Raw genomic sequence first — 144,179 nt, forward strand, 5'->3', positions numbered from 1 at the left:
TGTATTGTTCCGAAGCCTGGGTACTGGCGCATGCAGACAAGGTAGTGAGTGCTTGGTGTGTTTGAGAGAAAATTCTTCGAAAGATCTATGGACCTATCTGCATTGACGGCGAATATCGACGGCGTATGAACCACCATAGGCCATATCATAAGAAGGAGCGTTGCTGAACCCGCTAAAAAGGCGTATATATACGTGCCACATGGTGCACGCAGAATTGCCAGGACTAAGCTTAGATGGAGCAAACAAATGGATGAAGAGATGAAAAGGCTCGGTATTCCAGAAAGCGAAGCAACAAACAGAGAGAATTGGCGATCTTTTCTTAGTTCGGCTTATGGAACAAATGTTCTGTAATGGGTCAGCTAAGTAAGTAAGTACTTCCTTCAAACTTCTCCCAAAATATTGTAGTTGTTCTACTGAGAGGTATGTAGCTTTTCCTAAGAGAACTTATATATTTAAGAAACTGTGAATTGTTATCTTAGTCTGTAAGGAAACTGAATTCCATTGACTATAATAAATAAATAAACAAATAAATTAATTAATTAATAAACTGGAAACCGAGTCCATATTATGCTTATCAGAACAGACAAGTCATAAATTCCATGATCAAAATTTCGTTTGATATAAACAATACCAAGAAATACTATGTGTGGAATTACTACAAACCACTTAAATCCTAACCTCAGACACTATAAAAATATCACTCTCCATTTTATAAGCTTAAATGTGCATATTTTGACAAACATTTTTCATTTCATTAAAATTGCAAAATAATCGCTTGCCAAAATGTCATCAACATTATTTGTCTTCGCTTTCTTTCCCCTCATTTATGTCGCCGTATTCTATATATTGTGGTTTTCAAACCATTCTGGAAGTAAGTCGGCTGCCTGTCAATAACACCAAAAAAACCAAACGGCACAGGAAAGGGTGCGTTTATGTGTTTGTGCTGTGAATGCCTAACCTACGATAACCAAAATTGTATTGTGTCCAATGACGGCTGGGTACGGATGTGTGTGCTTATTGTTGTTGTCTGCTAAAGTATATTTTTTGAGTAAAATAATATTGAAGTTCATTGAACTACCATTCGCAATAAAGTAATATTAGGAGTGAGTGAGCGAGAATGGATAGTTCATACATACATACTTACTTACTTTAGGGAATGACAAAAACCCAACAACACCAAAAGAGAAATTATTTATGAAGTTACAGGGTAAGTACTTAACAGCTTTACATTAAGGGAATTATGCTTAAATATTGGTAAGAATTCCATTGGTAAGAATTAGGGACTAACACCACAGGTCATCCATTGGATCTTCACGACCATAGTACACCCATTTCTTACTTGTGTTATCTGGTATCGTGACACGCCCAATCACTGGTGCCATGAAAAGTCCGGTACAGAGGTATATACAAATGGCTCCAAGATGGAAACGCGAACAAGAGCAGGAGTCTACAGCGATACGGTCAATTTACGGCTCGTATACAAATTGAACGAATATTGTAGTGTCTTCCAAACTGACATCTTTGCAATCAAAAAAGCAGCAGAGTTTATAAGTAACATGAAAATTGGACATAGCTGGACCGGTGACTATCTAAGTGGATAGTTAGGTTAGTTATCAAATCTGCAGCACTAAAATCAATCGTTATCTTGTGTTGAGTCTCGAGCTAGTCAAGTTTGACACAATGAACCTATCTGTAAGGTATACAAAGCCATCTGGCCCATCCTTTCGAAGCGAAGAAATACAAGTCTGATTCGCATGAAAAAGTCCTGAAATTAACGGTGGAAATAATCACGGGTCCTGTAAATGGGAAAGAGATGGTACTGTTAAATACTGCTGGTTATGCGAATGTCGCTGGCCAATGCTCACGACCTGGAGACTGAGGATCATGGTTGAACACACGATCCAATCTCTAACAACCTTCTGCCAAACCAAGCCAACAAGTTTGCCTCTGAAGTGGCTTCAGTGAGAACAAAACACTACACTGTACACTTTGATGTTCTCAATGATAGTTCCACGTTTTGGTAGAGCCCCATATAACGCTACCTCCCGATCTAAAGTATTTTGAGGCTTTAAGCTGAATTTTCTGACCGAATTAGCGGAAATTTGTCATTTGCGGTTCCCAATGACCAAAAAACTACTCCACTACAAATTGCCAAGATAGGTCCACGTTTAGATATAGCGCCCATATATCGGTACCTCCCTACATTTAATGACCGAATTAGCTGACATTTTACATTTGAGGTTCCCAATGACCAAAAAACTTCTCCCCTAAAATTGACAAAATATTTCCACGTTTGGGTGTAGCCCCCATATAACAGTACCTCCAAATTTAAGATATTTTAGGGGATTTTTTTATTGACCGAACTTCTCCACCAAAAATCGTTATCATAGGTCCATTTTTTGGTATATCCCCCATATAAAGGCATTAATTTAAGCATTTGAAGTAATCCTTTGTCGAACAATTTTTGCACCTAACAGGAAACTAATTATTCCATTTTGGTTCAGAATATTTTATGGTGGAGGGTATAAAAAGTTCGACTCGGCCGAACTTTATGGTTTTTACTTGTCATTTTTATTTTTATATCTTTCACCATAATATGGAGGATATATTTAAATTTGTTATTATGTTAGTAACACATAGAAATATTCATCGGAGACCCTATAAAGTATAATGAAAATCTAAGTCGATATGACCATGTCCGTCCGTCCGTCTGTTGAAATCAAGATTTGGCTCGCAATTTTTAAGATACAGACTTGTAATTTGGTATAGAAGTTGCTATTACTCCTAGGATGTTTGGTATGGCAAATGGGCTATATCGGCCCCACCCGATTTTCGGTATTTTGAAGGTTTTAGCTTCATTATCACACCGACATGACTGAAATTTGGTACTTAGTCTTCGTTGGGGATATAAAACTTTTCCCTTAGAATTTTGTCGGTATAGGCCCACGCCTTCGTATAGCCCCCATAGAAAGGTACCTCCCGATTTGCGGTATATTGATGGTTGTACCCTCCATATTCCACCGAAATTGCTGGAATTTGGTATTTAGTCTTCATTTGGGGTATACAACTTTCCATATAAAATTTGTCGGTATAGTTCCACGCATTCATATAGCCCCCGGAACGGCAACTCCCGATTTTCGATATTTTGAAGGTTATGGCTTCAATATTCCTCCGAAATGGCTGAAATGTGGAATTTCCCCCCGAAAATTGTCAGTGCAGTTCCACGGACAAGGAAACTAATTTTTGAGTTTTACATCAATACAATTCGTGGTGGAAGGTATAAAAAGTTCGGCCGGGCCGAACTAAACGCCGTTCTTACTTGTTCCTATTATTTTTCTAACTTTTTTATCAGGATAAACTCAATAGACCACCGTGTGAATAGCTGTCTACGCGTCCTTTAACCTAACCTAACCTTAACCCAACCTAACTCTAACCTAATCACGATGCAACCAGCTAAATTCGAAATTCGTTTGTAAGAACATTTATCTCATTCCACTGTGGTAATAGGGATAGCTTTCCCTTCCTGTCGTTAGCCACATCAACCATCTGGTTGTCCCTAACGACTTCGTTGAAGGGACGTTTTGTTGCTGAAGAGGCAACTAAGTTGGATCGGGTTTTATATCCTCTGTCCGGAACAGTGATGCCAGATAAGTTTGGTCGAAAATCGTCAATTTTCGGGAGCCAAAACCGTCAAATCGGCAAAATAGTATTTCAAATCGTCAAAAAATCGGCAAATACAATAACTTGTGTTTCAGTTCAAATTATTACTATATAAGTTAAAAAAATAAAATGTTAATTAAAGAAAACAATTACCAATTCATAAAACAAAACAGTTTTGTGACAAATGACCACCTACTAAACACTGTTTTTTTTTTTTAAAGCGGAGTTCACTACAGGTCGAGTAGGACTGTACCGACCATCATATATTTTTGTGGGCTTATTGAGTACAATACCACCCCAACCCTCATTTGCCGCTTCTGCGATGTTTGTGGAACAAGTATACTATATTATTGAGTGCATAAAAATATATTCTCTAAAGTAGCGATTTTTTGATATTTTGACCTTTTTTTGGCCAAAAAAAAAACTACCCAATTTTTTTAACAAAGCCTGACTTTTTTCCATTCCATTTTTTAAAAATTAATATTTTTTAAATTCCGTCGTCTAAAGACAAAATTATTAGGTACTTAATAAGCCAATAGATATGTGATTCGTGCAGTCGTTTTCGAGATAGAGCGGACACCGCAAGATAATAAGGTGATAAATGTATGTATGTACTAGCAAATGCCCGCTACTTCGTATGCGGAAAGGAAACGAAATATATATAAACAATATTTAATACGGGAATGGTGAATACTGGAGATTCTGTTGTACTAAGACCTATTTTTATTACCAATATTTTTTCGATTGTAGTCAGAATTTAAAAAAAAATTGCCGTATCGCATCCCTACACAACTACCATATTTTTTATTTCGAATTTCCAAAACTACGTATCATATTGCAAATTTCAGATTTGACTCCTGGTTTTACCCCTTCACTAACACAGCATTCTCTTCCAGTACGAATTTCCAAACACTAAACTTTATCTCACCCCTTCTTAACAACAATCACGCACATTCACAATTCAAGGTTCTAGCTTTAGCGGTTTCGCCCAGAACCCGAATAGGTCCGTTAAATTTTCGGCCACGTTTTCGTATATCCCCATAAACGGTACCTCTCGACTTAGTGCATTTTTAAAGAAGAACAAATGTATATTGTCCAATTTTCTTTAAATTTGGACCTTGAATACTCAGAGGATATAGAAGTTTAATTTAAAAAAATCTCCACTTCAATCCACGTTTATTAGAAGAGATATTTTGAAGATTTAGAGTATTTTGAAGATTTAGAGTATTTTGAAGATCTTCTGCACATTTTCCAACCGAAATTCGGAATTTGTGGCATGAAAGGTTAGAAAATTTCTTTACAAAATATTGTACTTAATGTGCACCGGTATGTCAACCGTATATAACGGAAAATTTTTTGAAGGCATTTCAATTTAGGATTTTTTAATATCAGGGGTAAATACCTTCTAGTTAACAAAATTGTCGCATTGGACCACGTTTTCAAATTTACATACCAAAGCGGTCAGAACAAAAAACATTTTTTGAAAAGATACTTCACGTTTGACTACTTAATTTCAGTACATTATTTAGAAACTCCTTGGCGTTAACATCAAATCAATGGGACAATATTCAGTACAATTTTTCAAACTCAGAACTTTGTCTCAAACTTTAGAGCGATCTTCATAACAAATATTTTTCCATTTCGTATTTTTTGTACAAATAGCGTATTTTTAAATTATATATTCCCAGCTTTGTTCCTACACCCAACACCAAATTTGGCACTTTAACTATTTAAAATTGTTTTGGTATCAACATGTTACCCAACTTTTCCTACACATAGGTAAACGTTTCAAAAATTACTTCGTTATATTCAACATATATCCTATCCTATCACAAATTGTTCAAAATTCTATACCATATAGCAAATACCAAAAGGTACCAAATTTTGTACCATTTAGCACTTTTCGTACACGATTTTCCAAAATGTACTTTCATATCTCAGCTCTATCCGTTCACCTAAACCCAAATTATAGCCAATGTAGTTCCATTTAGCACTTTTCCATAAGTACGAATTTCCAAAACTACCTCAATCCTACACTCTAAAAATAATCTGTTCACGCAAATACAAATTATAGCGAATTTCGTACCATTTAGTACTACTTCGTTCACATTAGTACGATTTTCCAAAGCTACCTCCATATCCCAATTCTATATTCCAACAGTAATCTTAATTCCAAATTTCAGGATTCCAGCTCTTCAAATCCAAATCATACTAAACTCACTACCATTTAGGACTTTTCGACCTTTGGTACATCTTTATTACTCTTCATCAGTGACCCCCATTCCAAATTTCAGGATTCCGGCCCTATTCGTTAACCCATACCCAAATTGTACTATATTTAGTACCATTTAGTATTTTTCGTATAATTTTAATTCGAATTTCCAAAAACCTTTCATTTTTACTCTTCATCAGTGATCCTCATTCCAAATTTCAGGATTCCAGCTCTATCCGTTCACCCAAATCCAAATTGTACTCAATTTAGTACCATTTAGTACTTTTCGTGCACTTTTAGTTCTAATTTCTAAAAACCTTTCTTTGTTACTCGCCATCAGTGACCCTCATTACAAATTTCAGGATTCCAGCTCAATCCGTTCACCCAAACCCAAATTGTACTAAATTTAGTACCTTTTAGAACTTTTCGGCAACTTATAATTCGAATTTCCAAAAGCCTTTCTTTCTTACTCTCCACCAGTGTCCCTAATTTAAAATTTCAGGATTCTAGCTCCAAATCTAAATTGTACTAAATTTTGTAACATTTAGTACTTTTCGTACCCTTATAGTTCGAATTTCCAAAAACCTTTCATTGTTACTCTTCATCAGTGACCTTCATTCCAAATGTCTGTATTCCAGCTCAATCCGTTCACCCAAATCAAAATTGTACTAAATTTAGTACCATTTAGTACTTTTCGTACCCTTGTAATTCGAATTTCTAAAAACCTTTCTTTTTTACTCTTCATCAGTGACCTTCATTCCAAATTTCAGGATTCCAGCTCTATTCGTTCACCCAAACCCAAATTGTACTAAATTTAGTACCATTTATTAGTTTTCGTATACTTATAGTTGGGTGCCACCGTGGTGCAATGGTATGCACACCCGCCTTGCACACATAAGGTCGTGGGTTCGATTCCCCGACCAGGCAACATCAAAACACTTTTCAACGGTGGCAAAATCCCCCTCAGTAATGTTGGCGACATTTCCTGAGTATTTCAGCCATGTAAAACTTCTCTACAAAAGTGGTGTCTTGGACACGCCGTTCGGACTCGGCGATAAACTGTAGGTCCCATATCATTGAGCTAATATGAATCGGGGTGCACTCATTGATATGAGAGAAGTCTCCCTTGTCCCTTATGGGGTGTTTGTGGAACAATTATTATTATATACTTATAGTTCGAATTCCAAAAACCTTTCATTTTTACTCTTCATCAGTGATCCTCATTCCAAATTTCAGGATTCCAGCTCTATCCGTTCACCTAAATCCGAATTGTACTAAATTTAGTACCATTTAATACTTTGCGTGCACTTATGGTTCGAAATTCCAAGAACCTTTCTTTTTTACTCTCCATCAGTGACCTTCATTCCAAATTTCAGGATTCCAGCTCTATTCGTTCACCCAAACCCAAATTGTACTAAATTTAGTACCATTTAGTACTTTTCGTACCTTTATAGTTCGAATTTACAAAAACCTTTCATTGTTACTCTTCATCAGTGACTCTCATTCCAAATGTCTGTATTCCAACTCAATCCGTTTACCCAAATCAAAATTGTACTAAATTTAGTACCATTTAGTACTTTTCGTACCCTTACAGTTCGAATTTCCAAAAACCTTTCATTATTACTCTTCATCAGTGACCCTCATTCCAAATGCCTGTATTCCAGCTCTATCCGTTCACCCAAATCCAAATTGTACTAAATTTAGTACCATTTAGTACTATTCGTGCACTTATAGTTCGAATTTCCAAAAACCTTTCATTGTTACTCTCCACAAGTTACCCTAATTTCAAATTTCAGGATGCCAGCTCTATTCGTTCACCCAACCCCAAATTGTACTAAATCTAGTACCATTTAGTACTTTTCGTACCCTTACAGTTCGAATTTCCAAAAACCTTTCATTATTACTCTTCATCAGTGACCCTCATTCCACATGCCTGTATTCCAGCTCTATCCGTTCACCCAAATCCAAATTGTACTAAATTTAGTACCATTTAGTACTATTCGAGTACTTATAGTTCGAATTTCCAAAAACCTTTCTTTGTTACTTTCCACAAGTTACCCTAATTTCAAATTTCAGGATTCCAGCTCTATCCGTTCACACAAATCCAAATTGTTCTAAATTTAGTACCATTTAGTACATTTCGTACCCTTGTAGTTCGAATTTCCAAAAACCCGTTGGTACATCTTTCTAGCTCTCCATCAGTTACCCTCATTCCAAATTTTAGAATTCTAGCTCTTACCGTTTGCCTAATACAAAGGGTACCATATTTATTACCTTTTAGTACTTTTCGTACACTTCTAGGTCGAATTTCCAAAAACCCAGCCTTATCTCACCCCTACACACCAACAGCAACCTACACCCAAAATTTCAACTTTCTAGCTTCAGCGGTTTCGTCTGAGCGCTGATGAATCAGTCAGTCAATCAGTCAGTCACTCACCTCACTACTCTTTTATATATATAGATACTTGTCAAACACAAATTGTATGTGAAAAAGTTGTCATAACTAAAAGTCGGCGTTTTAGGGGTAAAAATCAAATCGTCAAATCGGCATTTCTGTTTTTTGGTTTCAATATTCCACCGAAATAACAGAAATTTGGTAGTTTGTCTTCTCTGGTGGTATAAATGTTTTCCCCCAGAAATTTGTTCGCACAGATCCACACCTCCATATATTCCCTATAGAACGCTACTCCCGATTTTCGGTATTTTGAAGGTGTGGCCACAACAACCCACCGAAATGGCTGAAATTTGGTATTTAGTCTACGTTGGAGGTAAAAACTTTCCGACTGAAATTCGTCGGTATAGGTCCACGTTGCGTCATAGCCACCATAGAACACTACCTCCCGATTTTCCTAATTCTGAAGGTTGTGACGTCAATATCCCACCGAAATGACTGTGTTTAGTCTTCCATGGGGTTATAAAATATTCCAGAATATTCCACTATAGGACCACGTCTTCCTATATCCCCCACAGAAGCGTACCTCTTGAAAATTTTAGCCACATTATCTTAACAAAATATCGGAAATTTGGTATTTAGTCTTCTTTGAGTCTAAAAACTTTCCGCCAGAAATTTGTCGATATAGATCGACGTTTTGATATAGCCCCCTTAGAACGGTACCTGCCGAATTTCGGTATTTTGAAGGTTAGGCACATTGTTTTACCGAAATTGCTGGAACTTGTATTTAGTCTCCTTCATAAACGAAAAGAAACTAATAGTTCCATTTTACTTCAATACAACTCGTATGACTAGTTCGGCCCGGTCGGACATAACGCCGTTCTTACTTGGTATTTTTTTTCATATGTTGATCTCACGAGTGTGCCGTAAGGTTATGGGTCATCGTAGCACGGGTCAAGGGGAAACAACACAGCTACATTTGTTACAAACATCATCGTAACTCTAGGAGAGTTATCACGAGTTCATTTAGGCTCTTAAAAATATCATACAAAAGACATTACATTTACCACCACCCTGTAAAAACTAATATGAATGTGTGTGTGTATTCTACAAAAAAAAACATACTTATATGTGTGTAAGAAAAATTTCGCTTAAAATTTTATGGATACAGCAACAAAAAAAAAAACACAACTAAATATGTATGACTACCCTGCAAACCATTGGAAGATTGTTGGACGATTTTTCGACCAGATTTTTCTTCAACGCGTCTTTCCGGCGATCATTTAGCGAATTTTTATATAAAAGTCACCCATGCGAGTAATTTGCCATTCGTAGACGATTCTCAAAAATTATTGTTTATAATCAATCGCTACGACAAATTACCTGTTATGATTCTCGGCGATCTTTCCGCGAAATTGTGTTATGTTCCGCTATTGTTAGAGCAGGCGAATAATATATTATTTTTTCGAACCCCGATCTCGCGATTGTTACTAAAATTTTTGATTTGGTTGCTTATAATTCTCATATACACATTCTGCGTAACTTTGGTATAAATGGCACGTATTATATTATGAGTATTGGCAAACATAGTACATGTCTGGGTTCTGCCAAGTGGAATTAAGAAAGGCCCGAGAAGCAGTATAAACCACTATGTCATAAGGAATGATAATAAATTATAACAAATCAGAAAATAAAACAAAAAGTTTAAAAATCAAAGACAAAAATTAAAGAAACAAAAAACAAAGAAAAATGAAAAATAATTTTTCTTTAATTTTTTGTTTATATTTTCTTCTTCTTAAGATCTTCCAAATGATTCGTCAGCGAATCTTGGTCGCGATTCGCATTCCATAAACACTTACTTTAGGTTGGCGTTACACAGAAGACTTTTAGGCGATATCGCCTGCGAAAAATTATTCGCCCAGGAAAATCGCGTATTATTCTTAGGCGATAGAAATGGTTTGCAGGGTACGACAGTATATTTTGTTGGTGGTGTTGGACTCCCAAAGTTATTGTCGATGTCATTGTTCTTTTGGGCTTTGTTGTTATTGTAATTGTTGTTGGTTTTGTTTTTATTTTTGTTAGTGTTCAAAAGTGTTTTTGTCAAAAACTCATTTTGAATTTTAATTTTGACTCAGGCCACTCGAAGTTCTTTTTTTGTGGGTTTTGTGGCTATCAGAGCGTGGTTGCTGTCATCGTTGTTGTCGTCGTCGTCGTTGATGTCAACGATTTTAGTGCATACATTTAATGCACGCTGCATGTTGCCGATGTCTTGCCTTCGCCGCAACTTGTTGGCGTCCATTATACCTATTATGTGTGGCTGACATTAAAAAATAAACGCTAAAAAACAGAGCTTAATTATTTGAACTCTAATCTTTTGCATAATTTTGTAGAACATGAAAATGTAAATTGTGAATTTTTTTGTAGAATGAAATTGTCATTTTTCGGAAAGTGTTGTAAAAATAAGTTGTTTTTAAAAACTGGTGAAATCAAATGCTGTACAGTTTATATGTACATATGTAAGTGATATTACATGTTTCATCTGAAACGAAAAATTTTCAAAGGCCAAAACGATCATTTTGGCTCCGAACTACGGAAATCACTTGTGATACGAGCAAGTTTGAAGTAGAGTACTATGATCAACTGAATCTGGAAACCTTCGAGTTTCCCCGAAAAAAAAACTGACTATTGGGATGTCTCCCAAAAAAAGAAACAAGTAAGAACGGCGTTAACGGCCCGGCCGAATTTGTTATACCCTCCACCACGAGTTGCATTGAAGTAAAACTGAACAATTAGTTTCCTTTCGTTTTTGAAGAAGACTAACTACCAAATTCCAACAATTTCGGCAAAACAATGTGGCTTACATTCAAAATACAGAAAACTGTTCTATGGGGGTGGGAAAGTTGTATACCACCACATTTCTATGGGGGCAATATGAAGGCGTAAACCTATACCTACAAATTTCAGGCGGAAAATTTTGCCCTCTCAACGATGACAAAATACCAAATTTCAGCCATTTTGGTGGAATATTGAGGCCACAACTTAGAAAATACCGAAAACTTGAATGTACCGCTCTATGGGGGCTATATGAAGGCGTGGACTTATACCGACATATTTAGAGGGGAAAGTTGGATATTCAACTATGAATATTTCGGCCATTTGGATGGATTATTGTGGCCATAACCTTCAAAATACCGAAAATCGGGAGGAACCGTACTATGGAGGCTATATTAAGGCGTGAACCTGTACCGACACATTTCTGGGGGAACGTTTTGTACCACAAACGAAGACTAAATACCAAATTTCAGCCATTTCGATGGATTATTGTGGCCATAACCTTCAAAATACCTAAAATCGGAAGGTACAGTTCTATGGGGGCTATATTAAGGCGTGGACCTGTACCGACACATTTCTGAGGGAACGTTTTGTACCACCAACGAAGACTAAATACCTAATTTCAGCCATTTCGGAGGAATATTGAGGCCACAACCTTCAAGATACCGAAAATCGGAAGGTACACTTCTATGGGGGCAATATGAAGGTGTGTACCTATACCTACAAATTTCAGGTGGAAAGTTTTGCACTCCCAACGAAAACTAAATACCAAATTTCAGCCTTTTCGCTGGAATATTGAGGCCACAACCTTCAAAATGCCGAAAACTGAGATGTACCGTTCTATGGAGGCTATATGAAGATGTGGACCTATACATATTTAGAGGGGAAAGGTGAAGATTTCAGCCATTTCGATAGATTATTGTGGCCATAACCTTGAAAATACCGAAACTCTGGAGGTACCGTTCTATGGGGGCTATATTGAGGCGTGGATCTGTACCGACACATTTCTGGGGGAACGTTTTATACCACTAACATAGACTAAATACCAAATTTCAGCCATTTCGGTGGAATATTGAATCCACAAGCTTCAAAATACCGAAAATTGGGAGGTACCGTTCTATGAGGTCGATATGAAGGCGTGGGCGTATACCGACAAAATTCTAGGGAAAAGTTTTATATCCCCAACGAAGACTAAGTACCAAATTTCAGCCCTTTTGATGTGATAATGAAGCTAAAACCTTCAAAATACCGAAAATCGGCTGATACCGTTCTATGGGGCCTATATAAAAATGTGGATCTATATAGCCCATTTGCAATACCAAACAACCTAGGTATAATAGAAACTTCTATAACAAATAACAAAGCTCTATCTTAAACATTGCAAGCTGTATCTTGATTTCAACAGACGGACATGCTCATAGCACAAAGGAAGCAGCTGTCTGGGACTTAACGACGGAATATTAAGAAGTACCATGCGCGCCAGAACAAAAAATAGCGGGATTTTCGCATGAATATAAAATCCACTCCCTCTACTTCCTCGAAAGCGGCAGATAGGAAATCATCAAAGAAAAAAAGGCCTTTCCACCATCAAACGATTAGAGTGAACCTCCCCATAACCGTTGCAGTGGTGACTGTCCCGAGAATCCATTGGCAGGGATATGAAAAAGGTGATCGCGGATATGAAATACCACAGGCCGACCTATTGCGTTATATGTGGTCAACAAGGTTTCTTTATCTGCACCCCAAGTGCTGGCGGCTAGGGACTTGAAGACCTTATTCCTATATCACAGCTTATCGCAGATAGCTGTGGTATGCTGAACATGCTGTCGAATGTGAACCCTAGGATCTTGGGGTAGTTGGTCGTCGACTTTCTGCTAGCATCGACCATGACATTCAACTCAGTGCTCACCTCTGCAGTCCATGTAGCTAACAGATTGGTCGTAAATTTAGTGGCAGATATTTGCATATTCCTCGCGTGGAAAAAGTTGGTAAAATCAGACAAATAGGAGGTCAACCTTTCACAAATGACATCAGATCGTACAATCATCCCCATACCTTACGATCTCAAATCAGACTAGACAGGGTGGAATAGAGGGGAGGTAGAGGTTAAACAAATCCTGAGATATCACCCCACCTTGGGGAACTCTCTATTTTCACTCTACAGGGCTTGTTAATGAATTCTACGTCCACGCATATAATTGATTTTCCAACTTTTCAATCTTGGCCGGAGGGTAGTACGCTCGATGTCCTCAAACAATGTGGAGTGCTTGACAGTGTCAAATGCTTTTGACAAGCCAAGCGCCACCATCACTGTTCTATTACACGGTTTGCTCTGAGATGACGTACAGCGCTGTTGTCGTGCTATGTTGCTTACGAAATCCATGTTGATGATCGGCAACTGGATAGTAAAGCCTCAAGGGTATTTGCTACGGGCGACAAAAGCGAAATCGCTGGCATCCATGCCTGGCTTCAGTAGCCAGGCTCAATCGAAATAATTCTGTTTTGAACAGACTGGTGCAATTGAAAGTAAATCCCCCACCTTCACACCTGGCGCGATCCTTCCTCAGTACATTGTAACCATCACAACTCACAGCGTTGTGCTACCGTTGTTGAGCTTGGTTTCCTGCACAGTCGCGAGCATGTTCCGATTCATGAAATCCACTATTTCCTCGATCTTATCTGTATGCAGCAACATAGTCCCTGTCGTTGTCACTCGCATGGACGAGTCCAAAATAACTTCTGAGATGTACCCACTCCTGACATCTATTGCATGTCACTGAAGTTTCAGTGTGGTGGATGCGGATGTGACGAACTGAGCACATATAAATTGGTGCTGGTCACCCGTCCCGGCACGGACCATACGTCGTGGTGTTTTATGTGGGTTCCTACCATACGGTCTACCCCACAGTGCTCTTAACACCGGGTGAATACAATGCGTCTACCAACGCCCCCGCACAGAAAGTACGAGTACAAATTCGCTCACACGTATTTGGACGTCATCGCCACCTTGGTTAGGAGCGGAGCCTATCTAAACTCCTGCCTTTCTATGGGTCAGGCACCCGGTTGCCATGCAACTCCACATTCGAGCCGAAACTCTACCCGCGATTTGGGTCCAAACCACAGCCACCGCGATGCTCCCACAAGGGGGCCAACACCAACTGCCAGGCCAGATCCGAGGATCTGGGGGCACCTGGCACCCGCGGTACCAGAATATAGCCTCCGGTCAAGCTTCGTGGCCAATGACCACTACCAGTTGGACTCCAAACAGTCCCGGACTGGTGATCTCCTCCAAATAAGCCAGCGGAATTAACAAACAACACAGGACCACAAACAATTAACATGCTGCCCTCACGGACTGCACAATGGGCCCACAGGGACCGCGGCAACGGACAACACAACACAAACAGTAGACGAAGCCAAACTCACGGATTACCGGCACGACATCCACACCAGAGAAACACGTCGCCGCACCACTCAACTTCTCCAGACCTCCTCCTCCTCCAACACAACACGCCCAACTGTAGAGATGACTATGTAGAGGAGTTACCTCCACTAAGTCTAGTCCTTCTCCTATCAAACACTTCACGTGCATACCTACTTAAACAACTAAAGGTCCGACTGTCTCCAAGTGCCCTACTGAAATCCCACCCCGCCCCTCCATACGTTATACCCATATTGACTAAAACTCTAATGTCATCATAGTAAGGACATTCCGTCAGTATATGCCTCCAGTCCTCAGTCATCCCACACCCACATAAATCTGTCCAGGACAGGCCTCTTGCATATAAAAATGCATTTAGAGAGCCATGCTAAAGCTGAAGTCTGGGCGGTCCAGTACGAACGTTGCGTCACGAATAAATTCGTACGGCACGGACCAAAAGAATCCGGACCAGGCATTCCTGGATATGCAGCTCACAACACAAAAAACGATACATATACAAAGATGAAGTGGTAGTCGCTGGCCGAAACATGGATGTCGTGTGGTTTCAAGTCAATTCGATACGACACGAAAGATCCCTCTTCCGTGGAATAGGGCAATACAACATTTTCCATTGCCATATCCAGATTACAAATTATTTATAACATATCACTGAGAACATATCCTAAGCCAAAAATCAAAACAAGTCAACTTTTAAGACACTTAACCACTCTACTCATAGTGAGAACATTTTTATGGCTAACGTTCAACTTTTAAATGCCACAATACGCTTTGGTACTTAACAAATTGCCAAAAACCATTTAAGGCAACACTTTGGCACATAACCCAACACATTCATGGGCCTTACCACAACAACCGCAAGCACCCAAAATCATAGACTTCCTGTCAGAAATCCACTTACCAACCAGTCAACCACACAGAGGCATTTACAATGAAATACTAGTTGCCATACATTTAAGCACACCCAGTAGAGTACTACCTACCGTACAGATTCTAGGCGCCATAAATGCACTCAACGTCACCAACCAAACAAACCACCAACAATGTTACCAAAAACTAGAAAATGGGAAAAGTTTTTGTACAAATTTCATTCAAAGTAAAAGCCTTGTTTTCAAAAATTCCTTCTTCCTCCTTCTCGAAAATATCCAAACAATTTGGCCAACAACTGACTCCTGTTGCTCTCTAAATACATACATATGTATGTATGGGTGAGTGATTGAGTGTGTGTGTCTACCAAACATTTAGTCTCCTTTACACAACCAATTGCATCTGGCAAATATTTGTAGTAGCTGTTTCATAGTTCGAAGTTAGATGATGATAGTTACGTAGTAATGATGATGATGATGCGGCTGCTGCTGGTTGACTGTCTGTCTGGTTGTTGGTTTTGAAAGTGATATTGTTGATGTTGTTTTTGTTGTTGTCGTTAAATGTTTTAATACCATTTTAGTCTGTTGTATACATGTGCATTTCATCACTTTGCCACCATAAATTGCTTTAAGTACTAACCGAAAATAACTTTGCCTTTGTCTCGAAACATGTCCGTCTGTACACGCAGAGAAAAAAATATGTTTGATCCAACAATATTTCAAGAGCAAAATATGTATTGTTAACATATTGTTGGATTCCTCATGTAGTATTGTAAATCCAAAAATAGTTTGTGTCAACTGAACAATATTTCTCTCTTTTCTTCGAAAATTTGTTTCTCTTCTCTCGCTATTTGATGCCGTGTTGAAAAAACAATTTTGGTGAGTTGTGGTGTGTTTGTATGACATGCTGCCTTTACCTTTGTTTTTGTGTGTATGTACTTGTGAGACTCTTGTTTTTATTTGTTTCTGTTTTGTTTCATTCTTCTTTCCTTTTCATTTTTGTTATGGTGTTTAATTATTCCTTATGTTGTGGTGGGTACTTGTGGCTTTTTGTTTGTCTTTGTTGTCAGCCAATGCAGCAAACCATGTATTGTGTTCATCAATGATTGCAATATTATACGCGACATTTATATCCAAGTTATGCGAAAAGTGTATATGAGAAGTATATGCACTCAAATCAAAAATTTCTGGGCTGGTTTTCTGTATTGACAATACTTTTTGTAAACAAAATTAGATTATGATAGTTCCTACAATCGGTATTGTTAACGATTTTAACAATACTGGGGAAATTCGAAAGTTGTTTTTGTTTTCTATGTTTGGAACAAAAGATGGTATTTTTGGATTTGGATTACAATGTTTGAACAAAACAAATACATTTTTGGAACCAAAACATATATTTTTGTTCCAACAAAAGCGAAAAATATTTTTTCTCTGCGTGTACTTATTGTATATGTGTCAGAGTATATTCCTGCTCATCTGACTCTAAACTCATTCATTTGAATGCTTGTCCTTTTTCATTGTTGAACAAAGTTGAATTTGAGTCGAAATTTTTAAATATTTTGATTAGATTTTCATTTAATAGGGCCTTTACTTGCCCACCTCACAAGCACTATGTCACGAGTTCATATAAACGGTGGCCAAAAATGATGAATTTTGGTACAAGTAAATATTATTTGGCTGACAATGTCGAGGGTAAAAAATTGGGAAGTTCGGTGGTTCGATATTTTGAATATTTAGCAGGGTTCCCAGTTGACAAATAAAGATTTTACCTAAGTTTCTCATACAAATTGGCTGAATTTTTGCATTGAGGGTTCCCAGTGGGCAAACAATTTTTCTGATAAAAATGATGGGCATCCACATTTTGATACATACAGTCCCCATAGAACGGCACCGACCGATTTGCAGTATTTTTACGGTTTCAGCCACATTATCCAACCGAAGTAGCTGATATTTGGTATTTAGTCTTCGCCAGGGCTGCGAAATATCCCTACAGAGAATTGTTGGTATTGGTCCACTGTTCCGCCCGATTTTCGGTATTTAGAAGCTTTCATTCACATTATCCAACCGAAATCACCGAAATTTGGTGTTCAGCATTCATATATTTTTGTGGGCTTTTTGAATACATCAAAGTTCGAAAATGTTCGGAAAATTTGTGAGCACGATAACTCTTGAAGGGAGTAACCGATTTGGTCCATGCTTTGCAAAGCGTAAAATTTCTACCAGACTTAGATGAGGTTCCAATATGTACTCAATCGGTCCACTCCTTCGGGTACCTCCAACACAAAATTTCGGAAAAGTTCAGTTTAAGACCTGCTCTCGATAGAATCGCTTGGATTTTTGTTGGTACAACTTGTATTCACTGCCCCCATACGACGGTATAAGTTTCATCAGGGACAAGTCCATACTTCCTGAGAAAATAGCCTGAAAGCTGCAAAAACCCTATGGCACCGTGTGTAGTGCTTAGTACGCAAGATAAGATTTGGCCTTCGTCATATTTTGTATAAACATTGTTTAGGTTCAAAGATAAGCCATTTCGGTCCACTCCTTCAGGTACCTCCCCCAACTGTTCGGAAAAATTGTACACATGATAACTCTTAAAGAGAACGATCGATTTGGTCCATACTTTACACATCCTAGTATATCTACCAGATATAGATCAGGTTCGAATATGGATTATATTTGTGAACTTCTTCGGGTACCTCCCACACAAAATTTCGAATAATTCCACTTTATACCTGCTCTCGAATCACTTTGGTTTTTGTTGAAGCAACTTACATTCGCTGCCTCAAATAAGACGGTAAAAGCTTTCTCCGCGGCAAGTTCATTGTTCTTGAGAAAACAGCCCAAAAGTTGTAAAAAAACCTATGATATCATATGAAATTGTAGGAGACTACAATAACTCTCTAACTGATCAACCGATTTGGTCCAAAATTTGGTCTTCTTCATATTTTTTCCAAACTTAGTTTCAGTTTATAGATGATCAATACCGGTCCACAACTTCCGGTACTTCCCCCCAATATTTAAAAATGTAACTAAAATAGTATACACGATATCTCTTGAACGGGACTACCAATTTGGTCCAACTTTGGATCTCCTTTGTCCCAATTTAATTTAACTTCTAAAATGGTCCATTTCGGTCCTCTCCATAGGATACCTCACCTACAAAAGTTCAACATTTGTGTCTAAGTGCAGTTTAGGGTCTGTAAGAAGATCCTTTGGAAAAGTATACCGATGCCGTTCGTTGTGGTCCTGCTTACAGCGATATTATGTGTTCCGTGGAAAAGTCCATGCTTCCTAGCACACTGGTCCAAAAGTTATACTATTACTAGTGGGCGGGATACCTATCGAAAAGATATGACTTTTAAAATAATATCCACTTCCATAGTGACTATGTCCATCCATTCCTTTAAGTACCTCCTCCGCAACACTTTTAAACTTTAATCCTAATCCACATTTTTGTCGGCAAGTTCAAATGTGCAAAAAGGGCCACAAAATTCTGAAAAGACCCTAAATACATTCGATCTGTCCTTAGATGAAAGTTTCAATTCACATAAGCTGAGGGTATATCTCTGTCGGCAAAGCCGACTGATAGTTATACCCTATACCAAAAAGTTTGTAACGCATCGAAATAATGGTCGTAGACCCATACTTATATATATCAAAATGAATGTCTCGACGAGCTGAGTCGATCTGTGTGTCCGTCCGTTCGTCTGTCCATCTAAACCTTGTAATCACGCTACAGGTCGCAATTTTGATCGGATCGTCACGAAATTTTGGATGTTGATGGGGGTCCCTATTAATATTAAATATTAAATATCGATAGTAGTCAAATATAAAATTAAATATTAATTATTTTGGTTCAGTTCGCCTTATGTTATTTGGTTTAAAAGCCAGATAGGTGAAAACTTTCGTATTTCCCTAAAAGAAATGTTTTCGAGTGAAAAGATAATGTACAGAGGTGGTGTAGGGTATCACATAGTCGCTCCCGTACCGACTATAGCCTTTTCTCACTTGTTTTTTACTTGTTATGCTTTAATTTACCTGTAGTGCGATTCTCTACCTCATTTTTTGAGTTACCAACAAAAATCGGTAAAATTTAAATGCTTATAATTTCGGTTATTAACGATATTATTCGGTAAGTAAACGACGAATAAAAAGAAAAAAACTTCAATGATAAGTTTTTCATTGGCAACCTCACACAGCCCCAACGAAAGTGTTTGCAAAACAAGACAAACTTTCTCCACTGTTATGTGTCGTTGAATTAAAACGAAGGCAACATAACAAAATTTTGTTGGTCTGCTTATTACAGCAACAACCAAACATACAAACTGTGCCAGTGTTTCTTCGCTGCTGAGATCCTGTGCCGAGGATCGAAACTAGTCTTCCCTGCCTTAACCCTTGGTGAACAATGCCAAACTTTCTTCACTAATAAATTAGCTGTTTTAAAATATTAAAACAACAACTATGGGATTAAGCCAGACTATTTTGAAAAAACAAAATTGCAACAGCTATCCCAATAAAAAAAACGCCACCAATGCTCTGTGTATGTACATATATCATTAGAAACCTAATAAAATAATCAATCACATGAAAAACATTCCCTGATTACAACTTTTGTGATTCCGATGCTAAAACAAAAACCCCGTTGCCTTAAACCGTTTTTAAAGGAAAAGATTACTGCGCGTAAATATGAAGATAAAAGTTTGGGGGTGAAAACTTATTTTTGGCGATGAAAGACGATCGAGATAATGTGATGAACCGGGAAGGACATTTTTGGCCGCTTCACGACCCTGTGCAACGTGAGGATTTTTACAACCATTAATTTGATACGATCAAAAATGTGCCTAATCGAAATAATGGTCAGATCAGTAATTGATTTTGTCAAACTTTGCACATCGTAATATTTATTCCAGACATAGAGTACCTTCGAATAAGGTGTTTATCGGGGCACTACTGCGGATATCTCCCCACAATATTTAATGCAGTTTAAGGTCTATTGAATCGGATCATTTCAAATTATATTATTACGACTGGGAAAAATCCATACTTCCTGAGATAATGGCCAGAAAATCGAAAAACGCCTGCGGCCAACATTTGATAAGCACTATAAATTACGAACTTAGTTGTTGTTGTAGATTTGGCAGGGCAGTTGAAAAGGTGCAGTGTGTCTAGAATATACAAACTCTGAAGAAACGGGTTTTAATGTCCAAAATAGCTAACCACATGCGAATTTTATCCTCTTTTCTTGGTTTCCGCTCCATAGTTACTAAACCGTTCAAAATTCAAGAAAACAATTTACAACAATAATGTAGCAAAGATATCAGCAAACAATTTCCTGGAACATTCGAAATGTCTATGAACGGTTCTTAAATGCGAAAATAGCCAAAAACTTTCGAAAATATTAGATTTTTATACTTCATAGATACCGAACCGCCAAAAATTAAGGATACAGTCAACTACAAAAATGTACCTAAGATTTTAATAAACAACTTTCTAGAACATAAAAGGATTATAGGTTCTCGCGCTAACACCTGCAATACTACAATGAAAGCATCCAATTGTGTTGCTGTACCGGAAGAATCTTTGTCTCCTCATGTAGATGGTCCACTGAAGATATGAGGAGGTTTGAATATTTTTCCATCGCCTTGCACTTATATTCGCGGCCCATACTAGCGCCGCATAGCCTACCATAGACCAACCTATCGCGTTATATGCGGTCAACAAGGTTTCTTTATCTGCACCCCAAATACTGCCGGCTAGGGACTTGATGACCTTGTTCCTACATCTAAGCTTGTCGCAGATAGCTGTGGCATGCGCGGAAGACAAGAAAATGATGTCAAATGTGACCCCTAGAATTTTGGGATAGTTTGTGGTCAGAATTCTACTACCATCGACCTTATATTCAACTCTGTTCTCACCTCTGCCGCCCATGTGGTGAACAGAGTGACAGTAGATTTAGTGGCGGATATTTGCATAAAGGTAGAGGTTAAAGAGTTCCGGAGATATCATCCCACATTGGGGAACTCTCTGTTTTACTCTACGTGGCATGGACTTCATTCTCCTGAATTCCACGTATGGCTGGCGTCCAAACATATAATTGATTATCCAACGTTTCAAACATGGCCGGCGGTTAGTCAGCTCGCTGTCCTCAAACAGCGTGGGGTGCTTCACAGTATCAAAAGCTTTTGCTAAGTCAAGCGCCACCATCACTGTTCTATCATACGTTTTGCTCTGGCTGAATCCTAGACTAATATGTGTGGAGATGGAGTGCAGAGCTGTTATCGCGCTGTGCCGCTTATGAAACCCATGCTGATGATCGGCAACTGGATAGCTGTTTATGACTTTGGCAGGATTAAAGCCTCAAAGGTCTTTGCTACGGGCGACAAGAGCAAAATCAGCCTTGCTCCAGTAGCCAATTTTCCAGAGTTCGGGAACGATATGGGTGGGTAGCGATAGGCTGAAATTTTTAGTGAGATACTCGACTCCCGGCTCATCAATCTGTTCCAGCATTACCATAGAGATTCCATCAGGGCCCAAAGCTTTGGATGACACTTGCAACATCATCCATTGTAAATTGAGGAGGTTCGTCCTCGGCAGAAAAATATCTATTGCGATGTAGTACTCTTCTCTTCGTCCTGTCCTTCCAGGGGTGCTCGACAAACTGTCGATTAAAATAACTTGCGCACCTCCTGGGACCAGTCAGCGTGACGTCGCCAAACGTGACTAAAGTCATATCCTCCCTCCTTCTTTCCAGAGTTCGAGAGTGACTTAACCGTTGCCCACAATTCGATTATTCAGCCTCCAATGTTACAACTCTTGGGATGATTTAACCACATGTCCCGCTTATGCTTTCCGACCAGCCTGTTAACATCCAGTGTCAGGTCACTGGACGAAGCTCATCACGCTCAGTTGCTAATCCCGTCTCCTCTGCTGGGAAGTTTGGTCTCACTTTCGATGTTCGACCAGCAGGTATATGTCGAGCGGCTGCAGCAGCAATGATGTCTCGGAAAGTCCTTTTTACAACCCGAACATCAGATGGCTTGGACAGATATGAAACTAGACCAATTGCCTGTCCCATGATTGACGAAAGTGTGGCGTTCCGAGGTGAGGAAATCGGGCGGAAGGCTGATGAAGACAAATATGGGGAGATGGTCTGATCTATGAGAAACGTTGGGTTGCCAGGTAACGTCATTTGTCAGACAAGGTGACAAGATGGTTATGTCTGTCGAACTTTGACACTCTCCGCTAAGTCTTGTTTCATTGATTACAGTAGAAGAAGTCGATGGAAACACGAGTGGTGTTAACCCAATTAAAATTTGCACGATGAAGCCGCCTCAATTCGTACTTGGCCCGAATTGATAACACGACACTCAATAAATTGGGACGACACGATACGCTGCATTTGTTTAACTGGCCATTCATTATGGACGCAGCCAGTCCAGGTTGCAGAATTTTTCAATCTGGACGCAGATCATTATACCCTCAGCATTCATGCTAACGATGGTAAACACTTTCATATAGGCAAAATGTGTCTTATCGAAATAATGATTTTAGACCCCAAATATGTTTGGACGAAATCCGTTTCAGACAATTTGAAATCGAATTATGCATTTCCGTCCGTATGTCTGTCTGGCTGGTGCGCACGATAACTCTCGAACGGATTAAACGATTCGGTCCAAAATGTAGCTGTCGTAATATTTTGTGCAAACTTAGTTTAAGTTCGAGGATGGGTCATATCGGTCCAAGTTCAAAAATGTTCGGAAAAATTATGCGCACGATAACTCATAAAGAGAGTAACCGATTTGGTACACACTTTGAACATCCTGAAATTTCTACCAGATATAGATGGGGTTTCAATATGGACTCTATCGACCCACTCCTTCGGGTACCTCCCACACAAAATTTCGGATGAATTCAGTTTAAGACTTCCTCGCGAATCGCTTTGATTTTTGTTGTGGCAACTTGTATTCACTGTCCTCCTTACGATGGTGCAAGTTTTTAGGGGCAATCCCATACTTCCTGAAAAAATAGCACGAAAGTTGTAAAAATCCCTATGGCACCATGTGTAGTGCCTGAGGCGTACTATTGCACTCAAACTGATCAACCGGTTTGGTCTAAAACTTGCCGATCGTAATATTTGTTCCAAACTTAGTATAAGTTCGAAAATGCATCATATCAATCCACTTCTTAGGGTACCTCCCCCACAAAAGTTAAAAATGTTCGGAAAAATTGGACGCAGTGAGTAACCGATTTGGGCCATACTTTGAACATTTTGAAATTTCTACCAGACCTAGATGAGGTTTTAACATGGAATCTACCGGTTCACCCCTTTGGGTACCTCCCACACAAAATTTCGGATATGTTCAGTTTAAGACCTCCTCGCGAATCGCTTTGATTTTTGTTATGACAACTTGTATTCCATTACTTCCTGAGAAAATAGCCCTAAAGTTGCAGAAATCTCAATGGCACCATGTGTAGTGCCTGGAACGCACTATAGCACTCGAAGAGATCAACCGATTTGGTCTAAAATATGGCGTTCGTAATATTTTAAAATTCCGGAATTACCCCCCACCTTTCCAAAAAAAAAAAAAACAATTAAGAGACACGAAAGTGCGTGTACGTTGTACGGAGCAACCGATTTGTTCCAAATTTGGATCTTCTAAAATTTTGGTCAAATGTAGTTTAATTCCAAAAATGGTTCATATCGGTCTTCTTATGGTACCTCCCCCACAAAAGTTCAACATTTTTGTTTAAGTGCAGATCCTTTGGGAAATTATACCGGTGCTTCTCCTTACGGTCATGTTTACAGCGATGTTATGTTTTTCGTGGGTAAGTCCCTGCTTCCTGACATAGTGGTCCAAAAGACTTCTACTTCCTTATTTGTTTTTGAGTTGATATTTTTTGTAATCTGAAGTAGACACCGATTGTGTGTTTAGGTTATGGAATGACATTTTTCCAACCTGGGAGTATCCAATACTATCGAAGACTACGAAGATACCACAGATCCAAACCCAGAACATGGCATTAGGTGGGACATCAATCTGTTCTTAGTCTATGTCCGGTATATTGTGTGAACGACTAGCCTCTCATTTAATAATGGATCATTTGTCCATTACAAAGCAGCCCTCGACAGCCCTATTATACGTTCAATGCATATAGATGGCAAAGGAGTTAACCAATTCCCATCTGATGTCTGATAGATGTCTCTAATAGTATCCATTTTGACACGATAAATTTGAATTATTTGCCACTTCCAAGCTATTGTAAAATCACAAGGCCCTTACATGGTCCTACCCTGCACACATCTCCATATCAAATAACATCTCCTGGGCTTTTGCTGTTCTAACAAATGCAAATTATGCTATTATTCACACAAAATTTGAAAACAATTCCAATTGTGAAGTTCTATTGTTTCGAGATAATTGTCTGTTTTACACTCCGAGGATGGTTTTGTGGAATCAACAACACAAAGTGTGAACGATTACAGCATAAAATTCCTAATCAACTTCTATTTCATTATCAAATCAACGTTGTGACGTTTTTGTTTTTGGGAACTTGTTGAATACAAGTTGGGAGTAATTAAATTTTGGAAATATAATGACACAACTCTTAATTAGGAGAGACGAATAAATAAGATTAAATTATTAGTAATATCAAAAGTCCGCTACAAATATTTTCGGATTAAAAAATATAAATTTATAAGTTGAATTAATTTCATTTAATTTCACGGTCCAACTCCCGCTTGTGACCATTAAAAATATAATGAGGAAGTTTGGCTGCTTCCGAAACTATAGTCTTCTCTGCCACCGCTCGTAGTAATCAATTTCATTACCCACTGTTAAACATTTTGTTTCTTCAAATTTTGAAGCAACAAAATATGGACTTTAGCTGAAATAAATACACAACAAGTATTATTTTGCAGTCCAACAATACAAAGCCAACAACAATAACAGGCAATCAGCACGGCCTTACTTGTTGACTACGCATAAAGCAAAAACAACATTTTGTTGTGATCTCTGCTTACTGCAAACAACACTACTTATGCTTGTCTTCTTTGCGATGCAAAGACAGCATAAAAACAGTACTGGGTATATGATTTTGATTATTCTGACTCAATTGTGCGGTCAACAGATTTAGGAGGATACAGAAAATTTCTCGTTCTGTTTAATTTTCTGGTCACTCTTATTGACCTGTTTATCGACACAGAGTCAGCGGTTAAAAGAACTGATGAGGAAGTTTGGCTGCTTCCGAAACTATAGTCTTCTCTGCCACCGCTCGTAGTAATCAATTTCATTACCCACTGTTAAACATTTTGTTTCTTCAAATTTTGAAGCAACAAAATATGGACTTTAGCTGAAATAAATACACAACAAAAATATAAAACTTTTTGAAATATACCAAATAATTGAGACCAATTTCACATTCCAATTAAAGTTTCAATAAAAACATTCAATCATTCAATGTTTTTTTTTTTTTTAATTTTTCAAGTGAATTGCGTATAGAAAAAAACACTGCCTACACGCTTGACTGCAGTCTTAAATAAAACATTTTGATTATTTTGTTTTGCTTCGCATAGAATGTGCGTATTATTATTGATTTTTCTCCATATGCCATAAAATGCGAACGGAACCATAAAAAACGGGTGTACAAAAAATTCTATAACACCACCCTATAACCCCTTTCCATACGCACAAAATTCACTACTATCCATTCTCAAGGAAAGCAAGCAGACCGGCTGACAACAGCAACAAAAAAAGTATTGCAAAAATTGAAAGGGTTGCTAATTAAACTCATTTTCAAATGCCAACAAAAACCAACATATACGGACGTGCATACATACATATCTACGCATTAAAATTGCCCCAAAACGCACAAAATATGAAAAGAAACTTATCCACTCCACATCCCTACCACCATGATATAATGGAAAAGACCACCAAACACACCCATACTCACAGATACTGCAAGTAGCCAAGTATACTTTTGAATACGCACTGTTCGAAGGATACAATGCTGAACGTTGGTTAGCCCACAGGCCATAACACTTGAATAGTCAAACTGCCAGCGAGTCAGTCAGCCAGTCCCAGTAAGGAATAAAGAGTTTAATACACAAACACCTGTACGCATGAATTTCGAAGTGGGGTTGTGTCTTCCTGATTTATTTCCATGTGTATTTTGATGATATGCTGAGTAGAACTTTGCAACTCATAGTCGAATACGAATGTTTTATTTTGGGTACAGATGGAAATCGGTAAAAAATTCAATGATTTAATCGGTTTAGATATTTAGGTAAAATTAAAGTTTCAGACCCCAAGTATGTTTGGACGAAATCCGTTTCAGACAATTTGGAGTCGATTTAGCCATGTCCGTCATCATACGTCTGCCTGCAGCGCACTATAACTCTCGAACGGATAAACCGATTTGGTCCAAAATGTAATTGAACTTTTGCGCATTACTCTAAATCAAATAAATTAGCAAAACTTAAGCATTTATTCGGAACGTCGACAATCCTCAAGATTAATACCAAACAAGTAAGAACGGCGTTAAGTTCGCCAGGCCGAAATTGTTATACCCTCCACCACGAGTTGTATTGAAGTAAAATGGAAGAATTAGTTTCCTTTCGTTTATGAAGAAGGCTAAAACAATGTGCCTAATCTTCAAAATACCGAAATTCGGGAGGTATCGTTCAATGGTACGTCGATCTACACCTAAAAATTCCTGGCGGAAAGTTTTTAGACTCAAAGAATACTAAACACCAAATTTCCGATATTTCGGTATTGGGGAATAAAGGAACCCGCGGACCTGTACTAATTATTCTCTTCTGGAATATTTTATAACCCCATGAAAGACTAAATAACAAATTTCAGTCTTTCGGTTGGATATTGACGTCACAAAATCGAGAGGTACCGTTCTATGGGAGCGATATCGAAACGCTCCAACAAAGACTAAATACCAAGTTTGGACCTACACCGACAAATTTCTGGGGGAAAGTTTTATACCCCCAACGAAGACTAAGTACCAAATTGCAGCCATTTCTGAGGAATATTGAGGCCGCAACCTTTAAAACACCGAAAATCGGGAGGTACCGTTCTATGAAACAAATTTTAGTCAGAAAGGCCTCTATCTCCAACGAAGACTAACTACTAAATTTCAGCAATTTCGGTGGGTTGCTGTGGCCACACTCTTCAAAATATCGAAAATCGGGAGGTACCGTTCTATGGGGACTATATGAAGGCGTGAACCTACACCGACAACTTTCTGGGGGAAAGTTTTATACCCCCACCGAAGACTAAGTACCAAATTTTAGCCATTTCTGAGGAATATTGAGGCCACAACCTTTAAAACACCGCTAATCGGAAGGAAGCGTTCTAAGGGGGCTATATGTAGTCGTGGACCTATCCCGACAAATTTCATATGTAATGTTTTAAATGGGGTCTATACCAAAACGTGGACCCATACCAACGAATTTCAGTCAGAAAGGCTTTTACCTCCAACAAAGACTAAATACCAAATACAACCTTCAAAATACCGGAAATAGGGAGGTACCGTTCCATGGGGGTTATACTAAGGCGTAGACCTGTACTTACAAGTATCTGGAGGAAATTTTTATACCCCCAACGAAGACTATTCCTCAGCTATTTCTGAGAAATATTGAGACCACAACCTTTATAACACCGAAAATCGGGAGATGCGTTCTGGGGGCTATATGAAGGCATGGACATATACCGACACATTTCATATGGAACTTTTAATACCCCAAATGAAGACCAAATACCAAATTTCAGCCATTTCGGTGGATTACAACTACAAAATACCGAAAATCTGGAGGTACCGTTCTAGGGGGCTACATATATCAAAACGTGGACCTATACCGACGAATTGCAGTCAGAAAGGCTTTTACCTCCAACAATGACTAAATACGAAATTTCAGCCATATCGGTGGAATATTGAGGCCACAACCATCAAAATACCGGAAATAGGGAGGTACCGTTATATAGGGGCTATACTAAGGCGTGGACATGTACTTACAAGTATGTGGAGGAAAATTGAATACCCTCAACGAAGACTAAATATCAAATTTCAGCCATTTCTGAGGAATATTGAGGCCACAACCTTTATAACACCGAAAATCGGGTGGGACGTTCTATGGGGGCTATATGATGGCATGGACCTATACCGACACATTTCATATGCAACGTTTATACCCCAAATGAAGACCAAATACCAAATTTCAGCCATTTCGGTAGATTACAACCTTCAAAATACCGAAAATCGGGATGTACCGTTCTATAGGGGCTATATGAAGGCGTGGACTTATACTGAAAAATTTCTGGGGGAAAGTTGTATACCCCCAATGAAGACTTAGTACCGAATTTCATTTCGGTGGTATAATGAAGCTAAAACCTTCAAAATACCGAAAATCGGGTGGTACCGTTCTATGGGGGCTATATCAAAACTTAGACCGCTATAGCCCAATACCAAACGTCCTAGGAGCAATAGAAAGTTCTATAACAAATTACAAAGCTCTATCTTAAAAATTACGAGCTGTATCTCGATTGCAACAGACGGAAGGACGGACATGGTTATATCGACTTAGAATTTTACCCTGATCAAGAATATATACACTTTATAGGGTCTCCGATAAATTTTTCGATGTGTTACAAACGGAATGACAAATTTAATTATGGTGGAAGTGTAAAAAGCCCACAACATTTGTTAGGAAGAAGGAAAGGTTGGGTAGTCGATATACGATCTATCCACATATATATGTTTCAATTTACACAGGCTGAGGGTATATATCTCAACTCAATTCTTTTTACTTGTTTTCGTTTGAGACAATTTGGCTATATCCTTTGGTCTGCCTAACTGGCTGGAGCGCACAATAACTCTCGAACCGATCAACTGATTCAATCCTAAGGGATTACTTACTACACTTTGTACATCCTAATATTTCTACCAGACATAGATCAGGTGCCACCGTGGTGCAATGGTATGCACATCCGCCTTGCACGCAGAAGGTCGTGGGTTCGATTCCCCGGCTAGGCAACATAAAATTTTCAACGGAGGCAAAATACCCCTCAGTAATATTGGCGACATTTCTGAATATTTCCGCCATGTAAAACTTCTCCACAAGTGGTGTCTTAGGACACGCCGTTCGGACACGGCGATAAACTGTATTTCCCATATCATCGAGCTAATATGAATCGGGGTGCACTCATTGATATGAGAGAAGTCTCCCTTGTCCCGCCTGGGATGTTTGTGGAACAATTATATTATAGATCAGGTTCGAATATGGACCATATCGGTCCATGTTCTAGAAAAGTGCAGTTTACAATGGTACAATTTTTTTGAATGTCAAGTCCGTACTTTCTGAAAAAAATGACCTGAAAGTTGTAAAAAACGCCTACGGCCACCAAGTGTAGTGGTTAGTGCTCATGACATTTCGAAGATGGCGCTTATGGGTCCACTTCTTCCTCCAATAGTTCAACATTTTTATTTTAGTGCAGTTTAAGGTATGTTCGAGGATCCTTTGGCAAATTTTTACCGAAGGTTCTCCTAGTAAAAGTCCATGCTTCCTGATATAATGGTCCAAAAGCTCTAAATTATGCGGTGAGTATCTGTAATGGCAGGTACCACATCCGCAACACTTTTGAGCTTTAATCAAAATTCATTTTTGTCGGCAAGTTCACGAAATTCAGAAAAATCCCCTAAATACATATTTTTTGTGAACAGGTTCTTAGTTATATTTCCGCTATTCGTTCTGTCCATAAATAAAAGTTTCAATTCATACAGGCTGAGATTACATACCAGTCGGCAAAGTCGACTGAATCCTTTTTACTTGCTTTTGTAATGAATTTGATTAAAGGAATTCCAAGAAAGAGCATCTTGCTTTTCTACATTTACAGCACACAAATCTGTAGGTTGTATGCTTATAGCAGCTCTTACGTACCATTCCCCTAGGGGAAAACACTTATGATACGATCTGATTGGAAGAAAATGATTACCGGCCTTTGAAAACATAAACAGAAGTGAGTGCCTTGGCATCTTCAATGGTAGGAACTGCTATAAGCACACAACCTACGGCAGGCAGGCTGAGGAAGAAGGAGTTCAATCTTTATCAAACCATCAGGGGCAGGGTGTGGCTCTGACTTCTAATCCGACAGCATTAGCCACACAAAAACACAACCGTCGTGGAAATCCCCACTAAAGAAAATGTTTACAAAATGGTGGGCCGAACTTCTTGTACCCTCCACCATGAACTATATCGAAGTAAATTAGAACAATTAGTTTTCTTTATTTTGTGAAAGTACTAAGCTCTTCCTCCACGTTAAGGTTTATTCCTCGGAGGAGTAGAATATCTTAACTGATAATATCACTCACTATACGATATATTGATGATTTTCTGCCCTTGAGATTCCAAAATACCAAGTTACATCCACTTCACATGGAGCGCCATCGTTGTTCTTTCCAAAACATGGACCAATATTTACCATTTTCCGAATTCTGCTTTTGTATTCTCTAACAACACACAGTACCCCATATTACAACAATCTCGGTTCGAAAATTTGACAAAAAAACTCGAAATACATAAAATTGGCAATACCGGTTCAGGGGGGCCCACTGTGGGTGAAATCCAAATCTAGCGGGGAAAAATTAATAACTCTAAACTAGTTAAGATAGACTATTGAAATTTTGATCATATGTTTTTTATGACCGTAGGCCCCATGTTATGGAATATGGTCTATATTGGCCCACATTTTGGTGTAGATCCCATATAGCGGTACCGCCCGATTTTCGGCGTTTTGAATAACTTTGCTAAATTTTCTGGCCGAATCAACTGTATTTTGACATTTCGGATTCCCTGAGGTCAAAAAACTTCTCCACAAAAATTGGGGATATAGATCCACGTTTTGGTTTAGCCTCCATATATAGGTATTGTCCGATTTTACTTATTTTAAAGTTTTTAACAAATTTTTCTGACCGACTTAGCTGTATTTTGGCATTTAGGGCAACCAGTGGCCAAAACAACTTCTCCCAAAAAAAGTGGAGGCATAGCTTCACGTTTTGGTATAGGTTCTATGTAATGATATCCAAACTAAACGACTTTTTTACTTCAAAATAAAATGGCGATAAAATGAAGAGTTGCAAATAGTAGCAGTCGGAATTTTTGGAGTAATTACCTCGGAGTATGTATTTTAAGAAAAACAATATTCGGAAGTGATCCCCGGTTATCCCCGGTTAGTTGTACTTTATATAAGATACCTAAAGTCGAAAAGTTTGGTCTTAATAATTAAAGATTATTTTTTTGAATATTTACAACAGTAAATAATTAAGCAATCACTTTCTTTTTAAAGCAGCACATCCAAACTGTTGGAAAAAATTCAATTATGCACTCTTTACTTTAATTTTTCCCAAAATTTTTGACGATCAAAACAAATACCAAAAAAGTCGATTTAGCAATCACGAATAAAAACTCCCAATGTATGCACCGCTATAACAGCCAACTACAATAAAATACAAATTTGTTTATTGTTTTCGGGTGCCGCAAGATGTTTAGAACAGGACGCCATTAATTATTTCCATATAACATAAGGTCAGTTTTCGGACTTTTGCTCCGCTAGATTTGAATTTCGCCCACAGTGGGGCCGGACTAAAATCTGGATATATATGGAGTAAATTTTCTATCTTCTGGGAACATAAAATTCCAAATAACAAACAAACAACTGATAGAAAAATGTGAAGAAAATCTTCACATATGGGGGGCTATAAATACCAAATTTCAGCCATGTCGGTCGAATAATGTGGCTTAAACTTTTAAAATACCGAAAATCGGAAGTATCGGGGGTCTATACCGAAACGTCCTCTTGTAACCAGAAATGTAGACAGGGGCAAGAATTGGCGATGACGAAGATGCCGAACAAAACAGCCAGGAGGTTTAATCTCTGAGAGATACACAATAGTGAGTTGAAACCCTCAGCGTCTCGCAAGACGTTGGACTAGAGGACCTATGACTGAAGCCCTGATGGAGAAAATTCATAAAGGTAATTAAAATATTAGCTTAATGTAGGAACCTTGGACTGTGAAGATCCAGGTCTTTGGACTACACCATAAAAATTATCAAATATTCCACGCTGGTACGGGAACTCGACCCAGAACCTGTATTATATACCACAATTTTTTCGGTACGGCATACACAGTGACTGACATCGGCATAAAGGGAAGACGCGTCAGAAGAAGCATGAAAACCCGATGACTCGAAGTTTATAGACGCCATCATTAATTTTTACCGTAAGACGCAGCACCAACATCTTGCATTCCCTGTTTCATAGTCGACTGTTGCGCCAACACTCGAGTAGCCATTCTTCCAGTACTACAATTAACATTCTGTCTGGTTCTCGATCCGTTAGTACATCTCACAAAACAGGTGACCTAATTGACACCACAAATGTGGTCAATGACCAGAACGTTTATTAAAAAAATTAAAAAAATATTCCAGATTTTTATAGAACAGTTCTGAAATGGTCAGATTTTATAAAAACGTTGGTGATAGGCACAGTTTTCTTAGAAAAGTTGCTGGATTTCATAGTTTTCCCTAGAAAAGTTGCTAAATGGCTTAGTTTTCCATAAAACAGTTGCTGACTGGCACAGCTTTCTATAGAAAAGTTGTCGAAATTTTCTTGCACCGATCAACACGGGATCCAACGAGAAAAACCCCATTTTTGCCGACAAGTGTTCATGCAATATCGAATGTTAGTTTGTGGAATAAATGCCCAATGATGTCTCTATCTCACGGCATTTAACATGGCGATCATGAATTATTCGTTCACGCACGACTTAATTACCTCTGGTACAACGGCCGTTTTTGGACGACCCTCACGACCTTCGCTTTTAAGCGAGGGTCACCACGATTGAATTCATTGAACCAGTTTTTCATAGTCCTATAAGATGGTCCTTTGTCTATATAAAAAGATTTAGTTTGATCTATGCACTCTTGGCGAGATTGTCCACGTCGAAAATTATGAAAAGTTATCGGACGAAAATGTTCACAAGTAAATTCCATTTTTTTCTAGCATTCCGCCTGTCCACGCTAGTAGCACGACTAGTATTCCGTCTAGTATTACAGTTCCAGTTCTGAGTGCTGATAATATCCATTAACGGAAATTACTCCCGCAAGGGCACCCTCCGAATGGCGGCTTACGTATGTCATTTCATATCATTCAGTGGTCTTAGAAATAAGTTACTTGAGGTCATCAACTCCATGCCTGACCATAACATCCGAATTGCTTCATTCACAAAAATGAAGCTAATCAATAATTGTTCTCTCTCGTCCTACGGGAACTACAACATCATTCGACGGGATAGAGATATATCTTGATGGGACACTGTAGATAAATCCATCGATTTCATGGCATGGGAGAAAATATTCAGGGAAACTGTTCTCAAAGCGTCTAAGATTTCATTGCAGCGTGTAGGAATCCTCTTATGAGACCAAATTTTTCATCCAGGGTTTCCAGATTGGCACAACAACGCTCGGAAAACCCAGCTGAATACCGAGATTGACGTGCTTGTTCCAGAGCACAGGCACTTCAAATGGTTGGAACATCTTAAACAGTGCAACATCAATTCGAAGCAGCTGGGTTGCCTGACCAGAGTTCTAGAGTTGTCAATTGCAAAGTTGATGATTTCGGATATATGGAAAGTGGCCCAAGTTATTCAGATTTTGGAGAATTCAACTCTCGCCCAACTCCGATACTCAATTCGAAACTTTTCGTGTTCACCTGCCATTTAGGTTGGTTCCACCAGTGTTATTTAGAGAAACATGTATCTCATTGAAATAATCTGGTTTAGACCCGAAATATTTTTATACGAAATCCGTTTCACACAATTTGAGTAGATTTAGCCGTGTGCGTTTGTATGTCTGTCTGACTGACAGCAGCGCACGATACCTCTTGAACGGATCAAGCGATTGGCTTCAATATATGGCCCTCGTAATATTTCTTTCAAGTTTATATCAAGTCCGAAGATGACTCATATCAGCCTACAAACTCAGTTAGTATCCCCACAAAAGTTAAAATTTTTGCAAAATAATGCGCACGATAACTTTCGAAATGATCAACCGATTTGGTTCAAAATTTGTTTGTAGTACTTCATCCAGACCTGATGTACATATGTATGTCTGGATGAAATAATATGCAATATATCAGTCCACTCCTTCCGGTATCTCCCACACAAAGTTTCGCAAAAGTGCAGTTTGAGACCTCCTCCAATATCAGGCCCACATTATGACGTATAACATTTTTCACGGGCAAGTCCATACTTCATGAGAAAATGACATGACAGCTGTAAAAAACTCGTCCACAGAAGTTCAAACAAGTAAAAAGTATCAGTCGACTTGGCCGACAGAGATATACCCTCAGCCTTGGACCTAAGGAAAATAAGTAACGCACAATACTTCTGATGACTATATAATACGATCTACAAGGTTTGGACCAAATCGGTTTCTCTCTTCGAGGGTTATCTTACGCACTACCCAGTTTAGTTGGTGCCGACAGCCTTTTTTGGATATTTTGGTCCATTATCTCAAGAAATAAGGACTTGCCCCTAAAAAAACATGTACCGTCGTAATGGAGAAAGCGAATACAAGTTGTTACATTAAAAAAAGAGATTCGAAGTCCAAATTTTTGACTTTTGAGAGCAGGCCTTCAACTACACTCTTCACAAATTGTTGTGGAAAATACTCGAAGGAGTGGACCTATATACTACATATTCGAACCTGATCTATGTTCCGTCGAGATATTACGATACGAAAAGTGTAGACCAAATCGGTCACTCCCTTCACGAATTAACGTGCGCACAATTTTTAAGAACATTTTCAAACTTTTGTGGGGGAGTTACCTGAAGGAGTGGCCCGATATGGTCTATATTCGAACTTAAATTAAGTTTGGACAAAATATTATGAACGCCAAATTTTAGACCAAATCGACTGATGCGTTCGAGTGTTATCGTGCGCTCAAACCACTACACATGGTGCCATAGAGGTTTCTAAACCTTTTGTACTAGTTTCTCAGGAAGTATGGGAGGCAGCGAATACAAGTTGCTACAACAAAAATCAAAGCAATTAAAGAGCAGGTCCTAAACTGAACTTTTCTGAAATTTTGTTTTGGAGGTACCCGAGGGAGTGGGCAGACAGAGTCCACATTGGAATCTCATCTATGTCTGGTAGAAATTTCACGATGAGCAAAGTATGGACCAAATCGGTTACTCGCTTCAAGAGTTATCGGGCGCACAATTTTTCCGAACTTATGTGGGGGAGGTATCTGAAGGAGTGAACCGATATGGCTCATCTTCGAACTTAAACTTTGGATATAATATTACTAACGCCAAATTTTGGACCTAAATCGACTCCAAATTGTCTGAAACACATTTCATCCAAACATACTTGGGCTCTAAAACCATTATTTTTATGAAACACGTTTGGCCGTATGAACGTGTATATACCCTCGTTAGCATAAATGCTGATGGTATACACATTTCGCGAAATTGGTACGCGCGATTTCTTTAGAATGGAGCAAACCATTTAGTCCAAACCTTGGACTCAAATATAGTTTTAATTTGAAAATTGGGGACCTTCCTCACAATAGTACAACCAATTTTTTAAGTGCAGTTTAAGGTCTGTTCGACGATCCTTTGGAAATTTTTACCGTAGGTACTCCTTGATGTTGTGATGCTTCCAGACCTAATGGTTTAAAAACTATAATTTATCCATCTCAGTCCTTAATGATTCACATTAACTTTCCATATAAAAAAATTAAACAAAATGCCAAACATTTTTTTTAATCCTTTATAATCCTTTTACATGCAGATATCCGCATCCGGTTTAATTACCAGCCAATACAAATGGATGGATCTCTTTACCAAAGTGCAGTGCAATTTCTGTTGAATTCATTTTGTTTTTGATATTCGTTATTTTTGTGCATTTTCCAGTTCTGTTTTGTGGTCAATGAAATCATTAGTCAAAATGCAATGTGAAATGCATTGCATTAAGGCAAAGTAATCAATAGACTTCGGTCGTATAGAAGGGCTCCAAGTCAGACAAACATACACACATATGTTGTATGTATGTGCATAATTGTGATTATGGTCATTAGGAACCGCATTGAAATCTATGTTCCAGGATAGATATGCATGTTAAACGTGCGTATGTATTTTATTCCCAATATTCCCTACTACATGCTTTTTTCACTAACTTCCCTATTTTGAATGCATTTTGTAAAAAGTCAGTTTTTTTCATCTTTCGACTTTATGGTTTCGAACTAAATAATGAGCTGATCGAATGCATATGTTCCTGTGTATGTGTATATATAAGTATGTGCGTGTACGTATAATTCATTGAACTTTTGTTAATTAAACTTCAATATAGTGTTTTGTGGCCCATAGAAAATTGTACAGAAGAACATTATTTGTATACAAAATATTGAAATTTGTATTGAATAAATTTGATGTGGTCAAAGACTGAGAATAGTAGAAAATTCATTCATAGTTTAGTGGCACCAAACAAAGAATAAATTAATGCTCGAAGGAGTTGCATTTTTTCCATGATTTATCAAATAATACTTACTTACTTAGCTGGCCCATTACAGAACATTTGTTCTATAGGCCGAACTAAGAAAAGATCTCCAATTCTCTCTATTTGTTACTTCGCTTTCTGGAATACCGAGCCTTTTCATCTCATCATCCACTTGTTTGCGCCATCTATTCCTTGGCCTGCCAATTCTGCGTGCACCGCCAAGCGGTCCGTGTTTATACACCTTTTTAGCGGGGTCTTCATCGCTTATTCTCGCATCTCGATACGTTTAACAATATTGATGTCGTTGTACAGCAGATACAGCTCGTGGTTCATACGACGTCGATATTCACCGTCAACGCAGATTGGTCCGTAGATCTTTCGAAGAATTTTTCTCTCAAACACACCAAGCACTGCCATGTCTGCTTGCGCAAGTACCCTGGCTTCGGAGCCATACATCAGCACGGGTAGTATCAGTGTTTTGTAGAGCGTTATTTTTGTTTGACGAGATGTGACTTTGTTTTTAAACTGCTTACTTAAACCAAAGTAGCATCTGTTGGCCAATACAATCCTTCTTTTTATTTCACAACTGATGTCGTTTGTTGTGTTTACGGAGGTGCCGAAGTAGACGAAGTCCTTTACTACCTCAATATTATAGAAACCAACTTCCACAGTCGGTCCGAGCTCAATGGACGCATTGCGCGTCGACACCATCAACTTGGTCTTCTCACCGTTTACCGCCAGACCAGATTCTCCTTCGACCTTCATAAAGGTATCAGTTACTTCTTTTACTGATCGGCCTATGATGTCTATATCATCAGCATAGGCAAGTAACATGTGACTATTGGTGTAGATTGTGCCACTTCTTTTGACGTTTGCCTCTCGTATAACTTTTTCCAGCAGGATGTTAAAGAGATCACACGAAAGGCTGTCTCCTTGTCTGAAACCTCTTTTGGTACCAAACTCTTCGGAGAGGTTCTTTCCTATTTTAACTGAGGACCTCGTGTCAGTTAAAGTCATTTTGCAAAGACGGATGAGCTTTGCGGGGATACCAAATTCAGACATGGCTTGGAATACCTTTGAACGCAGCGGGCTGTCGAAGGCTGCTTTATAATCGACAAAAAGGTGGTAGGTGTCGATCTGCATCTCTTGGGTCTTCTCCAGGATTTGCCGCAGGGTAAATATCTGGTCAATGGTGGACTTGCCAGGTCTAAAGCCGCATTGGTATGGTCCAATTATCTCGTTGACCATTGGCTTTAGTCGTTCGCATAATATCCCTGACACGATCTTGTAGGCAATAGGGAGTAGACTTATGCCCCTATAGTTAGAGCATACAGTCTTATCTCCCTTCTTGTGGACGGGGCACAGGATACTCAGGTTCCAATCGTCGGGTACTCGTTCTTCCTGCCAGATGGTGCTAACTAGCTGATGAACACACCTTATCAGCGTGTCGCCTCCGGTTTTGAACAGCTCGGCTGGTAAGCCATCGGCTCCTGCTGCCTTATTATTCTTCAGTCGATTTATTGCTGTCTTTACCTCATCCTGGCTAGGCGGTATATATTCAATACCATCTTCTGGGATTGGGACTGTGGTATCTTCGTCGTCTTCGCTGCTATTGGATACCAACAGTTTTGAAAAATGTTCTTTCCATATCCTGAGTACACTATCTGTATCAGTTACCAAATTACCTTGCTGGTCTCTACAGGAGGATGTGCCTGTACCAAAGCCATCAGTTTGATGCTTGACTCTATGGTAGAATTTTCGGACTTCATTCTGGCTCCTGTACAACTCGATTTTTTCACACTCCCGCTTTTCCATCTCTCTCTTTTTCCTGCGGAAAAGACGTTTCTCCTCTCTCCTTTTCTCTCTGTATCTCTCTCGTGCGCCACGCGTTGCTACGGATTGTAAAGTAGCCCTATATGCCGCATTTTTCTCTTCGGTGGCAGCACGACACTCCTGATCATACCATGGATTCCTTGGTGGAGGCCTCTGGTATCCAAGTATGGATTTTGCGGCTGTTTGCATGGAGTGGGCAATGCTTTGCCATTGCGCTGATATGTTATCGGGATGAAGAGTGCTTTGATTAAGCAATTGGGCTAGTTGAGTGGAATATGCTGTGGCTATCTGTTGTGATTGCAGTTTACCGATGTCTAACTTTCGTGTTGTGTCTGTTCGTACTTTGTTTGCTACGTTTAAGCGGGTGCGTACCTTTGCTGCAACAAGGTAGTGGTCCGAATCAATGTTTGCGCCTCGGAACGATCGTACATCCAATACGCTCGATGAATGTCTTGCATCTATCACAACATGATCAATTTGATTTCTTGTTCTCTGATCTGGAGACAGCCAGGTGCCCTTATGAATATCGAGATGATTAAATCTGGTACTGCTAACTACCATGTTTTTTTGCAGCTGCAAAGTCTATCAGCCTCATACCATTGTCAGATGTTTCACTGTGGAGGCTGAATTTCCCGACTGTTGGGCCATTAAAATCGCCTAGAATGATTTTAATGTCATGGGCAGGGCAACTGTCATATGTTTCTTCTAAGCGCTCGTAAAATATATCTTTGGTCTGTTCGTCCTTTTCTTCAGATGTTTTAGTCTCCGACTAACTACAAATCCGCAACCAAACTCATGCTTTACGTCATGGCAGCTATAATACAGTGCGTCACCTTTAGGTGTTGTTGTGACGCCTTTCCCAATCCATCGTATTTCCTGTATGGCAGTAATATCGGCCTTGTACTTTTCAAGTACGTCTGCCAATGCAAAGACTGCACCTTCTCTATAAAGAATGCGAACTTTCCAGGTGCAGATTTGCAGATCATGGTCCTTAAAACGTTTGCGGGGTTCGTCAACTTTAGAGGGGGTTGTTTTTCTTTTCTTTCGTTTTTTCATAGTATGCTGTTTTTTCTAGGGGAGGGTTACTAGCCCGACGCCCAAACCCAAGTTTTTAACGTTCTTATGGGAGAACTCGCGGCACATGTTAGCTCACTACCTTTATCGGGTGTTAAAGACAGTTCCCCAGGTGACACCACGGGGAGGTCAGTGTCCACTTGAGATGAAAGAGGGACCAAGATAAATCCTGGGCTTTGCCATGTTAAAACCGGTCAGGACTGTTGCTTGGTATCTTCCATCCCCTACGTCACCCCATCAAATAATAGTCAATTTTAATTGGGACAAGTAAAAAATAAAATATCATAAACTTATATGGAATAATCAATTTTCACAATTTTATATTTCTTGAGCACTGGAAACTCCAAATACGTAATTCGGGCAGCTGAAAATGGGCGACATAGTTATATGCGGGCTATACTACAACTAGGGTCAATGTCAACAATTTTTGATACATAAATTTTAAACCACTGGGAACCATAAATGCCAAGAGACATACAATCTTGCCCGAAAATGTAGATGAAACTAAAAAATTTAAATCGGTGCTACCGTTTTATGGGCACGGTTATCTTGAATCAAATTTAAATGGAAGGTGCTTACACCTAAGAAGTTTTTGCGGATTCTGAAACTACCTACAATGTTCATAGATGAGAAAAATCAAAAAAACTAAAAAAATCGCCGGATTCAAGTTGACATTTTTAAGGGGTTTTTAGGTTTTCACGATATTGCTGGGAAACCGCAAGTCCCTATGAAATGGGACTAAAGAAAATGATGTAGCTATGAAAATGCTCTTCAAGATTGATTTTTATGATATCTTCGTAGTTTTTGCCGTTATTGAGATATAGAAGCTCAAATTAAGACAATGGATTGACTGTATCGCCTCCTTATAAAACAATGTCATGACTGCAATTTCCCAAGTTAAACTTATATATCTCAAAAACGGTACAATCTACCAAAACATGGACCTATATTGAACATTTTTGGTGGAGAAGTTCTTCGAACACTATGAACCGCTAATAATAATAATATAATAATTGTTCCACAAACATCCCATACGGGACAAGGGAGACTTCTCTCATATCAATGAGTGCACCCCGATTCATATTAGCTCAATGATATGGGACCTACAGTTTATAGCCGAGTCCGAACGGCGTGTCTTAAGACACCACTTTGTAGAGAAGTTTTACATGGCTGAAATACTCAGGAAATGTCGCCAACATTACTGAGGGGTATTTTGCCACCGTTGAAAATTTTGATGTTGACTGGCCGGGGAGTCGAACCCACGACCTTCAGCGTGCAATGCGGGTGTGCATACCATTGCACCACGGTGGCACCCAACTATGAACCGCTATTTCGGCAAAAAATACCAAAAATCGGAAGTTACCGCTATATGGGGGCTAAACCAAAACATGGTTCTATGTTGACAATTTTCGGTGGAGAAGTTTAGTGACCACTTGTAACCTCAAATGTCAAATTAACGATATTTCAGTAAACAATGTATGCGGGTTATACCGAAACATGGAATTATATTGACGATTTTTGGTGGAGAACCTCATACTAGAGTAATTTTATGAAATTGCTGTAGTGGGAACTCGATCTAAAAACACCTAGTTTCATGCACAACAACAAAGCAACTGACTTTTCGGAAGTCCGCCAATTTTTTAGTGCAAAAGTTTAGTGCCTGCATGGAACCTCAAGTGTCAAATTACAGTTAGTAAGGTTAAACATTGTAGCTAAAATCTTCAAAACACCTCAAACCCCGTTATATGGAGGCTATACCAAAACATAGACCTTTAGTGAAGAAGTTGTGTGACCACTGGGAACCTTCAATGTCAAAATTTTAAAAATCGACAGGTACGTTATATGGGGGCTATACCTAAACACGTATCGATTTTAGGTGTAAAGGTTTCGTGAATGTGGGGAACATCAAATGTCAAATTACGGTTAGTTCAGTCAAAAATGTAGGTTAAACCCTCAAAAACCAGAAAATCGGGAGGTACGGTTATATGGGAACTATACCGAAACATAAACCTATATCGACATTTTTTGTGGAGAAGTTTCGTGACTGCAGGGACCTCAAATGTCAAATTATGGGTAGATCAGTCAAAAAATGTTGCCAAAACCCTAACAAGTACAAAATATCAGACGACAGTGCCGACAGAGCAATACCCTCAGCCTGTGTGAATTGAAACTTTCATCTATGGACAGATCGAATTCTGGCTACACAACCAAAACCCTTTTCCTCAAAAATTATGTATTTAGAGGGAATTTTGTGGCCCTTTCGATTAAAGCCCAAAAGTGCTGCGGAAGAGGTACCTGAAGAAATGGTAGTCATTTATTGTCGATAGATAGCGCGCCCTCCAGTCATTTCAGTTGGTCAACGTTTAACTTAGAGGACCAATATGTTGGAGCACTATATCAGAAAGAATGGACTTGCCCACGAAAAACATAATATCGCTGTAAACATGACCATAAAGATTAGCATCAGTACTGCATTTAAAATAATTTATGCACAGTGTGGCCAAATCAAATACTTTGTGCCAAAAAGTGACCAAAATTTTGACATTATGTGATAGAAAACAAGTTAGTTAAGAGAGAAACATGAAAATTTCGTTGGTTGCATTTGAAGTAACGTACCTATAACATGACCATTTTTAGATAAAAAAAAATACTCAAAACGGCAAGGAAATTCGTCGATTTTGTGTGGACCATATTATCACGAGTTATTGGAATTTTTTAATAGTTCAAAACCCGAACTAATAAAATGTGCTTAGAAGCAGTTGTATTTGGATGCCAGTTCTGTAGAACAACCAGATTTGTTTTGGAACCGATTTTACGCCAATATTTATACATCCACCATAATTTGGAGGGTAAATTAAATTTGTCATTCACTTTGTAACCCATCGAAATATTCATTGAAGACCCTATAAAGTATACATATTCTTGATCAGGGTAAAATTCTAAGTCGATATAACCATGTCAGTCTTTCCGAAATCAAGATACAGCTCGGAATTTTTAAGATAGATCTTTGTAATTTGGTGTAGAAGTTTCTATAACTCCTAGGATGTTTGGTATTGCAAATGGGCTATATCGGTCCACGTTTTGATGTAGCCCCCAAAGAACGGTACCACCAGATTTTCGGTATTTTGAAGGTTATAGCTTCATTATCACACCGAAATGTCTGAAATTTGGTGCTTAGTCTTCGTTGGGGGTATAACATTTTTCCCCCGAAATTTGTCGGTATAGGTCCACGCCTTCATATAGCCCCCAAAGAACGATAACTCCCGATTTGCGGTATTTTGAAGATTGTGGCCACAATATTCAACCGAAATGGCTGAAAATTGGTGTTTGGTCTTCATTGGTCTTTCCATATGAAATTTTTCGGTATAGGTCCACGACTTCATATAGCCCCCATAGCACGGTACCTCCCGATTTTCGGTATTTTAAAGGTTGTGGCCTCAATATTCCTCCTAAATGGCTGAAATTTAGTATTTAATCCTCCTTGGTGGTATAAAACTTTCCCCAGAAATGTGTCGGTACAGGTCCACGCCTTAATGTAGCCTCCATAGAACGGTACCTCCCGATTTTCGGTATTTTGAAGGTTGTGGCCTCAATAATACTTTCCCCTCTAAATTTTTCAGTATAGTTCACGCTTTCATATAGCCCCCATAGAACGACACATCAACATGTTTGGTTCTTTGAAGGTTGTGGCCTCAATATTTCACCGAAATGGCTGAAAATTGGTGTTTAGTCTTCATTAGGTCTATAAAACTTTCCATATGGAATTTGTCGGTATTTTAAAGGTTGTGGCGTCAATATTCCTCCTAAATGGCTGAAATTTAGTATTTAGTCTTCGTTGGTGGTATAAAACTTTTCCCCAGAAATAAGTCGGTACAGGTCCACGCCGTAATATAGCCCCCATATAACGGTACATCCCATTTAAAGGTGTTTTAAGGTTTCTGGCCACATTTTTGAACCAAATTGGCTGAAAATTGACATTTTGGGATCTTAGTGAGTAAGGAGCGTCCCTGCAAAAAAACTCTTTATGTACATATGTCCACGTTTTGATATAGCCCCCATATTAACAATATATGAATTGTTTGTAACTGCAAAATAAAATATCTCCATTCGGTAAACATCTCCTCCAATTTTCATAGCTCCATCTTAATTCGTTTAGAAAATATGGATTTTTGACAAAAAAACCTATTTTGGACACACTGTGCGATGGTTTTAATAATTACATTGCAGATGAAGATTCTGGAGAAGAAGATGAACCGAATTTTAATAATTTATTAAATGATGATGCTGAGTTTTTTCGAAAACGATATTGCACCTGCGTTATTGTAACAGGCAAATGTATTAAGCCGTCTGAGAAATAGACGATCCCGAGACCTATTATTTCAGTATGAGATCAGGAAATTTTACCGAAACCTATCGAATTCTTTGAAAAAATGTATGATTGTGACTTGGTGCAAATTACTATTCAATACTCCAAGGACTATGCACCCAATAATAAAACTGCAATTGTCTTTTGCATACATAAGTCCGAGGGTATAACATGTAGTACGGTATTAAAATCGAAGTTAGAAATAATTTTTATTATTTGTTCTTCAGTTTTGTAATATCAGTCAGAATAACGATATTTTGGAAAATTACGAAAATTGCTGCACTAATTTGCCCCTCGGCATATGTATATGGATTAAACTAAGTTTGGACAAAATATTACGGGGGCCAAACTTTGGACCGAATCGGTTGATCCGTTCGAGAGTTATAGTGAGCCTCCAGTCACCACACATGGTCTTGAAGACAGTAAGCAACCAGTACCAGACATATAGTGGCGGTCACCTAATTAGGGACAATAAATTCAGTTTAATAGATTACTCGATTGTATTTAAAAATGTGAAGGTTTTGATTAAATAAATTTTGCATATAAGGTATGTATTAGTATAGGCACTATCGAGTGCTGTCAAAACGTACAAAGATTCTCCATATATGGGGGAAGTACAGCCCACATTTCTAAAAATGGTCCATATTAGCCTGGCCAGCTAATTAGGGACATTAGTAGTAAACTCAACTTTAAGGTTAACTGATGCACATTTTATTTTTATACAAGAATAGGTCGAATTAGTTAGTTTATATAGTCCGGTCAAAATAGACATTGAAATAGCAAAAATTCCCACAAAGCTGAATTTTGGTGGAGAGCTAGGGTTTGCCATTAGAAGCAACGTCCTAAAAGTCCCCATCGATCCCATGTGTGCAAAAAAAATTATTCGGGGTCAAAGGTCGAATTTTAAGAGTTTTTAGGTTTTCGGATTTATTTCTTGAAAACGATTGATCTAATCAAAAAGTGACTAAAGTAAATATTGTAGGCAGAAAAATTATCTACATGTTTGACCTTTATAATTTTTATGCACTTATAAGGGAAATATGCACATATTCAGACGAACCGGCTAAAATAAGCGAAGTAATCAGGTCTGTCCCCCAAAAAATATATATTTTCTTGAAGAGCGAAATTATAGCTATCTTCTAAAAAAATTCCAACAAAATCGGAGCGAGTTTAGTAGAGTTATTCAATGTTAGAGTCATTTTATGCAAAAATAGCCCATTTAACCCACATGTATAATCGAAAGCCCAACGGGAACGATCTTAACGAAAACTCTCCGATTTTTTTCAAGTTTTGTCCGAAGGTAGGGTTTATTGCGCTGATTACGGAAATGTATAATTTTCAACGGTTGCGGGTCCGGTTCGCCGGTTATTAGACCCGAAAGGCCAAATTTAAAAACCGGGTTAGATCCGGTTCTACTAAACCGATTACTGTAAAGTGGATATCGTTTGAAAGCTTACGGAAGTATCTAACACATAGTGTCGTTACTTTAACCGGTTCGCCTCATAATGTACTTACGCGGCTAATTTTTTATTTGACCTTTAGATCGAGATATCTCGAAAATGGTAAGTCTTTTTTAAGAATCATAAAGACCAATCTTGTAGAAAATTATTGAGTCTACAACTTTTACTTTAGCGGGCTTTTGCTAAATATTACCGTTTTTGAGAAAAATTATAAAACTGAATAATGCCTCCAAAATGACATTTGACCCCGAATAACTTGTTTTGCACACATGGGATCGATGGGGACTTTTAGGACGTTGCTTCTAATGGCCAACCCTAGCTCTCCACCAAAATTCAGCTTTGTGGGAATTTTTGCTATTTCCCCCTTATAGGCATGTCTATTTTGACCGGACTAATAGTGTATTCAACTGATTTCGGCGGGGGTAAAGCATGAAATCAGTTGAATACACTATAAACTAACTAAAGCCAGGTATTCTTGTTTAAAAATGTGCATCAATTAACCTTAAAGTTGATTTTACTACTAATGTCCCTAATTAGCTGGCCAGGCTAATATGGACCATTTTTAGAAAACTTGGGCTGTATTTCCCCCACATATGGAGAATCTCCGTACGTTTTGACAGCACTCGATAGTGCCTATACTAATACATACCTTATATGCAAAATTTGTTTAAGCAAAACCTTCACATTTTTAAATACAATCGAATAATCTATTAAACTGAATTCATTTTCCCTAATTAGCTGGCCGCCACTATATGTCTGGTACTGGTCGGTTACTGTCTTCAAGATTCATAGTGTCTGAACGCTGTACTTTTCTGAACCATGGATTCGTTAGTTATACAGATATCGATAGAAACGACTGTGGCTTCAATACACAAAACATGAAGATCTTCAAGGGGCAAGGAAAACAAAAGCATGAAATTTAATTAATTCTCTTTCGAGTTGTGCTTATGAGACCAATTATATACATTGACAAATTAGGAGTCTACCGAAGTCCCACGCATTCAACCATTACGCTACGTTTCACGGGTGGTTAAGCCGATCTTCAGGCGTATTGAATGTTGTTTTTGTGGCAGACGAAGGCAAAGCTTGGGAACTAGTATATATGTATATCGCACTTCATTAGATAAATGCATATGCGAAATTATGTCAGTTAATTGAAACTCCAAACTTTTCCTTTAGTCCTGTTTGGTAATCCCATTTTTCAATGTTCACAAATACTATGGTAAGTTTTATTCCTACGTCATTAGTAATTGCTCTCCTATATCAGAAGATTTTGATGGTGGCTCAGAACGCTAAGACGCCGGCAACCTTGACACTCAGTTGTCGGAGTCCCAGGTTCGAATCCCAGCCTGGCTCATGCTGAAACTATTTTTTTTTTGTATTTGTGAACATTGAAAAATGGGATTACCAAGCAGGACTAAAGGAAAAGTTTGGAGTTTCAATTAACTGACATAATTTCGCATATGCATTTATCTAATGAAGTGCGATATATATACTAGTTCCCAAGCTTTGCCTTCGTCTGCCACAAAAACAACATTCAATACGCCTGAAGATCGGCTTAACCCCCCGTGAAACGTAGCGTAATGGTTGAATGCGTGGGAATTCGGTAGACTCCTAATTTTTCAATGTATATAATAGGTCTCATAAGCTCAACTCGAAAGAGAATTAATTAAATATCACTATAAATGACCTTCGCCTTAATAAGGCAAAAATAAAAAATAATTTCAGCATGAGCCAGGCTGGGATTCGAACCTGGGTCCCCGACAACTGAGTGTCAAGGTTGACGGCGTCTTAGCGTTCTGAGCCACCATCAACTTGTCAAAACTTTAGTAGACAATAATTGATGATCAAAAATCTTCTGATATAGGAGAGCAATTACTAATGACGTAGGAATAAAACCTACCATAGTATTTGTGAACATTGAAAAATGGGATTACCAAGCAGGACTAAAGGAAAAGTTTGGAGTTTCAATTACTTACTTACTTAGCTGGCCCATTAAAAACATTTGTTCTATAGGCCGAACTAAGAAAAGATCTCCAATTCTCTCTATTTGTTGCTTCGCTTTCTGGAATACCGCGCCTTTTCATCTCATCATCCACTTGTTTGCGCCATCTATTCCTTGGCCTGCCAATTCTGCGTGCACCGCCAAGCGGTCCGTGTTTATACACCTTTTTAGCGGGGTCATCATCGCTCATTCTTATGATATGGCCTAGCCAACGCAACCGCTGCATCTCGATACGTTTAACAATATTGATGTCGTTGTACAGCAGATACAGCTCGTGGTTCATGCGACGTCGATATTCACCGTCAACGCAGATTGGTCCGTAGATCTTTCGAAGAATTTTTCTCTCAAACACACCAAGCACTGCCATGTCTGCTTGCGCAAGTACCCAGGCTTCGGAGCCATACATCAGCACGGGTAGTATCAGTGTTTTGTAGAGCGTTATTTTTGTTTGACGAGATGTGGCTTTGTTTTTGAACTGCTTACTTAAACCAAAGTAGCATCTGTTGGCCAATACAATTCTTCTTTTTATTTCACAACTGATGTCGTTTGTTGTGTTTACGGAGGTGCCGACGTAGACGAAGTCTTTTACTACCTCAATATTATAGGAACCAACTTCCACAGTCGGTCCGAGCTCAATGGACGCATTGCGCGTCGACACCATCAACTTGGTCTTCTCACCGTTTACCGCCAGACCTACTTTAGCAGATTCTCCTTCGACCTTCATAAAGGTATCACTTACTTCTTTTACTGATCGGCCTATGACGTCTATATCATCAGCATAAGCAAGTAACATGTGGCTATTGGTGTAGATTGTGCCACTTCTTTTGACGTATGCCTCTCGTATAACCTTTTCCAGCAGGATTTTAAAGAGATCACACGAAAGGCTGTCTCCTTGTCTGAAACCTCTTTTGGTACCAAACTCTTCGGAGAGGTCCTTTCCTATTTCAACTGAGGACCTCGTGTCAGTTAAAGTCATTTTGCAAAGACGGATGAGCTTTGCGGGGATACCAAATTCAGACATGGATTGGAATACCTTTGAACGCAGCGGGCTGTCGAAGGCAGCTTTATAATCGACAAAAAGGTGGTAGGTGTCGATCTGCATCTCTTGGGTCTTCTCCAGGATTTGCCGCAGGGTAAATATCTGGTCAATGGTGGACTTGCCAGGTCTAAAGCCGCATTGGTATGGTCCAATTATCTCGTTGACCATAGGCTTTAGTCGTTCGCACAATATCCCTGACACGATCTTGTAGGCAATAGGGAGTAGACTTATGCCCCTATAGTTAGAGCATACAGTCTTATCTCCCTTCTTGTGGACGGGGCACAGGATACTCAGGTTCCAATCGTCGGGTACTCGTTCTTCCTGCCAGATGATGCTAACTAGCTGATGAATACACCTTATCAGCGTGTCGCCTCGGGTTTTGAACAGCTCGGCTGGTAAGCCATCGGCCCCTGCTGCCTTATTATTCTTCAGCCGATTTATTGCTGTCTTTACCTCATCTTGGCTGGGCGGTATACATTCAATACCATCTTCTGGGATTGGGACTGTGGTATCTTCGTCGTCTTCGCTGCTATTGGATACCAACAGTTTTGAAAAATGTTCTTTCCATATCCTGAGTACACTATCTGTATCAGTTACCAAATTACCTTGCTGGTCTCTACAGGAGGATGTGCCTGTACCAAAGCCATCAGTTTGATGCTTGACTCGTTGGTAGAATTTTCGGACTTCATTCTGGCTCCTGTACATCTCGATTTTTTCACACTCCCGCTTTTCCACCTCTCTCTTTTTTCTGCGGAAAATACGTTTCTCCTCTCTCCTTTTCTCCCTGTATCTCTCTCGTGCGCTACGCGTTGCTACGGATTGTAAAGTAGCCCTATATGCCGCATTTTTCTCTTCGGTGGCAGCACGACACTCCTGATCATACCATGGATTCCTTGGTGGAGGCCTCTGGTACCCAAGTATGGATTTTGCGGCTGTTTGCATGGAGTGGGCAATGCTTTGCCATTGCGCTGATATGTTATCGGGATGAGGAGTGCTTTGATTAAGCAATTGGGCTAGTTGAGTGGAATATGCTGTGGCTATCTGTTGTGATTGCAGCTTACCGATGCCTAACTTTCGTGTTGTGTCTGTTCGTACTTTGTTTGCTACGTTTAAGCGGGTGCGTACCTTTGCTGCAACAAGGTAGTGGTCCGAATCAATGTTTGCGCCTCGGAACGATCGTACATCCAACACGCTCGATGAATGTCTTCCATCTAGCACAACATGATCAATTTGATTTCTTGTTTTCTGATCTGGAGACAGCCAGGTGCCCTTATGAATATCGAGATGATTAAATCTGGTACTGCTAACTACCATGTTTTTTTGCAGCTGCAAAGTCTATCAGCCTCATACCATTGTCAGATGTTTCACTGTGGAGGCTGAATTTCCCGACTGTTGGGCTAAAGATATTCTCCTTTCCAATTTTGGCATTAAAATCGCCTAGAATGATTTTAATGTCATGGGCAGGGCAACTGTCATATGTTTCTTCTAAGCGCTCGTAAAATATATCTTTGGTCTGTTCGTCCTTTTCTTCAATGGGAGCATGAGCGCAAATAAAGCTGATGTTGAAGAATTTAGCTTTTATGCGAATTGCAGCAAGTCTTTCATTCACTGGAGTGAAGCTGGATACCAGATGTTTTAGTCTCCGACTAACTACAAATCCGCAACCAAACTCATGCTTTACGTCATGGCAGCTATAATACAGTGCGTCACCTTTAGGTGTTGTTGTGACGCCTTTCCCAATCCATCGTATTTCCTGTATGGCAGTAATATCGGCCTTGTACTTTTCAAGTACGTCTGCCAATGCGAAGACTGCACCTTCTCTATAAAGAGTGCGAACATTCCAGGTGCAGATTCGCAGATCATGGTCCTTAAAACGTTTGCGGGGTTCGTCAACTTTAGAGGGGGTTGTTTTTCTTTTCTTTCGTTGTTTCATAGTATGCTGTTTTTTCTAGGGGAGGGTTACTAACCCGACGCCCAAACCCAAGTTTTTAACGTTCTTATGGGAGAACGCGCGGCACATGTTAGCTCACTACCTTTAACGGGTGTTAAAGGCAGTTCCCCAGGTGACACCACGGGGAGGTCAGAGTCCACTTGAGATGAAAGAGGGACCAAGATAAATCCTGGGCTTTGCCATGTTAAGACCGGTCAGGACCGTTGCTTGGTATCTTCCATCCCCTACGTCACCCAATTTCAATTAACTGACATAATTTCGCATATGCATTTATCTCATAAAGTGCGATATATATACTAGCTCCCAAGCTTTGCCTTCGTCTGCCACAAAAACAACATTCAATAGCCTGAAGATCGGCTTAACCACCCGTGAAACGTGGCGTAATGGTTGAATGCGTGGACTTCGGTAGACTCCTAATTTTTCAATGTATATAATTGGTCTCATAAGCACAACTCGAAAGAGAATTAATTAAATATCACTATAAAATGACCTTCGCCTTAGTAAGGCAAAAATAAAAAAAAAGCATGAAATGTTCGATGATTAACTGGACCCGATTTTATAAAAATTTAACAGCTTACTAATTTTATATTTATATCTGAAATGGGGAAGGACATTCATTTTTTATTTGTTACTAAAAATTATAAAGCCTTTACCTAATTAACTGCGTGTTGCGTGTCCGTTCAAAAATACAAAAACAAAATACATGTATTTCAAATTGAAAACAACAACAAATACATGTATTTTGTTTTTGTATTTTTGAAGGCACACGCAACACGCAGTTAATTAGGTAAAGGCTTTAAATAAAAACTAGAAAGACGAAACTAGAATTTCTAGACTTTTAAGTTTTTAGTTGTAAGCGCCATCTGCTGCCAAATAGCAGTAAATGATTTAAAATGTTGAATTGAGTTTTCTATTGACAAATGAAATTATATGAATTAGGATAACGCCTAAAAAGACATAGAAAAACTTTGGAAGTTATTACTTTATTTGAAAATGCATAACATGAAAAAAATATTTAAGTTATTGGAACTGCTGAATATAGAAATGGAAGGAAGTGGATGGAAGTTTTTGTTTTCATTATTTCTCTCAACTTATTCATTGGTATCATTTTCAGTGAATGACAATTTTAGAACGTCATTACAGCTGATTCTCTATTTTCCCATGTCTTATTCGTAACAGTCGGTAGTTTTGTTTTGGTACTAATTTTTATTGTTAATTCTTTTGTCTCCCTTATCAGTATTGCTATTCGATTCGAATAACCAATAACCGACGAAACTTGAAAGTGTATGTCATTGAATTTTGTTTATTCTGATTCCAAGTTTGCACCAAGTGAAAACAATCAAATCCAGCTTCAGTTTGTTCAATACTATTCCCGTTAACGTTTTGATAGATTAAAACCCAAGGCAGGATCATTGCCAAGAGTTTAGCGTGTGTAGTGTTTACGTTGGAAATACTACGTTCTTTTGTTTTGTTTTTCGTTTTTCCCCACAATTTTCATGGACGAGTCAGAATTACTGTTCAATCTCTTCTATCTACTGCTATGTATGTGTATCATCTATCCACCGGAGGAATTTGGGCGACTGGGTCTCACCATTGAACAGCTCTTTTCACGTTGGTTAGGCGAAGAACATCTAAATTTTGTTCGTTATCACCAGAGACGCACCTCCTTGAATCTCTTCATACACAGTTGTCTGCCGGCAATCTATTTTCTGATACATCGTTTTAAATTCTCCGTATTCACGGAGTACGACGATGCCGAAGAAGAATCTGAATTGGATCCTGATTTCCCGATGCCACAAGAAGCAGTGGCATTTAAAACACTCACCTGGAAAGTGGCACAACGTTTTAGTCTAATGGCTGTGCTTGCCGTTCCTGCCTTGATATTTAATTGGCATCAACAGAATTGGAGGCGACATCCCATAACTCAAACGTTACAAAAGTTTTCCAATACACCGAACAGTACATCGGATGTGGAATCTGATATTGGCAATGAATTCCGCAGGTAATGTTTCTGTTGTTTTTGCGTGACGATGCGATTTATTTTGTAAGAAATGTTTTATTTTTTTAGGCCGGATATTTACAAGAAGAAACTGAATTCAATATCAACTGTAATCGCCACTGAAAATTGGATTATAAAAACCTCACTCTACAATGTAAATTTTGCTCATCAAAGTGATACGGTTCTAAGCGTAGCAAAGGTATGTCAAAAAAAATTGTATCGTTTGCTTATGACGTGGACATGAGTCCAGTGTGGAGCTTTGAAATGTTCTCTACTGTTATCTTTTGTTGAGCTGATAACGCACTTTTTATTAGGGGGGATCGATACTTTTCGAGATTTTGGCAGCTAAAGTTCAGAAAAACGTCTGGCTGCTAACTGGTTAAAAAAATTGGAACTTCGTAAATTTTTTTTATTTTTTCTAGATAGGCGGCCTTCGGCCGGGTATTTATGACTTTCTCCTATGGACAGGAGCAAATAGAAGGCACGAGAACAAAACGGACAAACAAAACTGAAAACGGTAGCTAAAGAAAAGATAAGCAAAAAATTATATAATTTTGAATATATGACCTATGCTGCTACCAGGGCTACGGACGGAGTCGAGCCATTTTTAGTTCGACTCCGACTCTGGAGTCGGCTTTCTTCACGACTCCGAGGGTGATTTTCAATGCCACTTAAAATGAATAAAATATGGACAAGTTTCCAATTTTTGCCTTTATGTTGTTTTTCATATGATATTCTTTGAGAGAACATTGGTTCTAACATAATACTCTACTACAAAACTTGCACATTATTCCTGAACTTATCCCGTTGAAATGAAAACTAAATAAAACTGAAGTTAAGTTTGACTGGTACCATTCCCAATGTGAAAATCTTTAAACTTTGAACATTTTCAGCTTGAAGGGGCCATTCCATGAAAAGCAATCCAATATGGGATGTAAAACTAAATTTTTTCTTGGAATTCATTCCATTCAATGAAGACCCAAAACAGTCGTATTTGACCTATGTTTGTATTTTGTCAAAGAAGTGCTTGAACAACTGTAAGCCAAAAAGATGAAAAATTCTATTATGATCTCCGTAAACTGATCACCTGACATCATAGGCACTAAACACACTTATATAGCAGTAGGGATTGTTAAAGACCAATAATAAATCGCTCTCAAATCTTAGAACCGTCTTCCCAGTCAGTGAATTACGACCACAATTTACAATGAGCTACATATGTTGGAAAATATCATCATTCAAAAAATTTTATCTGATTATTAATCAAACTTAATCTGAAGATTAATTCTTAAGGAACAGTAAAACCGATTTGAGTTTTAAGAGTTGTTCTCAGTCTGTCAATTTACTTCACATCAACACTTACGTATCGAGAATCACAATGTGCAACATTTTCCAGGCAATTTTGTTCAAGTAACTTATAATGCCGTTTTTATGAAAGTAGACAAAACCCCTATTTGGGTTTCGTTTTCTTAGATCGGATTCGGATTTATGGCCTTACCTAAACATGGTTAAATATTGACTTTTTAGAGCAAATCGAAGCAATATATCTGAAACCAATTAAAATCTTGCTTAAAACAAAACATGTAAATCGCGTATTTGTCAAAATCAATTTGTCCGCATGTACAGCAAAACCATATCTTTGAATTTGTATATACATATATTTCGAAATTTAATTTAGAGGCTAAGATGTAGCATCGGCTGCATTTTAGTGTTCAAAAACCTAAAAAACCTAAAACATCGCTAGTTTGCGAGAAAGTGCATACAATTTTTGTCCGAATCCAGTTTCAGCGTCACCATTAAAATCTAAATCGATATACATATATCTATTTCAAGGCGATTAATCAAGAACCGTGGATATTGCATCACACACTATTTTATCAGTGAAGTTTTTAAATCTCTGTTTCCGCAAAAACGAAGTTGTTGCACTAGTTTACAGTGGAAACGGCCCGCAGAAAACGCGATAAAATACGCGATATATTCAAAGACAATTTTATGTGATTTTCCTACTTGGGAATTTCTCGTATATCGCGTTTTAGTATATTAATTTTTACGAGAAATGATTTTTTAGATCCGGATAGTAAAAATTTAAAATTTGCTATCAAGAGGACATCTAAAACAACTGAAAAAATAGGCGCAACAAATTTAATTTTCATAAAAATGTTCGCACAAAAATTTTCTGTGAATCTGTGTAGACTACATTCACAACACATACATCAAATAACACAGAATCGCGAGTTCTACAATCCAATTCAAGATTTTTTTGTGGAACAAAATTAGAAGAAATTAAAAAAAAAATTAAAATCTGGCTTCAAAATGTCAGCATCATTTAATGGTATACGCATATCAAATTTTGAAAAGTTATACATTGGTGAGATGATCCTTATTTAGTTGGCTTCTACTTTTGCTTTGACAGGAGAAATCGTGAAAAATGTGGTTTAATCACAAATCGGAGAAAACAAAAAAAGACACGTTGGCTTCAACTCATTTTTTACATAAATTAAAATTAAATGTTAAGGCCAATACTTCTTGCCAAGTCCAAAAACATTTAATTTTATCCAAAAGCATTTCGCTAGTTATAAAAGGTTAAACCTTGGCTTTATCTATGTTTAATGGCTCCGCGAAAAATGGCCCCAATGCAAAATTGCCCCAAAGCAAAAGTGCAAAATGACCCCAAAAAATTGTGTACATTACAACAATACGCAATTTGGGGCAGTTTTTCACAAATTTGTGGGGTTTTTTGCACAAAAAAATAGGAGCATAATTGCATTTCAATAAAAATGAAATATGACCCCAAACATTAAAAATGCAAAAAGGCCCCAAAATTATTTTCTGTCGATGTTTGGGGCCTTTTGCGTTTTTGAGATATTTTTCAAAAATGAAAATTAAATTTTACAGAAATTTGTTTTATATTTATAATCGTACAATAGAAATTTACGTTTTACTCCGTTGTAAAATATATCAACTTTGCAAACCATTTATTCTTAGATGTTCTGTGGAAGTCGTAAGAAGTGTGAATTTGTAATTAAACAAAGCAAAGAAAAAGTATAGAGTGCGTATTGGAGAACATTTGATGTTAGTATATTTATAAGATAACTGAAATATTATAATAAAAAACAGATGTTATGAACGGTTTGAAATCGATTTTTATTTGTAATACTTTTTATTTGTAATACTTACAAGTATTACAGATAAAAATCGATTTCAAACAGTTCATAATATCGGTTTTTGTTTTAAAAATTGATTTCAAATTTGTGAATGAGCATTGGTGAGATTGTTTTAAAAATCGCGCGATTTTTAAAACAATTTCACCAATGCTCATTCACAGGTATTACAAATAAAAATCGATTTACACAGTTTATAAAATCTGTTTTTATGTGAAATAACTATGCGGGGGAAAGATTGTATGATTAATAAATTGAAGAAGCCACTAGAGAAACTTAATAAATCGCGCGATTTTTTAATTTTCTCTAGTGGCTTCTCCGATTTATTAATCATACAATCTTTCCCCCGCTTAATTATTATATATTAAACTAGATTCTAGTTTGCAATATCATACAAGTTACTTCAGTTGCATCTGTTTTAATTGTGTCGATATATTTAGATTTTTATCAGAAAGTTAGAAGAAATGGTGTGAAGGACAATTTTTAAATTGTTGTGATGCTTCCTTGCAAATAGTTAAAGTGTTGTTCAACACTGGGTAAATCGAAACATTTTATTTGTCCTTACTGCATAGAAAATGTAAACGATACTGTGATTGGTTGTTTTTATATTACCAATGAAAATTATAAAATTTTTGGGGCGAAATTGCATTTTTTATTTTGGAGTAAAACTTCATTAGGCAAAATTACCCCAAACTTGGGGCAATTTTTCATTTTATTGTTGGGGCAATATTGCTATATTTTGGGGGGAAATTGTTCGAGGAATATTGGGGTGAAAATTCATTATAATGAATGGGGCCATTTTTCGCGGAGCAATGTTCAATTTTTAAAAATGTTGCCTATTGTCCGATTCAGCTAAAAATAGAGGAAGATCATTTTTATAGCCATATGAAGAACGCTATTGTTTGGTGAAAATCGGTTCAGATTTGGATATAGTTTTCATATATAATTTCGCCCGATTTGAGGTATTTGATATACCAAAAACGCAAAGTATGTCTACTTTTGATGCAAATTATATTGAAATCGGTTCAGATGTCGATATACATAAAATCCATATACATATGTATGTATATGTTCGCCCCATTTGAGGTATTTGGTGCATAAAACACGCAAATTCTATCCATTTTAATGCAATTTGGAAAATGTCACCAAATCGGGACTAGAAATAAGTTTGCTAAATTATAATGAAATCAGTTTAGGTTGTGAGTGGTTCATACTCTCCTCCACATCCTCATCCATCAAAGCATCCTGATACACCACCAATTCTCAACCAGAATATTTTATACCACCAACGAAGACTAAATTTCAGCTACCTCGGTGGTATAATATATATGGCTAAACATTAAAAATTCTCAAATCAGGGGATAGCGTGATATGAATTTTATATCAAAACTTCGACATTTTCTTTGCAACGGGGACCAAACCCAAATGTTTTAATCCCACGGCAGCAGGTTCTTTGTACCGGATTGACCCGAAACCCATCATCAATCTATGCCACTCCAACAACAATAACCAAATTTGCAATTTCGACTAGATAATGTAACTGAAATCTTTAAAATGTCGAAAATTGGGTGGAACGGTTCTATGGGAGCTATTTCAAAACCAGGTCCTGTACCGACCATTCCCAGCGTATATTTTATACTCCTAACGAAGACTACATTCCAACTACTGCAGACTACATTCCACACTATAGACTATCTCCTTGTCTGAACCTCTTTGTTAATGTATACGTTTTCTCCTCTTATCCCTATTGGAATGTTTGTTGGGAATAATATACCTTTAATATGGCCCTAGAGACTTACTTTAAATTAAATTGTTTTTAGCTGGCTCAACAAATTTTTTAGCGTATTAATTCTTAAATTAATTTTTACCTATTTATAACTTTTCTTTATTGCAGACCGAAACATATAATGTCTCGCAGGATACCAACGATACTCTACAAATGGTCAGTATTATGGTGAAAACGAATCGTGCCGGTGTTCCTGATTTTCACATACGCATCAATGCTTTGGAATTTCGTAATCTCGAAGAACGTATAACACGTCCAATATTAATACCATCAAATATACAATTTCATCGTAATGTTATCGATCGTTTTATCGATGTTTTCAAAGAGCAGGTTAGCCTTAATCCAATCTATAAAGCCGATCGTATTGCAGAGAAATGTTTCGCCTGTATGATGGCCGAACCGAATATAAAAATTCATAAACAATGTTTAGATGTCGATCGAAATGGTCAGCCTCTAACGGCAGAAAATTGTTGTACAAATTGTTATTGTCGTCCAATGTGGTGTGTTGAGTGTTTGGCTCGTTGGTTTGCTGCTCGACAAAACGAACATGAGCGTGAGGTGTGGTTAGAGCAGAAATGTACGTGTCCTATGTGTAGAGCTAAATTTTGTCTCTTAGATGTAAGTTATATAGAAAAACCAGTAAGCAGCGATGCTGTGACACCTTCAACACCAAGTGATACAGATGCGCCGTCATCGTCAACCAATGGCAATCATAACGAAACGTGATTATATTGTAAACTATAGTTATGCATTTTTTCTAAAAAAAAACAACACTAACTAACTAAAAAAGAAAGAACTGTGTTCAAAAGATATACATTTTTTTCATAGTGAATAGAATAACCCCGGTTTTCTTGTTCAACTTTTTAAGAATTTATTAACTTCATCAAATGAAATACTTGTTATTAATACTTGCAAAAGCACGTGAGTTGAAAAGTACCAAAGTCAAACCAAGAACATAGCATTTATCCTCCTTTCAATCGTTAGCAGTTAGTCAGTAGTCACATGTTCAAATTTTTCGATCAAGTAAATGAGTTGAGAGCTCCTCCATACTTCTTCTCACCCCTATTTCCCAAAAAACTCAACTATTTTTTGCCAATGAAAGAAATATGGTACTCTTTTTCAGTAACCCAATAATTTTGCTGACACAATTTTTGAGATTAGACGGCGATGGGGGTTTCTCCGCCGTATTTATTCTTCAGGATCAAAACTACTCATATTCTGTATTATTGGAGGTATCACCCGTGATGAAAAATTGGCATGAAAAATTCTCGACGAAAATTCGGATGTCAGTGCTTTTTTCAGAGTATTAACGGATTAACTTGCTTGAAGAGTTATTGTAAATGTGTGTCCCTTCTTCAAAGTGTCTATTAGCGCGGCTGATATGGTAGCAAAGTTCTTTATGTACCGACAGTAGAGTTGGGCAATATAGTTCACGAAGCGGATCGATCTTTCTAGTTCCTTTTCCCAAAAGGAACTAGTTCTTTAATATAGTTCCATAGGTCCAAATAGTTCCGAAACCGATATAGTTCAGGGAATCTTTTTCTTTCATCGTTATGTTCGTTCCAAATAGTTCCAAGACCGATATAGTTCAACGAATCTTTCTCTTTCATTGTTCTTTTCGTTCCAAATAGTACCGAGACCGATATAGTTCACCGAATCTCTCTCATTGTTTTTTTTTTTTTTTTTTTTTTTTTTTTTGTTTCCTTCGTTCCAAATATTCCCTAGACCGAAATGTTTAATCGTTTTGTGGATGAATTGACATAAAAATAAATAAATTACAGCGAATAAACAGCAATGAAGAAAGATCGATGTCTGCGTTAAATTATAGGAACGAGAAGAGCGAAAGGAACTTTATGAACTAAAGGAACTATATAAATGCAAGAGCTGGATATAGTTCCAACAGTTCCTTGTCCGGAATAGTTCCTTGGAACTAGTTCGTTCCGGAAGTACGCAACTCTAACCGACAGTTTCCAGGAAACTTCTCCTTTCTCTTGGAGTTTTTGGTAGATGTATTAGATGAAATGGCGCTTACTTATGGGTCGGATGTTTACATCCGTTTCCGACTACAAATCTGAGAGACTAAGGATCCCCCATATAAAAAAGCTATATTGAACTAGACTCCTTACGGGTTGGGCAACTTTCATTGAGGTTGTAAAGTGTGTGGAATATTACATTGGGATAAGCATGCCGCAGCACTAGTGCTGGGTTTAGAATTATTTAGAATTTATTATTAAATTTGAATTTATTTACTTTTTTAGATTTTTTCTTTTTGGGTGAAGTCTCTTTGAAGTGATGTCCAAATTAAGTCAAATACTATGCTTCGGTTTGTAACGACACTGAGACTCGTTTGCTGAGATTAGTTAGGGGTGGCCAGGGTTCGTCACAGAAATTTATTTCTGCCAGTGACAGGAATAAAGGTATTTAGTTAAGGTTACGGGATTGACCTGGTTTATTTGGAAAAGTATCAAAAAGTATATATATAATCTAGACTTAGTCCGTAACTAGGTACGCCTGCCTCGGGTTCCGTCTGGTGTTCTGCTAGGATATCGCCATATTTCCATTCGCTCCTGATGGGGGTGGTTTAGGGCAAATCACGCCCACAGTCGGTAGATGATGGTGACGTGGCAAACTCACCTTCGTCTTTCGGTTGTCAATGTCGATCCTCAGAAGTTGGCTTGTGGAAACCATGTGGTGCTTTCGGCTCCCCGCGATGGCGATGAATAACAACTCACAGGTGCTTTAATAAGGTGGCTTGAGAAACTCGACTTCTTCGTCGTGTTTTAGGGTATTGCTCATGGTGCTGCAAGAAGGTGGCTTAAGAAACTCGCCGTCTTCGTCGTACTTTGAAGATGTTCCAGTTTACTTGCGATGGTGGCTAATAACAACTCACTGGTACTCGTTGTGCTTTATGAAGTTGGCTTGAGAAAACAAGCCTTATTCGCCGTTCACAACTCAGTCCGCACAAACTGTATGTCGGTTTAATTCACTGTCCACTATACTCACCTGGATTTTCTCAGATTGCACACTCTTGCTTGCTTTCACTATCTCACACTCGTCCCTCATTTAATAAGACCACCAGACGTCAGTTGTAATGCAATGTCCTAGAGTCGACCATACATGTTGTTGCTCCGACGTACCCAAAAGTCCAAGCACATGAGTTGTTACTTGTTTACAAGTCCGACGTACCCAAAAGTCCTAGCACGTGAGTTGTTGCTGCTTGTTTACAAGTCCGACGTAGAATTATTAAAAGTCCAAGCACGCGAGTTGTTGCTACTTGTTTGTTTGTCAAGTCCGACGTACCCAAAGCCAAAGCACTCGTTTTGTTGCTACTTGTTTACAAGTCCTACTTGTTCACAAGTCCTACTTGTTTACAAGTCCTACTTGTTTACAAGTCCTACTTGTTCACAAGTCCTACTTGTTCACAAGTCCTACTTGTTTACAAGTCCTACTTGTTCACAAGTCCTACTTGTTCACAAGTCCGACGAAGCCAAAAGGGTTGTTATTACTAGTTCCGACGTACCCAAAACTCCTAGCATACACGTTGTTGCTATTTGTTTACATGCTTGCCTAGGAATACCCATAGGCCCGTCCTATATGTCGGATGTTGCTTACGTTTTTTTAGCTGGTTAGAGATCGATGGAAATGTTGGTGTCTCTACCAGGAAAACAGTAAGTTGTTTTGCCATTTAATCGACGTCACAAAAACCTACCCAGGCAACATAAACACACAAACTATTCGTTGAATTCAAAAAGCAATATGGATATACACTGGTGTGCAAAATAATAGAGCCACAGTCGTCACTAATGCATTAAACGTTTCTAAAACATTTCTGCAAAGTGTGTTATGGCGGATTTTGCATTTTTATAATTAAACGGTATCTCATAAATAATCAACATTTGTCCAATTTGGGGTTCGATGCTATATTGAGTAGGGCAGATATATGATTTGGCCTATAAGGAGGTGTGAAACATAATAGAGCCAATCCTAGTTAACAAGAATATATCTTAAGAAAATATTAATTTGACCAATAAAATCTTAGTAAAAAGATTAGTTATCCTTTCTATTATTATTTTCAAGGGTAAATTCCGCACCGGTAATTACAACTTAGACCCAGGATGGGACAGAAACCCCATATGGGTTTCGAAATAAAGAAAATGCCCTATATGGACCTAGAATAAAACGTAAATATCGTATCAATATTTGTAATTGTTAATGGAACCTCCTAATATACTAGCACAAATAACAAAATGCCAAAACCTGATCGAAAAATTTATTATTTTGAAGATTTCGGAGTAAAAAATGGTGGGTCCTGTAAGGAATATCACCTTTTGGTCCTCATTTATTGGAAGAAAAATCACGAGACTTTGTAGTAAAGACAGGATATGTTTATACATGTTCTCGTAGGAAACTCATCTGTGCCTAGAACCTAAATTGCTCATCGCTTCTAACCTTTTAAAACATTGAGGAAGAGTGGAGTTATCAGAGTTGAATGCAAATGGTCTCAATTTGTTACATAATTTCTATCTATTCAAATTAAACGAACTTTTTTTACCATCTGTCAAGGAAATGTTCAGCCATAGGCAAAACCACGATGCGGAATTTATTCTGCTAAAATTTCCCTCAGTGGCAGACTTGTTCGCGGAAAAATCATTTTATTGGACAAAACATCTAGTTTTTATAAGACGTTTGACGTTCTTCATAATTATTTTGAAATGATTCCATGTTATCAGCATCCGAAGCACTCGATTGTATACGTCGAGGTTGTCTGTGTCATATTCTATCTTATTGTGATATTCCGAGATGCTTCAATTATCTGTCATTTTAAACCCTTTTTACGCTGTTATTTCGGTATTCGCGGAATTATTTATCGGTTTTTTTTTGGTGAAAAATGATTAGAAAGCCTTGCTTGCTTTATCGACTGAAAGAAAATTAAGGCGTTAATATCTCAAAAATTCGCGAAAATAAAATTACTGTTCTATCCTGATGACCAAAAATAAATGCCTATTTTTCGAAGTACTATCGGAAAATGGATCATAAAATCATTTCGCGAAGAGCTACAACCATAATTATACCCTCAGCCTTTAGGCTAGAAACGGTATATACACCTTGATACGACCAAAATGTGCCTCAGCGAAATAACGGTTTTAGACCCCCAAGTATGTTTGGACGAAATTCGCTTCAGACAATTTGGAGACGATTTAGCCATGTCCGTCCGCCTGTATGTCTGTCCGATTCGATCCAAATCTTGGCTATCGCAATGTTTTGTCCAAACTTAGTTTAAGTTCGAAGATGGGCCACTCCTTCAGGTTCCTCCCCCACAAAAGTTCAAAATTTATCTGCAAAACGGTGTGAACGATAACTCTCGAAGGGAGTAATCGATTTGGTCCAAACTTTGCACATCGTATTGCTCCTTCCAGATATAGATAGGGTTCGAATATGAACTATATTGATTCACTCCTTCGGGTACTTCCCACAAAAAATTCGGATAAATTGAAGTTTAAGAGCTCCTATCGGATCGTTTTGAAATTTGTTTCAGTAAATTGTCCTTGCGGCTCCAAGTTCCAAGAATCCCTGACGGCACCAACCCAAATGGCAAATTCCAAAGATAATTCTCGCAGGGAGTTTCTGATTGGTGCAGACTTTGCACATCATATTATTTCATCCAGTCATGTATCAGGTTGGAATATGGACTATATCGGTCCACTCCTTAGGGTACCTCCCATACAAAATTCGGATAAAGTGAAGTTTAGGAGCTCCTCTCGGATCGTCTTAAAATCTTTTTCGGCAGGTTGTCCTTGGGGCTCCATTTACGACGGTACAATTTTTTTCTTGTGCAAGTCCATATTTCCTGAGATATTGGCCTAAAAGTTTCAAGAAACCCTGACGGCAACAACCAAAATGGCGAATCCGCAGGATAATTCTCGCAGGGAGTTTCTGATTGGTGCAGGCTTTGCACATCACATTATTTCATCCAGTCATGTATAAGGTTGGAATGTGGGTCATATCGGTCGACTTCTTCGCTACCTCCCACACAAAATTCGATAAAAAAGGGAAGTTTAAGAGCTCCTCTCGCATCGTTTTGATTCTTTTTTTCAGTAGATTGATCTAGCGGCCTCATTTACAACGGTACAATATTTTTCCGGAGTAAGTCATAATTTCCTGAGATAATGGTCTAAGCTCCAAAAATGCAAAATCCGCCATAACACCCTTTGCAGAAATATTTTATAAACGTTTAATGCATTAGTGGCGGCTGTGGCTCTATTATTTCGCACACCAGTGTATGTAATTCACGTACACATATGTAATCAAATTTCACATACTCTGAGAGATCCCAAATTGTGTAGCCGAAAACGAGACCCGACTTCCGGAGTCACAGGTTTCCTTTAACAAAAAAACATTGTTCCACAACATCCCATACGGGACAAGGGAGACTTCTCTCATATCAATGAGTGCATCCCGATTCATATTTAGCTCAATGATATGGGACCTACTGTTTATCGCCGAGTCCGAACGGCGTGTCTTAAGACACCACTTGTGGAGAAGTTTTTCAAGGCTGAAATACTCAGGAAATGTCGCCAACATTACTGAGGGGTATTTCCTTTACTGTGCCTTTTACTTGCTGTATTAGGGCTCATTAGTTCGTGCCAATAATCGCTACTCTCTAATAATTTTGGATCATTTGACGAGTAGTTTCATTTTATTGCCACGAGTTGCAATGCTCTGAAATCTTTTGTCTATGCAGTGTTTCTCATTGTATTTCATCGCTTGCGAAAAAGCTATTTCAAATTAGGCCTGGTTCTTTTCAGCTCATGAGTTCATGTTATAACTTCTACTACCCTATGGACTTTTTCCCTGTACTATAATTATAATTAACTATTTTGTTCTTTTAATTGTTTTATATGTTTACACTTCCTTTGAGATTATTCGTTCGTTCCTTTGACAATTCTCATGGTATCTTACTCTACATACGTACATAATATGCATATTATGCGTTTAAATTCATAGGCTGAGTGGCGCCCATTATATGGCATTTATCTTAAACGGCAAAAAAAGAATAAAACAATTATCGAATCTGTTTTTGTGTAGTTTATTTTTAAATAGAATGTATGTATGTATTTCTATATATAATAAAAATAATGTTTATTTTTTACTAAAAAAATATAAGGTATAATACAATAATGTTTTTTTTTGTTTTAATTAATTATTTAAATTGGAAGTCTTACAAATTAATAAGGGGCCAGTTTTTATATCTTATTCTTCATTTGTTGTGGTATTAATTATAAAGAATCATTATCACGTTAATTTTTTAAAAAACAAACAAAAAATACTTGTAAATTTCTTAAAACTAAACATTTTATTTTCTTATGAAAAATTATCTATGATATTCTATATCATCATTAAGTACACTTAGTTATTATTCTTTTCATTTGGCAATTACAATAGGCTGGCAAATTGGTTCAGCACATATTTAGAGCAATGTTGTTGGGTGGCGATGATATTGTTTGCTAAACAATTTTCACAAGAACTCTTGTTGATTTTTCAATTCTCACACTTTATTATCTTAAGTACTAACAAAATACAATTAATATATGATATATTTGAAAAGATGGTTTTCGTTTAAACAATTAATATGAGTAGTTCAATATTTTCATTTAATAATAGCTACATTTTCTATATGCATTTTATTCATAGGAAATACAAATCTCATTTTTCTTTTAACAATACTGTGAAAATATGCAAATGGAGAGCATAAAGCTAAGGCAATAATCGGCAGCTTAATCAGTGTTGAAGTGGATTCATATTTCAAATTATCTTAATGGGAAGCAATGAAATAAAGTCCAACGAAGAATGGTCCCTGAAATTTAACTTATATAGGTATGTACATTTCTCCACACCAGGGATGACAATCTTGACGCGATGCTGGGGCTTAAGATCACAATTCTCTCTATTCAACCTTTTTGTTGAATGCAGAGTAGAACTGTTGCTACACCAAAAAGTTATCCGGTAGTGATTTCCTTACACTTACAAATCCCGTAACGCCGGGGTGTGAAGCGAAAGCGTGTCCGTCATTGTTTTAAGGCTTAGATGCCAAGTTCCTGTCATGGAGGACTTTGACGACGAAAACATGTTACTTATTTAAAACTTAAAGGAGAAGTGGCTTTCGTTAAACTCGGAAAAAAGCTAAGCGCGATGAACTCGATAGTGAGTATTGCGAAAAACATTCACAAAACCATCAGAGATACTGTGGGTTATTTTGAAAGAACATTTCCCGTAAGGTTGTTCCGCCGTTTCAACTTAAGGGTGACACAAATAACAAAACTCACGTTGAATCTTCATTCGGTAAAAATGTCGCAGTACAAATGCAAAAGGAGAAATTCTTGGTGGATGTCAAAGATATAAAAGTACACTCAATGACCAGAGTAATGGGTATAGGCTATGTAGCACTTTGCGCAAAAAAATACACAAATTTGGGCTTGGGCGATAGCTCTACGACAATTGACGTTGTTAGCCACGTAATCCATAGGTAGAGCAGGGAATTGCTTAATCTTTCTCGCGTGAGGAACTAGAAAGACATACCTCTGCCACGAGGATGAGATGGATACCACGGTTATTCCATTTCAATCGATTATTGAGGCGTCTTTCTCATTTGCTCCAGAAAGCAACAACCTAGGTAGACAAAGCGAAACTGCCTTAGTGGATAAAATATCAGTCGTTTCCGATAGAACTATTCTCCTGAGGCAGGACAATTTAGTGATTGAGGTTTTGGAGGAGGAGATGGGCCATAACAAAAATCACGTTGAATCTTCATTCGGTAAAAATGTCGTAGTACGAATGCAAAAGGAGAAATTCTTGGTGGATGTCCGAGATATAAAAGTACACTCAATGACCATAGGTTATGTAGCACTTTGGGCAAAAAAATACACAAATTTGGGCTTGGACGATAGCTCTACGACAATTGACGTTGTTAGCCACGTAATCCATAGGTAGAGCAGGTAATTGCTTAATCTTTCTCGCGAGAGGAACTGGAAAGACATACCTCTGGCAGAGAATGAGATGGATACCACGGTTATTCCATTTCAATCGATCATTGAGGCGTCTTTCTCAGTTGCTCCAGGAAGCAACAACCTAGGTAGACGAAGCGAAACTGCCTAAGTGGATAAAATATCAGTCGTTGCCGATAGAACTATTCTCCTCAGGTAGGACAATTTAGTGATTGAGGTTGTGGAGGAGGAGATGGACCACATATCCACCCACTAAAAGTAGTAAGATCTGGGAGAGGAATGATATGTAAGACTGTGATAGACCCCCAAGCGATGTTTTGCTAGCGGAATTCTGGGATATTCCCCTGAAACTCCACTACATAAAATGTTTCGAAAGAAAACATACTCAGAAGCGTTTCCTACTTGGAAAAGATGGACAAGGACGCATACTGAAGCGTAGTGCACTTCTGCAACACATTTGTTGACAGGTCCCAAAGCAATGTCCCGCAAGCGGAAATCAAGAAAATTAGGCTGAAACTTCGATTCGTAAGGCGTTTCGAAAGACATATTCTCACGTTTCGAAAGAAAATATCCTTCTAAGATCTTGCCCGGTTGTATCCACACAGGCCAAAGGCTGAGCTGACTACACCGTTTCCAGATAAGAACAATAATCCGGTGGCTTCATGGTCCCTTGCGGACACCAGTTGGGGGCAGGGTCAGACAACTTGTGTGGAAAAAGGTCACACGCAAATGAAACATTCACACAAGATCTTAAGTGGTGTGGCTGATCCGTCAGAGGCTCTAACTAAATCTGCTGGGAGAAAGAAGAGCGAGGAATGTGCTGAAATACAGATTTCTTGGAGAACTCGTACACAGATCACGACAAGGTCAGTGGCTCCTAAGGTTAGGTTAGGTTAGGTTTAGGATGCGCAGCTGCCGTGCTGGCAGCCACTCCACTCGGAGACCTTGAGGTCCATTGTGATCATCCTGACTATTGATGTTGTTGTGATATGATGTGGAATTGATCTCCTCCCAGATAAGATCAAAAATCATGTGAGTTCTGCTCGAGTGTCATCGTTCGCAGACGGCTCTAACGAAAGATGCAGACCAGTGGCTCGAAGGCGACAGGCATACGTGTAGAGGTTACGATTTTCCGTTGATCCACAGTCATGTGCTAAATGGTTGGTCAATCGGGCAATCAGCTCATGACATGCAAAGAAGAAGACACATCTTCGTTTCAATTGACCTTCTAGTGGCAGTCTTTGAAAAGTCTGGTCCTAAACGCAGAATCAGTGAGAATCATTGGCTGTTGGTGGACGGTGGTTAGAGAAAGATCATAACCCCTGAGGATGTAGATTACAGTAAGAAAAGAAAAAAGGCAGCGTGCGTGAAAAGGGTACGATCTTCCGAAGTTCCCAAGGATGATGGGCCATGACTTGGCTATTCACTCGACTTCATACACGAAACTGAACTCATAGGAGACAAGGGTGGGTGACGACATGTAATGACCTGCAATGGTAGCCACGGGCAAAATCTCTCACAACCGTCTGGTAATAAGGCACATGGACCATTCAAACCTGCGCGGATGATCGCCTCAGATGATCTTCTGGCGGCGTTCATTGATAAGTCTGATTCCTAAGACAGATAAGATTGGCTGTTGGCTGGCTTTTTTGCTTACGTTATTTTTTGCAAAACAATTTACCAGAAATTACTCTATTCTCTCTCTTTAGAAAAAAAAAATAAAACATCTGATCATTTATCTCAAAACATATAGATTGTACCTATACTCTTTGAAGAAAGGTAAAACTTTTCGAGTAAAAGTGATAAAAACAGAAAGATTCTGTCACGTAAAGGAACAGAGCTTATTTCATTGCATTTATATTATACTATTTTAAAGGCCAAATCTAAATTATTGCAATAATTTAGGTTTTGCTTTAAAGGCGAAAAGTAAATAGTACATACTCTTACAATACCAACTCTATACTCCTCTCATGGGCTGTGTTTTTAACTACCACCAATTTAATGTCTTTTTTTTTTTGCTTATTCACAATATTGAATTGTTTTCGTTTTATATATTTAAAAAACATGTATAACTAGAACAACTAAAGAAAAAATACGAAAAATTTCGTTTAATACAAATAACGGAAGCATAAAAATAAAAAAAACTTATCATCGTTGTTTTCGTTTTTCTCTCTATCTCTCATTTCTTGTGCTGGAATTTGGCTTTAACAATAAATTAAAAAAATAAATTTATATTGGTAATAATGTGGCGGTTGGCTGCCAACTATGGACAATGCTTCTTCGTGCTAGAGTTGGAATCTATAAATTCGTTTCGTAGTAACTTTTATAAGAATCCACTTTGTCACGTTGCCGATTATTGGACGTAGAAGAGGTAAACGAAGAAGATACTGATGATGATGAGATCGCCTTAGCTGGTGTTTGTGTTTGATAGGATTTCATTGAGGCTGATGAACCGTAATGTGATGAGATCTAAAAAGAAATAGAAAAAAAAGAAAAAAGAAATATACAGTGAAAAAATGTTATAATATGATTTAATAGCATTTATGTGAAGTACATAAGGTAATTGTAAAATATGCCGTGTATGATTGATAGACCCTAAACATACCACTACATTTACCTTACATCCAGAACAATACCGTAAAGCTGACGAATGCAGAAACATTTATTGACATGAGTAAGGTAGGCAGAAACGTCTGTGTAAAAACAACAACAGATATTGATTCGGGTGGAAATTTTAGAAAGATTATTTTGGTAAGTTGTTACACCAAACCAAATTTGGTATAGAGATTCGGTTCTGACCAGAATAGCTTAGAACAGAGAAACGTCTTACGTTTGTATGATGATCATGTAAAGAAATGGACCGACATAGTACATTATGGAAATGGATCTTATTTTAGAAGTCATATCTTTTAGATAGATATCGCGCCCATTAGTCATTTCAGTGGATCGTCGTATAACTTTTGGACCAGTATGCCAGAAGCATGGTCTATCCTCGGTCTATCACTGTAAACTGGACAACAACGAACAGCATTAGTATACATTTTCAAAGGATCTTCGAACAGACCCTTAGCTGCACTTAGACACAAATGTTCAACTTTGTAAGGGGAGGTACCCTTAGGAGAGGACCGATATGAGCAATTTCAGAAGTTAAACTTAATTTGGACAAAATATTAAGAGATCCAAAGTTTGGATCAAATTGATTGCCCCCGTTCAAGAGGTATAGTTCATACCATTGAAAATAAGATTGGACAAAATACAAACACGAAGGCTAAATTTTGGACCAAATCGGTTGTTCAGTTCGAGAGTTATCGTGCCCCACCTTGCCCATGGAAGAACTTTTACATGGAAGAACTTTTACCAAAGCTATTCGAGAGCTGGTCTTAAAGTGAACTTATCCGAAATTTTGTGTGGGAGGTACCCGAAGGAGTGGACAAATATAGTCCATATTCGAACCTGATCTATATCTGGTATATATAGATGTGTAAAGTATGAACCAAATCGGTCACTCCCTTCAAGAGTTATCGTGCGCATCGAAAGAAGTGGACCGATATAACCCATTTTCGAACTTAAATTAAGTTGGGATAAAATATTAAGACAGACAAATTTTGCACCGAATTGGTTGATCCGTTATCTTGCACTGCAACCACAACACGCGATGTCATACGGGTTTTTTTGCAGCTTTCAGGCTATTTTGTCAGGAAATATGGACTTGCCCCTGATGAAACTTGTACCGTTGTATGGTGGCCGTGAATACAAGTTGCTGCAACAAAAGTCAAAGCGATTCGAGAGCAGGTCCTAAACAGAACTTTTCCGAAATTTTGTGTGAGTACCCGAAGGAGTGGTCCGATTGAGTCCATATTGGAACCTCATCTAAGTCTGGTAGGAATTTCACGATGTGCAAAGTATGTAACAAATCGGTTATTCCTTTCAAGAGTTATCGTGCGCACAAATTTTCCGAACATTTTCGAACTTTTGTCGGCGAGGAACAGGAAGAAGTGGACAAATAAAACCATATTCGAACTTAAACTAAGTTTGGACAAAATATTACGAAAGCCAAATTTTTGACCAAATCAGTTTATCCGTTCTGGAGTTATCGTGCGCTCCAGCCAGACAGAGGGACAGGACTAAGTAGACTTCATATTGTCTGAAAGTGATTGTAGATTTAGTGGCGGATATTTGCATATTCCTCATGCGGAAAAGGTGATACGATCAGTCAAATAGGAGTTCAGCATTTTACAAATGATGTACCTGACGCCAAGATCGTACAATCATCCGCATACGTAACGATCTCAATGGGAGGAAAACAGGAAAGGTAGAGCTTCGATTTCGTTTTCCAAACATATCCAGTGCAATCATGAATAAAAATTCCGTGCGGAATTTTTTCCCTTTCCCCAATTTCACAGTTTTTTATTTCCATATTTATGCCCAAGAAGGGAATATTTTTCTCGATTCGACTAGAATACGCCATAATTAATCGAATCTAGTAGTTTTCAACGTTTTACAAATATTGATATTAAAAGAATTTCACTTTTTAAAATTATTATCCGAGCGGAAAATTCCAAGGGAAATATTCATAATTGCCCTGATAATTCATTATCCAACGTTTCAACGGATTTTGGATTTTGAAAAGTTGAGCGCCACCAGCACTGTCCTATCGCACTGCCTGTTCTGGCGTACTCTTCGACTAATATGTGTGGAGATGGCGTGAAGAGATGTAGTCATGCTGTGCTGAATAGCCGCAAGAGTCTTTGCTACGGGCGACAAAAACGAAGGTGGTCTATACTCTTTAGCTATACTGGCATCTTTGCCTAGCTTCAGTGGCGAAACCACTATGGTAACAGGTTGCGAACATTGGTGAAATACTCAACTAAGGGCCAAATCTTCTTGACGGCATTGTCGACAGGAAGAGATCTAATGCGACGTAGTACTCTTCTCTTCGCCTGGACACTCCCGGGGTACTCGTCTAACTGTCGATTAAAATAACTTGCATACCTTTTCGGATCAGTCATCGTAACGTAGGACTGAGGTCCTATACTTCCTTTTCCCAGTGTTCGAGAGTGACTTATCCGTTGTCCTTCTCTCATTCCCGCTACAATGTTGCAACTTTTCAGACGACCAACTTGTTAACTTTATGTGTCAGTTCCCTAACTCTGGGGTCACTAGGATTGGCTCGACGAAGCATATCAGGCTTATTTTCTAATACCAGCATCTGTGCTGTGAAATTTGGTCGTACATCTGGTATTCGTCTTACAGGTATATGGCGAACAGCTGTAGCAGTGATGATGCCTCGGAACGTCTGCTACCCGATCATCAGAAAGGTTGGGCAAATCTCTAAAGCGGTGATTGGTGAACTCTCTAAAACTCGGCCAATTAGCTTTTCCATGATTGATGAAAGTGCGGTTTTCAGAGGTGATGAACTCAGGTGGTCTACTGATGAAGACAATTATGGTGAGATGTTCCGAACCAAGAGACGCGCGGGTTGCCAGATGACATTATTTATCAAACCAGTTGATATGAAGGTTATATCAGGCGAACTATGACATTTGCAGCTAATTCTGGTAGGGGTGTTCGCATTGACCATGTAAAACGTAGAACTATCAATCTGCTCAGCCAGCACTAGACCTCTCTCGTCATTGCCTAGGACAGGATGTCACAACTCATGATGCGCATTAAAGTACCCTAAGACCTGTCGATCTTATGATCTTCCAAAAGCTAGCTAATAATGGCCTATAAAATTGTTTTCCAAAGGACGAAGGCTAATAGTTTTTGGTGAGAATCTGAACCAATTTGGATATACATATATCTACATATGATACCACAACATACCCGAAGGAACAAGGGAGACTTCTCTTATGTCAATAAGTGCAGGCCGACTCATATTGGCTCAATGATATGAGACCTAATTTTTTATCCTTACGAGTCTTACCACACCGCTTCTAGGAAAGAGTTTCATGGCTGAAATATTCAGGAAATGTAAGCCGATATAACACTGAGGGGATTAGCCCTCGGCCAAATTTTCAGGGATTGAGCCGCAGACCTTCTGAGTGCACCAAAAACGCTATATTCGTAAAATGTTGATGAGATTTGGAAAATTTGTCGGAATTTGGTCAAGAAATAAGTTTGCCATATTATATGAAAATCGGCCCAGATTTGGATCTAGTTCCCATATATATTTTCGGCCGATCTAAAGCTGGAAACACATACAACGTTTGGGTAAAGTTTTGTGTCGTTTTGGCCGTTTTTACACTGTTGGGCATGATGCCGAAAAATTCAAATTCATTTGAAATATATGCCGACAAAGAGATAAACGCTGGACTTTGGTGTCGTCGTCGCCCTGTTGTTGTTGTTTTTTTCTCGACGCCCAACGCAAAACTTTAATCAAACGTTGTATCTGTTTTCAGCTTAAGGTACTTGACGCACCAAACACATTATGTCTGTTTAATTTTGACAAAATTTAGAAAATGTTATGGAATTTGATCTAGAAAATTTTCGATAAATAGTATTGAAATCGAGGAGGTGTAGAGTTTAGGAATAGTCGGCTCCGGTCGACTTTGATCATCTCCTTAAGTTTTATGTACATGGCTTCAGATTGCTATGAAACAACAATCCCATTGATTTCAAATTGTACCACATAAAAATCACACTTTGAAATAGAAACCCCCCCCAGTACTTTACCTTGGATAGGGTAAATTACAAGTAGAATATTACTTTCAAAGAACTCAAAGAAACAACAACAAACTCTACAAAATAAGTAATTGTCAACAACAAAATGTTTTGATGTTCTAAAGAAAGTTTGCTGATATCAATATCGATACTGAGAATTTTGAGTTTACTTGGCAAAAAAAGAAATTAAAACAGTATTGTCTTGTATTTTTTTTTTTTATTATCAGCAAAAATACAATAAAACTCAATATCGCTTTTGCAATCAAACAAAGTGATATAAAACACTATGGAAATTTATAGAAAAGAAAACAACAAAATGACGACGCTATTGACATAAAATAATACAAACTCAAAACGGAACAAAAAAACGTTGCTCCAAAAAGTCTGTTTCTACAAAAAAAAAAGGGGAATAAGTGAACAATAAATTTTATTGAAAATGACAACTAAACAAGCAAAGTTATTAACAAAAGTAAAATAAATTTTTATTAACTTATTGAGATAAGGGAACATTTATTTTTTCGAATTTTTTATTTCTTTTATCAGAATCAAAAAGCAAGAGCTGTTCTTATGATTTACAATACCAAGGACTAAATCTGATAGTACCTACAGTGATTTATTTCCTATTTTCCCTCAACACATGCGGATGTGCTTTAGGTTATGTAAGGTTGGAAATAAGTACACATCTGTAGTGGAATTTTGTAACACATTTTTTGATTTACCGACAAAAATCGGTAAAATGAAAACTCAAAATTATGAATGAAAAGTATCAATAAAAGTTGACAACACTGTTGCTATCGGTAGGAATAAGCGAAAACTTTATTTTAGTTGTCATCTTACCGAAAAATGTCGTTAATTAATGGAATTATAAGCATTTTATTTAATTGTTGTCTTATTAGGACGAAGGTCATTTATTTGTGAGAGTTTTATTTAATTGAATTAATTGACCTTTCATGACCTAAGGAGTTTTGTATTGAAAAAGTGTTATCTAGCGAAGTCCACACACATCCAACCAATATGCTACGATCGTTTCGCTGGTGGTTTTGTTCAGCTCATCAGGCATATTTAGATGTGGTGCTAGACAAAGGCTGAGTTTGAAAACTTATATATACATATACTAAACTTATTGCAAATTTGAAGTTGCGGAGTATTTTTTAAGCCTTTTTTACTATCAAGTCAGCCTAGTGTCTCTGGTCTTTATAGAATCCTCCTTCAATACACACACATATACAATCGAAGATTTTTTTCTTCATGAATTGTAATGCCTTCCTTAGTGGCTTAGAACGCTAAGACCTCGACAACATTGTCTGTTTGTTGGAGAGGACCCAGGTTCAAACCTCAGCCGGGGCAGCCGGGCTCATGCTATGAATTTTTATTTAATTGTTGTCTTATTAGGACGAAGGTCATTTATTTGTGGACTTCGCTAGATATCACTTTTTCAATACAAAACTCCTTAGGTCATGAAAGCTCAATCAAGCATTTTAATATTACCGATTTTTGTTGGTAACACGAAAGATGAGTTACAGAATTCCACTACTGGTACGAGGGACATATACATATATCAGGTAGTGATATCCTACCTTAAGAGGAGTGTTAGGCGACCACGTGCCTATCGGTGTTCTTCAAGGTTTGCAGTAGGGTACCAACTGTATATGAACGGAGCCTCGTTGACATTTGGCGCCACAACAAGTAGTAGGCTTAATTGTCAAATCCTTGTCGTGGTAAGGAGGCTATGCCGAGGTCGACCACTCCCTCCACTAATCAATATCTCATGGATATACGAAAAACTCTCCCAAAATCCCTAAGCACGGATCTCATTAACTCACAGGGAAGAAAACATTCCGGACTCAATTTGGATTAATTTATCACTGACAGAAAATGATGAAGCCATGGACACTACACTGATCCAACTCGAGTCATGATATTGCACCCCAGTCCGTTGTTGTGTAGCAGCTGCTGGAAGAAACGCTTTTGGTTTCTGGACAAGATACAACTGCCGAATCCGTTGTTGGAAAGTTGTTGGATTGAAATATCCCACGGGACTGGACTTTTTAGCGGCGACAAATACTAAAAACCGTTACTTCTCAGGAAAAAACACAGGAGGAGAAAAGTGATGAGGAAGAAACGGCAGTCCTTCAAAAAGTGCCAAAGCCAAAGAAGCAATGGATAAGAAAGCGCACCGAAGGGTTCTAACATACAACAATAGGTACGCACCGAATACTATCAACGTAAAGGAATTCAAACTGATAAGATGTAACACTTCAGAACACCTATCGAGGCCCGAGCGGATCGCTTATTTGATTTAGGATGCATCTTCGACCAAGGCGGCTAAGTCACCGCCTTCAAAAAATGCTGAGAAGAAGCCAAATATGGCAAAGAAGGTATCTAAATTCTCCGGGACGGTTTCACTTGAATCCTTGTCTGCCTCAACTCTAAAACCCCCAAAAGGTTAATAAAATTGAGTCTGCTGATGACCACAAAGGGAAACAATCCGACTTCAAACGCGAACAGACGGAACAATGATGGGTGTGTGATAGCGTCTACTATTTCTAAGGTCGCCACTTCTCAATCGACCAATGCAAAATCACAAAAAGTGGGGTAATGAGGTGGTCCGAGTAATTGATTCTTCCCTCCAAGAAGTCGATTCTGTCACAGCCAGTCCATTCGCCTGCGTCGTATGCCTCGTTGACGAAAAAGGTTAGTGAGAAGATCACTACTGGAGAGGGCAAATATCTTCACTCAGTGCATCTTCGTCGAAACATTGTACGTCTGCGAAGTTGTGCAAAGATTACGTGAAACTCAGCTCTTCACAAAAACCATACTCGTCTAATCCAAAGCATTATGACAATACTGTCCAACGAATTGTCCCACATGATCTCAGGCTAGAAATCATCAACAGGGCTAATCCCATTGGGCGCATCAGCGATTGTCATTGGTAGCTGGTGGAAGGTCAAACTTAGGGACCTTCTCATCACAGACTTGTTTCACCAGAGCAACGTACGTTTCGACCAGACAGTTCTAAACAAGGGAGTAAATATAATTAGGTGCGAGAATAACGGTTTAGTAGATTTCCTTATTCAGGCAGTTGGGGGGATTGGCTCGCAGTGGGCAGGCAGCAACCTGAGGCACATGTATCTGCTACTGAGATACCATGTATGATGATCACTTTAGGAACCTATACCTAATTCTTTAATGGAGTTGGGAACTATATCCGAGAAAAAGAACACCTGTCTTTAGATCGGAAAGTTGCGAATTGTTATCTCCTTTCAGAAGAACGACGGGCTTGTCATCAAATTTGCAACCGACAAAGTCTAAAGACAAGTCTAGAAAAGAAGGGGTGGTAAACTTCGGGCTAGGAAAGTTATGCTTCTCAATCCCTCCGAAACACCAGCAGGACGGAAGCAGTCACAGCTTAGATTTGTGCAGATAAATAGGGTCAATTTTAGTGAGCCTATATAGGGAGTAAGTAATGCGACCAGTATTAGCAAAATGTTATCTGGCACTGGATCTGCTATGGTGACTTGCCTGCGACAAGCAATAATCAATCCTGCACTGAAGAGGATTAACAGCTGATATATAGACTAACCAGTCTCCCAATACTTTAATGGGAGATTAGCGGTTTTCAGCCTTACAATTCGCCGGGGCCGGCAGTTATGCTTTAGAATGTAACGGAGCCTATGCCTGCGTTTCTCGTACATACCTGGTCTATGGAAAGAGGAAAAGGTGTCCATCATCGAGCTTAAACTACGTTTGGACAAAATATTACGATAACCAAAATTTGAAACAAATCGGTTGATTCGTTAGAGAGTTATTGTGCGCACCAGCCAGCCAGATGAGCACGATTTTGGTCGTATCAATGTGTACATAACCTCTTTAGCTTAAAGGCTGAGGGTATAATGAATCTGTTAACCCACCGATGCTACTACGTAGGCAAAATTCGTGAGATCCACCTTGGGAAGTCATACTCAGATGGTTTATGGAAACTGCAGTCCCTCAGCGTAGAACGACTTCCCATTTCTCACTCTATAAGTCAGGGATTAGGTCACTGAGGAACTTATCATAGCAAGTTAGATCTCTGTCATCAAGTGGAGATACAGAAGAGATAGAGACCTTGATTTTCTGTAATACCCCCATATAACTATCTGTAATTAGACATTTAGGATTCCCAGTTGTCACAAACATAGCAAACATTGTCAACATAGGTCCATATTTTGTTATAGCACCCATATAACGGAGAGGTACCGTTTTTCGATATTTTCAGATTTTAGCTACATTTTAATTTGAAATTCCCAGTGATCGCAAAACTTCTATAGCAAAAATTTTCAACATAGGTCCATGTTTTGGAATAGCCCCCATATATTGGTACCTCCCGATTTTCGGTATTTTGATGATTTTAGCTACATTTGTTGACCGAACTAGCTGTAATTTGCTTTTTTGAGATTCCCAGTGGTCACAAAACGTCCATGTTTTGGTATAGCCCCAATATAAAGGTACCTTCCGATTTTAGGTCTTTTGAGGACTTTAAATACATTTGTTCACGAACTATCTGTATTTTGACATTTGAGGTTCGCAGTAGTCACAAAATTTCTCTACCAAAAATTGTTAATATAGGTCCATGTTTTGGAATAGCCCCTATATAACGGCACCTCCGGATTTTGGATATTTTGATGATTTTAACATCATTTGTTGACCGAACTAACTGTAATTTGCCATTTGAAATTCCCAGTGGTCAAAAAACTTTTTCTTTTATTTATTATTGTCTTTTTAGGACGAAGGCCATTATTTATGAAAGTTTTTAATTAATTAAATGGATTAATCGAGCTAATATGGCCTAAGGAGTTTTGTATTGAAAAATGAATTCTAGCGAAATACCACACACTCAACCATTACGCTACGATCGTTTCGCCTGGTGGTTTAAGCCAGGCTCATCAGGCGTATTTGAATGCTAATGGCTAGAAGACAAAGGCTGATTTTGATAACTTCTATTTATACAAACATTTTTACAATTTTGTAATTATGAAGTATTTATGGAAGTCTTTTTCTTTATCAAACTTTTTCGCCAAAAATTTTCGACTTATGTAGGTCCATGTTTTGGTATATCCCCTATATAAGGGTGCCTTCCGATTTTAGGTGTTTTGAGGAGTTTAGCTAAAATTTTTAGCCGAACTAACTGTAATTTAAAATTTGAGGTTCTCAGTGGACACGAAATTTCTATACAAAAAATCCACATAGGTCAATGTTTTAGTATAGCCTCCACATAATGGTACCTTCCGATCTCCGATATTTTAAGGATTTTAGTTACAATTTTTATCCCAAGTGGACAGGAAGTTTCTCCACCAAAAATCATCAACATATTTCCATGTTTTAGTATAGCCCTCATATAACGGTTCCTCCCGATTTTCAGGATTTAAGCTAAAATGTTTAACCGAACTAGCAGTAATGTGACATTTGGGGTTCTCAGTGGTCACGAAAGTGCTCCACTAAAAATCGAACATACAAACATTATAATAAAACACTGTTACAACAACAACAAATAAAAATCGTCATCATAGGTCCATGTTTTGGTATAGCCTACATATACCGTTACCTCCCGATTTTCGGTATTTTGAGGATTTTAGCTAAATTTTTGGACTGAGCTACCTGTAATTTGACATTTAAGATTCCCAGTGGTCACAAAACGTCTCCAATAAAAATTTTCAAAATCGGTCTAAGTTTTAGTTTTGCCTCCATTCAACGGTACCTCCCGACTTTAGGCGTTTTGAGGAGTATAGCTACATTTGTTGACCGAACTATCTGTAATTTGAAATTTGAGGTTCGCAGTGGTCACAAAACGTATCCACCAAAAATTTTCATCATAGGTCTACACTTTAATATAGCCCTCGTATAAACGTGCCGCCCAATTGAAGAAATTTTTAGGTTTATTTAATAAAATATCTCTATTTAAATTTATGGACTGCAAAGAATACAAATTATTCTATTATTATTTAGAATATTTTATGATGGAGGTATAAAAAATTCGGCCCGGCAATTTTTTACTTGTTAGTCTTGATATTGATCTTAAAATCTCAGAATTCAGAATCTCCAAATGCCTAAAATTGTGGCACAGTGTAATTACTCATAAAATATGATATAAGCGCATGTCGAGTTAACGTTGCGATTAAACCGATTCTAATCAAAATTAATCTTCTTAATCAGTTCACCGATCATAGAATTTCCTTATATTCGATTTAAAATCTATTCAAAATAAATATAATATAATTAATTGAATTCATTACACAATTGAGGATATTCAACTTCAAACTGTTCGCGTGAAGTTAATCATCGTTGGTTGCAAACAATAGAACGAGTCATCCAACCACATCCATCCATCAATTCATTCTCCTACCTACACAACTTAAAAGGAATTAAATAAGTTGTATAATTTATTGATTTACGATTTAACAATAACCAATGACAATAAAATAAACATTCGTAATGCAATTTGTGAAACATACACAAAACAAAAGCAACAACAACAACTAAACGAAAATAATAACACAAAAGAGTGTCGAAGTTTAAAAATAAACTATTAAACAATACAAATGTCGTTATCTATATCAGGGCACAAGTCAAGTTGATCGGACTTAAGGAGACGGAAGGAGGTATTAAGCATTTCCAAAAAAGTAACCGAACCAAACACAAAAAGCGACAAAAATAAAACAAATGACATTGCGTAATCATTTATCGGGATTAACTAAAAATAAATTCAATGTATACAATAAGTGTGATTGACACCGAAATATATATGGATGGGGGATCTGCCCGCCCATACATCAACTTGCAATCCACATAAAATTTATGAAGGGAAAGATATTAATGTGGAACACATTTAATATACGGGAAATAACCTGTAAACCAAAACCTCGGAGGGAAATCTTATGTTTCTACCGGACCAATATGTGAACTACAACCTTTGGAAATTGGGAAGCGATATTAATATATTTAGAAAACTCCACACAGTAAAAACGGCAGGAGAGAAAATCAATTTTTAAAGAATGTAAATCTTAGAAAAATCCCCTAAGGAAGTCTATGAAGATTTTTCTGAAATTGCAGCTTCCGAAATGTTGTACAACTCTCTTTATTATATCTTATTTTCTGCTAATCTGAAATGACTTCTTCACATTAATATCCAAGTTGGACATAAACAGTTCTGTAGAATTGATCTGAATAGTGACAAAAACTCTTTTCATTCGACATTTTCTACATGTAACACCAAATCGAGATATGAATCCAAGGCGACATGGCATCATTACTCATTATAAATACATAAATGAATTGTTGAATAATCAAAACAATTGTTTTAACAACACAATGGAAAACATTTTTTTCACAAAAAAAATCATCAAAAAAGAAGGAAGTACTTTTAACACACATTAAACTGTGTAATTTCCGATGTAAATTTAACTTTTGTGAAAAATAAAGGTAAAACTCGTACCAGTTCTCACACATTTCACCTATATATTAATTAACACATTTGATTTATAAATAAAAACATTAAGAAGTTATAAAGCCAATGAACAACACAATGGGGGATGATCATACATTACATGTGTAATACACATTGTGTATGTGTGTATATTTTCATCTGATTTCATGTGTGTGAAATGCGCATTTCCAAATCAAAACAGGGTGTGGATAAAAAAACAAGAGCATTGATTCACTTAAACATGTTGATGTCTTCATCAAAATTATGGTCAATGACCTCTATCGAGAAAACTTCCTCCCCAATCCCTCGCTATGCATTTCTTGCACCAGCCTGATTCGAACGGTTAAAACTTCCATCAACGCACAGTCATCGGATAGCAAAAAGAACCATTGAAATTTTGAGTACTTTATACCCTCCACCATAATATGGAGGGCCATGGTAGAACAATATAAGGTAACAGAAATACCCAGCTGATTGAACTGGGCTGTAATGTTAGTATCAAATTCCGTACGACATTTTATATATTTATTTCTATTTTCGATATATATTAGGGATATATATTTTTTGAGGAAAAAATATATCATTCAGAAAAAAAAAACTATTTCCTATAAAGACTTCTTCATATCGATGACATGTAACCTCCTCCAAGTCCGAACGACGTGCCACATACTATAACACCGCTTATAGAGGCGGTACAACATTTGTTACTATGTGTGGTATTTTGTTAAATTTGAAAAAAGTATAGCCCTAATAAACATGGGCTTTTTTGATTTCAAAAACAAAAGATTCAAATACCTTCTCCTTTTTCAATGATTTTCCAGCAACCCCAAACATTTTTGCAAGAATTCTAATTTCTGCGAGAAATTATTCATTAAGTGGAATGTAATGCAAATTGAAAACGGAACGAATTTTCATTCATGATTTTCAAAATATTCAATTAATAACTTATAGACATTTCCTTGTTTTGTTTACATATACCGATGACACTAACATTACAAACAATAACAAATTTCTATATGGTTGTTGAGTTGTATTTGTTGTATTATTTACTTTACCTTGATTGTTCTACCATGATGGAGGGTATAAGTTTGTTTTCCCGATCGTTAAAAGTAGTATATCGTCGCCTGAAATGCCTAAAGGCGGAACCCTCAAAGGGTTACGTTGAGGGTTACGTCTTTTGGCATTTCTGGTGACGATATACATTTTTAATCAGGATAATATTCTGAGTCGATCTAGCCACTTCCGTCTGTTGTAATCCCTCTAGCCTCCACCAAAATGGAGATAGGACGATGAAATTTTCGGAAGATGAGTGCAGGCAGGTCAAGTCCGATGGTGGGATATATCGGTCCATGTTTTTGTATAGCACCACCTATAACGGTACCGCCAGATTTCGAATTAACTATAATTTGACATTAAGGTTTCCTAGTGACCAACAAACTTATATACCAAAAAATATGGACAATGGTTCATGTTTTGGTATAGCCTTCATATAACGGTACCTCCCTATTTTCGGTATTTTGAGGATTTTACCTAAAATTTTTAACCGAACTACCCGCTATTTTTTCATTTGAGGTTCTCAATGATCACGAAACTTATTCACCAAAAATCGTCAACATAGGTTTATGTTTTGATATAGCCCCCATATAACATTTCCTTCCGATTTTCAGTATTTTGAGAATTTTAGCTACAGTTTTTAACTGAACATGTTGTAATTTGACATATGAGGTTCTCAGAGGTCACCAATATTCTCCACCAAAAATCATCATCATGCAATTTTAAATTTGAGGTTCCCAGTGGTCACAAAACATCTCCCCCAAAAATTGTCAAAATGTGTCCATATTTTGGTATAGCCCCCATATAACGGTACCTCACAGTTTTCGGTATTTTGAGGATTTTACTTACAATTTTTAACCGAACTAGCTGGTATTTGTAATTTGAAGTTTTCAGTGATCACGAAACTTCCCAGCCAAAAATTGTCAACATATGTCCATGTTTTGGTACAGCCTCCATATAACGTGACATCCCGATTTTCGGTATTTTGAGGATTTTAGCTTCCGAACTACCTGTAATTCTACATTTGAGGTTGCCAGTGGTCACAAAACATCTCCCCCAAAAATTGTCAAAATGGCTCCATATTTTGGTATAGCCCCCATATAACGGTTTCTCCCGATTTTCGATATTTTAAGAATTGTAGCTACATTTTTTGACCGAACTACCTGTAATTTGCCATTTGATGTTCCCAGTGGTTACAAAACATCTCCCCCAAAAATTTTCAACTTAGGTCCATGTTTTGGATTTTAGTTACAATTTTAACCGAACTAACTATAATTTACCGTTTGAGGTTCCTAGAGGTCACAACATCTCTCCACTAAAAATGTTCAACCTAGGTCCATGTTTTTACATAGCCCCCATATAACGATACCTCCCGATTTTCAATATTTTGAGGATTTTAGCTACACTTTTTACCGTAATATTTTGACCTGTAATTTAACATTTGATGTTCCCAGTGGTTACAAAACATCTACCTTAAAAATTGTCAAAATGTGTCCATATTTTGGTATAGCCCCCATATTACGGTACCTCCCGATTTTCGGTATTTTGAGGATTTTGTCTATATTTATTGACCGAACTACCTGTAATTTACCATTTGAGGTTCCCAGTGATCACAAAACATCTGCCTCAAAAATTGTCAACAAAGGTCAATGTTTTGGTATAGCCCCCATATAACGGTACCCCCGATTTTTGGCATTTTGAGGATTTTCGCTACAATTTCAACCGAACTAGCTGTAATTTACCATTTGAGGTTCCTAGAGGTCACAACATTTCTCCACTAAAAATGTTCATCCTAGGTCCATGTTTTTATATAGCCCCCATATACCGGTACCTCCAGATTTTCGATAGTTTGAGGATTTTGGACCGATCTACCTGTAATTTAACATTTGAGGTTCCCAGTGGTCACAAAATATCTCCCTCATAGGTCCCTGTTTTGGTATAGCCCCATATAACCGTACCTTCCGATTTTCGGTATTTTAAAGAGTTTAGCTACATTTTTTGACCGAACTTGCTGTAATTTGACGTTTGAGGTTCCCACAATTCTAGGGGTAGTCACAAATCTACTACCCCAAAAATTATCTTTTGGAACAGCCCCCATATACCGGTATCTCCCGATTTTCGGTATTTTGAGGATTTCACCTACATTTTTTGTTACCGAACTACCTGTAATTTAAAATTTAAGGTTCCCAATGCCACAAAACGTCTCTACCAAAAATTGTTAACATAAGTCCATGTTTTGGTATAGTCCCATATAACGACACCTCCCGACTTTTTATATTTTGAGAATTTTAGCTACCTTTTTTACCGATCTACCTATAACGTAACAAAATTGACCAGAAATTGTCAGCATAGGTTCATGTTTTGGTATAGCCCCCATAATTTTGGTATTTTGGAAATTTTGGCTACATTTGCTGACCAAACTACATGAAATTTGACGTTTGGGGTTCCCAGTAGTCACAAATCTACTCCACCAAAAATTGTCAACATAGGTCCATGCTTTGGAATAGACCCCATCAGCGACATACGCGGGGTGTTTCCAGGGGGGCACGTATGTAGTCTATCTTTGAACTTGATTTAAGTTTATGAGAAATATGGACAAATGTGAGTCACTCCTTATAGCACCCACCAACCATTTTTGTTGGCCACAGTAGGATATGTTAAAGATTTTGGACCATTATATCACTCACTGTACACGCAGAAAAGAGATATTATGGGAAAATATATATTGTTGCTTCAACCATATATTTTGTGTTTGGAAACATAATGCCAAAAAATATATTATTGCACAAACAATATATATGATCAGATTTTTAAAATACACTATTTTGCTCTTAGAATATGATTGTTCCTACAATATCTCTTTTCTGCCTGTAGACAGGACCTCAAGGAGTACCTTCGGTAAAAATTTCAAAACTGTCCTCGAACAGCCTTTAAACAACACTTAAGCGAAAATATTAAACTTTTGTGAGGGAGGTACACGAAGGAGCTGCCCGCTTGAAACGCTCAGTAGTTTTCCATAACGATTTATGGGATAACCGCGATTTGTGCTAAATAAAGAATCTTTATATGAAGTTTCTATTTTTTTGTATATTTCTTGGATATTTCAAAATCAATTTCCGCTGATTTCCGACATTATAAGCACATAGTCGGTAGATAGATTTCTTCGCTATTGGTAAGCCAACGTGTGCGGTAACATGCGGTCTTCATGGATATGACTTTTTTATTGGCATTTAAAACGTTATATAACATTTTTTTCCAAAAGTGGAAGGAAACCCCGACAAAACGCGTCATTGTTGGCTTTTTTTATGAAATGGCTCACCAATTCTATCAAGATATAATTTCTGTGTTTGAAAGCCGGGCTGTGGAGGCGAGGGAAAAATGGCTCGACTCCGACTCCAGAGCTATATGAACAGACTAGATATATTCTATTCCTGGTCATGAAATTTTAAAACTAAAACTGGGAGGCAAACTATTAGGCCATATTTATATTATAGTTTTTTGTAGGGTTCGCCTTGTTTATGACGATTTATTTGAAATTTAAGCAATTGAATTGACATTTGAAACTCAGTGGGTTTGTTAAATACTGTTATAAATAAACGTACTTTTAGTCTCAAAGTCGGTATATTTAGAGTGCATTATTTGCCCCAATGTATTCCCAGGATATTCATTAATTAATTCACTTTTTTAATTTCCCACCGTATATCCGGAAGTTTCAAGGCTGCTCATATCAGTGTAGCTATATATGAATGTTTCTGTGTAATCATTATACACAATGTATGTACATACAATATATTATTTTTGTGTCATATATCGATAAGAATACAACACGAAAATGTTGTTTGAAAACAAATATAGACGGCGTGATATTGAACTTAAATGTTTTTTTTGTTGTTATTGTTTTACTCATTGTTCGCGCAAACACAGTAACAACACATTTCGGTTATGAAAGTATCACCAAATTCAAAACTGTTTGAAATAACTCATTATCATATATTGTTACGGCTGATAAGTGATTTCGAAATCAAAAAAAGAACGAGCAGACAGACAGGCGGGTTTTTGCGAAAAGATAAATTAAAATTGTACAATTAAAAATTGAATGCCTTCGTTGGAAAGGAAATGCAATTAGGTTGATATCAGCAGATATGACAATTACATATATAGATACAAGTTTTGTGACATTGACATGAGGCCAGAGTGGGGAATTTTGGGAAAATTGTGTAAGATATTACAATGTTTTTTATAAATTCATTGAACCCAAGGAGTATTCTTTTAAAATATTCTTAAGGAAGTAATATATTTTCTCGGTCCCAAAATTATATTAATTAGATTAGCAAGGTGTAAGCTTGGTGTTCTGATTAATAATAATCAGATCGATTTTAAATGTTCACTTTGTGATAAGCTTACGAGTAACACGAATTTGTGATCCCTTGTTGCCGCTTTTTGTTTCTCACTGGCGATTGATGATACCGTGAAAAGTTGAAAGTGAGATGCTTCTCCCTCCTTCTCACAAAGTGAACGAACATCTATAATAGGGCTAATAGTTCGACAATACTAATTTTTGATGACAAACTCATTGTCATGTTCCTTTTTGCGCAGAACAAAGAGCGACTATCTGGAAACAATTTTATTACAGATTTCATTGAAAGGTTGTAAATCAATAACGGGACTAATAAATGACAATTACACCAAGTACAAAGTATCTTACACAAAGAGAATGATGCGCACACCTACACACAGAATAATGCACCACAGCTGCTGATAAGAACAACGTCTTACCAATTTTATGAGTTTATTGAAAGGATTTAAATGAAATGCGCAAATGTGTTTTTATTATATCACATATGTAATTGGCCAATAAACAAGCAAACACTGTCTGATAAAACAAGAATAAACATGGTTGCGTCAATTATAATATTAAACAAGTTTCTTGCAAAATATACCGGTTTAATTATTTTCCAATTTAAAATTAAAAACATTTTATGACACTACTGAAATACTTTTAAAGAGCACATTAAGATCTTTAAGATGATAACGAGGAAAAAATGTAATATATAATAAAATGTTTGCTGATGTTGAATGTTCTGTTCTGAGTGGTGCTCGACCCTATTTTTAGGGACCTTCCCTTCAATGGCTAGGCAGAACGGCGCACAGAGACACACACAAAATCACAATTTTTGTTAATCCGATTTCTAATTTTTATCTGGTTTTTATACCATGAAATATTCCGATCAGAAATCATTTCTCTCTGGCCACTGAGAAGCTTAAATGTAAAATTACCACTAGTTCGGTTAAAAATTGTAGCCAAAATTCTCAAAATACCGAAAATCGGGAGGTAACGTTATATGGGGGATATATCAAACCATGGATCTTTGTTGACGATTTTTAATGGAGAAGTTTTGTGTTGACTGGGAACCTCAAATGTCAAATTGCAGCTAGTTCGGTTAAAAATTGTAGCTAAAATCCTCAATATACCGAAAATCGGGAGGTACCGTTATATGGGGGGTATACCAAACCATGGACCTATGTTGACGATTTTTATTTAGACAGTTTTGTGACTAAAGGGAATCTCAAATGTCAAATTACAGCTAGTTCGGTTAAAATTTGTAGCTAAAATTCTCAAAATGCTGAAAATCTGGATGCACCGTTACATGGGGTCTATACCAAAAAGTGGACCTATGTCCATATTTTTTGGAATATAAGTTCATTTGGTCACTAGGAATCCTAAATGTCAAATTATAGCTAACTCGGTCTGAAAATGAGACTAAAAACATCAAATACCGATTTCAGGTATTTTGGAGTTTTTATCTAAATATTGGCTGCAATTTGGTTATGGGGTCCCGTTGAAGGTGGAAATGGCATGTTGACAGGGGGAAGTTCGGAGGAGGTTGTTCGGAAGTTCAGAGGAGGTTGTTCGGAAATTCGGAGGGGGTTCTTCGGAGGTTCGGTAGAGGCTGTTCGGAAGTTCGGAGGAGGTTGTTCGGAAGTTCGGAGGAGGTTGTTCGGAAGTTCGGAGAAGTTTGTTCGGAATAGTAAAATCTATTTGTTATGGGGTTCCGCTGAAGGTGGAAATGGCATGTTGAGAGGGAGAAGTTCGGAGGAGGTTGTTCTGAAGTTCGGTGGAGGTTGTTCGGAGGTTCGGAGGAAGTTGTTCGGTTGAGGTTGTTCGGAAGTTCGGAGAATTTTGTTCGGAATAGTAAAATCTATTTACTAAAAAAATTAAAAATAAAACAATAATTGAAAACCAGTAAGGAAAGGATCAAAGTCGGGCGGGGCCGACTATATGATACCCTACACCACTGTGAATATGTAAAATATAAATCGGAGCTATGTCCAGATCTAAACCGATTTTGATATAATTTGGCACATTTATTTCCAGACCGAATTCAGTCACACATTCCAAATATCATTGAAATCGGACTTATATAGCGTGTTTAGAGCAGCAAATACGCGAAATCGGCCGAAAATATATTTGGGTGCTATATCGAAATCTGAACCGATTTCGATATAATTTGGCACATTTATTTCTAGACTGAATTCAGTCACACATTCCAAATTTCATCGAAATCGGAAATATATAGCGTGTTTGGTACAGAAAATACGTGAAATCGGCCGAAAATATATATGGGAACTATATCCAAATCTGAACCGATTTCTATATAATTTGGCACACTTATTTGTAGACCGAATTCAGTCACACATTCAAAATTTCAACAAAATTGGACGTATATAGCGTGTTTGGTGCAGCAAATACGTGAAATCGGCCAAAAATATATATGGGAACTATATCCAAATCTGAACCGATTTCTATATAATTTGGAACACTTATTTGTAGACCGAATTCAGTCACACATTCAAAATTTCAACAAAATTGGACGTATATAGCGTGATTGGTGCAGCACATACGTGAAATCGGGCGAACATATATATATATATATGGGAGCTATATCCAAATCTGAACCGATTTCGATATAATTCGGCACATTTATTTCTAGACCAAATTCAGTCACACACTCCAAATTTCATCGAAATCGGACATATATAGCGTGTGTGATACAGAAAATACGTGAAATCGACCGAAAATATATATGGGAGCTATATCCAAATCTGACCCGATTTCTATATAATTTGGCACACTTATTTGTAGACCGAATTCAGTCACACATTCAAAATTTCAACAAAATTGGACGTATATAGCGTGTTTGGTGCAGCAAATACGTGAAATCGGGCGAAAATATATATGGGAGCTATATCCAAATCTGACCCGATTTCTATATAATTTGGCACACTTATTTGTAGACCGAATTCAGTCACACATTCAAAATTTCAACAAAATTGGACGTATATAGCGTGTTTGGTACAGAAAATACGTGAAATCGGCCGAAAATATATATGGGAGCTATATCCAAATCTGACCCGATTTCTATATAATTTGGCACACTTATTTGTAGACCGAATTCAGTCACACATTCAAAATTTCAACAAAATTGGACGTATATAGCGTGTTTGGTGCAGCAAATACGTGAAATCGGGCGAAAATATATATGGGAGCTATATCCAAATCTGAACCGATTTTCACCAAAAGCAATAGCGTTCTTCCTATGGCTAAAAAAGTTGTAGTCCCCAATTTTCAGCTGAATCGGACAAAAAATGCGACCTGTACGTTGCGAACAAAAATACATGGACAGGCGGACAGACAGACAGACGGACGGACATGCATAAATCGACTCAGAAAGTGATTATATGTATGTATATCCCCAAAAGGAACTATGGGTCTACTTCGTTTCCTTTTGTATGTTACATACAAATGCCCAAAGACATAATACCCCTTACCACTGTGTGGTGTAGGGTATAAATATGTTCACTGGGGTGAAGCTGGAGACCAGATGTTTTTACCTCCGACTAACTACAAATCCGCAACCAAACTCATACTTTGTGTCATGGCAGCTATAATACAGTGCGTCACCTTTAGGTGTTGTTGTGACGCCTTTCCCAATCCATCGTGTTTCCTGTATGGCAGTAACGTCGGCCTTGTACTTTTCAAGTACATCTGCCAATGCGTAAACTGCCCCTTCTCTATAAAGAGTGCGAACATTCCAGGTGCAGATTCGCAGATCATGGTCCTTAAAACGTTTGCGGGGGTCGTCAACTTTAGAGGGGTTTATTTTTATTTTCTTTTGTTTTTCATAGTAGGCTGCTTTTTTCCTAGCTTTTAGCTCACTACATTTAACGGATTAAAGGCAGCTACCCCAGGTGACACCACGGGGAGGTCAGTGTCCACTTGAGGTGAGAGAGGGACCAAGATAAATCCTAGAATTTGCCATGTTAAAGCCGGTCAGGATCGTTCCTTGGTATCTCTCATCCCCTACGTCATTACAGTTTTTCATTTTATAACGTTTATTGCTTCTCCTGTAAACTTATGAAATTGTTACTTACGACTTTTGGCTAATACCCTAGACAGACGGCAGCGTTAATTTTCATTAACTGCCTTAATTCAAATTAATTCGTGCATTATCCACATTCTTAATGCACAAAATCAAAGGGAATTTAAACTGAATTTAGGTATTTCAATATGGCAAAGCTGTAAAAGACATCCCATATACATGTAGGAGAGAGAGCATATTCATATATTCATGCTCTGAGACCATTGAAGCTCAAAATAAAAAAGAGAGTAAAGTAGTGAGAGAATCACAAGAAAGTTTGTATCAGCATTCAGTGGTTGTTAGAACTGCAACCAGTAAACATGTCGCGTGTGTGCGGTTTTGTTCAGTGTCCCCACTATAATTATGCGTACATCCATGCACATGTTTACTTGTCGGCTGCTCAACAACGACTGATTGTTATTCTCATATACGTTAACGTATATGGATGATCTTGGCTGTCTGAGACACAATTTGCATTGCGAACAACAACAAAACAGTTGTTTACCAGCAAACAGCTGTTTCGTAAATGCAGAAACTGTCGTCTTTCAGGTTAAAATTAAATGCCCATCTTAATGCAAATTAACGTTGCCGTCTGTCTAGGGTATAAGAGAAAAATTATTTTCCAGTTTTTGAAATGCATTTATAAATAAAACACTGTAACTTAATATTTTTCAATTATTGTTTTATATAGAGGTACTAATATGATCCCTGGGAATATATTCGTATTATGATTCACTAAATCGCCTGGAATATTCCAGATTTTAATCTCAAATCTCTCTCACTCTACATCACCCCAAATATGTATATAAATCAATCTTTATTAGACTCACTTACGTCTCAACCCCAAAATAATTTATTGTCTTTATGACTAAATTTTTGCCATTGTCATTTTACAACACTTTATGAGGAGCCGTTTTTCACTATGGCTTATCAAGAATATTTATTTGTTCGCTCTATATGCAACAATAGTCGTTTAGAGTGTTTTAGCCAATATAAATATTGGTGAAATGACAAGATAAGCCAAAACAAACCAAAAAACTCTTGCGTGATATTGAAAAAGATTGTGTTGACAAAAAAAGCAAACTGTCAATATTTCCAGATTTCTGTTTAAACCAGTTCAATTAATCTAATAAAGTCTTATCAATGTTATATTGCAAGCGAACGATTTGATGGGATATATAAATTGGAATTAAGCGATTCAATATGGGTTTGTTGATTCGTTCGATTTGTTTCATAAGGGCTTCGTTTACACATTTATCTTTATTTATTTGCTATAAATTTTTTATTATTGCTAATTGATTGTGAAGAGTCTTTATTAAATTAGAAAACACGTTTTAATTTTTTTGCTATCACTCTCTCTGGGTTTCTTTTTGCAGTTAATATACATAGAGTGTTTGCAAGGCGTAAATTAAATGTTCTAAATTAGAATATTATTTTACTATACTCAGCTTACTTATGGTTCCATACATACATTTGGCTTATAGTGAAACATAACGTGGGAAATGTTAATAAGTACACGGGAGACTGAAGAAGATTCCCCTCCCATCAAAATATTGAAAATATTGCCCTTGGCGAAATGACTGGACACTTCATAACTACATACATACATACATATGTATGTTTATAAACATGTATACGCATCTTCGTATCTACGCAAATAGTACAGTTCACTTAATTAAATTCACACATTTCAATTCTGATGAATTTCTTTGTTTCCTTTTAACGGTTTCAATTATCATTAACAGACCAAAACACCGCCATAATAAATTCATAAAAAAATTAACCTTTATATAATAATACTTTTATACTCCACGATAATATTGTACAAATTGTTGAAAGCAAAAAAATAAAAGTTTGTTTTATTTTTTTAAGATCTCATAAAGTTAATGAAAAGAAATCCCCATTTATGAGTCAAACAAAACTGAATGCATTTTTAGTCTTCACGACACTACCACCCAGCGAAAGAAATGAATACCGATTATTGTACACATGTTTGTATTTGCATCGACTTTCTGTGTTGGGACATGCATATCCCGGAATGCCTGCATGGAGAAAAACCCAGGATCAATATGGATGTGCTCGGTTTGTCACATCCGCATCAATCACACTCAAAATTCGGTGAGATGCAACAGATGCCGGGAGTGGACGCGTCTCAGTGGATGTTCTGGACTCGTCCATGCGTGAGGCTGCATGCTGCGTGAACACAGTTCCCAATGAGTCGTCGTCGTCATCAGAATACGAGACTCCTGCAGTCTCCTCAACAGCAGCCGCACATTCAACACCGGCCGTTGCTTTTCCAATCCTTGAAAATGCGTCCTTTTTGCAATTTAATTGCAATGGACTGCAAGGTAAGATCGAAGAAATAGTGGATTTTACGAGTCGGAAGAATGTCATTTACGGTCGTGGCGGTGCAGGAAACCACACCGAATCATGGTCACAAGGCTCTCAAGTCATGAACCATAAATTCAAGAGCTATTCTTGAATGCAGGAGAGCTCTGCAGGATATACACGATATCGTAAAGCTATGTTGGGTTCCGGGTCACAGCAACATCATGGGAAACGAGGTAGCAGATGAACTGGCTCTAGGTCTATCGACTTATCAGTTGATGAAACCGTCCGGCCACCGATGTGTCACTACATCGGCAAACTTCGCGAGTTCTTCAATGAGAAAGCACATCAAAGATGGCTATTGGCTGGTTGTAGGGTATCCAAAGCAATCTGGCCTGTGGTTTCTCGTCGAGGAACGGCTTCCATCCTCCCACTTGACAAGTTAGGGATGAAAATCGCGGTTGGACTTATAACAGGTCACTGCAGAGTGAGATCCCTAACTTCAAAATGGGACGACAGTGGCATTGACTACTGCAGACTATGTGAAGATGCGGAGGAGATAGAGACTGTCGAACATCTGCTTTGTAGGTGCCCCATGTTGCAAACAAGGAGATACCGTACACTAGGAAGATATGAGATAGACACACTGACCTTCCTGTCTAACATAGATCCCATCGTCCTACTCAACTTTGCCAGAAATCTACCATGGCTTGGCAAAGATCACTAGCAAACCTTAATAAAAACTTCTTTTTCACTTTTCCAGATACGCCTCCTACACTCACCATCATCTCTTCACCTCTATCCACCATCCTCATTTCATCAAGCTGCAGCAACACTCTATCATCTCCTTCATCTTCAAACATCTAAGCAATACACAATCATTTCCAGCATCTCAAAATAGCCTATACAGGATGAACACAATGGACCAACGGTCCCCGAGTGAAGCAGTCACCTATTTTAATAGAGGGCTGCGCATCCTTAAACCTAACCTATGGTTACAACGTACTGAGGAAGGATTTCACCAGATGTGGAGGTGGGAATTAGCTTCCCTATTGCACCAGTCTGTTTAATACTGACCTATCTCGTTTAATCCAGACCTAATGTCCCGTACATGGAGTGTATGGGGGTAGTGTCAAGTGTGGTACTGCCGGGCTAGCGTTAATTAACATATACATCCCGCCGATAAAAAGCTGTACTCCACGTTATTGGCCCAATATTAGACCTCTTTTTGAAGCTCATAACCGACTGGTCTTAGAGGACTTTAATGCTTATCACGAGTTGTGGCATTCGGTCCTTCGGATTGCTCTACGTTTTGCACGGTCAATGAAGACGCTCCTACCAGAATTAGCGGAGAGTGTCACGTTCGGCAGATATAACCATCGTGTTACCTGGTCTAACAAGTGACGTCACCTGGCCACCTGTCGTCTCCCTTGGGTCAAACCCATAACTGTCTCCATCAGCCGACCACCCGATTTCATCACATCTGAACGCCACACTTTCATCAATCATGGGAAAGCTAATTGGCAGAGTTTCAGAAAGTTCACTAATCAACGCTTCAGAGATCTGTGCAATCCTTCTGAGGTTCGGGTAGCAGAGTGGACGTTACAAGATATCATCACTGCTGCAGCCGCTCCTCATATACATTTTGGTCGAATATCCGAATTGAGCAAATGAGCGTGATGAGCTTCTTCAAGCCAACCGCAGTGACCCCAGAGTCTGGGAGCTAAAACTGGAAGTTAACGGGTTGATCGGTGAGCATAAATGGAACAAGTGGCTAAATCATGTGAAGATGGAGCCGAAATATGTAAATGTGGAAAACGGTTAAGTCACTCTCGAACCATGGAAAAAAGTCTCGAATCCTAACTGATCTGAAGTGGTGCGCAAGTTGTTTTAATCGCCAGTTTGACGGGCACGCCTGAAGTGACAGGGCGAACTGAAGAGTATTACGTCGCATTAGATCTCTTTCTGCCGAGGAGCAAGCACCGCAATTTACAATGGATGATGTTGCGAATGTCATCACGAACGTTAATCATCCAAAACGTTGGGCCCTGATGGAATCTCCATGGTAATGCATTAAAGTTCTCAACCTATCGGCAGCCAACCACATAGTTCACGAACTTCAGCAAAATGGGCAGGGTGGACGCCAGTAAAGGTGAATCTTACAGACCGATTTCGCTCTTTTCGCCCGCAGCAAATACTCTTGAGACTTTACTTCAGAAATAGCTATGCAGTAGCCGATCATCAACATGGGTTCCATAAGCAGCACAGCACGACAACAGAACTGCACGCCATCTCCACACATATTAGTCGAGGACTCAACCAGAACAAGCCGTATTATAGAACAGTCATGGTTCCGCTTGACTTATGAAAAGTCTTGATAATGTTATGCACTCCACGCTGTTTGAGTACATCGAAGTTTGTACAAGAATTCCAATCCACCTAGAGTGAAACAGGGAGTTACCCAAAGTGATGTGATATCCCCGAAACTGTTTAACCTATACCTCTCCTATATTCCGCTCCTCAAAACGGCATTGAGATTGTAACGTATACGGATGATTGTACGATTTTAGCGTCAAAAAATCTTCAATAATTTAGCTCATCTCCGGTATAGGAAAAGTCATCTCCGGTGAACTTTTCTATAGGAAAAGTCATCTCCGGTGAACTTTTGTATAGGAAAAGTCATCTCCGGTAAACTTTTGTATAGGAAAAGTCATCTCCGGTGAACTTTTCTATAGGAAAAGTCATCTCCGGTGAACTTTTGTATAGGAAAAGCCATCTCCGGTGAACTCCAACTTCTGAAGTGGCCGCAGAGAGAATGAAATATTGCAGCATGATAAACCTCATAAATACTCACACACACTCTCTCTCGCTCTTCTAAACAACTAAAATCTTCATTACCGTTTTACAATATACATATTTCTTAAAATCTCTGTAACTTCTTCCTTTTATTCACAATTTTCTTTTTTCATTCAACTTCACATTTCAGCACTGTATTAGGATTAAAACAATGGACCACAAGGTCTCCGAGAGAAGTAGCTGTATACTACGGCAGCAACAGGCATTGCAAGACGCTTTACTTTAAGCCAGAGAAGCGCTTCTTTGCAAAGAAGAACAGTGAGGGCGCCTACTGAATTGTTTTTGCATTTGCTTCTCTCTCTTACTTACTGTGTAGGTGAATAAAAAAACCAAACGATAAATATAATATGGTTGTTGTTTTCTTCAACTTGAGTGCTTTGATTGTCTGACCGTGATCCTCAATCATGAATTTAAAGAAATTAAGTTGGCTGCGCTCAAATGGAATGATGGGAAGGTATTTAGTCTTCGTTGGGGCTACAAAACTTTTCTCCAGAAATTTGCCGGTTCAGGTCCTCGTTTTGGTATAGCACGATAGCACCCGATTTTCCGAATTTTAAAGGTTTCGGCCTCATAATCCCATCGAAATGAAGGAGCCAATTGAATATTTCTAGTGCTATTTTTTTAATGGATAGTTCATTCGAAGTAAGAGTAGCGCGGCTATATAATATTTTGCCCAACAATTTAAAAGTATTTAATATATCACCAGCTTCTTTCTCAAGACATCTTCTGCAACACCTACTCTGACGCTCAGATACTTTCTCTTTCCATCGTTTGATGAACGCCAAATTGTGTTTTTTTTTTATTATTTTAGTGATCTCACTTATTTTTAACTGTCAGTTCAAATATGAAGGGTTATAACCTTATTATTATCTGTAGTTTTTTTTTTTACATTTTTTTTTTAATCTTTTCTTACGTTTGAGTAGTGGGAATATAAATATTTGTATTTTTTTTTTAGCCTTATGGCTTGGAGTATTTGTAATTATAGGATTATATCATATACCTAGTTTTATATGCACTCTGAGTAGTGATAACATACACATATGTAATATAATGTAATTCATTTAAATTGGCCCGATGGCTTAGAATTATTGTAAAGTTGATAAATAAATAAATAAAAATAAATAAAAACAAGTGAGAAAAGGCTATAGTCGGTACGGGGCCGACTATGTGATACCCTACACCACTAACTCTGTGAATAATCTTTTCACTCGAAAACATTTATTTTATGGAGATACGAAAGTTTTTACCTATCTGGCTTTTATACCAAATGACTTAAGGCGAACTGAACCAAAATAATTAATATTTAGGCTTCTATCTCTGTGATCGTGATGATCCGATCAAAATTTCGACCTGTAGTGTGATTGCAGAAAAAGAGAAAAAAAAGGGATGCATTAACGACTATTGCGATATCTCTATTATTTGACTACCTACGCCAAACTACTTTGCATAATTTCAAAGATGGGATTTTCTACTTTCATAGTCAAACATTGCTATTAGAAGGTCCCCAATCAAAGGTGTGATATCCGTCATTATTATTAAAATCGCAAAAATGAGAAGTTGGGTTTTATTAGCGACTATTGCGATATCTTCGTTGTTAGACCACCTACGACAACCTACGTTACATCGTTGTAAAGGTGATATTTTATACTTTCATTGGCAGGTTTTGCTTTTTGCAGACCCCATATAGACGCTGAGATATTTGCTTTGGAATAAAATGTTGACTTTTTCTCCAAATAAAGTTTTTGCTCCGACCCCTAAATATTATCCGACCATCATCAAAATCAATAGGCTTCTTCCTCTGTGAGACCCTCAAAATTTTGTGACGATCCGATCAAAATTGCGCCCAGTAACGTGATTTCCAAAAAAATGGAAAAATGGGATGTATTATCGAATATTAGAATATCTCCGTTATTTGGTCACCTACGCCGACCTAGTTTGCATCATTGTAAAGATGGGATCTTCTACTTTCATAGTAATGCTTTGCTTTTGGAAAATATCCAACCAAAGCTGTGATATTCGTCATTATAACTTAAATCGCAAAAATGAAAATTTGGGTTTAATTTGCGACTATTGTGACATCTTCGTTGTTTGATCACCCACGAGAACCTACTTTACATCGTTAGAAAGGTGATATTTTCTGCTTTCATTGTCAGGTTTTGCTTTTGGTGTACCCCTTATAGAAGCTGAGATATTAGCTTTGGAAAAAACGTTGTCTTTTTAACCAAATAAGTTATTTGCCCATTCCGACTCCTAAATATTATTCGACCCTCACCAAAATCAATAGGCTTCTTCCTCTTTGAGATCCCCATTAACTCTCAAAATTTCGTGACGATCCGATCAAAATTGCGGCCTGTAGCTTTATTTCCAAAAAAATGGAAAAATGGGATGAATTACCGACTATTGTGATATCTCGGCTATTTGGTCACCTACGCCGACCTAGTTTGAATCATTGTAAAGGTGGAATCTTCTACTTTCATAGTCAGGCTTTGCTTTTGGAAAGTCCACAGCCAAAGCTGTGATATTCGTCATTATAACTAAAATCACAAACATGAAAATTTGGGGCTTATTTGCGACTTTTGTGATATGTTCGTTGTTTGATCACCTACAAGAACTTACTATACATCATTAGAAAGGTGATATTTTCTACTTTCATTGTCAGTTTTTGCTTTTGGTATACCCTATATAGAAGCTGAGATATTCGCTTTGGAAAAAAACGTTGTCTTTTTATCCACATAAGTTTTTTGCCCATTCCGACCCCTAAATATTATCCGACTGTCACCAAAATCAATAGGCTTCTTCCCCTCCGGGACCCCCATCAACACCCAAAATTTCGTGACGATCCGATCAAAATTGCGACCTGTAGCGTGATTACAAGGTTTAGATGGACAGACGGACAGACGGACGGACGGACGGACTGACGGACGGACACACATAGCCAGATCGACTCAGCTCATCGAGACATTCATTTTGGTATATATAAGTATGGGTCTACGACCATTATTTCGATGCGTTACAAACTTTTTGGCCAAAACCAACTTATAATACCCTCCCCACATAGTGGTGTAGGGTATAACAAATGGCTAAATTTGGAATTTAGTCTTCGTTGTGGTTACAAAGCTTTCCCCCAGAAATTTGTCAGGTCACTGAAATAGCTGAAATGCTGTATTAAGTCTTCGTTAGTAAATTTGAAGTCCTATTTAAAGCTTAAAGCCCTATGGAGCAAAAAATTGAACTTGCCGGATTTATCTGACCAATTTGTGCAAAACTAACAGAAAAAAGTGGATTTATTGAAAGAACTGTTTGATGTCACCATAGTTAAAGGCGAATTGATGTGGAAAGAGGAAAAGGGCCTCTAATTGGGCACAAAAGCCGCATTGGTTACTCCAGGAAGGAAATGAAATAGCGAATGAATTGGCGCATTATAGATCGGAATCAACACATATGGAAGTCGACAACTCAAGTAAGCCACCCTTGTGCCATTTTATTGGGGTTGCTGTGGACTCGTATATTTGAAGGAGTACCACAAGGACTATGTTGCCACATGCTGCGTGAACACAGCTGTTCCAAACCCCAAAAATGTATCCTTTTTGCAATTTAAACGCAATGGACGAGGTAAGAAGCAGGATATAAAGGATTTCATAAGTCGGAAGAATATCATCCCAGCAAAAATACTCATTACAAAACCCCCTACTAACCCATTATTTTAACAAGGGCATGTCACACGAAATAAGTAGTTATTTATAGTGACTTTTGGGTATAAATACGTCGTTTTATTAAACATACGTACAAATGACTTAAAAGCAAAACAATAAAAAATAACGATATTAAATTCATTCTTCAGCAGATGTATTACGTTAATATAGGGTACTGTTCTATTTAAAATAGTCTGTTATTTTCGTTTGGGCTTTTGAATTCCAACATAAGTTTTAAATTTAACTTAGATCTGAGCTTTGAAAGGGTTTCAAAAGCACTTCTTTGCTTGTAACATCTTCTGAGTAAATAAAATTTTGAAGAGTTTTTATAGCTAAACACGCCTCTGACACTGAGGGTAATTGAAATTATGGTTCTGTAGTATACTAAATTTCTTCGTTAGAATTGCCTTAATCTAAAACTTCCAATATTAGCAAGCACCATAAACAATCCCGGATGATGAACAATTACTAATAACACTGTGCAACATTTTTAAGGTGATCTTGTGCAAACAATCCGAACTGTGGATTTTTTGAAAGTACTGACCCAAACGACAAGAAACCCTAGTTGGGTTTTGTTCTGTCAGATCCAGCTCGGATTTTATAGCCCCATCTAAACATAGTGAAATATTGAGTTTTTAAAAAGATTCTGGGCTATATCTCTGAAACCAATGCGAATCTTCTTCTGACCTCTGAAGCAAATTTGTAGAATTTCGCGCTGATCTCCAAAACCGTTAATTTTTTCTGAATATTTTCTGTTGGAAAAATATTCCCTGGAATGTATTACACAACTCTTCAGAACATGTCATTGTTGTAGAATGTCTCCATCCCGTTGTTTTCAGTACATTTTTCAACGGCGATTTAATAAATATGTCAATAATGTGGTGAAATACGAAATGCGAGAATAAACTGTTGGTGTGAACTGTGTTGGAAATACGTGTTGTAAAAGATATGATGCAAAATACCGCTGAAACAATATGAAGTAAGCATTTTAGAGTTTCAGAATGTTTTAAAGAATTGTTGAGAACTTTATTTGGAAGATTTTGGCAAACGGTTACTTGGTTCAACTCCCAATAGTTTAGCCGATACTGACAAGAATTTCAGCAATTATGTAAAATTTTCTATATTTTATTGATTTTGATGCTCTAGAGGTAGTTTTTTCTTATGTGGTTTCTTCAAAAGATAAGTTCTACTAGTTTAGGGCTACAATATTACTAAAGACAGCAAGGCAAAATTCCTATTCGTTTCTAAAATAAAGGCCTGATAAATGCAAAAAAGTGTAGATTTAGCCCGGTTTAGATGAGGCCATAAAATCCGAACTGGATCTGACAGGACAAAACCCAACTAGGGTTTTTGTAGTCTAAATATGTACTTTCAAAAAATTTGTACTAGAAGTTGTTTGCATTTTCAGTGTTGCATAGTGTGACAGAAGACGTTAAATTTTCCCACGCTTCAATAACAATAACACGGCATCCAACACATTTAATTTCGTACTTTGATCCTTTTCTATTCTCGCCAGAATAGTGGATATTTGTCGATCCCGACATTGTTGTAAAACAGATGTGACATTGGTTGGGAAAATTCAAGTTTAATTGACTTGAGACCGCCTACATTGAGTCGTAATTCGGTTGTCCAACCCCATCTTCGAACATTTGTCCATATTTTGGTATTTTGTTGTTGTTTGAGTTTGACAATACAACCGATATGACGTTTTAAGCGATATTTATTTATGTGGAATATAAAGGACAGAAATTCGGGACTTTTGGATTTCGTCGTTATAAGCGATATTACGTTATAAACGACGACGTTATAAGCGATTTCGACTGTAGTTAAGAGGTAGTCAACCGAGATGCAGTATATTTCTCTCTTTTTTGAAAAGCTTTTAAACTAATTTACCCTGGGAAATTTTAGTTTTAGTTGTTCTACAATTTAATAAACATTTCTTCCTGCAATATTTTAAACTTTCACACTCCTACTACAGCTAATAAACTGTAATGACCTCATTCATGCCACTCTATTTGGATCATCAAAACAATAACCTCAAAACAAAAAGACGCACACTTCCATATATTCTAATGAAGTGAATAAAATAAAACAAACAAAAAAAATAATGCAAACCGTGATTTGTTTCCATGGAGAAGCAACAATGAGGGAGGAATACGAACATAAAAAACATCATTTCAAGATCAAAACAGTAACAACAGCAATAACATTAATCGTATTAGAATTGAATCAGCAGCTACCAACCAAAAACAGTAAAATGCAAGCAAAAGTGCTTTACTCGTGTTGTTGTCGTTGTTGGTTTTATGAGGCATAAAACTCATTTCAATCTCTTTTAGAGCCAGCCAGCCAATTTACATTTCTAGTAGACAAGAAACATGTAAATATTATCTGTATGTATTATTTATTAATAATGATAATGTCTCCGCGTTGTCTTTTATTATTTCGAGAAAAATTGGTGACTCATGTATTTGATCAACGAACCAAGCCAACCAACCAGCCGTACCAAATAGATGAACGGACAGACGGACGAATGGTCGTACGTAAGTACATCTGGGTATATTCCACAAAACTTAAAACCAAACCAAAAAAAAAATAGAAGAAATACGAAAAAGTTGTTTTATTTGTATCAGTTGTTGTTTTATTTGTTTGTATGTCTGTCTGTCGTTGTTTTACCAGAAGCCATATAAATCTGCATAAAACTCCCTTTTTTCATTTATTTCGCATCTAAACACAAAACCAAACCGACTAAAACTCACAAACAAACAAAAATACAACACAAACTACTGATCATACAAATAAAGAAATAAAGTTTATGAAAAAAAAAACATAATAACGACATTTAGCGCCTCAACAGTTGACTCTAAATAAATACGACTGATTACAGAAATTTTTATTTTGGTTATATAGCTTAAATCAAAATACAAATAAATAGATATTATAGCAGGTTTACGTTAGAGCTTCTTGCTGGGTTTAAACTCCTTTATGAGGATTTATGAAATTGATAATTTAAATCACCGGATTTACTAAATCCAATACAATGTAAACGTATTACAATAGTAGTCGGTCTTTCATCTCGTTTCTGATGATTGAAATAACAATCCCAAAAGGACATCAATTACTCATGTGTTCATGTCCGTTTTATTTGTCTTTTTTGAGAGCCCAGAATACCTGTTAACGATTTTGTGGCCGGTGTCAGATTTGAATTAAACACCTGACCATGGTTGTATTATATTTGTTACATATTGTATGAATTTCAGAGCTTGATTCTGACTAGTCCGATTGCGTGATAATAGCGATTGGTTTTAGTAAATCCATTGAATTTAAATTGTCAAATCCATTGCCTATTTGTCAAATTAAACTTCATAACAAACATTGTTCCACAACATCCCATACGGGACAAGGGAGACTTCTCTCATATCAATGAGTGCACCCCGATTCATATTAAGCTCAATGATATGGGACCTACTGTTTATCGCCGAGTCCGAACGGCGTGCCTTAAGACACCACTTGTAGAGAAGTTTTTCAAGGCTGAAATACTCAGGAAATGTCGCCAACATTACTGAGGGGTATTTTGCCACCGTTGAAAAATGTTTGATGTTGCCTGGCCGGGGAATCGAACCACTGACCTTCTGCGTGCAAGGCGGGCGTGCATACCATTGCATCACGGTGGCACCCCAAATAAAACTTCATAAAGGATGTAAATCCGGAGAAAAGCTCTAATGTAAACATAGTATAAGTTACATAAAGCTGCCCCAACATAATCTCCAATGAGTCTTAAGATTTCTCAGCTTTGTAAATAACAATCACGAACGTAGCATCTCACGCACAAGTATTTCTGCAACAACCTCTTCAAATGCACCCTTCTTTCAATACAATGGCAATGGACTCCGATTTAAATTTTATGAGACGTAATAATGTATTGTATCGGTGTACTGCCCGAAAGTCTGTCTACAAATCGAATTAATTTTGTTTCGAAATGTCTTAGAGAAATATACCATTTTTATCAAAATCTCTGCATAGTAAATTTGATCTTAAACAGTTGGGCGCCACTGTGTATATCTACATGTGAACGTGTGTTTGTGATATTCGTTAATTTTTATATGTACGTATGTATCTGTATGTATTTCAAAACTAATCAAAAATGAGAATTCATAAAAAACAAACTTGATCAAACAAGTCATCAAAAATTGATTTGTTTTATATAATTATTTTGTTTAGAGATAATTTGAATGTAGATCAAATAAATAAATGCTGAAATTAGTAATTTTAACAATGATGTATCTCGCTAATGATAATGACCATCAGTGTTGCCATTTGTAGATATGAATTTGGTTGAAAATTTTTGGTTTCAATAAAGGACCAAAACTAGTCAATTGCGGAAAGAGACCTTGTAGTATATACAAAGGCTCGGGAATGTGATGAGTTTTTTTTATTTTTTTTTTTTTTTTGAAAAATTAAAATGTATGTTAAACAAGGGACCTAATTAAATAAGGTAGGAAATAATAGACTAGCAACAATATAACGACTCTTCAACGAAGCCGTTAAGGACAACCTTAACGGTCAATCTCACGGCGGCGCACACTGTCGCGAGTTCATATTAACTGTGGCCAAAAATAGAAGGAGTTGTTGTAGGTGCATCAATTTTGGTACACGTACTTATTATTGACTTACAATCTCCAGGACAAAAACTGGGATGGTCGGTCTATATTTTGGTATAGCCCCCATAGAACCGTACGTCCATATTTTCAGTATTTTGAAAGTTTTAGTCATAATGACCAACCGAAATTACTGAAATTTGGGGGTTAGTCTTCAGCAGAGGTATGAAACATTCCAACAGAGAATTTTGGGTGTAGGTCCACGTTTTGATATAGCCCCCATAGAACGTTACCTCCCGATTATCGGTATTTTGAAGATTTTAGCCTCATTATTACACCGAAATTGCCGAAATTTGGTATTTAGTCTTCGATGGGGACATAAATCATACACCTTAAAATTTGTCTGCATAGGTCCACGCCTTCATATAGCCCCCATAGGATGGTACAACCCGATTTTCAGTATTTTGGAGGTTTTAGCCTGATTATCACACCGAAATGGCTGAAAATTGGTATTAAGTCTTCGTTGGGGGCTTATAACTTTCCACCAGAAATCTGTCAGTATAGGTCCTCGTCTTCCTATAGCCCCCATAGAACCGTACCTCCCCATTTTCGGTATTTTGAATATTGTGGCCTCTATATCTACCCGAAATGACTGAAATTTAGTGTTCAGTCTTCATATTTTTTGTGATTATATTGAATACATCAAACTCTTGTCTTTATATTAAAGAAATTTCCTTTAACAACGTTTTTTGACCGATTAATGATCAAAAGCGGTACATTTTTTGTAAAAAATCGAAAGTAGACTTTCGATTTTCACCATTTTTTTAAAAAAATTTATGTTTATAAAAATCTTTCGTTTTAAAGCAAGATTATTACGTACTTAATAAGCCCACATAAATATATGATGATCGGTTCATTCGTTTTCGCGCTATAGCCAACACCGCAAAGTGCTTTGGTAAAATAGGGGGTAACCCCTGAGTGAGGTGGTCGCTGAAAAAGAGAAATAACATGTTCGTCTGCATACCTCTGCACCTGGAACCTTTATACGTTTGAAGTACTCACTTTTCACAACTCAAACAACAAATAATATCGATATACACTTTTATACAATTTTTTTCCCACTCCATTAATTTTAAAATTTGGTTCACAAAATCGATTTACTAAGTTCCACCGACTTGGGTAGCTGTAAACACCATATTATCACTATTTACTTCCAAACAAAATTAAATCCATGTTTATTACATGGAAAGCATCTATAAAAATTTATTTTAAACCGATAAATTACTTTAAATATTAAAATTGTGGAGCATCTGCAATTAATTAATTTTCGTAAAATGAGGACAAAAATACATATTTCCAACAATTATCGAATTTGAAATTCCCATGGACAAAACTACTTGACAAATCAATACCATAATTCAAATTACTTTTAACTGGAATGTTTACTATGAATTCTCATCAATAAATTTGTATTCCGAAGTACTTGATTTTGACCATTTTTGGCCACGGTCGTGACACTGTGCGACGGGTTCTTCGCTACCGGGTTGAACTACACAGCACCCATGTTCCGATCAGCAGCTGCCACCTCAGTATACACCTGTTTGTATTTATATCGTTTTTCTGTGTTGGGAGCAGAATATCCCAGAAGGACGGCTCGGGATTTTTGGGTCCGTGCCGGGACGGAAGAAAACCCAGGACCAATGTATATGTGCTCAGTTTGTCACATTTGCATCCACCACACATAAACTTCGGTGAGATGCAATAGATGCCGGGAGTGGGTGCATCTCAGGGGCTGTTCTATACTTGTCCATGCGAGGGGCTACGTAAGGGACTATGCTGTTGCATGATTCGTGAACTCGGTCCCCAGTGAGACGTTGTCTACAGAATACGCGATTGCCCCACAGTCTCCCCAACATCAGCCGCTCACGCAGCACCTAACACCAGCCATTGTTTTCCAATCCCAGAAAATGTATCATTTTTGCAATATGGTGGATCTTTTATCTGAAGAAGCGTTGCAGGAAACCAAGCTCAACAACAACTTCGGAAGGAGGAAGGATCGCATTAGAAGTGGAGGTGGGAGATTAGCTTTCCAATTACACCGAACTGTCCAATGCAGACCGACCTCGCTTGAGACCGTCTCTAATGACCGGTATATGGGGGTAGCCGTCAGGTGTGGAACTGTCGAGGTAGAGTTTCTTATCGTATACATTCCGCCGATAAATATCTGTACTCCATGTTATATGCCCAACATTAGTCCGCTATTGGAAGGTTATAACCGTCTGGTCTTGGGGCTCTTTAATGCACATCATGAGTTGTGGCATTCGGCCCTCAGAAACGACCAGAGGAGTATAGTCCTGACTGAGAAGATTGATAGCTATACGTTTCACACGATCAATGAGGACGCTCCTACCAGAATTAGCCGAGAGGGTTACAGTAGTGCGATTCTTTACCTCATTTTTTGAGCTACCAATAAAATCGGTAAAATAAAAATGATTATAATTTCGGTAATTAGCGATATTTTTCGGTAAGTTAGCGACCAATAAAAAGTAGTCGTGAAAAAAAAAATTTCATTCATAATTTTGCATTTTAATTTTACCGATTTTTGTCGGTAACTCAAAAAATTAGTTTGAGAATCGCACTACAGTTAGCCAGACATAATCATCGTGTCACATGTTCTGACAAATGACATCACCTGAATGTGACGAATTTCGTCGAGCCAATCCCAGTGACACCAGAGTCAGGGAGCTGACACAGAAGCAGGGAGCTGGTCGGTGAGCATAAGCCACGGTGCTCTTGAAGCAAATTTAAATGGAAGGTGCTTACACCTCGGAAGTTTTTGCGGATTCTGAAACTACAATGTTCATAGATAAGAAAAATCAAAAAACTAAAAAAATCATCAAAGATAGAATTTTTAAGAGTTGTTTAGGTTTTAACGATTTTGCTTGAACACTTCAAATCCTATCTAAATCGGACTAAGACAGATGTTGTAGCTATACAAATTCTCTACAAGATTGACCTTTTGGATTTTTGTAGATTTTACCGTTATTGAGATATATAAGTTCAAATTGGGACAATGTATTGACTGTATCGTCTCCTTATAAAACAATGTAATGACGACAAATTCTCATATTAAACTTATATATGTCAAAAATGGTACAGCCTAGGAAAAAATTACAAAAACCAATCTTGTAGAGAATTTTCTCTGCTACAATATTTTCTTTATACCTGTTTTGATAGGATTTGCAGTTTTCAAGCTAAATCCTGAAGACCTAAGAACAAAATCGGAAAGTTTGATCTGAACCTCTATATCTCAAAAATGGTGAAACCTAGGAAAATATTAAACAGCCAATCTTGTAGGAAATTTTCACTGCTACAACATTTTCTGTAGCCTCATTTCGATAGGACTTGCGGTTTCCAAGCAAAATCGCGAAAACCTAAAAAACTCTAAAAATGTAAATTTTAATCGCGGTTTATTTAAAATTCTCTCCAACGATTTTTTCTTGTTTTTGGATTTTTCTCACCTATAAACATTTCTGTTTCAAAATCAGCAAAAACTTCCCAGGTGTTACGGTTTTCACTTAAAGTTAGTTGAGGCGCACCATGAATAGCATTGTTTTGTAAGGAAGCAATAGAGTCAATGTATTGACCCAATTTGAACTTATATATCTCAATAACGGTAAAACCTACGAAAATACCAGAAAGGCCAATCTTGTAGAGAATTTTCTTGGCTACAACATCTTTTTTCGTCCGATTTCAATAGGATCTGCGGTTTCCAAGCAAAATCGTGAAAACCTAAACAACCCTTAAAAATGCCAACTTGAATCGTGATTTATTTAAAAAGCGATTTTTTTAGTTTTTTGATTTTTCTCACTATGAACATTGTAGTTTCAGAATCCGCAAAAACTTGCGAGGTGTAAGCGCATTCCATTTAAATTTGCTTCAATAGCACCGTGAACCGGAACAAGAGGTTAAATAATCTGAAGAGTTGCAAAATTGGAATTAGTGAATTATGTGCAACGGTTAAGTCACTCTGGAACCCTGAAAGAAAAGAAGGAAGATATAACGATCACAGATCCGAAAAGGTGCGCAAGTTATTTCAATCGACAATTTGTCTAGCACCCCGGGAGTGACAGGGCGAATAGAAGAGTGCTACGTCGCATTAGATATCTTCCTACCGAGGATGAAACACCACAATTTAAAATGGATAATGTTGCAAATGTCATCGGGAACGATAAATCATCCAATGCGTTGGGCCCAGATCCCATGGTAATGCTGAAACAGCTGGATATGCCGGGTGTCGAGTATCTCACTAAAGTTCTCAACCTGTCGCTAGCCACCCACAAAGTTCCCTGAAAAATGTGCGGTATAGTCCCGCTACTGAAGCCAAGGCTAGGCCATGTTTGAAACCTAGGACAATCAATTACATATATGTGAGGACGCTAGTCTTCTGGAGCAAAAATCGAAACAAGAAGAAGTTGAAACAGGGATTGAAACAAGCGGACTTAATTTAATCTTAATAATCGTGCCAACCAACCATTTCAGTTGGTGACAGTTCGATTTTTAACTCTCTTCAAGAATTGTTGTGCGCACTATTTTAACAAAACATTTTTAACTTTTGTTGGGGGAGGTGCCAGAAAGAGCGGACCGATATGACCCATATTCGACCTGATTTAAGTTTGAACAAAATATTACGAGGTGCGAAATTTGAACCAAATTGTTTTATCGGTTCGAGAGTTATCGTGTGCACCAGCCACACAGACATGGCTCAATCGACCCAATATTGTTTGAAACAATCTGACAGCGAGGAACCCATCAAATGCTGATACACCAACATCGGCGTGAAAAGTCTATACTGAAGGTGGTAGAAGTCACCTGAAAACTTAATTCAGGTGGAGTATCAAAAGAAACCGAGGCACTTAAAAAACAGAAGTTCTGCTATAACCATCTTATTCCTAATTTATATGGGGACTATATCACAATTTTTGATAGAGAAACTTTTAACCACTGGAAACTAGTTTGGTCAAAAAATGCAGCGAAAATACTGAAATTACCTAAAATTAGAAGGTACCGTTGTATGGGCGCAATAAAGAATCATGGACCTATGTCGACAATTTTTGGTGGAAAAGCTTCGTGACTGCAGGGAACCTCAAATGTCAAATTCAGTTCAAAAAATTAGGTAAAACCCTCAAAATACCGAGAATCGGGAGGTACTGTTGGATGGGGTTTATACCTAAATACGAACCAATGTTGAAAATATTTGGTGAATAAGTTTCGTGACTGCAACATCAAATTTCACATTACGAAATGTAGCTAAAATCCTGAAAATACCGAAAATCGGGAGGTAACGTTATATGCTGGCTATACCTAAATGTGAAACTACTGTGGCAATTTTTGGTGAAGATATTTTGTGATCACTGGGAACCTTAAATGTTAAATTAAAGGTAGTTCGGTAAAAAACGTGTAGCTAAAATTCTTAAAATAACGAAAATCGGAAGGTACCGGTATATTGCCAGTATACCAAAAGCTGGATCTATGTTGACAATTTTTGGAGGAGAGGTGTTGTGACCGCTAGGACCCTAAAATACCAAATTACCACTAATTCGGTTAAAAATTGTAGCTGAAATCCTGAAAATACCGAAAATCGGGAGGTAACGTTATATGGGGGGCTATACCAAAACGTGGTCTATATCGCGCATCTTCGAACTTGACCTGTCTATGGAAAAAATAATCCTGTGCAAAATAGAGCGTTCTAGGTCTATTATTGGGGAAGCTAGAGTGATTACAACAGATAGGCATGGCTATATCGACGCAGACTTTTATCCTGATCAAGTATATATATATATATATATATATATATACTTTATATGGTCGCCAATGATTATTTCAATGCGTTACAAACCGAAAAACAAACTTAATATAACCTCCATATTTAGGTAGAGGGTATAAAAATTGTAACTTTTCGACCATTTTCCTTTCCAAAAAGCCCATAAGGCAACTCTTTTATTAATAGTAAATCTTCTAGTTGTTGTTGTTTTTTTATTCAATACCACACCAAAACCGTAATTTCGAAATAACAAAAACAAAAACAGTAAAGATGATAACCCATTTTCATCAACTTACCTTTTTATCCTTATCAAATGAGGATGTCATTGAAGCAGAGGATGTTGCTGATGATGCTGATGATTGTGTTGTGCTGTTGTTAATGGATGGCGACATAGTTGACGATGATGATGAGCCAGTGCTGCGATCAAACATTTTGCCATCGACAACATTACGATGTTTGTTTTTCGATTTGAAGCGACCTGAACGTGATATGGTGAAATTCCGCCATTGATGACTGTACTCGCAACGTTTCTCCTCTTCGTTAAGGATGCTGTCCAGATAGTTTATGGGTTCATGAGCGGTCATTGTGTTGCTCATAATAATCTCAGACTGGCTGGCTGGCAGTTAGACAGTTATAACAAAACGGTAGCAAAATATTGAAAGTTTGCAAACTGCAAGAGAAGGGGTGCGAGAAAGGTTGGTTGGTTTGCCAATGATTGTTTGTTTGTTTTGTGTTTAACGGCGCTTAGATGGATGCACCACACCACCACCTTTCGTTTTTTCCAACTTCTTTTTGATTATTATTATAATAATGTTTGGACTTTCCTTTACCACGAAATACTACAATTGCCGGACATTGGCTTAAGAAAAAGGCCAGCAGACAAAAAGTAAAAGCCTTTTTTTGCGATATTTTTTCGTATCACTTTTCACACTTCACTTAACATTAGACTTGTGTCACTTTTATTTCTGATTATTGTTAATTTGTTGTTGTGTTAATTTGTTTTAGTTTTTTTTAGCACTAATTAAATTTAGAATGTTAACATTTAATTTAAACTTCACAATAAATTTTCAAAATGTTTTGAAATCACTTTTTTTTTGGTTGGTTTGATGATGAATATTTTTTTCGGTTGATACGACGATACGATCCGTTCAGTTCCGCTCCGTTTATTTTCTTTTGTTATTAGTGTAGTTGTTAAGGCTGTATGTTGTTGTTTTTTATGGTTATTGTTATTTTTATTCTTTTAGCTGATCAAGTGATCGATCGATCAATCATAACAATTGCTCTGGTTTTGGGTTGTTGGTCTGGCTGGTTTCTTTAATGTTCGTTCGGTTTTGGATGGTTACAAATGATGGTTAAGAGTCTGTTGGCTGTCAATCTTTAGTCGGTTTTCCCAACCATTGGTTAGCAATTGCCATTAAACACTAATGTTTTCGTTTCCGAAATTGTAATAAAGAACTTGGTTTGGTTTGGTCTCTCGGCCGATCGTGTTCAGACAGACAGTCATTGGAGGAGTCTAAAGTTCACTTCATGCAATTTCGTTGGCTTTTTTATGTTTTGTTGTTTGTTTTGTTTGCCACAGCTTGGAGGTCTCTCCTCGAGACGACAACAACAACATCAAGGGAGTAAGCAACATCTACAACGGCGACAGCAGCAGCAGCAATGGCAGTGGCAGCGTGGCCGCAACAAAATCTCACACAAATCCTCCTCACATCAAATGCTGCTATTGTTGTTTTTGTTGTTGCCTTAGTTTTTTTGTTTTGGAAGAAACTTTTTTGTACCACCACCTCCTCGGATTTGTTGTCAAACAATACAACATCCAGGCAGCAGCCAGCTAACTAACCAAGCAAGCAGACAGTCAGTCAGCCAGACAAACGAGAAGAACTCACGGTAACAAAACAACAACAGTAACAATAAACTCTTAGAAAAGTAGTGTAGACTATATGTCAGTCAGTTAGTCCGTTTAAGCCACCAACAAGTTTAGAGTCAGTTAGTTAGTTCAGCGCCACAGTTTTGAACATTTGGCTTCGGTTATCTTCTTAGGTAGGCTTTTGAGGCTTTTGTGTGTTGCTCCGGCAGGCATCGGTGGTGCTACACTACACTAATAATATTGTATAAATGTTGTCGGTAGGTATTATTGTGTTTTTTTGGACTGAGTGTGCTGAAGGGGGGATGGGGGTGTAGAAGGGCTATCTGTTTTTCAGCAGTAGTAAACAAAAACAACAAAAAAGGTAACGCGCTGATGATAATAATAATAACAACGAAGACAACGATGACTACGACGACGAAAACGATAAGTTTTTGGTTAGCTTGTAAGTAACCGTATCCGTTCGAACCAAAAGCACTTTTATGAATGACACCGAACAACGACGAAGACCACAATAACTGATTTCTGTTGAGTGCACTCTAAATGCGAACGTTTTGATTGTATTATTGTTGTTGTTACCTTGTTTTTTGTCTGATTGTGTGTTGCGCTATCACAATGTGGTGACATCTTTGGTTAATTATTTCGTTTGTAGTTTTAATTTAAGAGGGAAACTGAATATAATTTTTTGGGAAGTAATAAATCCCTATTAAAAACAGATAGAAACTAGGGTTAACCTTTATCCTTTATAGCCGAGTCCGTTGGAAAATCCGTAAGGGTTTCTCCTCCCTTAGGAGGAGGTTTACATATCTATAATACTTAGGAAGGACTTAACCACAGCCTAAGTGCATTCCACGATCTCCTGGGCACAAGGCGAGGATGCTAATTTTTTTGAAATGAGAGTGCAATAAGTATTTGTATTTGCTAAGTGGGTTTAAAATTTTATAGATACCCAGTGTCAATAATAATTTGAGATGTAGCAAACAGAATATCGGGTACCCTTCCCACATAAGTTCCAAATTTGTTTGCTAAAAAGGTGCCCACTATAGCTCTCGATGGAAGTAACTGATTTGGTCAAATAGATTAGTTTCGAATATGGACTATATATTATTCTTTCAACGAAATAGTGTTTATGATACCTACCCCACAAACGACTAAAAATTTACGTTGGAAACTTCCACTTTTGTCACCTACGAAAATGCTATTTATTTGTATACTCTACGCATCACATAATGTAGGGTATTTTAAGTTTGTCACTTCGTCTGTAACTCCTTGAAGTAATCACATTAGAATCCAGCGTGACTCTCCCAACCATGTCTGTCCGACTGTCTATCTGTACGTCTGTGGAAATCACTCTAGCGCCCGAACGGATTAAAGTAGGTGGATAAAATTTTGGTAAAATCTCATTCATTAATTTTTAGCCGCAAACAATGAACTGGCTTGTAGAGCGATTTCCTGAAAATTCGCCTTTGCTATGAATATAAAGATCGGTAGGGGGGCACGGGTTATAGTTAACCGAGCATCATAAATGTTTGTAGAAATCGTTTTTTAGCCACAACAATGAACTGGTAAAGTTTTTCATCGATTGGACTATATTTGCGGCCTTTACAGAATTTTCGTGAAAATTCACCTTTGGAACAAATTACTATGTAAACATAGATCGCTAGGATTTTGGATCAATGGAAAAAATTAGGGTGTAGTATTTCCAATTTTTTATACCCTACTCTACAATGTGGGAAGGGTAATATATCGTCTGCTCCGTCGGAAAAGGTCGTAAGTCCCTTTTAATAAATTTTTCAGGAGGAAGAAAAAACATTACAGCGCTTTCTGTATTAAAGATTTTATTGTGGTGGTAAAGGCAGTATTTTTCGTTTATTTATTCCGCTTCAATACCTGTACTTTGTTAGATAAAATTCCGTCGCGTTTAGGAGATAATTGGATGTCTTTGGACTTACGACCTTTTCCTTGTACAGTTTTGTATTTTTGTAGGGACTTACGACCTTTTCTTATAATTTACGGACGTTTTTAAAATATAATATTTATACTTTACAAAACGGTGTGGAAAGGGTAGTATAAGTTTGTTTTGTCCTATATTCGTGTAACATCGCGAAGTATTCGTCGTAGACCCCCTCCCCTTTCCACTTTTTCATATCTTGACGAGATAAAGCGATCTAGCTATGTGTGTTCGTCCATCCATTAACTATTGTAACAAAACTCCAGACCTCAATTTTGGACCGATCGTCACGAAATTTTGTGGAGAGGTCGGGTTCCGTCCAGAAGTGACCCCATTAAATGTTGGTTTTGATCGAAAGGTGTGAAATGGACGAAACCCACAATTTTTACCCGACTTTGTAGCTGTCCTGTAAATCGCAGTAATATTCCGATCGGAGCGAAATTTTATGGATGATTTGAGTTTAAACAAAGAATAAGCTTGCAATTTAACATGGTGATGAGATAATTATTAGCGGGTTTAATGGACCAAAACTTTTGGGTGAAATCGTATATATAAAAGACTATGTGTGTATGTTCCCCATAGACTCAAAAACTGCTGAACCGATTTTTTTTGAAAATTTCAGAGAACATGCATGGAACAACCGAGGTGAAAATAGGCTTTATATTTTTTTGAATTTGGAAGGGGCGGGGGCAGGCCCTATTTTTTGCAAAAGCTATGAAAGTGTCGGTCACAAAATTAATTTGCGAGGCAACGGTTGTTTAATCTCCGACTCTAAGTACTTGTTCCATATAATTTTCAGATTATGCACAGGGATGTCCCTTGGTGGAAGTAAGCTATGTATTTTGTTGAATTTCGGAGGAGCAGGTTACAAAAAACAAACTTAATATAACCTCCATATTTAGGTAGAGGGTATAAAAATTGTAACTTTTCGACCATTTTCCTTTCCAAAAAGCCCATAAGGCAACTCTTTTATTAATAGTAAATCTTCTAGTTGTTGTTGTTTTTTTATTCAATACCACACCAAAACCGTAATTTCGAAATAACAAAAACAAAAACAGTAAAGATGATAACCCATTTTCATCAACTTACCTTTTTATCCTTATCAAATGAGGATGTCATTGAAGCAGAGGATGTTGCTGATGATGCTGATGATTGTGTTGTGCTGTTGTTAATGGATGGCGACATAGTTGACGATGATGATGAGCCAGTGCTGCGATCAAACATTTTGCCATCGACAACATTACGATGTTTGTTTTTCGATTTGAAGCGACCTGAACGTGATATGGTGAAATTCCGCCATTGATGACTGTACTCGCAACGTTTCTCCTCTTCGTTAAGGATGCTGTCCAGATAGTTTATGGGTTCATGAGCGGTCATTGTGTTGCTCATAATAATCTCAGACTGGCTGGCTGGCAGTTAGACAGTTATAACAAAACGGTAGCAAAATATTGAAAGTTTGCAAACTGCAAGAGAAGGGGTGCGAGAAAGGTTGGTTGGTTTGCCAATGATTGTTTGTTTGTTTTGTGTTTAACGGCGCTTAGATGGATGCACCACACCACCACCTTTCGTTTTTTCCAACTTCTTTTTGATTATTATTATAATAATGTTTGGACTTTCCTTTACCACGAAATACTACAATTGCCGGACATTGGCTTAAGAAAAAGGCCAGCAGACAAAAAGTAAAAGCCTTTTTTTGCGATATTTTTTCGTATCACTTTTCACACTTCACTTAACATTAGACTTGTGTCACTTTTATTTCTGATTATTGTTAATTTGTTGTTGTGTTAATTTGTTTTAGTTTTTTTTAGCACTAATTAAATTTAGAATGTTAACATTTAATTTAAACTTCACAATAAATTTTCAAAATGTTTTGAAATCACTTTTTTTTTGGTTGGTTTGATGATGAATATTTTTTTCGGTTGATACGACGATACGATCCGTTCAGTTCCGCTCCGTTTATTTTCTTTTGTTATTAGTGTAGTTGTTAAGGCTGTATGTTGTTGTTTTTTATGGTTATTGTTATTTTTATTCTTTTAGCTGATCAAGTGATCGATCGATCAATCATAACAATTGCTCTGGTTTTGGGTTGTTGGTCTGGCTGGTTTCTTTAATGTTCGTTCGGTTTTGGATGGTTACAAATGATGGTTAAGAGTCTGTTGGCTGTCAATCTTTAGTCGGTTTTCCCAACCATTGGTTAGCAATTGCCATTAAACACTAATGTTTTCGTTTCCGAAATTGTAATAAAGAACTTGGTTTGGTTTGGTCTCTCGGCCGATCGTGTTCAGACAGACAGTCATTGGAGGAGTCTAAAGTTCACTTCATGCAATTTCGTTGGCTTTTTTATGTTTTGTTGTTTGTTTTGTTTGCCACAGCTTGGAGGTCTCTCCTCGAGACGACAACAACAACATCAAGGGAGTAAGCAACATCTACAACGGCGACAGCAGCAGCAGCAATGGCAGTGGCAGCGTGGCCGCAACAAAATCTCACACAAATCCTCCTCACATCAAATGCTGCTATTGTTGTTTTTGTTGTTGCCTTAGTTTTTTTGTTTTGGAAGAAACTTTTTTGTACCACCACCTCCTCGGATTTGTTGTCAAACAATACAACATCCAGGCAGCAGCCAGCTAACTAACCAAGCAAGCAGACAGTCAGTCAGCCAGACAAACGAGAAGAACTCACGGTAACAAAACAACAACAGTAACAATAAACTCTTAGAAAAGTAGTGTAGACTATATGTCAGTCAGTTAGTCCGTTTAAGCCACCAACAAGTTTAGAGTCAGTTAGTTAGTTCAGCGCCACAGTTTTGAACATTTGGCTTCGGTTATCTTCTTAGGTAGGCTTTTGAGGCTTTTGTGTGTTGCTCCGGCAGGCATCGGTGGTGCTACACTACACTAATAATATTGTATAAATGTTGTCGGTAGGTATTATTGTGTTTTTTTGGACTGAGTGTGCTGAAGGGGGGATGGGGGTGTAGAAGGGCTATCTGTTTTTCAGCAGTAGTAAACAAAAACAACAAAAAAGGTAACGCGCTGATGATAATAATAATAACAACGAAGACAACGATGACTACGACGACGAAAACGATAAGTTTTTGGTTAGCTTGTAAGTAACCGTATCCGTTCGAACCAAAAGCACTTTTATGAATGACACCGAACAACGACGAAGACCACAATAACTGATTTCTGTTGAGTGCACTCTAAATGCGAACGTTTTGATTGTATTATTGTTGTTGTTACCTTGTTTTTTGTCTGATTGTGTGTTGCGCTATCACAATGTGGTGACATCTTTGGTTAATTATTTCGTTTGTAGTTTTAATTTAAGAGGGAAACTGAATATAATTTTTTGGGAAGTAATAAATCCCTATTAAAAACAGATAGAAACTAGGGTTAACCTTTATCCTTTATAGCCGAGTCCGTTGGAAAATCCGTAAGGGTTTCTCCTCCCTTAGGAGGAGGTTTACATATCTATAATACTTAGGAAGGACTTAACCACAGCCTAAGTGCATTCCACGATCTCCTGGGCACAAGGCGAGGATGCTAATTTTTTTGAAATGAGAGTGCAATAAGTATTTGTATTTGCTAAGTGGGTTTAAAATTTTATAGATACCCAGTGTCAATAATAATTTGAGATGTAGCAAACAGAATATCGGGTACCCTTCCCACATAAGTTCCAAATTTGTTTGCTAAAAAGGTGCCCACTATAGCTCTCGATGGAAGTAACTGATTTGGTCAAATAGATTAGTTTCGAATATGGACTATATATTATTCTTTCAACGAAATAGTGTTTATGATACCTACCCCACAAACGACTAAAAATTTACGTTGGAAACTTCCACTTTTGTCACCTACGAAAATGCTATTTATTTGTATACTCTACGCATCACATAATGTAGGGTATTTTAAGTTTGTCACTTCGTCTGTAACTCCTTGAAGTAATCACATTAGAATCCAGCGTGACTCTCCCAACCATGTCTGTCCGACTGTCTATCTGTACGTCTGTGGAAATCACTCTAGCGCCCGAACGGATTAAAGTAGGTGGATAAAATTTTGGTAAAATCTCATTCATTAATTTTTAGCCGCAAACAATGAACTGGCTTGTAGAGCGATTTCCTGAAAATTCGCCTTTGCTATGAATATAAAGATCGGTAGGGGGGCACGGGTTATAGTTAACCGAGCATCATAAATGTTTGTAGAAATCGTTTTTTAGCCACAACAATGAACTGGTAAAGTTTTTCATCGATTGGACTATATTTGCGGCCTTTACAGAATTTTCGTGAAAATTCACCTTTGGAACAAATTACTATGTAAACATAGATCGCTAGGATTTTGGATCAATGGAAAAAATTAGGGTGTAGTATTTCCAATTTTTTATACCCTACTCTACAATGTGGGAAGGGTAATATATCGTCTGCTCCGTCGGAAAAGGTCGTAAGTCCCTTTTAATAAATTTTTCAGGAGGAAGAAAAAACATTACAGCGCTTTCTGTATTAAAGATTTTATTGTGGTGGTAAAGGCAGTATTTTTCGTTTATTTATTCCGCTTCAATACCTGTACTTTGTTAGATAAAATTCCGTCGCGTTTAGGAGATAATTGGATGTCTTTGGACTTACGACCTTTTCCTTGTACAGTTTTGTATTTTTGTAGGGACTTACGACCTTTTCTTATAATTTACGGACGTTTTTAAAATATAATATTTATACTTTACAAAACGGTGTGGAAAGGGTAGTATAAGTTTGTTTTGTCCTATATTCGTGTAACATCGCGAAGTATTCGTCGTAGACCCCCTCCCCTTTCCACTTTTTCATATCTTGACGAGATAAAGCGATCTAGCTATGTGTGTTCGTCCATCCATTAACTATTGTAACAAAACTCCAGACCTCAATTTTGGACCGATCGTCACGAAATTTTGTGGAGAGGTCGGGTTCCGTCCAGAAGTGACCCCATTAAATGTTGGTTTTGATCGAAAGGTGTGAAATGGACGAAACCCACAATTTTTACCCGACTTTGTAGCTGTCCTGTAAATCGCAGTAATATTCCGATCGGAGCGAAATTTTATGGATGATTTGAGTTTAAACAAAGAATAAGCTTGCAATTTAACATGGTGATGAGATAATTATTAGCGGGTTTAATGGACCAAAACTTTTGGGTGAAATCGTATATATAAAAGACTATGTGTGTATGTTCCCCATAGACTCAAAAACTGCTGAACCGATTTTTTTTGAAAATTTCAGAGAACATGCATGGAACAACCGAGGTGAAAATAGGCTTTATATTTTTTTGAATTTGGAAGGGGCGGGGGCAGGCCCTATTTTTTGCAAAAGCTATGAAAGTGTCGGTCACAAAATTAATTTGCGAGGCAACGGTTGTTTAATCTCCGACTCTAAGTACTTGTTCCATATAATTTTCAGATTATGCACAGGGATGTCCCTTGGTGGAAGTAAGCTATGTATTTTGTTGAATTTCGGAGGAGCAGGTTACACCTGTGCCCTATTTTTAAAATGCGCTATTTATATAAAACTTACAAACGATTCCGTTTCCAAAATCCAGATGTTATGCATAACGAAGCTTTGGTCTTATTGGAAAGCAAGTGTTTAGATTAGAAGGCAAAACATCGATAGCTATAGTTTCATCAGGTATATAAGATACATTATAAGAAGGTGGACACAGTCGGTATGCCTCAAGTCATCAGTTATGTGGCGGTATGTTAAAATTGCATATCGACACCAACATTTCTGAAGATTTTAATACCCTCCACCATAATATGGGGGATATAATTAAATTTGTCATTCAGTTTGTAACATATCGATATATTCAGCGGAGACCGTATAAATTATATATATTCTTGATCAGAGAAAAATTCCAAGTCGGTATAATCATGACCGTCTGTCCGTCTTTTGAAATTAAGATACATCTCGCAATTTTTAATATAGATCTTCGTGATTTGGTATATAAGTTTCTATTACTTGTAGGACGTTTGGTATTGACACCTTCATATAGCCCCCATATAACAGTACCTCCCGATTTCTGGTATTTTGAAGGTGTGGCCTCCGAAATGGTATAAATTTGGTATTTATTCTTCGTTTGGGATAAAAAACTTTCTCCCATAAATTTGTCTATATAGGTCCCCGCCTTCATATAGTCCCATAGAACGGTGCCTACCGAATTTCGGTATTTTGAAGGTTAGCCACATTGTTTTACAGAAATTGCTGAAATTTGGTATTTAGTGTACTTCATAAACGAAAGGAAACCAATTGAAGTAAAATTCAAGTTCGGCCTGGCCGAATTTAACGACGTTCTTACTTGTTATTGATAGTCACTTGCATATCCCAACTAATTTGCGATGCAAAAAAATATAATTGACATAAGAAAAGGTAACATAAACTGTTTCAAGGGCCAGCAACCTGAACCGGTTCGGCTAATATTTAATGTAAAACATGACACATTGTACTTACGACCTTGTATTTTTGCCTTACGACCTTTTACTTCAATTAAATTTCATGATTAATTCCGTTAATGTAGGTGGTTTCTTAGCTATATTGTAATCCGAAATAGTGTTATTTTTGTCTTCCCAAGTATTTCTGTCACAACTCCCTGCATCTTTTGTTTTTGTCTGCAAACCATGTAGAATCTTCAGCATGTAATGTCTTCCTGCGTTAAGCAAGTTTATCATCAGAGCTTTTAGAATCACCGTGACCATAGGGAAGTAGACCCATAACACCATGGTCTAATTCCATTCCAAATTCATACTGCTCTTTGTTAGCAAAAACCATGATGTCTTCTTGTTTTAATAACATTTCAATCAATTAATATTTTAGAATCATTCAATAAGATAAACATTGCACTTACACGTCTGTTAAAAGAAATTGCTTTATTGAATTCAGAATACAAACTAATCTCGTTATGTGAATAAATGTCCCTAGAGAAACCACAAATTACCAGTTGATAAAGTTAAGTAAGACATACTACAGTAAAAACGGTAAAAATTCTGTTTTTTTTACAAATTTTTCAATATATGAGGTATTTGAACATATACAGCATCCCAATTTGTATCAATGAAAAGGCCAGAAGTCCATCTTTCATAGTCAGTTTGCTTATAGGGGAAAATAGACTTCAAATGTAAATTTTCGTTGCAGTATTGAAATGATCACATTATTGTTCAAAAGTATGGTCCACAGGCTCCGCCAAATATCATCCGATTATCATCCAAAGGTGTAGGCTAGTTCTTTACATTGTACCCCAACCATGGATGACGTTAAACATTATATTTGAACTGCATTAGCTGTAATTTTCTATTCAAGTATACATTTTCCTGTGGACTTACGACCTTTTCGAACTCAAATTTGTACGTTTTGTGGACTTACGACCTTTTCCGACAAGGGCAAAACATGTGAAAAAACGCGACATACTACCATTTTCTTTGCATCATACGACGTGTTTTGACTTGTACTATCATCCTGTAACAAAAACGCGATTTCCAAAAAAAGTGGACTTACGACCTTTTCCGACGGAGCAGACGATATGTTTGTTATGCTAAAAATTCATGTAACACCGCGAAACATTTGTCGTAGACCCTCAATGTGGTATACAATTTTTCATATCTCGACGAGATAAAGCGATATAGCGATGTGTGTCCGTCCGTCCGTGTGTCCGTCTGTCCATTATAAATTTTAATCAAACTCCAGGTCGGAATTATGTACCGATCGTCACGAAATTTGGTATGGAGGTCAGCTTCACATCAGAATAGATCGCTATTGTTATTGGTGGTGATCGTAAAATATTTAGTGGGTGAAATGGGCCAAAAACAAAATTTTTACACGATTTTATAACTGCTCCGTAGGTCACAATAATAGTCCGATCGACGCGAAAATTTCAATAAAGTTTGAGGTTATTACAAGGGAAAAGCTTGAATGTATGAAGATGATGGAATAATGGACCAAAACTTTGTGTGTGAAAATTGAAACAAATTTTAATGTACAACCTGTATCTTTATTCCTGGAAGACCCATTCCGTTCTCGTAAGTAATATTTGAAAGAGGAACTCTTGACCTTTCATTGATTACGTTGACGTACGTGGTCAGATGACAGAGTTACAGCCTAATATAAAAAGGGATCTGACAGTGCGTAGTGTATTATAATCACGAAAATGTCGTATTTATAGTTCAATGCTGACAAAATTTTGCACGAAGTAAAACTTTAGGTCAAGGAAGTTGCCAATAATTTTGGATGATGATCGGATAGTATTTAGTGGGTGTAATCGACTATTGCTTTTGTGTGGAAAAGTCCAAAATTTAGCTTTGTTCCATATTTATACCCTACACCACTATGTGGAAAGAGTATTATAAGTTTGTTTTGGTAAAATTTCATGTAACACCGCGAAATATTCGTCGGCGAGATAAAGCGATTTTGAGATGTGTGTCCGTCCGTCCGTGTTTCCGTCTGTCCATTATAAATTGTAATCAAACTCCAGACCGCAATTATGGACCGATCGTCACGAAATTTTGTATGGAGTTTGGTTTCACATCAGAATAGATCGCAATTTTAACTGGTGATGATCGTGAGATATTTAGCGGGTGAAATTGACCGATTTTTTATCCGATTTTGTAGATGCTCTGTAGGTCGCAATAATAGTCCGATCGCCTCGAAATTTTAAATAAGGTAAGAGTATATGACAAAGAGGAAGCTTGCAATTTGATATGACGATCAGATAATATTTAGAGGGTTAAATGGACCACAACTTTTGTGTGAAAATTTTTAATATACAGCTTATATCTTTTTTCCTGGAAGAGATATTCCGGGCAAGTAAGCTATACATGCAAACGGAACGCTTGACCTTTCTATTGATTTCAATTGTGTTGGTGTACATGATAAGATAACAGAGTTACAGCCTTATATACCCAGTTATTTGTTTGTAGTGTTATCACAAACAAGCTAGAGTTCGCAACTATAGTTCAATAATCACGAAATTTTGCACGAGGTAAAAGTTTAGGTAGAAGAATATGTTTACATATGTTTTGGATGATGATCTGATATTATTTAGCGGGTGAAATGGACCATTACTTTTGTATGAAAAATACAAAAAAATATTTTTGGTCTATATTTTATTTCCTGGAGGGCTACATATGGACTACATATGGAAATAGAACTACTGATCTTCCCCCTGATGCAAATTGCAATCACGTGTCTGCTAGATAACGGCCTTACTGCTTAATATATAATGTGTTTTGTGTAGAGAACCACATTTTTCTATTCTCAGTTTTTGCATTATTGCAAATTGCATGGTGTCCTAGCGTTTTAATTGTCCAATTGGATTTTTATCCATACATTGCAGCATGGGTCTTTGCCACCTTTTTGCAAAACGATTCCCCAGCCAGGCAAAATCAAATTTTCAAAGGTGGCAAAATATATTTCAGTAAGGTTTGCGGCATTTTCTGAGTATTTCAGCCACATAAAACTTCTCTACAAGTGGTGTCGTAGGGCACGCCGTTCGGAATCGGAGATAAGCTGTGGGTCCCATATCATTGAGCGAATATGAATCGGGGTGCACTCACTCATTGATATGAGAGAAGTCTTCCTTGTCCCTTCTGAAATGTTTGTGAAACAATTATTATATTATTATTTAAGCTTGGTGTGATACGGTACCAGAATCCACAATGTTATTTCTTATAATAAGTTTATTTGTTCCATAAGGAATTTTGATTTGTGAAAAGCTAATTCCCAGTAGTAAAGGTATAGGGTATCACATGGTCGTCTCCATCCGACTATAGCTTTGGCTTACTTGTTTATTTTCTAAAGGACACATTTCGACAAAATAGCTTATATAAGGAAAAATAGGTCTAGATATTTCCGTTGATGCTAATAACATTAAGGTAGTAATTAAACAAGTGAGCAAAGGCTATAGTCGGGACGGGGCCGACCATGTGATACCCTACACCACTACCCCTGTGCATAAGCTTTTCACTGGTAAACATTTATTTTAGGGAACATAATCCGACTACCACCAAACATATTTTGGTTTTTAATCAAAAAAATATGCCTCTTTCTCTCTGGGACCCACATAAGCAACCAAAATTTTGTGACCATCCGATCAAAATTTCGACCTATAGAATGGAAGAATTGGATGCATTACCGACTATTGTGGTATATCCCTTGTTTGACCACCTTCGCCAACCTACTTTACACCAATGTACAGGTAATATTTTCTTCTTCCATTGACAGGTTTTGCCGTTGAACTAACCCTACTAGAAATCGATATATTCACAAAGAATACAATTTTGAATTTGTCTCCACATGAGTTTTCCCCATTCCGATCCTTAAATATTATCCGACTATCACCAAAATCAATAGGCATCTTCCTCTGTGGGGCCCCCATCAACCCCCAAAAATTCGTGACTCTCCAATCAAAATTCCAAACTGTAGCGTGATTACAAAAAATGGAAAAATTGGATATATTATATTTTATAATATATTTTGCGATATCTCGGTTGTTTGCCCACTTACTCCAACATACTTTGCGTCAATGTAAAGGACATATTTTCTTCTTCCATTGGCGGGCTTTCCTTTTGGAATACTCCTACTAGAAGCGGAAATATTCTCATAAGAAAAAAAAAACGTTGACTTTTCTCCACATAAGCTTTTCGCTTATTCCGACTCCTGACTATTATCCGACCATCACCAAAATAAATAGGCTTCTTCCTCTGTGGGACCCGCATAAAATTCCAAAAACTTCGTGACGATCCGATCAAAATTGCGACCTGTAGCGTGGTTACAAAAAATCAGAAAATGTGATGCATTAACGACTATTGCGATATCTCTGTTGTTTGAGCAGCTACGACAACCTACTTTACATCATTGTACAGGTGATATTTTCTACTTTCCTTGCCAGGTTTGCTTTTGATACACCTCTTAAATAAACAGAGATATTGGCTTTGAAATAAAACATTGACCATTCTCCAAATAAGTTTTTGCCCATTCCGACCCCTTAATATTATCCGACCATCATTAAAATCAGTAGGCTTCTTCCTCTGTGGGACCCCCATTAACCCCCAAAACTTCGTGACGATCCGATCAAAATTGCGACCTGTGGCGTGATTACAAAAAAATCGGAAAATGGGATGCATTATCAGCTATTGCCATATCTCTGCTATTTTACCACCTACGACAACCTACTTTACATCGTTGTAAAGGTGATATTTTCTACTTTCCTTGCCAGGTTTTGCTTTTGATATACCTCTTAAAGAAACAGAGATATTGGCTTTGAAATAAAATGTTGACTTTTCCCCAAATAAGGTTATTGCCCATTCCGATCCCTAAATATTATCCGACCATCGCCAAAATCAATACGCTCCTTCCTCTGTGAGACCCCCATTAACCCTCAAAATTTCGTGACGATTCGATCAAAATTGGGACCTGTAGCGTGATTTCCAAAAACTGGATAAATGGGATGTATTACCGACTATTGCGATATCTCCGTTATTTGGTTACCTACGCCGACCTAGTTTACGTCATTGTAAAGACGGGATCTTCTACTTTCATAGTCAGGGTTTGCTTTTGGAAAGTTTCCAACCAAAGCTGTGATATTCGTCACTATAATTAAAATCGCAAAAATGAAAATTGGGGTTTTATTTGCTACTATTGTGATATCTTCGTTGTTTGATCACCTACGAGTACCTACTTTACATCAGTAGAAAGGTGATATTTTCTACTTTCATTGTCAGGTTTTGCTTTTGGTATACCCCATGTAGAAGCTGAGATATTCGCTTTGGAAAAAAACGTTGTCTTTTTATCCACCTAAGTTTTTTTCCCTTTCCGACCCCTAAATATTATCCGACCATCACCAAAATCAATAGGCTTCTTCCCCTCCGGGACCCCCATCAACATCCAAAATTTCGTGACGATCCGATCAAAATTGCGACCTGTAGCGTGATTACAAGGTTTAGATGGACAGACGGACAGACGGACGGACGGACGGACTGACGGACGGACACACATAGCCAGATCGACTCAGCTCGTCGAGACATTCATTTTGGTATATATAAGTATGGGTCTACGACCATTATTTCGATGCGTTACAAACTTTTTGGCCAAAACCAACTTATAATACCCTCCCCACATAGTGGTGTAGGGTATAAAAATTGAACTACTTCGTAGTATGTAAGTGTATTCACTTATTTATTATTAAAGAAATATATAATTGCCAATTATATGATGGCAGAGAAATTGGCGGAATCGAAAAAAACCCTAGATTTACATTTATCCTCAGGTTTACATTTCTGCTATTTTTGGTTTTGTTCAAAACTAATGTAATACCTCGAAATATTGGTCTTATCTGCCTTAATTTGACTATCGGCCCGTATGTTCATTATAAATTCTTATGAATCTTCAAAACTCAGTCATGTACCAATCGTCATGAAATTTGCCATGGAACTCGGGACTTTATGACAAGGACGAATCCTACTTTTGTATATTGATCATGTAAATAGCAATGAGTCAAATGGACTATACATTTTGTGTGAAACTTTCAAAATGAGTATTGTATGGACGAGTAGTTCTAGAAAACTAAATTATATGAAAGAGAAACTTTGTGTTCGGTCTTGAATACCAATGATTTCAATAATGTGGTCGATATGGTATAGAGTTATCATTTTCCTATATTGACCACAATTGAAATTCATATATTGATCAAGCACCTCCTGGACTTTAAACTAAAGTACACGCAAACTGGAACAAAAATTATTTATATGTTGCCTCCCAGCAAACCAATCGTACCGATATCGTAACGAAATCGGAAAAAAATTCGGACGTTACGTCCGATATCTAATCCGAAATCGTAACGATATCTTAACGAAAGTTGTATGAAGTGGTTGACATACTTTCGGAACGAAATGTCGGAGCGAAATCGGTCAGAATTCGCAACGAAATCGGAAGAAAATCCTTGGGAAATTCGGAATGGGAATTTTTTCCTCCGAATTTTCGTACAGATTTCTGAACGATTTCGGAATAATGTCGTATGAAAATCTGAGGTACCTTCCGAACTTTCGTAAAGATTTGTGAACCATTTTGGAATAATTTCGTATGATTATCGAATGAAAAAATTTTTCTTGATGCTTCTTTTTTATTAATAAATTTTCTTTGTTATGTTTTTTATTGGAAGATTATAGTTTCAAAGATATCTAATGATTTTCACTGTTGTTATCATTTTGTAGTTATAGTAGAACAATGTAAACTTTGTGTACGAATATGTTGAGTCTATCAGCACTAGCTTCAATTATTATATGTTGCCTTTAAATTTAAAATATTTAAAAAATGTATATGCGAATTTTATAACCAAACATTTTGTTTTTCGACAACAAACTAAAATGTTGCTTGTTAGATATATACAAAAGGTGGTTGTTGTGCGAAGGGAAACATGTTTCCGACATATCGATCCGAATTCGTAACGAAATCGGAAGAAAAACATTAGCATATTCGAAGGGAAATTTACTTCCGACATTTTCTCCGAAATTGGAACGAAATCTTAACGAATTCCCCTACGAAAAATCGTATAGAAATCGATATGAAATCTGAACGAGTTTGCTTCCGAAATTGTTCCGATATGTCGGACATCCGACATTTGGTTTGCTGGGCTGATATCTTAACCTGCGTGAGGATCTACAGCTTTTCCAATAAACTTTAACATTAACAGAAATTTAGGTGTTCTATTCTACTGACGTGGATTGTATATCTTCATATAGCCCCCATAGGACGGCAGTCCCTAAATGCCTAAAATTTGGTATTCAGTCTCGGTGTAGGTCCACGTTTTTTATATAGCCCCATTAAGGGTACCTCCCAATTATCGGTATTTTCCAGGTTGTGGCCTTAATATACCACCGAAAGGGCTGAAATGTGGCATTAAGCCTTTGTTGGGAGTATACAACTTTCCACCTGAAAATTGTCGGCATAGGTCCACATTTTTATATAGTCTCCATAAAACGGTACCTCCCGATTTTTGGTTTTATGAAGGTCCACCGAAATAACTGAAATTTAGTATTTATTCTTCATTGGCAATATAACGTTTTCCACCAGAAATTTGTCGATATATATCTTCATATAGCCCCCATAGGACGGCAGTCTCTATTTTTGATAATTTGAATGTTTTAGCTACATTTTCAACTGAAACAACCGACATTTGGTATATAGTCATTGCTAGGGATACAAAACAGTATAACAGTTTGGTATCGTCACCGTGTTAATATTTTTTTCAAGACTTTAGTCACTTTTTGCTACCAAATTGGTTGTCAGTTGGAATTTTGGGTTCTCAGAAGATGGAAAACTTACTCGTAAAAATCTATCCATATACATACATCCAGGTTTTATTGTAGCCCCCATGAACCGACATTGCTCAATTTTATGTATTTCTAGAATTTTTTGTCCAATTTTCGCCCCGAGATTGCTGTAATTTGTTATTGCGTGTTGTCAGAGGATACAATAGCTCAATTCGGAAAATTGTAAATATTGGTCCATGTTTTGGAAAGAACAACAAAATTGTCCTTCTGAAGTGGGTATTTTGGAATTTCAATGGGTAGAAAACCTCCACGCCGAATATCTATATTAATAAAAGAGTAAAGTGATTGACTGACTGACAGACTGACTGATTGATTCATCAACGCCCAGACGAAACGGCTGAAGCTAAAATCCTGAAATTTTGGGTGTGGATCACTCTTGGTCCGAAGGAGTCAGATAAGGCAGGGTTTTTGGAAATTCGAATTGGAAGGGTACGAAAAGTACTAAAAGGTACTAAATATGGTACCGTTTGTATTTGGCGAACAGGTAGAGCTAGAACTTTGGAATTTGGAATGAAGGTCACTGATGGAGTGTAGGAAAGATGTGCTAAAGGGTTCTTAGAAATTCGAACTATAAGTGTACGAAAAGTACTAAAGTGTACTACATTTGGTACCAATTCGTATTTTGTGAATGGATAAAGGTTAAAGGTTGAAATTTGGTGTGAGAATCAAGGTGAAAAGGTACGGTTGATATAAGGAGGTGGTTTAGGAAAAGCATACACATGTGTACGGAAAGTATTAAATGGTACTAAATTTGGTACAATTATGATTTGGGCGAACGGATAGAGCTGGAATCCTGAAATTTTGAATTAAGGCTACAGTTGGAGGGTAGAATGGAAGTAGTCTTGAAAATTCTTACTTATGGGTACGAAAAGTACTAAATGGTACTAAATTCTGTACAATTTGGATTTAGGTTGAACGGATAGAGCTGGAATCCTGAAATTTTTAAATAAGGCTACAGTTGGAGGGTGGGATGGAAGTAGTTTTGAAAATTCGTACTTAAGGATACGAAAAGTACTAAATTGTACTAAATTTTGTACAATTTGGATTAAGGTTGAACGGATAGAGCTGGAATCCTGAAAGTTTGCATTAAGGCTACTGTTGGAGAGTAGAATGAACGTAGTTTTGAAAATTCGTACTTATGGGTACGAAAAATACTAAATGGTACTAAATTAGGTATAATTACGATTTGCGCGAACTGATAGAGCTGGAATCCTGAAATTTCAATTAAGTCTGCTGTTACAGAGTAGAATGGAAGCAGTTTTAAAAATTCGTACTTAGGGGTACGACAAGTAATAAATGGTACTAAATTTTGTACAATTTGGATTTAGGTTGAGCGGAATGAAGCTGGAATCCTGAAATGTTGAATTAAGATTGATATTGTAGTATGGGATGGAGATAATTTGGAAATTCGTACTTATGGGTTACGAAAAGTAATAAATTTGGTACAATTTGGATTTAGGGTGAACGGATAGAGCTGTAGCCCTGAAATTTCGAATTTACATTGATGTTAGAGTATGGGATTGAGATAATTTGAAATTCGTACTTCGTAGGCTATATTTGGAAAGTAAAATGGAAGTAGTTTTGAAAATACGTACTTATGGGTAAAAAAAAGTACCAAATTTGGATTTGGGTGAACGAACAGAGCTGGAATAATGAAATTTAGAATTAAGCTTTCTGTTGGGGTGTAAGATGGATTTAGTTTTACAAATTCTTACTTACGGGTAAGAAAAATACTAAATACAGTTTGGATTTGGGTGAACGAATAGAGCTGCAAACCTCAAATTCGTAATTGAAATGACTGTTGAAGTGTAGGATTGAGGTAGTTTTGGAAATTCGTACTTATGGATACGAAAAGCACTAAATTTGGTATAATTTGGATGTGGGTCAACGGATAGACCTAGAATCCTGAAATGTGGAATTGAGATTTCTGTTGGAGTGTAGGATTGTGGTAGTTTTGGAAATTCGTACTTATGGGAACGAAAAGTACTAAAATTGGTAAATTGAAATTTGGTATTAAATTTGGTCCAATTTGGATTTGAGTGAACGAATATACCTGGAATCCTTAAATTGGAATTGAGATTACTGTTGGAGTATAGGATTAAGGTAGTTTTGGAAATTCGTACTTATGGGTACGAAAAGTACTAAATGGTACTAAATTTGGTACAGTGGGTATTTGGGGGAACGGATAGAGCTGGAATCCTGGAATTTTGGTAAGACTACGGTTGGAGTGTAGGATTGAGACATGGAGGTAATTTTTGAAATTCGTACTTATGGGCACTAAATATACCAAATGGTACAATTTGAATTTGAGAGCACCGATAGCGCTGGAATCCTGTTTTTTGAAATTAAGGTTACTGGTGAAGTGAAGGATTGAGGAAGTTTTGGAAAATCGTATTTATGGGTACGAAGAGTATTTAATGGCACTAAAATTGTTGTTGGGTGTAGGGACAGTGCTGGAATCTGTATTTTTTGGATTTAGTGTGAGTATTGGTGTGCAATGTTGGTCTCGCTGTTAACATGTAAGGGTGAGATAAGGCAGATCTTTTTTTGAAAATCGAACTAAAGCGGTACGAACACAACTAAAATAATAATAAATATTGATTAAAATTGGTATTAGTACAATCAAGTTTTCAGTGTTCGCCATTTCCATATTATATATTGTTTATTTGTTTTTTTATATCCTTTCCGCATACGAAGTAGCGGGCACTTTGCTAGTTATCAATAAAGTAATTATCAACAGTTAAAATATTCTGCTCCTGCAAGGAATAAGGAAACAAATTGTTGCTATTTACATCAATACAGTTCGGGGTGGAGGGTAAAAAAAATTAGCCCGACCGAGCTTAACGCCGTTCTCGTTTCTAAAATTCAGCTGTAACTCTATTGCGTATGAGCAATAAAATTTAAAGTAAATAATATTAAGCATACACTCCCAGTATCCTAATTAGTAATTACAAACTGTTCTATTATAATTTTTTTATATGTATTATTTTTTCTTACATATTTATGTATAACTAGCGGACCCGGCGAACTTCGTCTCGCTATTAAGGAATAAAATTTCATACAAACACTCAATTTTCGATTTTTCCAATTTTCCGACTTTTCCAGAGAGATTTTCCAAAATTTTCTTCCGTAAAGACCTTCTCCCTGAAAATACGAATAACTGACAAAAAATTTTACAGAAATCGGCCTAGCCGTTCTCATTTTATGAATTACTATACATTTTTTACACCATTTTTATATATATAGATTTGTTTACTTTTTTCATATGTATGTATGTAAGTGCTTTCATATTTGTGCTTAAACAAGCCATCTTCTTGTTAGGATTGATATTTTTAATTGAATTTATTTGCATAATATTATTGAGAGGCATCTTAGAACAAATTGATTACGTAACACCTAGCGCCAAAGTTGATTTATAAAATAAATTCTTTATTTAACATTGCTAATAATTACTTCACACAAACTGTGGTGGTGTTTTCCAAAAAGGGTAAATTCAATTCTACTTTGATCCACCTAAACATGGTGTTTCGGCGTTTTTTATGACTTGTTTTTCATTTAGTTTTATTTACGAACTCGTACATGTGACTGACTGTTTGTATGGTCTTGGTAGATCTCTGAGTGTGTGTGTGTGTCCGTTTGTCTGTTCAACTGATTCTCTGTATGTTTGTTTCTTTTTCTCTGTTTGTTGTTTGTTTTTTGCTGTTGTTTTTATATGCTTGCCGTTGCCGTTTATTGTAGCTGTTTCTGTTGACTGGTTGTCTGTCTGTCTCTCTGTCTGACTGTGTGTATGACAACAACGACAACGAAGACGACGTCGACGATGATGATTTTATTTTATATTTTATTATTTCGGTGAGATTTTTCTTTTTATTTCACCAACAACCAAAGCGGCTAGCAGGCTGGCTGGCTGCAAAGAGATCTAACTGACTAACAGTAACAGCAGCAGCAGCGAACCGAACCGAACCAAACCAAATGAAGATCGTAGTCTAAATAAATGTTGTTTCTGTGTGTGTTTGTGCCTTACCATGGGCATGAGTATTGTGTGTTCTTCTTCATCTTAACTTGGCCGTTGGCTGTTAAAATGTTCTTCTTCTTCGTTTTACGATTTTCTTATTGTTTTCATAATTATCATCATCTGTAGCGAAACACCGCTTTACTGTTGCTACTTTTAGCCAAGTCATATGAACAACAATAACAACAGCTGCAGCAACAATAACAACAACGAACAACAAGAATAAAGTTAGGTACTTATGACCGAAAAAACGTTAATATTGGGGATATAAAATGACATAAGGTGACCACATCAATATTTCCGACAGGTTAGTCGTGGTAGCCGCTATTCTTATCCAATAGAGAAAAAAATACATGGGTCAACGCATTCATATAGCACTGACAACGTGCAATTCCACGAAGAACCGATACCGCATTGACTGGGAAACACACAACATATGTGTTCCGGCCAGAGCCTGCCACCTCAGTGTACATTAGGGCTATGACTTTTTTACAACCTCGTATCCCTGTATGATATTTTGACGAGTTTTTACCTAAGATTGCAAAAAATCTTAATTATAAAGTGATTCCATAAAACGCTCTCGCACAAAAAGCTTTTAAAGTTTTTATTTTTCAGAACTTTTGAAAATTTTTTGAAGTCACTGTAAGCAGATATTTAACTGAAAACAAGGTATAGGGGCACACGGCATAACCAAAATGACATAACCATTTTTTTCTCATTAATGGAATGGAATCAATGTTATTTTAGACATTAATAGGCAAAAGTTCATTCATTCCCACTACCGAAAATCATTTTTGAGGCAAAATGTCAAAAAGTCATAGCCCTAGTGTACATATGTATGTGTCGAGACCAAGGAAAACCCAGGATAGATGTCGAGAGTGCGTGTTCTGGACCCTGCATGCTGCGTGGACACAGCCCCCAGAGAGTCGTCATCGTCATCTGAATACAAGACACCCCCGCAGCCGCACACGTAGCACTTAGCACCGGCCGTTGCTGTTCCAATCCCCGAAAATGCATTCTTTTTTGCAATTTAATTGCAATGGACTCCGAGGTGAGATTGAGGAAATCAGTCGAAAGAATATCACGGTCACGGCGGCGCAGGAAACCAAGATTAACAACAACTGCAGCTTACAGCGTTTTGATGGTTACAATCTACTGAGGAATTATCGCACCAGAAGTGGAGGTGGGAAGCTTACCTATCTCGCTTGAGCCTGGCCCTAATGACCTGTATATGGAATGCATGGGGATAGCAGAAATGCTTGTACGTCGGTACCGCAGGGATAGTGGATCAGAGTAAATGGGTTATCGCACACCTGGCGAAATCAGGTAGCCAGAGTCTTTCGAAGATTTTTCCCCGTCCAAAAAAATAAAAATGGGGGTAACAGTCTCCACACTTGAGGTAGAGTGGCGTGTGTATCCCGCCGATAAATTGCTGTACCCCAGGTTATAGACCCAACATTACTCTGCTTTTGGAAGGTCATAATCGACTGGTGTCTTAGGTTTCTTTAATACTCATCATGATTTGTAGCATACGGACCTCGGCAATAACTAGAGTTGTATAATGCTGGCTGAGCAGATTGATAGTTCCACGTTTTGCTCGAACAATCAGGACGCCCCTACTAGAATTAGCGGAGAGTGTCACAATTGGCAGACATCTTTTAACCTGGTCTGACAAATTACGCCACCTGGCAACCCGTCGATTCTCTTGGGTCAGACCATCTACCCATAATTGTCTCTGTCAGCAGACTGCCCGATTTCATCACCTCTGAACGCAGCACTTTTATCAGTCATGGGAATGGTAATTGGCCTAGTTCACTTATCACCAATACAGAGATCTGCCCAACCCATCAGATGTTCGGGTAGTAGAGAGGATCTTCCGAGGCATCATCACTACTGCAGCTGCTCGTCATATATCTGTTGGTCGAATTCCCGAAGTGAGACCACATTTTCCAGCAGAGACGGCGGGATTAGAAAATAAGCTTGACGAGCTTCGTCGAGCGAACCGCAATGACCCCGTAGTCATGGTGCAGATACTGGAAATTAACAGGTTGGCCGGTGAGCGAACATATGCGTAACATGTGGCTATATCTTATAAAGAGTTGTAATGATAGAATCTGCATTATAATGCTGAAAAAGCCGGATGAACCGGTAGTCGAGAATCTCACTAAAGTTCTCAACCTGTCGCTAGCCAACAACATCGTGCACGAAGTCATTAAAATAGACAGGGTGGTCCCGCTACTGAAGCCACACAAGGATACAAGGTGCATCGTACAGACCGTTGTCGTTCTGGCGCCCGTAGCAAAGACTCTTGAGGCTTTACTCCTCCAAGGCATCATAAAAATCAACGCTATTGCCGATCATCAGCCTGGGTTCCGCAAGCAGCACAGTACGACAACAGCGCTGCACGCCATCTCCACACATATTAGTCGACGACTTATCAAAAACGAGCCGTGTGATAGTATAGTGAAGGGTGTGATTGATGACCTACGTATATTGACAATTTTTGGTGGAGAAGTTTTGAGACTACAGGGAACATCGAATGCCAAATTACAGATACAAATCACAGTACCGTTATATGGGGCCTATACCAAAACATGTACCTATGTTGATAAGAATTGGTGGAGAAATTTTGTGACCACTGGGAGCTTCAAATGTCAAATTATAGGTATTTGGGTTGAAAAGTATAGTTATAATCCTTAAAATACCTCCCGATACCGCTATACCAAAATATGGACCAATGTTGGCGACTTTTGGGGTAAAAATTTCATGACTACAGGACATCTGAAATGACAAATTACAGCTATTTCGGTAAAAAATTCAGCTAGAATACTCAAACTACCGAAAATCGGGAGGTATATGGGGGCTATATCGAAACATGGACCTATATTGACAATTTTTACTGTAGAAGTTTTGTGACCACCGGGAATCTTAAATGTAAAATCGGTACCGTTATATGGACCTATGTTGGTATGTCGATGTGAAAACAGAATTGGAGATGTTTGGAACTCAACAAACGGTCCAATTACCGAGACTTAACAACTTAACACTTAGTATCAAGCGTACTGTATTTTTCGAAACATTCGCTTCATTATCAAGAGAACTGTGGAGAATAAAATTATAGAGTTGTATCAGATTACTAAATACTTTAGTCCAAGAGTTGTAAGAAGGAGTGGCCAGTAATATTGGCCCTAGCAAAAATAAAATATTTGAACTCCAATGTCATGTTCAAGTAATGACAATAAAAATCATGGATTTCCAGACCTACAGAGGTATTCTACAAACAACATGAGATGTCTTCTATATACAACAGCAAACCTCTTGAGGTCTTCTATAGGCAGGTCTTTAGAACTTCTTAAACATCCAATACCAGGTTCATCTATCAGAATAATAAAAATAATGGGTTTCCAGACCTCAAGACCATTTGACCAAAAACATTTTGGAAGCTTTCGTCGATATTTACTGCAATTTTCTCCAAATTTATTTATTTGATTTCCCACCTAAAAAATAACTCAATATGGTCACCTCATTCTAAGCATAAACAAACGTATTTAGTACCAACAATAATAACAAGAAAATACACAAATCACGAGAAGAATACAACAACAGTAACAACAATTTCTCAGAAAAGCAAAATAGCAATAACTACTAAAAAATAAAACATAACAACAAGAGCGCCTATCAACTTCAATAGCAGTCAAAGGTTTTTTGCCCATACCCTTAGCCATGTTGTTGTATGACGACGACGACAACAACGACTACACGTTTTTCGAGAGAAAATCAACAACACACGATCGGCAGCTTTATTTCCACCAAAACAAACCACTGAAAACCTAAAAATAAAACATTGCCAATTGTTAAGGAGTCGGTTCGATCGCCAACCAAACAAAAAACTGAAGAAGGAGTAGAAACTGTGCCTTATTCATAAAACCGGAAATGTTACCCTTTTGTCTAACGGTACCCAAAATGTATGCAAAATTTCACTAAGGTACAATCGATTTTGGGTTTGTGTTTCTTTTTTTATTTTCTTCAAGCAATGAGAAATTCAGTATGATTTTGGCAATACACATTCGTGTTAACTTCAAAACAAAGAAATCAAAAACAACAATATGATGTAGTTTGTATGTAGGAAGGTCCCACATTTAATTGAAGCATGTTTTTCCTATGACAAACACCCACAATTCGAATAGGAAACAAAAAATATAACGGTTGTATTGATGTCGTCGTTGATAAAGAACTTTAACCCCCACACAAGTATTGGATATTTTCGTGATTTTTAGTGATGGGTATGGGATGCCTTGGGAACTTTTGGAAGGTAATGGAGTTTTATGTCTTACTAACTCATATAGGTGTATATACATATATATGTACAAATGATTTCTTAGCAGGAACAGCCTCTTATATTATTTATTTATTTAGCTACATATTTCATCAATATTGTCAGTATTATTTTTCCAATATTTCCAAAACGGATGCTATTTATTGAATTGCCTATGTCGTCAGAATAACCTAGTTCAGTGGGTCATTTACATTCGCATCCCATGTAACCTTTTTCAGCAGGATATTAATAAGATTCAACAATATACAGACTCTCCACTTTGTTCAGATTATCCAAAGAAGAAGTGGTAAGTACGGGTCGGTTTTTAATCTTCTCCAGGATTCAGCGAATCTGAGGGAGGGAATCTCGGATTAAATTTTAATACGACCACTGCAGATCTTCTATAGACAACAGAAAACACCTTGAGGCCTTCTAGAGAAGACCTCTTCTGGCAACAGAAGATCTTGAGAAATTCTATAGGCAACAGAAGCTCTCTTTAGGGCTTCTGTAGACAACAGAAAACCTATTGAGCGCTTCTATAAACAACAGAAGTCCTTAAAAGGACGAACTCTTAACATCCTGAGGCCTTTCATAGACAACATAAGACCTCTTGGATAACTCTATGAACAACGAAAGAGATCTTTAGATCAACAGAAAGCCTCTTGAGGCATTTTATAGACAACAGACGAACTCTGTATGTCTTCTATAAACAATAGAAGAACTCTTGAAGCCTTCTATAGACTACAAAATACCTATTTGGGGCTTTTAAAAACAACAGAAGTCATCTTAAGACGAAGTGTGAACATCCTGAGGTCTTATACAGACAACATAAGACCTCAAGGGGCATACTACAGAAGAGGAGGTCTTCTGTAGACAACAGAAGACCTACCTATTGAGGGCTTCTATAAACAACAGAAGTCCTTGAAAGGACGAACTCAGAACATCATGAGACCTTCCATAGACAACATAAGACCTCTTGGAAAACTTTATGGACAACGGAAGAGATCTTTAGATCTTCTATAGGCAACATTTTATAGACAACAGACGACCTCTGGACGTCTTCTATAAACAATAGAAGAACTCTTGAAGCCTTCTATGGACTACCAAGGACCTATTGAGGGCTTATAAAAACAACAGAAGTCCTCTTAAGATGAAGTCTGAACATACTGAGGTCTTCTACAGACAACATAACACCTCAAGAGGCACTCTATAAACAACGGAATAGATCTTGTGATCTTCTATAGGCAAGAGAAAACATTTGAGAAATTTTATAGACAACAGACGACCTCCGGAGGTCTCCTATAGACAACAAAAGACCATTTGAAGACTTCTATATACTACAGAAGAGGAAGTCTTCTATAGACAACAAATGACCACTTTAAGGGCTACTTTAAGCAACAAAAGTCCTCTTAAGACGACCCTTGAACATCCTGAGGCCTTCTACAGACGACATAAGAACTCTTGAGGTACTCTATAGATAACGGAAGAGATCTTGAGCGATTCTATAGGCAACAAAAAAACCTATTGAGATATTTTATAGGCAACATACAACCTCCGGAGTCCTTCTATAGACAACAGAAGACCTCTTGAGGCGTTCTATAGATAACAAAAGACCCATTGAGGAATTCTATAGACAACAAAATATCTCCTGAAATCTTCAATAACAGAAGACGACCTCTACAGGTATTCCATAGACAACAGGGAACATGTTTAGGCCTTATATAGACAACAGAAGATCTCTTTAGATATTTTATGAGCAACAAATCCTTCTTAAGCGATCCTATAGATAACAGAAGACCTTTTAAGGGCTTCTATAAACAAAAGAAGATCTACTGATGACTTTTATAGAAGACCTCTTTAGGTATTCTGTTGACAAAAAATACCTCTAGAAATCAGCTATAGACAAGAGAAGACCTCTTAAGACGACCGCTGCAGGAACATCAGAAAACATCTACAGGCCTTCTATAGACTAGAAGCCTTCTATAGACTGTAAACAACAGATCAAAAGACCTCTTGAGGAATTCTACAAAAGACCTCCTAAAATCTTCTATAGACATAGGAGACCTCTGTATAGGGAAAATAAAACATGTTGAGGCCTTCTATAGACAACAGAAGACATCTTGAAATCTTTTATAGGCAACAGAAACCTTCTTAAGGGTTCCTATAAATAACAGAAGACCTCTTAAGGCCTTCTATAGACAGCAGAGACCTTTTGTAGACAACGGACGACCTCTGAAGGTTTTCTATAGACAACAAAAGACCTCTTGAAGAATTCTGTAGGCATCAAAAGACCTCCATAAATCTTCTATAAACAACATAAGCCTTCTTAAGGGCTCCTATAGATAGCAAAAGACCTCTTAAGGACTTCTATAGACAACAAATAACTATCGAAATCAGCTATAGACAAAAGAAGACCTCTTGATGCCTTTTATAAACAACAGAAGTCCTCTTAGGACGACCTTTGAACATCCTGAGACCTTCTATATACAACATAAGACCTCTTGAGGCACTCTATAGGCAACAGAAGAACTTTTGAGATCTTCTATAGGCAATGAAAAATTCTTGAGACATGTTATAGACAACAGACGACCACCGGCGATCTTCTATAGATAACAGAAAAACTCTTGAAGCCTTCTATAGACTACAGAAACAACAAAAGTCATTTTAAGACGACCTCTGAACATCTATAGGCACCAGAAAACCTCTAAAGGCATTTTATAGACAACATATGACCTCTGTAGTTTTCTATAAACAACAGAAGACCCAAGGCCTATAGAAGGTCGGCCATTCAGAGTTCTGTTAACATCTTTTGACAACAAACATTATAGATTTTACATTATTGTGATTTGAGTTTCTTTGTATTTTAAATCACAATAATGTTTTTGACAACAAACATAACAATCAGGTGGGCTTAGTGTCCAACTGTATAAACTGTGAAAAGACCCTTATAGCCTAGAAAGACGGAAACCTTAATTTGCATTAAGGTGTGCATTTAATTTTAACCTGAATGACGACAGTTTCTGCATTTACGAAACAGCTGTTTGCTGGTAAACAACTGTTTTGTTGTTGTTTGCAATGCAAATTGTGTCTCAGAGCATGAATATGCTCTCTGTCTCCTACATGCACATGGGCTCTCTTTACAGCATTGCCATATTAAAATACCTAAATTCAGTTTAAATTTCCTTTGATTTTGTGCATTAAGAATGTGGATAATGCACGAATTTATTTGAATTAAGGCAGTTAATGCAAATTAACGCTTCCGTCTGTCTAGGGTATAAGGCAGTTAATGCAAATTAACGCTGCCGTCTGTCCAGGGTATTACAGACAATAGAAGACCTATAAAGGCTTCTAAAAACAACAAAGGTCCTCTTAATACCCTAGACAGACGACAGCGTTAATTTGCATTAACTGCCTTAATTGAAATTAATTCGTGTATTATCCACATTCTTAATGCACAAAATCAAACGAAATTTAAAGTGCATTTAGGTATTTCAATATGGCAATACCGTAAAAGAGAACCCATATTCCTGTAGGAGACACATGCTCTGAGACTCAAGGAAAACAACAAAAAACAACAAAACAGTTGTTTACCAGCAATCAGCTGTTTCGTAAATGCAGAAACTGTCGTCTGTCACTGTAAAATTAAATGCCGTTCTTAATGCAAATTAACGCTGCCGTCTGTCTAGGGTATTATACTCTAGACAGACGGCAGCGTTAATTTGCATTGAGAACTGTATTTAAATTCACCCTGACAGACGACAGTTTCTGCATTTACGAAACAGCTGATTGCTGGTAAACAACTGTTTTGTTTTTGTTTGCTGCGTAAATTGTGTCTCAGAGTATGAATATGCTCTCTCTCCTACATGAATATGGGCTCTCTTTTACAGCATTGCCATATTGAAATACCTAAATTCAGTTTAAATTCCCTTTGATTTTGTGCATTAAGAATGTGGATAATGCACGAATTAATTTGAATTAAGGCAGTTAATGCAAATTAACGCTGCCGTCTGTCTAGGGTATAAGACGACCTCTGAACATCCTGAAGCCTTCTGTATACAACAGAAGACCTCTTGTGGCCTTCTATACTATAAGACATCTTGCGATCTTCTTTTAGCAAAAGAAGGCTTCTTTCTGTATACAACACAAAAGTTAAAAGTGTTTTGGTTAAGGTCAGTTTAAGTGCTGTTAGAGAATCGTTTTAGAATTTTTGCCGCAGATGGTTCATATGGCCGTGATTACAATGTCAAAATTGTTTCATGGGGAAGTCCATACTTTATGAGATAGAGGATATAGAACTCTAGAAATCGTTGCCGACTCCAACTAAAATTGCTAATGACAGCGATTACTTACGAATTGAGTATACGATTTTACCAGAACTTTGTAAATCGTTATATTTCTTCCAAATGTTTATCAAGTTCCGGACAAATACTTCGAGTACTTTCCCCAAAACAATTCAAAATCTTCCTTAAGTGCAATTTAAGGGCTGTTTTGAGGATCGGTTTTAATTTTTCACCGAGTTAGTCTCCGTTAGTGACCAACTAGCTCATGGACACGGACATTGGTCCAATCTATGCACATCGTAATATTTCTCTCAAAGTTAAATTAATTTCGAAGCTGGACTATATCGCACAACACCTTCTAGTATATGCTTCAAAATTTTTCAAAATAATCGCTTAAGTGAAGTTTAAGGACTGTTTGAAGATCCTTATGAAATTTTTACCGAAGGTAGTTCTTTTGGTCCCGTTCACAACGATATAATATTTCGCTTGGAAAGGCAAAACTTTCTAATATAATGGCCCGAAAGCTCTAAATCAAAAATCATACGGTGACCAACTAAAATGGCTGATGGGCACTATGACTATCAAAAACAGTCACTCCCTTAGATAAAGTTCCATGATGGACTATATCGGCCCATTGCACACCTCCTCTACTGAAGTTTAACCTTTTTGTGCTTAACCCGGATATGCCGACGGGCAAACTAATGCAGCAATTTTCGTGATTTTTCAAAACAGTGTTATTCTGACAGATAATATTACAAAACTGAAGAAAAAATAAAGAAAAATATTTTCTAACATGGATTTTAAGGCCGTACTACATGTAGTACACTCGGCATATACGTATGCAAAAGAGAAATATAGTTTTATCATGTTTGGGGCATAGTCACTGGAGAATTGAGTAATAACTTGCACCAAATCACCATCAACAATTTTTTAAAACAATTCCAGGGTTTTATGTAAAATTTCCTTATCATATGCTGAAATAATAGCATCGGTGTCTTCCAGATATTGCTTCGCTCTTTTCACTGATGTATCAAGCCGTCAGTGAGAAGAGCAAAGCAAGATCTGTTACAATAACGCAAGTGCAATATCGTCATCGCTATCTGAAACAGTGGAATAAAGATTTCGAAAAAATCAGCTTCAACATTTAATAATGGAGGAGATAAATTTTTAAAATTCGCTTCATCTACTCCAGGATCTTCATCTATAATGTAATTAGGCGGGCTTCGATAAAAGTTTCTGACCTATTAATGAAAACGCGAACATTTATCATCAAAAATAGTTATGTTGTTTTCTAAAGTATTCTACATCATTATTTATACACTTTTGGCAGCACTCAAACCAATTGTTCGAGCACTTTTTCCACTCCGGATGAGACATCTCCAAAACATGGGTTTTGAACGCTTCAACAGCATCTTCTGGCGACGAAAATCGTTGAGCACACCTTTTTTTCTTGTAAAGTACCACTCAGAATTTGTCGTCATACGGTTTTCAAGCCACATAGTCGCCTTATGATCAGCTAAGCCGCAAAAACAGGCGGGCATTTGTTTCGAAGTGCTTCTTTAATGAACAACTTTTGTTGGATTTGCCTCGTCTTCGTAGACCCCATGGTCAATTGCTGTTTTGTTTCAGGCTCATACGCTTATACCCACGATTGGTCACCTGTGACGAACGTATAAACGTCTTGTGAAGCACCGCTATCGAATTTTTTCAGCATTTCTCTTCACCAATCGACACGAGTCTTTTTTAAGCGATTGTCAAAATAATGAAGGTTCCAACGATAATAAAACCTTTTTTACGGACAGGTGTTCATGCAATATCGAATGTATGCTGGTGTAAAAAATGACTAAGGCTACCTCTATCTCACCGTACATCACATTACGATTTTGCATTATTAGTTTTTGCACGGCATCAATATTTTCTGTCACAACGGCCGTTTTTGTCGTTATTGCCTAGGCCAAAAACTTATCTAGTAGCCCTCGTATTCACACCTTCGGCGGGTACAATTGCAATGCCATAAAAATTGTGTAGAAAACTGTTCAAATATTTCTTCTAAGGCCTTTATTATCTCATTTAGTGATAAAAATCTGTAAAAATAATATTTTTATTTTTTACGCACAAGTGCCGAACGTACTACATGTAGTACGTTAAGAAATATGTCAACTAAAATCACATATAATTAATTTTTTGGCATATACTTTTGCTACGTATTGATTTTTACAACTGTTAAAATTAGAAAAATGTAGAAAACCAACAAAAATAAAATATGCATATAATATTTTTTCGCGCCGATTGCGTGGCATCTTCACACTTTTCCAAATTTCACAAAACTGAAATCTTTGATCACAAATAATACGCACAAGCGATTACTTTAGACAAAACTTATCAAAGTACGCTTTGTTCACCGTTATGTTCAGTAGCGCCTCAACAAATTTATTAGAAAATTTAACGTAAAATAAGCTCAGAAACCTGCAAATAGTAGGTGTACTACATGTAGTACACTAGGCATATCTGGGTTAAATTCAGATGTACATGACTATTTGTAAGTCCCGGTCCACTCTAGCGTGATTTCAATGAAATAATTTCATGAAATTAGGTGTTCTTAGATCGAGTTCCCCACTACAGCAATTTCATAAAATTGCTTTAGTATGGAAATCGATCTAGGAACGCATAATTTCATGAAATTTTGTCAATGAAATCACTCTAGTGTGGACCGGAACTTAAATTTTCATTTATAAACAAGTTTCTGTAGTATTTCCTAAACGAACATTGCATGAATAATTTTAAAAATGAGTAATAATACACGTGATAATATCCAACTTTATTTTTCATCTGTATGAATCATCATGTACATATACCGAGAATATGTATACACTTATTCTGTGCAACAACGCATTTCGTATTTGTTTGTTGTTTTATTTGATAATAAAGTAAAGAAACAAATCCCAAAATCTGTGCATGCTCTAAAAATCACTGTTACTTAGTACACATTGAGAGGAGGCCAACACCACCTGTGTATCGAAATTACTTATCTTATCTTTCGTCTTTTTTTTTTTTTGTTCAAAATAAAAAGATAGAATGCATTATTTGTTGATACGAAACCCCCGAGAGAACAAAACAATTACCTACATACAAACATTCGTGTATTTAATGATCGAAATTTTACTATTTGCTTACCCTGAAATTATCAATTAGCTTTACAATCTCATTGACAGCGTAGGGTGGAAGACTGTGTTAGTGGTTTCAAAGGCTTATGAAGGAGTTCACATCAAAAAAATTATATACAGCGGACACGATGAGAGCAATTGTAGATATGTGGCGCGTGCCCATAGTGTCCATGTGTGATGTACAGTAGGTGTTATGACTTTTTGTCTTTTTCACAAAATTTTTTCCTGTTGCACGAATGAATGAAGTTTTGCCTCCTAATGACTAGTATAACATCTATTCCATTTAAATTTTGAAAACGAACAAGTAAGAATGACGTTAAGTTCGGCCAAGTCGAACCTTTTATAACTAGACTTACCATTATCTTTCATGTATATGATTTTGTAACCTCTTTTTATCCAGACGCTTTACGTCGTTTTCGTAAGTGTAGGGTTCTTGTGACGTAGGAGGTGGAAGATACCAAGAAACGGTCCTGACCGGCTTTAACATGGCAAAGCCAGGATTTATCTTGGACCCTCTTTCATCTCAAGTGGACACTGACCTCTCCGTGGTGTCACCTGGGGAGCTGCTTTTAACACCCGTTAAAGGTAGTGAGCTAACATGTGCCGCGCGTTCATCCATAAGAACGTTAAAAACTTGGGTTTGGGTGGGTGAGGCACTGTATTATAGCTGCCATTGCACAAAGCATGAGTTGCGGATTTGTAGTTGGTCGGAGATTAAAACATCTGGTCTCCAGCT

General features: G+C 37.5%; 3 protein-coding genes across 3 annotated transcripts; 1 reads left to right on the forward strand and 2 right to left on the reverse strand.

Annotated features, from left to right (window-relative positions):
• Positions 1-51,932: 51,932 nt before the first annotated feature.
• On the forward strand, positions 51,933-58,483 carry LOC141388727 (E3 ubiquitin-protein ligase TM129). Its single transcript, XM_073958927.1, has 3 exons — positions 51,933-52,699; positions 52,766-52,895; positions 57,752-58,483. The coding sequence occupies exons 1-3, from the start codon at positions 52,194-52,196 to the stop codon at positions 58,367-58,369; spliced, it is 1,254 nt and encodes a 417-aa protein (XP_073815028.1). The 5' UTR covers positions 51,933-52,193; the 3' UTR covers positions 58,370-58,483.
• Positions 58,484-64,714: 6,231 nt separating this feature from the next.
• Positions 64,715-111,918, reverse strand: LOC141388729 (uncharacterized). The gene is made up of 2 exons (XM_073958929.1): positions 109,835-111,918; positions 64,715-69,114 (listed from the first exon to the last, which is right to left on the reverse strand). The coding sequence occupies exons 1-2, from the start codon at positions 110,132-110,134 to the stop codon at positions 68,944-68,946; spliced, it is 471 nt and encodes a 156-aa protein (XP_073815030.1). The 5' UTR covers positions 110,135-111,918; the 3' UTR covers positions 64,715-68,943.
• On the reverse strand, positions 110,701-116,495 carry LOC141388730 (uncharacterized). Its single transcript, XM_073958930.1, has one exon. It carries the CDS (start codon positions 114,740-114,742, stop codon positions 114,434-114,436), a length of 309 nt encoding a protein of 102 aa, XP_073815031.1. The 5' UTR covers positions 114,743-116,495; the 3' UTR covers positions 110,701-114,433.
• Positions 116,496-144,179: the final 27,684 nt, after the last annotated feature.

This window comes from Musca autumnalis, unplaced genomic scaffold (genome assembly GCF_047663935.1).
Source record: "Musca autumnalis isolate F117 unplaced genomic scaffold, ASM4766393v1 scaffold_1, whole genome shotgun sequence".
In the NCBI taxonomy this organism is placed as follows: Eukaryota; Metazoa; Arthropoda; class Insecta; order Diptera; family Muscidae; genus Musca; species Musca autumnalis.

Bases quoted from the DNA above. Each gene is read 5' to 3' on its own strand.
- LOC141388727 (XM_073958927.1), top strand. From the start codon at position 52,194: ATGGACGAGTCAGAATTACTGTTCAATCTCTTCTATCTACTGCTATGT. The intron at 52,700-52,765 runs GTAATGTTTCTG...TTATTTTTTTAG, and splicing joins ATTGGCAATGAATTCCGCAG to GCCGGATATTTACAAGAAGA. The intron at 52,896-57,751 runs GTATGTCAAAAA...TCTTTATTGCAG, and splicing joins CGGTTCTAAGCGTAGCAAAG to ACCGAAACATATAATGTCTC.
- LOC141388729 (XM_073958929.1), bottom strand. From the start codon at position 110,134: ATGAGCAACACAATGACCGCTCATGAACCCATAAACTATCTGGACAGC. The intron at 69,115-109,834 runs GTAAGTTGATGA...ATTTCTTTTTAG, and splicing joins CATTTGATAAGGATAAAAAG to ATCTCATCACATTACGGTTC.
- LOC141388730 (XM_073958930.1), bottom strand. From the start codon at position 114,742: ATGAGCAACACAATGACCGCTCATGAACCCATAAACTATCTGGACAGC.